The sequence below is a fragment of the Pinus tabuliformis genome, chromosome X, assembly GCF_031772625.1.
Source record: "Pinus tabuliformis cultivar Carrire ecotype Pingquan chromosome X, CPIR1, whole genome shotgun sequence".
Taxonomy (NCBI): Eukaryota; Viridiplantae; Streptophyta; class Pinopsida; order Pinales; family Pinaceae; genus Pinus; species Pinus tabuliformis.
Window position 1 is genome coordinate 1,445,366,140 of NC_142308.1, and position 144,179 is coordinate 1,445,510,318.

Consider the following 144,179-nt stretch of genomic DNA (forward strand, 5'->3'; position numbering starts at 1 on the left):
ATTTTCCACCAGGATCACTTATTTATTTGAAATAAGTCTTATTCCATGCTTTCTTTCTTGTAGGATTTCTTAGCATTTGCTTTTATAGATCATAGTTTAGACTACCTTGATGCAAAATTCTGTTTTTCTAGATGCACTTGTTTCATTGCTTGTTTGATATTATTGGTTGACTGTCAGTTCTTTTGTAGCAGATCTCTTCTAACAACAGGATATCTTATCACTCATCACATCTTCTCTCTAATCCATGCCCTACAAGTTGCCCAAAGCTCACCTCAAATCTGCCTTACTTTTCTGCATTTTTCCATAGAACTTCTTCCTCTCTCCTTGAGCAAACGCATTCATATTTCTCTCTCCTGGTGATTCTTGATAGACCCTAGGCACCTTAACACCTCATTCCAACCTTCATCCACCTCTTCCACCCACTCTCGTACCCTCAAAACCATGAAAACTGCTCTCGGCCTCCTCCTGTAGACCTCCTTTAGATCCCCTATGTCCTCCTGTAGATTTTCCTGTAGACTTTCTTTTGAAGGCCGAGTGTGAGAAAACCCTCTAGAAGGCCACCTGAGACCTTCTAGGACCCATCCACAACATCCTACATCCTCTCATGAACCAAAGTCACCCTTCAACCCCACTTATTTGCTTCCACGTTCACACACAATAAAATACATGCATGTAAAATTCACATAAAAATACATAGAAATCCAAAAAGATGTTTTTCTTCATTTCCTTCCAGAAGGATCTTGAGTAGATGTTGTTTACTTCCTTGAGTAGGTAATGGAATTCATTTCATGGTTTTCATAGTTCTTTCTGCAAAAGTAGGATTCGTTGCGTAATTAGGGTTTACTAGGTTTGCTTTGCGTTTCAGTCTTTCTCCTTTCTACAATTAGAGTAGCCTCTGTAGAGTAATCTCTTCTTTCATCACATATAGAGCTTCTTCTGGAATCCATAGAAGTTGGCTTCAGCTCCTAGTGATCTTGCGCCAGCTGACCAAGTGACAACCTACAGTAAGAACTAGTACTTGTGCATACAACACCATCGCTTCCAAGTTTGTTACGAACTACTGGGTTAATAAGAGTAAAGTAGGCAGCCCAGGAGTTGCAGCATTATTGCTGCAATACTGGTGCTCACCACTTTTTGACGTCGTTGCCAGGGAAGCATCAGAGTATTTTGTAATTAATGCTTTCTTCTATTTTCTATCGCAATATTCTGCTAATAGTTTATTTCAACAAAAGTAGACTAGTCATTTCTTTTAGTTCTGCATTTCCTTGCTTTCCTTTTCAATTCTGCAAATTTAATTTCAGCAAGAGTAGACTAGTCATTTCTTTTCCTTCAAATTCTACGCTTCTTTGCTTTCCTTTTCAATTATGCCAAATTTATTTCAGCAAGTTCATTTCAATTAGTTGCAATTTGTTTCCTTCAATCAATTTCAGTTTTGTAGGTATAATCAGTGTGGGGAAAAAGAAACACCAACCAAAAAGATTTCCTTTCATGCCTCATAGGAATAGAGATAATTTAGGAAAAAAATTTCCCAACACCCCCACTACCTCACACAACCAACTTTCTCTCTTCTTTTGTGGCAGTGATCAAGAAAAACCTTTAGGTGAGCAACTTAAGATATTTGAAGGACCTATAGGGGAAGAAGAATAAGAAAACATTCCTCCTGAGCCGATGGTTGAAAAAAAAAATGCTAGGGGAAATGGAGAGAGAATAGAGGGTACCTTTCCCATTCGAAAGACCAATGGGGACACCAAAATCAAGAATATAAGTCCTTCAGCCCTACCTCACTTCCATGGTTTGACTACAAAAGATCCTGACACCTTGTTTGAGTTTACTGTCATCTTTCGAACCTATGACTATGCAAAAGATGAACAAAAGTTGAAATTATTCCCTTCTACTCTGAAGGATGTAGCATTGCGCTGGTTCATGGGGTTACCTGGCAATAGCATCGCAACTTGGGCTTAGATACAACAGGCTTTTAATGACAGGTATCGAGACTACTGAAGGTCAAAAGATACCAAAAACGAAATCTTCCGAATGACCATGGGAAGTGATGAATTCTTGGAAGATTATGAAGAGAGGTTCCAACTCAGTTACAAAAGGACCAGGTGTACACTTGACCCTGAATCTCTAAAGTTGGTCCTGTTCAGGGGAATTCTGAAAGACCTTCTAGACACCCCCCATCTGCTGGCCAAGGGAGACATCTACCAACTATCTTATGAGGACATAAAGTCTATTTTTAGAAACCATTCTAGAGCAACCAAAAAGAAAGGTAGGGGGAATCAACCCATAGCCAATACCTCTTCTTCCAATTCGGAAACATGCTGGAAGACTTCAAGAGTGAGATGTTGTAGACTCTTGCAATGCAAATGGATACCTTACATATCAAAAGAAAACAAGAGGACGTAGAGAGGGCCTTGGCCATTTTTTGTCCTAGATGCACTAGGAGGCATCCTACAAATGAATGTCCATTAAACTCTATAGAGGTTTGTTCAGTCTGTGAAGAAGATCATTCTATAGATAAGTGCCCTTCCTTGCCCAGACTTAAAGTGGTATACGAAGGGGTCGAAGGGGCCACTGAACCACTCTATTTCATCAACGAAAGGAGATTGCATAGACCTAGACCATACCAGCAGGGGATGAAAGGGACATCTCAGGCATACTACCATCCCAACAAAGTCACTTCCATACCTTCTTGGGGCCCTGCTTCTCATCCTTCCTGGTCCACGCCTCCTCCTTGGTCCTTCCCATCTCAATATCATGCCCAACCATCCGCACATTCATTTCAATCCTATGCTCAGTTGCAACCTCAGTGGAGTGCATCTCATCAGGGGTGGAGGCCCCAGTACAACTCTCCTCCCGCTCTTTTTTCTCCACCACCTGCTCAACCACAACCATTACCTTCTACTCCACCAAGGAAACCCCAAATCCCTGCCCAATCGAACTTGAACCTGAACAACAAATAGGCTCAACAACTATATAGTGGGGAACCATCATGCCCAACTTATGTTTTGGAGATTCAGGATATTAACATATGATCTGGGAAGGTTCTCCCAGATAGACAGCTTCCACCCAGGGAGGTTGAGGAAGATAAAGAGGAAAGTGAACCTAAATCAATTCCATCCTTTCCTAAGAGACTATCCGGGACAACACAGCCTACCCCAGAAGAAACTGAACTTCTGGGATAATTGAAATAGTTATGTGTGAAGATACCACTTCTCCAAGCCATAAACGATGTGCCTATCTTCAATAGGTTGATCAAAGAGAAGTGCTTTAGGCATCCAGGAAGGCGCAAGAGAGATGCCCCAACCATCAATGTCATAGGACAACTATCTAACCTGATATTGGGGTAGGTAATTTGTCCAAAATATCTAGACCCTAGAGGCCCAGTAGTTGATCTCCACATCAATGGCACCGTGATTCCACATGCCTTGATTGATTTGGGAGCTGCCATTAATGTGATGACAAGGGACACAATGCTCAAAATCAACCTCCAGAGCTCGTTGAGGAAGACCATGATAGTACTGTAGCTAGCAGACCACTCCACCGTGACCCCTGAAGGGATTATGGAAGATGTGATGGTCCCCATTGACTATTGGGAGTACCCTGCTGATTTCTTAGTCCTCCAGCTAAAGGAAAAGCTCACTGGGTATCCTCTCATCCTAGGAAGACCTTGGTTGGCTACCGTCAATGCCTACATCAGCTGTCGAGCTGGGAACATGAACATAAAGAATGGGCATATGTCCAAGCAGTTAATCCTATACCCTCCTACCCAACCCTTGCTAGAACATGATCTACCTCTCTGGTTGGAGGAGGAGGATGAGGATGAAGTATATTCTACACCACTTTGTGCATTAGAAACCATTATGGGGGGGAAACTGCAAGATGAGAATGATATGACTGAAAACTTGATTCAGAATCCACCTCCCAGTGTATTACCCTTAGAGGACATAGTGAGAGAAACCCGAAAAAACCCCTCAACTGATCTCTGTGTGGCCGACCTAACCTCTCTCTGTGTTAAGAATATATAGCTCAGCCCAAAAAGAACCTTGAAAATCAATCCATCCCTATCCACTTCCCAGGAGAAGGAGTTGTGCAGCTTACTGAGAAAACATTTAGATGCCTTCGAATGGAGTTATAAGGAGATGAAGGGAGTGAACCCTTCAATATGTACTCATCATATGTACATTAAGGAAGATTGAAAACCAGTTAGGTAGCCTCAAAGGAGGATGAATCCAACACTTAAAGATATTGTTCAGGAAGAACTACATAAATTGCTTGTTGCAAGATTCATCTATCCCATCTCTAACAGTGAATGGGTCTCTCCTTTGGTGCTAATGCCAAAGCAAAATTGCAAGTGGAGATTCTACGTCGACTATTGGGAATTGAACAAAGCCACTAAAAAGGACCATTTTACTTTACCTTTCATAGATCAAGTGTTAGATGGTCTAGCAGGGAAAAAGTTTTTCCCTTTCCTAGAAGGGTTTAGTGGGTACAATCAGATTCAAATCAGCCCGAAATACCAAGATAAGACCACTTTCACTTGTCCTTGAAGTACCTTTGCATACGGGGTCCTTCCTTTTGGTTTTTTAAACTCTCTAGCCACTTTCCAAAGAGTGGTATTGAGTGTATTTCTGAACTGTTTCATGATGCAGTGGAAATATACATGGATGATTTTACTCATGGTTTTGACTTTTACGAAGCTTTAGCTAACCTAGGTAAAGTTCTAGACAAATGTATTGAGATGAACCTATCAATCAGTCCAGAAAAATGTGAATTTTTTATGACTGAAGGGACCATGTTAGGTCATGCAATATCTCAACAAGGACTGCAGGTGAACCCCAACAAGATTGCCATCATCCAAAGGGTCCTATCTCCTCAAAAGGTGAGAGATGTCAGAAGTTTCTTAGTCTTAGCTGGGTATTACAGAAGATTCATTAAATATTTCAGTAAGATAGCCTCTCCTTTGTTTGGCCTCTTAGACAAAGATGTTGAGTTTATATGGTTGGAAAACTATCAAGAAGCCCTAGATACCTTAAAGAGAAAGTTAGTAACTGCCCCAATTCTTAGAGGCCCAAACTAGGCCCTACCCTTTCACATTCACATAGATGCCATGAAAAAAGCAATAGGAGTAGCCTTAGGACAAATTGATGAAAATTTTCCTTATGCCATATATTTTATAAGAAAATTTTTGTCAAAGGCAGAGTTAAACTACATAGTGACCGAGAAGGAGCTCCTAGCTGTTGTGCATTCCTTAAACAAATTCAGACATTATATCATAGGCTATCAAACCTTTGCACACATTGATCATGTGACAATTATATATTTGATGAACAAACAATATGTAAATGCTCGCATTATTAGATGGTTGCTTTTACTGTAGCAGTTTGATCTGACCATTATGGATAAGCCTGGTAAAGAAAATGTGGTTACTGACTTTTTGTATAGAGTAAATTTGCTTGTAGGTGAAGAAGGAATAGTGGATGACCAAATGCCAGATGAACATCTATTTGATATTTCAATATTCTCTCCATGGTTTGCTGATATAGCAAACTACTTGGTTTCAACAAAGTTTCTACCACACCTGTCCTCAAAAGAGAAGAGCAAGATAGTAAGGAAAACTACCCCTTTCACCTGGATTGGGGGTAATCTATTCAAACTTGGCCTAGATCAGATCTTGATAAGATGTGTCAGCGAGGAGGAAGTATTTGACATTCTCCTAGCCTATCATGACGGGCCTTGTGGAGGTCATTTTGCAGCAAAGAGAACCGCCTTCAAGATATTGCAAGCAGGCTTCTACTGGTCCACTCTTCATCAAGATGTGAGGAGATAGACCAGCCAATGTGATTGGTGTCAAAGGATGGGGAAACCTACTCCAAAGGATGAGATTCCCATGCAACCTCAAGTGGCCTTTGAGCCATTTGAGAAGTGGGGCATGGACTTTGTGGGTCCTATCAGCCCTCCTTCAAAACAGAAACATTACATCACTGTGTGCACTTATTACCTGACAAAGTGGGCAGAGACAAAATAAATAAAAGTAGCAACAGAGGAAAAAGTAGCTTAGTTTCTGAGAGAAAACATATTCTACAAGTTTGGGTATCCAAGAGAATTGGTCATAGATCAAGGCAGTCAGTTCACTTCAAATTTGATTGAAGAGCTGCTCACACCTCATAAAATCAAGCACAGGACTTCCACCCCTTACCATCCACAAGAAAATGGGCAGGTGGAAGTCACTAACAGAGTTTTGGAAGGGATCCTGACCAAAGTAGTGAGAAACAGTAGAAAAGACTGGACGAGAAGATTAGTTGAGGCCACCTCGGCCTACAACACAACATGGAAGACCACTACAGGGTGCACACCCTATGAACTCGTCTATGGGAAGAAGGCTTTGCTGTCAATAGAATTTGAATTCAATACACTAAGTATGGCAGCTCAGCTAGACCAAGACATCAGCCATGCACAAAAGGAAAGATTACTCCAGCTCAATGGATTGGATGACTAAATATTGTAGGCCCTTCTCTACACAGAGGTAGTGCAGCTTCAAAGGAAGATATGGCATGACAAAAATATCAAGGAGAAGCAATATCAAAAGGGAGATTGGGCACTACTCTATGATTCAAGATATAAAGACTTCAAAGGCAACCTCAGGATAAGCTAGCTAGGACCCTACACTAGGGGAAAATGCAATGAAAATGGTTCAGTTCTAATCAGAACAATTGATGATGAAAACATCCTCATGCTTGTCAATGGAAATCATTTGAAAGTTTACAAGAAGCCCCTCTCCAAGTGAGAGTTCATTGAAGATTTGAATAAGACAGTGATGGTAGCGGAGCATTTCTTAGCCTCCACTTCACCCACTCATTGAAGGAGAAAAAAATAAGGACTCAAGTGAAAACCTCCATGAGGTGCTTGAGTCCCATCATTGGGTTGAAAACCTCTCCTGAGGTGGCCCAGTGATGTCAAAAGAAAAAAGAAAAGAAAAAGAGAATAAGATCCCTAGGTGAAAACATCCCTTGGAGGAACTCAGGGCAGGCAATTAGGGTGAAATCCTCCTCGAGGCACCCTAGTTGTTTTTCAAAAAAAAAGGGGAAGAAAAATAAAGAAAAGAAAATAGAAATTGAATTTTAATGTGCATTGCAGGTTTGTAGGAGGACTACAGAGAGCAAGAGAAGATGTCACAGAGCCCTGAAATTCACACCAGCACCTATCTTATCTCCTCCACACTCTTCTCCATCATTTTTGACATTTCTTTCACCCCACTGTGCTTCTTTTTCAGAAACTGTGTTCTACAGGAGGCTCCTGTAGGAATTACAGAGAACCAGAAATGAATATAAGAAGCAGTTTGAGGGGAAGGGAAGCTTTAGGAAGAACATATAAACCCTCCTACAATCTCAAATCCTCCTTTCCATCCATTACACACCTACATCACACCCCAATCGTCATTTTTTCTTCCTGTCCCAGAAAAACACAGAAAAAATAGTTTTTTGTAAAGAGAAAAAAAAAACAAAAATAAGAGAGGAAGCAGCACCTTAAATCTCACCTGCATCTCACCTATTACCTCTCCATCTCCATCTATATATCTAGCATCATCCTCACAATTCCCAGCATAGAAGGAAGTTGAATATTCATGGGGAAAAGCAGCTACAGGAGCTCCTGTAGGAATTCCTGTAGCAACTGATCCCGTTAAAATCCAGCCACAACAACAAAAGTAGTGCAACCATGAGGATTGAAGGAGACATATAAAGCTCAGATCTAGCCAGAGGATACCTGCACAAGACAAACAACCACACATCAGTAAGAAGACAACATGCATCAAAGGAAATACAAGGATGCAGTAGTAGAAAGAGCCAGAATACCTCACAACACATGCATTCGAATCACAGGTAAGTGACTAACCCGCTCCTCTATTTTCATTTGTGTAATTGAAAGATATGCATGTGAAACAAGATGGTTGAGGTTGAACAAGGAAAAGGTGGCTAGTTAACTTGGCCACCTTCATCTAGTTGACTGCGCTCATCCAAAGATGTCACCCACACGTGCACACAGTCAACTCAAGAGAGATGTCAAGGACAGGTAGTGGAGCGTGTGCAAACTTTGATGCAATGACGAGAGGTGATTGCGGGGAGAAACCATGATGACAAGGCAGGTGGGGACCATATGGCAACCGTACACTTTTGCCAGCTCACCCTCATCACCGGAAATATCTAAAAATAGTAATAAGTACTCCTCCTCGAGCACTCTCACCACATTTTCCTTTATTCTCTCCTCGTAAACTAAGCTGCAGCAGACTCCTTATACCCCCACAGCCTCGAAACCATCATTCTCCATTGATCTCTCCCATCCTCCCACTCTCGATGTTCTCTACAGGAGCACTTACAGGTTCTACAGGAGCACCTACAGGCAGTTCTACAGGAGGGGCAGTGAGATGGTTTGAAGAAGAAAACAGGGGCTTTTGGCACAAATTCTATCCTAAGGAGGTAGGTTCTGTGCATACCCACCTTTACTATCAGTATATGCAAGAAATGATATAAATTTAAGGAGGAATTAAGTCCATAGAAGAAGGAGAAATACATAAAAATTTCTTCCTATTTAAAAAAAAAAAACACAGTTTTCCTCTGTTTTCTTGTTTTCTTGTTTTCTTCAAAAGTATTATCTCCATCTCCACATTTGGTGTTCCAAAGGGGTATAAACACAATGATAGGAGGGTTCATGAGGAAGAAGCCCACTAATTCCACCAGGCTCCATGAACATCCCCAAGTAGTGGCCATATTCACAAGGGCAAATTGGATGAACTTTTTTGACAAATTCCGAGGGTTTGATGAGGAAATTGCCCAAGAATTTCCCCTCTCTTTAGTCCCTCACTCAAGAACACATGCCACTGTCACTTTTAGAGGTCTTTCCATGGAGATAATCGTTGAATTTATCAGTAGGGTTAATACCCTTCCTCTTGGATTACCTTGGAGCAAAGATGAAAATCCAATTGGACAGGCTGCCAAGAAAAACTTCTTCCAAAACAGTGAAACCCCTATAGAGGATAAAATTGGTATTAGAAGGGCTAGAATACCATACCCTTGGGATGAGGTGAGTTACCAAATCATCAAATACATTTCCTGTGAAGGGAGGTATAGCATAGTCTATGGTTACCATTTTAGAATCCTTCATGAACTAAGATATGGCATGGACACTCCAACACCCCAGAAACTCAGCATCCCCTATTTCCTCCTGCAGTCCCTCATAGACTCCAGCATTAAGGTTAAGGTAGGGAATTTAGATCAGCTATCTCACCATGGGTTAATAAAAATCTTAGTGGAAGAAGCCCTCCATGTATTGACACTCCCTATAGCATGGGAAGTCTTCAAGAACATGACAGCAGAAGATGACATAAAGGCCCTCACCTATGATATGAGTCCTTCTGACAGTGAGGAGAAAGAGCAGAAAGGGGGAGAAGGTGAAGCAACTGATGACTCAGCAGGACAAGAAAGGGAGGAGGAAGAAACTAAGATAGAAGAGGAGAAGGGTGAAGAAACAGAATAGGAAGAAACAGAGCAAACAGAGAAAGAAAAAGAGACAAAAGGAGGAGAAAAAAAGATAGTAGATGCAAAACAAAGAGAAGGGTCCCCTGAGACTCTGGAAAGGCAAGTAGCAGCTGCCCTCATTTCCCTAAGCACACCAATTAAGCCGAGAGAAAAGATAAAAAGGCGAGCCTCCATGTATTTCAAGGCCAGGAAAAGCACAAGGATCAAAACAGGGAAACCCCAGCCATCTTCAACAGTGCCAATTAGAATTGAAGATTCACCCTCTGTCAAAAGGGAAGAATCTCCTTCCAAAACACCTATCACATATGAAAGAGGGACTCCTAGATCTTCCACCTGGAAGGAGAAAGTGCAACTACAGGACCCAAAAATAGTCCTACAAGAGGCTCAGACAGTTCTACAGGAGACACTGTCAAAATTACAGGAGACCCAACAGCTTGAGAAAAGAATAGAAGAATAGCCAAAGGGGAAGCAGGAAGCTACAGAGCTATAAGAACTGATCCCCAAACCAGCCTTTCCTCCTATTACCATCTTCTTGAAGGAGGTAGGATAATTCCACAAACATTTGCAATTCCACTATTCTTTGAATTAGAAAAGGAAAGAATAAGAACACATTGGTGGATGCAAATAGCCAAATCCAAGGGAGTTGAGGATGTTGGCCATATGGAAAATAAACTTAGAGAAATGGGCAGAGAGTTAAGTGCTATCAGACATAGAGAAGTAATTGCAAGAAGCCAACTAGAAACTAAAATTGAATTGTTGAAGCAGCTAAAGGAGAAAGAAGCCCAGCTGGCATGCATGACCAGCTTATCCATGGAGGCATTGCAGTGTAGAACACCAACAAAATCCTATTGCTTATATTTCAAGGACTAATGGCTACAATTTAAAATCAAGACTTTGGCACAAAGAGTCACAATGCCTTTTCAATATTACAGGAAGTTTATGGACTGGTGTGACCAAAGCACAGCAAAAGATAAGGCAAAGATGGCAGAATTTTACCTGCATAATATGACCCTCATAGACATGAATGTGTGGGATCCCAATGCTAGGCTAGGGGACCTACAACTAATGGCCATTTCCTCATGGATGAACCATGAAGAGTTGAGGGCAACAGAAGTAAAAAGTTTGATGATAAGAGAGCAGAATGAGCCATTAATGATCAGAGCTGAGCCATCAAATCCCATGGCACTCATCAGCACACACTAGCTACTTGCCAATATTCCTCAGATTGCCCCTAGATATATAAGTGATCAAGCACAAGCCATAGGACATTTTGAGGACATGGAAAGCCTACGTGGGGATGACTGTTTGCATGCATGGAGGAGAAGATGGAGCACCTTACCACATAGTCTGAATATCAGGGAATATCATTCCCCCATGAGGATGAAGGAGGCACGAGGGAGAGTGCCAATGTACAAGCACTCCATGCAAAGGCTGTAGGTCAACTGGATTGGCCTCAAACCGAGTCCCCACTACTGTTAGGCATGCTAGAAGGAAGAACAAAAGAAGAAGAGCATAAGCAATGGGAAGAGATAGACAAAATGGCAGGCTTCTATGACAAGGAAGAGGAAACAACGTCAGAAGCTTGGGATGCTAGAGAGGCCACCAAGGCCATAAAATACGAGGAGATGGACTAAGTTGCTTAGAGGATGCGCAACACCTTTAGTAGGGGGTGATGATGAGCCCCATAAATGGGTAATTATATGGGCTCATTTTACCTCCTAACATAGTCAAATCAACCATTCTCTTATCTTATTATATGTCTTTTTATTATATTTATTCTTATGGAGTGAGTTGAGTTAGTTATGATGCCATGTGTTCTAATATGTGTTTAATGCAACTTATTGTTTTTACAGACAAAGTCAAAGATTCAGTGGACAAATGGAAGAAATAACTCAAAGTGAACAAAGGAGAGGAATTATAGGAGGCAATCCCCCTCATTTATTACTCCTCACTTCAAATTCCCCTTCATTCAGCTCGGAGTACAAACAGCCAAATTAGTGCACTAGGAGGTAGCCGAGCAAGTGGAGGATAACTGATGATTATCTCGAGTTTTGGGAGCCAAGCCTCCTTGATTTTAAGAAAGCTATTGGTATATTTCGTTGTATAAGTATAGAGGCTTAGGGCCTCACTAGTGTCGGGTTTTTATTGGATTTTTGTTGGATTTTTGCTGTAGTTTTGCTTTTGTAAACTCTGCTCAACTTTGAGCTTATTATCTTGATAGTTCATGTAATGTTGTTATTGTTTTGAGAATAAAGATGGAATACTTTTTGAGCTAGCACTGAGTTACCTCAAAGGGCTGAAGCTCTTGGGTTAGGGCCCAATCCAAGCAACCAAGCTCCTCTTTATTTTTATTTATATGCTTTGTTTTAGTTTGTAGATTAGTTGTTGTTTGATGTATCTCTTTCATGGTTAAGAATAGGTTGTTTTTGATGATTTAGGAGTTTGCTTCCATTTGTCCTTTCTATAGCATGTTAATTAATGATAAAAGGAAGATTAAAAAGGCTAGCAATAGTGACATGGCCTCTCTTCCTCCCTTTGGGACCATGAATTGAGGCAAAGACCCTCTTGCTACCCCAAAAACACAGATTTTCCTCATTCATAGGACTTCTAGTGTTTGCAGTTTGTTAGAAGGTTAATGCTCTGCTTTAGATATTTTCCACCAGGGTCACTTCTTTATTTTCAATAAGTCTTCTTCAATGCTTTCTTTCTTATAGCATTTCTCAGCATTTTCTTTTATAGATCATAGTTTAGACTAGCTTGATGCAAAATTCTGTTTTTCTAGATGCACTCATTTCATTGCTTGTTTGATATTATTGGTTGACTATCAGTTCTTTTGTAGCAGATCTCTTCTAACAACAGGACAGCCTCTCATCCATCACATCCTCTCTCTGATCAATGTCCTATAGGTCGCCCAAATCTCACCTCAAATTTTCCTTAGTTTTCTACATTTTTCCATAGAACTTCTTCCTCTCTCCTTGAGCAAACCCAATCATCTTTCTCTCTCCTGGTGATTCTTGATAGACGCTAGGCACCTTCATCCACATTTTCCACCCATTCTCATACCCTAAAAACCATGAAAATTGTTCTTGGCCTCCTCCTGTAGACCTCCTGTAGATCCCCTATGTCCTCTGGTAGATTTTCCTGTAGGATTTCTTTTGAAGGCCGAGTGTGGAAAAAGCCTCCAGAAGGCCACCTTAGACCTCATAGGACCCATCCACACCATCCTACATCCTCTCATGACCCAAAGTCACCCTTCAACCCCACTTATTCACTTCCACCTTCACACACAATAAAATACATGCATGTAAATTTCAGATAAAAATACATAGAAATCCAAAAAGATGTTTTTTTTCATTTCCTTCCAGAAATAGCTTGAGTAGATGTTGTTTACATCCTTGAGTAGGTAATGACATTCATTTAATGGTTTCCATAGTTCTTTCTGCGAAAGTAGGATTCATTGGGTAATTAGGGTTTACTAGGTTTGCTTTGCATTTCAGTCTTTCTCCTTTCTGCAATTAGAGTAGCGTCTGTAGAGTAATATCTTATTTCATCACATATAGAGCTTCTTTCGGAATCCATAGAAGTTGTCTTGAGCTCCTAGTGATCTTGCACCGGCTGACCAAGTGACAACTTGCAGTAAGAACTAGTACTTGTGCATACAACACTGTCGCTTCCAAGTTTGTTACAAACTACGTTGTTGATAAGAGTAAAGTAGGCAGCCCAGGAGTTGCAGCATTATTGCTGCAATACTAGTGCTCACCAATAGGCCTAGAAGAAAAAAAGGAAAAAATAAAGAAATCTCTACTTCATGTATCTCTCTGATGAATGCATCTACTCTCCAACATTTGTAAGCAACAGAAACAAGCTGGTACCAAAAGAAAAATTGGTCAAGCCTAGTGAAAAGAAGTCAAAACTTGACTTTCTCCTCCTTTGCTCAAATGCTCCAACAAGGCCAAGGCCATGCCAATCCATTACCCTCATTTATTTTCACCATCCACCCATCATTCTCAAGCTTCTACCTTTCAGTTTTCTTGTTGTCCTAAAAAACTACAATATGCTTTGTTTTACTACAGGATACAAAATACATAGAGTAAAAATTTGTTTTTTCTATAACTTGAAAACCATGCATCCATTTGCCAAGCTGTCTCAGGGGGAGATGCGTATGGATGATGGTAACATGTTCAAGAAACTTTAGCAAATTCAAGTGCACGATTTTTGAGAAATCAAACTCCATCACCTACAACCATTTTTGTATTTTCTTGATATCCATGCATCCATTTCAAAATATGTTTCATGGGGAGATGCATATGGATGACGGTAACATGTCTAAGCAATTTCAAAAAATTCTACTGCACAGTGTCCAAGAAATCGGCCTCCATCACCTTCAACCATTTTTATTTTTTTCTTGAGATCTGTGCATCCATTGACCAAAATTATTCTATGGGGAGGAGCATAATGATGATGGAAACATGATCAAAAAGTTTCAGGTCAATCCATTCTGCCGTTTGGGAGATATGGACAAAACAAGTTGATGTCCTTAAAACCTACAGGACTCCTTGAGATCCTAAAGGATACATAACAACACCTACAGGATTGGCAGTGAGCAATTTTAAAATGGAAGAATAGAGGTTGGCTTCATCAAGAAGTGTTAAGGAGGTAGGCTCTACATGTCCCCACATTTTTCCAAGTGAAAGGAACATAAAAAACCCTTCTAGTTTGTTGAGAGTGATTGCATCATAGGGGAATTGTATACATAAAAGTTTTAAATTTCGTATCAGACCTGTATAAACCTCCATCCATCAGATAAAAATGATAGGGGGAACCCATCAACACAGTGAGGATTCATCAGCACCCTCCTATACTAGATATATTCAAAAGGCACAATTGGATAGGTTTCTTTGAAAAATTGAGGGGATATGATAATGAAGTAGCCAGAGATTTGCAGTCAACTTCAGCATGGAGATCAAGAGGTCAAAGAAGCTCCTCCAGAGCTTAGCAACAACATCAAGATCATTAGCATCACCATCCAACACTTGCACATCAACATCAACTCCGCAATAGCATGCGGGTCTCTCCAACAACCATCAGGTAGGTACATGTATGCAATATTATTGACCTCTTCTCTTGAGCATATTGTAGTTAGAAATTTGTTGTCAATGCATGAGAGATGAGGTTTTATAAGCGAAGGATGGCTCAGTAGTCTCAGCCATCTTCAACTAGTTAATTGCAGCTCACCCTTCACTCATGCAGTGTTGAAAAGTCAAATTATGAAGGGTGATGATTTCAAGGAATGAAGACATCAGTTAAAAGAATAATTTTTTGCAAAGCCCAAGTCACCACAACACTCAAAGTCCTCTGTCCACTTCATATTCACTATCTATTCATCATTCATCCATCCCATTTCATTCTTGAAAATAAAACAAACAGAACATCCTCTCCATTTTCACAAACCTACACTACTCCCTTTGAGCCCTAGCATCATCATCCAATCCCTTTTCATCATTTCTCCTCACTCCCATACATTTACAAGACTCTAAAGGAAGAAGGAATGACTACTATAGGAAGGAAAAATGCTCTTGCAAGGAGGAAGGAAGAAAAATTTGTACTAAAACCGAAAATGATAGTGCCTAAGAGAGATCTAATTAAAACAAAGAACTTCAAGGCCATTAGGCAATCATCTAGGCCACAAGAGAGAAGAATAAGGCAACAAAAATGAAATGAGGCAACATAACTCAAACTGCAATGATGAAAAGAGGCTTTCTAATAAGTCTCTGATCTCTTTCTATCTTTTGTCCAAGGACTAAAAGATGTTATAGAAATGGGAAAAAGGCATGGGAGTCAAGTTGAGGGCCTGTCCTAGGCTCAGACTATCATTTAGGCTCAAAAAAGGTTTCCTGTAGTTTTAACAGGGTTTTATGTAGTTTTGACAAGAATTACTAGAGGATGTCATAGGTCTCATCTAAATGCATTTTGAAGGTGCTAGAGGTGTTCAAATTGCAGAGCAAGGTAGCAAAAGTTTGATAAGGGTGTGGAAGACCTTGCCAAACTAAAAGATATTCAAGAACCCGTCTTGAATAAGGGGAAGAAGGAAAACTAATGGTCTCAAGAAACAATTATTTTTCTTTGCAAAAATATGTTTTTGTGCTTGTCCTTGCAGAACTTATAGCCAAGATTGTTAATGCAAAAGGGAGAGGCCACTAGGGCAATGAAGGAGGCACAATGAGGTCACTAAGCTACTCAGAGGATGAACAACACTTTTAGTAGGGAGTATGATGGGCCTCTAAATTAGACATAAATTAAGGCCCATGCCTCTAAATTAATCAATAATTTAAGCCCTATGACCATCCTTCAACACATTAAACGTCTCTTTCTGCATTAGATAGTTTATTTTTAACTTTAATATATTCATTAGGAAAGTTTATGAATAATTGGATATTTGTGCCTAATATTATTTATTTTTGTGGAATATTATGAGAATATTGGGCATATTACGAAGATTTGGAGGATGAGATAATTTAGGGAATTCTTCCATACTGCAGGAGAATCAATAATAAATAATAAACCAACAAGATATCATGGAATTATGACACAGATTGTGGAACTTCAATGATTGAGAAAATTTACAATTGTGTTCCCTGCCATTTAATGCAAATTCCTAGTATTGGCAACCAGATCTAGTAATCAAGGGATTTTGGTTGGGAAATCTTCCTCCGTTCATGGGGAATGATTCCTAATCATTTTGTATAATTACCAAGTAAAATTTTACTCTACGGATTGATTTTCATTAGTGTTCTTATGGAGAGAACTCGTATTTTTGCAGCTCCATTGTATTTTCCTGCAAGGATGTAAATGTATTGATGAAATAATGAAGATTGGTGTCATGTTAAACTTCTAAATCTTGTTCTCCTCCATAGGTCTCTGATTTTCCTTAGGCTTGGCCATCCCAGGAGCCTTAGAGCCCTTTTGTATCATTTTCTTTCCTCCTTTTCACTACTTATTCACATGCATCTCTTCTTTTTATTTCTTTCTATTTCTGCATTTAGAATTACTGATTTCTTGTTGTAGGATCGAGTTAAATGGTTGATGTAAGTTATTTTGCAAGATCAAAAGAACTATTTCATCCATGGAAAATCTTTGTAAGTTCATAGTAATCATTGAGCTTCTTGGATTAGTCTTCTTATTCCCAATTCTAGATTGTTGGAGCTCCTTTTTAGCAAAGAACAATAAATATCTACTATTTTTTTAGAGAATGCTAACAAGATTGAATTTAGTTGGTTCCACTTGCATTAGATCAAAAAATAATTCTACGTAAAAAAGAAAAAAAATCACTCCATTGCATTTTCACTTGATTTGGTTATGTATTTTTTAGATTTACTAGCTCACTAGTTCTCAAATTTCTAGATATTCAACTAGTAATGTTTTTTATTTTTTTTGCATGGGTTAACAGAGGTATTTTGAGTGATTCCTCTTGGAATACAGACCTAATACATCCTAGTTAATAAACAAAGAATTCCCATCCAATTTGGATTTTATTTTCTTGGTCATTAAACCCTCACCAATTTCATCATTTCACAAGGAAACTTCTCCAAGCTTTTTGAGCAAATCCATCCATCTCCCAACTTTGATTTTGAGTTCTAAAGTGGTCCTAGGAACTCCCTTGCCTCATTCCATCCACCAAAAACCTTCCCTAATCTTTCCATCACCTTCAACATCCATCCTTTTTCTCTTCGTTGTATCTCAAGGGATCCTGAAGGTTTTTAGTACATCCTGTAGGTTTTCCTGTGGTGGCTTGTTTTGAGGCCAAATTGAGGGAAAACCTCCAAGAATCCACACAAAGTAACCTATGGGTATCCCAAGCCTTCCAACCATACACCATCATCTCCAAGCAACCTTTCACATCACCAAAAGAGATTAGAATTCACACTTGTTTTACCATAAAACGAATAGAAAGAAAAAAACAAATTTATTTTATTGATTTACATGCATAGCAGTAGAAGGTTTGATGGTTTTAATATGAATTATTAGGACAGTAGGATTGCATACATGTTAACTTAGTATTATTTTGAAGCAAAGCCTCTTAGAAGTTAGTTAGAAAATGGTGTGTTTTATTATTTGATTTCAGACTCTTTCCTTGTACTTACTTTCTTCCAATAGGTTGAGGTTCCATTTTGAACATTTCATTTTCTGCACTTAGTTTAGGATTTGACTTCAGTACGTGCACTCCATTACATCATGACATCAAAGGAAGGACACATTGTATGCTTCACATGTAGTTTCGATACCTCTTAAGTTTGTACGAACCCCGAGTTGATAATTAAAGTCAGTAGCCTTGGGTGTTGCAGCATTCTTGTTGCAATACTGAGGCTCATCAATCACATGATGTCTGACTTAACATCATTGCTTGGTTTTTGCTAGGACCAATCATCCTCCTACTATCCCAAAGCTAATGGCCATGTAGAACCTGTTAGTGGTGTCTTAAAGACCATGATCCGCAAGTTAGTAGGGAATCACAAAACCCACTAGCATCAAATGTTATATCCTCAACTGTGGGCATACCAAACTTTAGTAAAAACAACCACGGGATTTACACCTTTTCAACTAGCTTATGGCCTAGAAGCAGTTTTACCTATTGATTGTTAGATTCCTTCCTTACGAATTGTTGTTGAACTCTTTTCGAGCACCACTGCCAAAGAAGAGCGCCCACTATACCTTAATCAACTAGATGAAACCCACTGAGATGCCCAATTGCACTAGAAACCCACAAGCACCGGGTCAAAGCCCATTACAACAAAAAGGTCAAGCATCATTCTTACCAAGAGGGAGACCTTGTTTTACTCTATGATAAAAAAACATGACCTCTGGGGGGTAGCAACCCTTCAACCCTGATGACTCAGTTCATATGTGTTAAATTGGAAACTAGGGCCAAACTCCATGTGGGTCAGCTTATTTATGGAAGTTGATATTTTTATTGGATCCCTCTCATCGAGAGGTGTAGGATTGATCTAAAGATCATCTGATTCCAATAAGTATTTATGGAGATATGAATTTATTTTGATTATGTAATTATTATCAAGCCAAATAGCTCTTATGTAGGCTCTAGAAGCTCAAATGTCATGTCTATTCAACCTATACATTTTTTGACATAAATAGATGAGGATTTGATGTCATTTACACACATTCTTGAGGTGATCACCTCTCCACATATTTGGTTTTTGGGCAAGGAGAGAACCAAAAGGATACGCTGGTCTAGAAGAAGCCCTAGCTATAGATAAAGCCCTAATCACAGTCAACATGTTGCACTCAAAGTGATGCCCTAACTTCGTGTCTGTGGAAAGCAGCAAGATATCCTAATACATAGGAAGAAGACATGTTCACGCAGCAAATGAAACTACTGTCAAGGTATGAAGTCACAGTCATGTATTAAGGCATGAAGATGCAGTCATGGTAGCCACATGAAGCATAGTTGGCCACAGCATGAAGTGAAGCTGCAGGCATTAGAATCACAGTTGTTCTCGCAGTCAAAGAAGAAACTAAATCCATGTGAATCTTGGGTACAAGTATAAGTAGATCATGGAGAATATGCACAGGTAATACGCAGCCGCAATAAATATATGTACACGCTTGTAATAAGACTTGTTACACGTAGTTCTAAGTGAAGGTTATACACTATATTATACGTTATTCATAGTGGGTGAGACATGCTGTTTAAGAATCCCTAAACGTTGTCGCTATAATATATTTACTTAGCTGTAGTTCGCTATAATGATATGCATCATACGCTGTAATGAGACAGTAGTATAATGCACAACATGGAGAATACATTGTCTTCATGAAGATAGTCAGCATAACCCTGCATCTGTTTCCATCACTACATGCAATTCATGTATATATATACATGTGTTCAACGTTGTTCATAATATGATATATATATATGGTTTCATATGCACAGAGATATCTACTTCTATTATAATTGTTGTCCAGCATGATTATGAAGATCGCTAGCCTAAGGAGGCCCTAACCACAGATAAGAGAGGCCTAATACGCACTCCCAGAATAGACACTATCACAGCAAATCAAAGCCTGTTGACAACAAGAAGGAAAGTTCGAGTCGCTGTAGGGGACAACACTGTCATAGAGACAGGACTGTTTGCATATTCCTTTGTGATTGCATGAAGTTGTTCTCTTCTTGTAGGAGAACCGAGTGAGAGGAGCTAAGGGATAGATCTGTTGGGATCTCGTTTGAAAGACAGGAAACAAGGGTTATGTTGCCTGGGAGCCACAAAAAGACTGTGTGTCAGGCCACAGGCCATAACACCACAATCTAGGATTGTGTATGAGTTTTGAGGACTTGTACATATGCCCAAATCAACAACATATCCAGAGAAGTGTCCTAGTTTGTTTGAAGGATTGTTTCAATAGTGCTTGGTACCCTAACTGTCATCATGATGATAGTAGCAAAATATGTATAGCATAATGATGGAGGGTAGTAAAGTTGTGTACAACAACTCAGAAATAGAATAGTGTGATGCAACATGGGCAACATGAAGCTTGGTGAGATCATGGGCAGCATGGGCAGCATGAAGCATGATGATGCTTGAGTAGCTGAAGTATGAAGTCATGGACAACTTCATGTATGGGCAGCAGTGATCATGAGTAGCATGAAGATGCATGATGTAGCATGATGATGCTACTTGGTAAGGTGCAGTAGATGAATGAAATGGATAGGTGAAGTCATCACCTAGGAGATTTAGTTGAAGCAGAATGTCTTCAACTGATCTCATCATTATAGGAAATGATCTATGCTCAAATCCAGATAAGTCAAAGTGTTTACTTCTATTGTAAATGTATTATATATCTCTCTCTCTCTCTTTCTCTGCTGAACTTTGTAGATAAAAGAAGAATTGATCAAAGGGTTTCCCCACTCATTGTGGGGTTTGTTCCTCGCTTGCACCACATCTTGTGTCCTATTGTATTGGCTTGTCTTCTGTGATTTATATTTATGTTCTATCTGCAATTTACTTTATGCTGATGTGATTGCTAATATGGAAAAGAAATTAGATAAATTTATCCAGCATAGAACATACCTAAAACTTAACATGGTATCAGAGCTGAGGTGAAGACAATGCCCAAGCAAGAGTGAAAGAGAAATCACTAAAGACAGTTGGGACAAGACAAAAGGATCAATGGGTTCCTCATAATTCACCTAGAGTGAAGTTGAAGCAGAGAATATTATCAGAATGGTGTAGCAGAAGTTTTTGATAACATATCTAAAGATCACTTCATTGGGAAGTTTGGATCTAAGGGTGGATGGAAAGGTACATGTTTGAAAATTGAATTTTCGAAGATGTTTTTGAGTTCAGGGTTGTATCAAGTTGCAGGAAGTCCACTGGGGACCATGTCTATTAACACAACACTAGAGGTCTATGAGTCAAATGGGGACAGAGATGCCTGAATTCAAAACGAGCATGAAGGTACACGTCTGAGATGTACTGAAGGAAAATCTTACAAGGGGACCATTCCCCCTCATGTAGTTGGTCCGCAGATTTGGAACAACCTGTGCAGTCTAAGATTCATGAATAGGAATCTCATGTATACAGGTGGAAGAAAGCCCTCTATGGCTTGAAGCAAAACAACCCAGGCATAGTATGAGATGATTGATAGCTATCTGATGAAACTGAGATTCACTAGTAGTGAAATCGATCCAAACCATTACTTGAAGGTTGTGGATGATAAACCTCTCATACCGGCACCTATGTCTGATAGGTGCAGACCCTCTCATTTGTAGAAGACATAGGGAGTTGGATTCCGAATGTGGAATGATATACTGCTAGCCTATGACTACCTCGAAGATCCTAACTTTCAGAGGTTATATGATGGACTTGATTTTGGAATGCCTCTGAGTTTCATTCGCATTGATGTTCTTGGTGAACCTCCGTCTAGACATATGTTTTCTAGTTAGCATGGTGAGCTCATATTTGGTTAAGCCTCACTAGATTGGTGCCAAGAATCTTCTGAGATATCTTCAAGGCACAATCTCTCATGGATTGAGATACACTGCCGGAAAGATGAAATTGCATTATTATTTGAATGTTGAATGGGTAGGCAGTGTGGAGGATCACTAGAGCACTTTTTGGATTTTTCTTCGATGCAGGAAGCATAAGTTAGTCGCTATAAGCACCGCCAAGACCGAATACATGACTACGAGTATGATCTTGTACAAAACTGCATGGTTACGAAAGCTCTTGAGTTATTTTTCTCTATGACAACGAGAGGTGGGATTTGATTATTGAGGAATCTCGTATTTGAAAATTTCTCCAGTAGACAGATATCAGATACTGCCTTATCTGGGATATGGAAAGTCGATGAGAAAGGAAGCTCCATCACACTAAGATGATGTATAGGTCACTAAATCCCTGGGGGAAAGATCAAATTTGTGATCTTCCTGAACGACTTGGAGTTATCGAGAGACCTTTGTAAAAGGGTCCTGCATGTTGCATACATTGAGCTCTGGGAGCTTTGGGGGTCTTGCGGTTCTTACTAGAGAAAAATACGACCATAGGGTGACTCACCCTCCCCTAGTGGTGCGCACTGGAACAAGATGATTTGTTGTCTTGTGGGCAAGATGATTCGCTCTCTTGTGGAATAGGATGACACACTCTCTTGTTAGCAGGATTGATGTGTTCTCCATGGCGATTATAGCAGGATTGATGTGTTCTCCTGTGAGGCCTAGATTGATATCTTCTCCATGGCAATTGTAGTAGGATTGATGTGCTCTCCTGTGAGGATAGGATTGATTAGTTCTCCTGTCAAGTCATCCTACCCATGCAGTCTGGGACACATGGGAATTACCTCTCATCTGATCGATGAGCAGGGAAATGAAGTTAGGGACCATAGTAGTACCGATGGACGCAACGTTTTATCTACCATACTCCCTACATGAGGATGACCTCCATTGATCTGGAATCAATGATACTGGTCTGGGACCAGTGGTAGGAGTTGTACCATACTATGACACTAACTTCGGGTCGGTTGAGACTGGTCTGGGACCAGTGGTAAATACACTGAGACTAACTTCGTGTTAGTGCTGGATTGGTCTAGGACTAATGAGAGTGGTACATACTATGACGTTGACTTCGAGTCGGTTGAGACTGGTCTAGGACCAGTGATACCCTCTATAAGTTTGCGATACTGGTCTAGGACCAGTGGTAGGAGTTGTACCATACTATGACACTGACTTCAGGTCGGTTGAGACTGGTCTGGGACCCATGGTACATACTCTGAGACTGACTTCGTGTCAGTGTAGCATTGGTCTGGGACCAGTGAGAGTCGTACATACTATGATGTTGAATTCAGGTCGGTTGAGACTAATCTGGGACTAGTGATACCCTCTCTAAGCCTGTGATATTGTTCTGGGACCAGTGGTAAGAGTGGTAACCACTATGACACTGACTTTGGGTCAGTTGAGATGGGTCTCGGACCACTGGTAAGCAATTTTAGACTGACCTAGGGTCAGTGGAGAATGTTATGAGACATTCTCGATCAGTTCTTCCTCTTCATGGTTCAGCAGATTAGAGCTGAGCAGAGCATAGCAGATCCAATAGAGCTAAGCAGAGTTGGGAAGAGTAGTGCAGGGCATTAATGGCAGAGATAGTGCAGTCAGACTTATGGATCACCAGATGGATTTCTCCCTAGTTGAGAGGGAGTGTTAAATTGGCAACTAGGGCCAAACTCCAGGTGAGTCAATTTATTTATAGTAGCTGATATTTTGATTAGATCCCTCTCGTTGAGAGGAGTAGGATTGATCTAAAGATCATCTGATTCTAATAAGTATTTATGGAGATATGAATTTATTTTGATTATGTAACTATTATCAAGTCAAAAAGCTCTTATGTAGGCTCTATAAGCTCAAATTTCATGTCTATTCAACCTATACATGTTTTGGTATAAATAGATGAGGATTTGATGTCATTTACACACACATTATTGAGGTGATTTCCTCTCCACATCTTGGGTTTTTGGAGAAGGAGAGAACCAAAAGGATATGCTGGTCTAGAAGAAGCCCTAGCTGCAGATAAAGCCCTAATCACAGTCAACATGTTTCCCTCAAAGTGATGCCCTAAATGTGTGTCTATGGAAATGTCTATACACTGGCTATGATAGAACACAACAAGATATCCTAATATGCAACAAGAAGACATGTTCACACAGCAAATGAAACTGCTGTCAAGGTATGAAGTCATAGTCATGTATTAAGGCATGAAGACGCAGTCATGGTAGCCACATGATGCACAGTTGGCTGTGACATGAAGTGAAGCCACATGCATTAGAATCATAGTTGTTCTCGTAGTCAAAGAAGAAATTGAATCCACGTGAATCTTGGGTACAGGTATACGCAGATCATGGATATTACGCGTAGGCAATACACAGCTGCAATAGATATATATACACACTATAATAAGACTTGTTACATGTAGTTCTAAGTGAAGGTTATACACTGTCTTATACGTTGTTCATAGTGGGTGAGACATGCTGTTCAAGAATCCCAAAACACTGTTGTTGTGATATATATACCTAGCTGCAGTTCGCTGTAATGATATGCATCATATGTTGTAATAAGATAGTAGTATAATGCACAGCATGGAGAATATGTTCTCTTCATGAAGACAATCAGCATAACCCTAGATCTATTGCCATCACTACACGTGGTTCATATATATATACACGTTGTTCAACGTTGTTCATAATATGACATATATATATATATATATATGTTTTTCATATGCACAGAGATATCTATTTCTATTATAACTGTTGTCCAGCATGATTGTGAAAATTGCTAGCCTAAGCAGGCCCTAACCACAGATAAGAGAGGCCTAATACACACTCCCAGAATAGACACTATCATAGCAAGTTGAAGCATGTTGATAGCAAGAAGGAAAGTTCGAGTTGCTGTAGGAGACAACACTGTCATATTGACAGGATTGTTTGTGTAATCTTTTGTGACTACATGAGGTTATTCTCTTCTTGTAGGAGAACTGAGTTAGAGGAGCTAAGGGATAGATCTGTTGGGATCTCGTTGGAAAGACAAGAAACAAGGGTTATGTTGTCTGGAAGCCACTAAAAGACTGTGTGTTAGGCCGCAGGCCATAACACCACAGTCTAGGATTGTGTATGAGTTTTGAGGACTTGTACATATGCCCAAATCAACAGCATATCCAGAGCAGTGTCCTAGTTTGTTTGAAGGATTGTTTGAATAGTGCTTGGTACGCTAGCCGTCATCATGATGACAACAAAAAAGTATGTACAACATAATGATGGAGGGTAGTAAAGTTGTGTACAACAACTCATCAATAGAACAATGTGATGCAGCATGGGTAGCATGAATCTTGGTGAGATCATGGGCAGCATGGGCAGCATGGAACATGATGATGCATGAGCAGCTGAAGTATGAAGTCATGGACAACTTGATGTATGGGCAACACTAATCATGAGCAGCATGAAGATGCATGATGTAGCATGATGACACTACATGGCAAGGTGCAGCACATGAACAAAATGGATAGGTGAATTCATCACCTAGGAGATTCAGTTGAAGCAGAATGTCTTCAACTGATCTCATCATTATAGGAAATGATCTATGCTCAGATCCAGATAAGTCAAAGTGTTGACTTCTATTGTAAATGTATTATCTCTCTCTCTCTCCCTTTCTCTTCTGAAATTTAAAGATAAAATAAGATTTGATCAAAGGGTATCCCCACTCCTTGTGGGGTTTGTCCCTAGCTTGTGCCACATCTTGTGTCCTCTTGTCTTAGCTTGTGTTCTGCGATTTATATTTATGTTCTATCTGCAGTTTACTTTATGCTAATGTGATTGCTAATATGGAAAGGAAATTAAATAAATTGCTCCAGCATAGAACATAAATGAAACCCACTGAGATGTTGAATTGGCACTCGAATCCCACAAGCACCGAGTCAAAGCCCACTACAACAAATAGGTCAAGCCTCAAACTTACTAAGAGGGAGATCTTGTTTTACTTTATGATAAAAATCATAACATCTTGGGGGTAGGAACACTTCAACCCTGATGCCTCAGTTCATATGTCGTCACGAAGGCCCTCTCAAAAGGGGCATATGAAGTTCTGGACTAGGAAGGCATCCTGCTCGTTGAGCCCCAAAATGGGCTCTATCTGGAAATTATTATGCCTAGTACTACACTAGGAATGTGCTTTGTAACTTATGTATTTATAAGTTTTGCTTCTTTTTGATGTGACTGGACATTTTTTGGTATTTTTAGAATATTTGTCTCATACATATTTCTCGTTCTGCAGATGTCTTCATTACCCTTAGCATATGTAGGATACGCAGGTGGTGTCAGTCGTCACACACCGTACATTGCATCCGCTGCTTGGATCATTTACACACTTGAGTTAGAACTGCTTTGTTCTGGGGGAGTCTTTCTTGGTACTGCCACCAACAATATTGCTGAGCATATGCGTGTAATTTCACTTCTCACTGAATCATCATCACAAGACATCTCCAATACAGTGGTCAGGTTAGACTCTCAACTTGTCTTTATTCAATTGACAAATCATTATCACATTCATAATCCAATCTTGTTATGTCATAATTTAAGGGTACGACTCTTGGAACTTCAATTTGAGTTTATTACATATGAACACATTCCTCGAGAATTTAATACAATTCTTGATTGATTGGAAACCTATGTGTTAGATTGGCATCTATCTCATTTATTATAGATATGTTATAAAAGTAAATATTTACACAGTTAAACATTTACAAAAAACACTTAAAATCATTTACATAATAAAATACCAAAATATCTGTATATCTATATATATCGAATCTAGTATTTTACATCAGAAACATTTCCCAAAACTTGGGTGTTTTTAAGTAAAAAATGGCTACTAAGCCTAGCTATAAGCACCCACTGGTTATACCATGTGCATGCTAACAGAGCCTACTTCTCATTAAAATACAATACAACTCTAGCTATCCTCCGAAAATGAACTAGAAACTACTCAGGCACATCAACTGTGTGTCATTGCATGTGAGCAGGAATCTCCCTCATAGGAAGGCAAGGAACACCCATACTCAGTCCTTCGAGGTTCCTCATAACCTTGCGAAGACTCTGAGCATCACCCCCACCTTCGAGTAGTTGGCCACCTTTCCTCACTTGGCGAGGCTCACTTACAAGTCGCACCAGTGCCACATCTGTGTCAAGAAAAAAGGTTCATGTCAGTACCTAGTCACCCATAAAATCAACAAAAACATAACATAAACATTCAAAATCTTAAAAATACTTTAAGTACTCTCAATAAACCTTCTTACCTTGAGGCCCCTAGTTTGTACTAGGTGGCAAGATCAAGTCAGGATCACCTATGAAGTCCATGCCCTCATAGGCATAATCATCTATCATCACGATTTGACCACTGAGCCATTCAAAGAAATCCTCTTTGAAAAAATGTCAGATGGGTCCCCCTCCAGTGTGAGAATCGAGAGATGCCCATCGCCTCTCCCTAGAATCTCTCAGATCAAGTAAACCTAAACTCATTCATGGGCACATAACTCACACCCTCTCAAGTTTAAAGGATACAATGGGAGTACGTACCCAAAACTATGTTGGGTCTGGGTCTTACATGCAGTCAACTCCACCTTCAGCTAACAAAGCACCGCCTCACATCAATTGAAGATCTACGTTTGGACACAATCAATGGAAAGCAATAGTTGGGCCTTTATCATGACATGGGGACTTTTAGACCCTGCCAAGCGCACAATCATCCATAATATAGCCCTCATAGACCTGGATCTGATCCACTCTATAGCAACCTTGTTGCTCACAAGTCCGCTCTCAGAAATCCAATAAGCTTAGACCAGCTCTAAAGTGGATTGGGGATCGAGCCTACCACTGGTCAAGTTTTCTCGTGCTCCTCTCCATGAAAAACCTGTAAGAAAATATATGTCATCTCGGTCAATTGCAAGCTCATGGTCCTCGATCCTGAACACCCCTTGGTGTTCATCCCAACGCTAAATGATCAAGCTCAAAAGTTCCTCCTAACCTTTCATCAAGTCTAGGTGTATATTTCATCAAAGCACATCAGTGCAATACAAGTATACAAGTTGGATCATTTCACATAAGCAATTATTGTCGATCATGGGCCTGTTCTCTCCATAAACTAGTCATGATTGATCAAAATCTGCACAAATCAACCCCAAAATCAATGCAAATGGGGCAAAAATGCTTGGGAAATCACTTTCTGGGGTTTTAGAGTGTGTCTTCATTCCCTAACACCCCCATTTGTGGAAAACAGGGAGGACTAATGCCCTCCTCCAAGTCATAAAGGGCATTTAATGCTCCCTATAGACCTAGAAGGGGGCATTAGTTTCAGTTAATGAACTATGCCCTCCCAAATATCTAAAAATACACCCACAATGAAGCTAAAAATGGTTAAATAATTTAGGGTAAAGGTTTTGGCATCTACCTAGGGCAGACGGCAAGTCGAATGGTCGCCTGGATTTCCGATAATCATCCATGGAAAATCTTCTCCTCTTTAGCTCCAAAACACTCTCACAACACTAAACTGATGAAAATGGTGAAAGTAGAGACTCAAAATATCCCTTATAGTCACTTTGTAGGTATGGAATATCTTAATTGAAGTCATTAAAGTAGAAGTAGTTCATTTCCTATGATATTTATTAGGCACCATAATGACATATTGTTAGAAATTACTTATGTTTTGATGAAAGGATTTTTAGGGCTGAATTGTAGAAATGACCGTGTTCGATTCTCAATGAGTGCTTTATTTTATGGGATCTTTTCTCACTCTTAAACTAAAAAATCCCCAAGTTTTCATCATCGGGCTCATTAAACTCGTCCGATGAGGGTATGAGTGCTTTATTTTTTGGGAGTCTTTCTTGCTCTTAAATTGAAAAATCCCCGATATTTTCCCTTCTTCGCGCATGTTAAATCTATGAAGAAGGAATGAGCAGTTCTTTTACCTCCTTTTCCTCACTCATTAAACTAAAAATATACCTCGAATTTTCTTCATTTGAATCGTTAAAAGTTGATGAAGATCTATTGCATTTTTCATCGCATGACTCATTAAAAATTCACGACTAATATCAAGTTTAGTCTGTCTCCTCGTATACATAACAATATGAGGCAAACATCTATTGAGCATACGTTCATCTCTTTATCTAGAATCAATAGATTAAATTACAGAAAATGAACCTTTTCGGGTATACTATTAAACCTTTGTCACACCTGGTTAAAAGCAATGACAAAGTGACCACCTTGCAGTTGTTCTTTACGATATTTTAAAACTCCCGAAATATGAAAAGACCACCAAGTTGTCCCGTCTCGATTCATTAAATTAAATAGATGCAAGATGGAGTCGGTCTTTACAATATTTTCAGACTCTTGAAACATGAAAATACCAATTAGTTTACCTGTATGGACTCATTAAACTAATCAGATAAGGAATAGTCGTTCTTTAGGATCTTTTCAGACTCTTAAAATATGAAGAGACCAATGAGTTTACCTGTCTAGACTCACTAAATTAATTAGATGGGGAAAGTGGACAATACAATTGCTTTGTTTTAGTATTTTGAAAAGAGTTTTTTGGTAGCAACCCCTCCCTTGAAAATGGCACTCCCTCAACAAAACCTTCCTTGTGATGACCTCTCAATATGAACCTTACCATCCTATGAGTTTAGCCTATATACCCCGATGTTCTTGCATCTCTGTATCCTAACACTCTTTGGTGTTCATGAGTCTAGTGCTGCATGGTTAAAATCTTTGTGTCATGCATTCTATTGCTCAAGGGAAAACCTTTACCTTATGTTTCCTCCATCAAACCATCAAGCATATTCTTCCATAATTCCCTTTGTTGTTTGGACCCAATGCTCAAAAGATTGTTAAAAAAAAAATCATTCTTGTCTTGTTTTGTGTCGACTATTGTAGGAAACATTATTTCCTACCTTTTGACAGGTCTCTTCCTATCGACTTCAACAGTTTATCTAGGAAGCAAACCCAGAAACACTTCAGTGCCTTGGAACTTGCAGACATGGGTGGCAGGTTACCTTGTGTTTGGTTAGGGGTATTCATTATTGGCTCCTAGTTGAATGATTCTACAAGTGTTCAATGACAAAAACATTATTCGCACTCACTATATTGTACTGTGCATCTTGGATACCATCACCATTTTCAGTGGCCATCCTCATGTTTGTTAACTGTCTCCATTATTGACTGGTAATCAGACGATTTCGTACATGTTCAACCTCAATGTCTTTATTCACATGTATCGAACTGTGTTGTTACGGTGAAATGGAAGTCAAGACCTTAGGTAGAGGCTTACATCAATTAGCCTTGTTTCCTCTCCCAAGTTTCATTTATTGCTTTTTGCAGACAACTCATCATAATGATCTTATTATGATACAGGTTCCACATTGTGCTTATCGACTACCATGATCGTCATATCTCTTTGTTGAGAAATCACTCTGACATAGCTACTGAGCATGGGAATGGCTGAATTAGGACATGATTTTAGATTTTTTATATATGTGTTGTATCAAGTTTCTCGTATTCCCGAAGCTCTGATCCTCTCTCTCTTTTTTCCAAAAGAAAACGACAGTGATATATCAATTATTTCAGCCATTGTCTCTGCCTCTGATCTCACACTTTAGAGGGAATCTATTATATAGGAAAATGACCTCCTCATCAGTTCAGAGGAGAAGAGTAGGTTGATTAAAGGACTGACCAAGTTCATACGCCCATTTGTCAAGCTAATGTTGTCTGGGAACTAGAAACTTGCTTTATAAAGCTTCCTAGCAAGGCAAAGGGTGCGTTAGTTCCTAGGATAACTCTATTTGTTACCATAGGAAGGGAATTAGTTAACCTAAATGAGTTTCTATGTGTCAAAGGAAGAAGTTGACAGAGAAATATCCCGAGATTCTCTCCTATGTCAGCTCACAAAAGTAGGGAAACAATAGAACTCGACATGTTTGGAGGAATTACTATTCCCAATGGAGTCTACAAATGGGAAAGAGCACAAAAGCATGGAAACATCACTGCTATTTCCTAATGGAACTCATGAAGGATCTGGAAAGGATTATACTCTCATTCTATATATGTGAGGCTAGGGCCATTGTGGAAGGGGTCCAAAACATTTGAAATGATTTCCTATTTGACCGTCGAGACTAGTCTCTGACTAAGGCATAAGAGGAGTTTAAGAAGGGAGAGAGAGAGAAAGAGGAGATGGAGGAGGCTGATACAAATAATGTTTGTAATAACCCTTTTCTACATTAATATAGAACTGCAATTGTGTTGTCCACTCCGCGACATTGGTAGTGTAATTTGTTTACATATTTATGCAATGTCTTTATTATGAGTGTCTTAGATACATGTAATTACATAACTTTATATGTTAATTGTTAAGTCCCTATACTACTAGTGTAACCCCTTATTGTTATTAGTACAAACCCCTTATTATATTCTTGCGCCAATGTAGTCCCCATATTGTTATTATTGTGCCCTTACATTATTATTGTTATGTTGGCTCTAATTTATTATGAACCCTTAGACTCCTATATATAGAAAGGAGGTCTTGTAATTTGTATCATCTAAGAATTGTTCGTTTGTGTAATGTAAAGGAGGTTTCCCCATCGAAGAGGCTTATCTCTAAGGTGTTGATATGTTTTTTCTATCTTTTTGTGCACTCATTTCATAACATTTCGTATCAGAGCTTTGGATTCTAGGGTTTCGCTACTCCAAATAGGTCATCATGGAACCCTCACTATAACCTTTTTTCTATGATGTTTCAAAAGCTAAACCAAAAGCCCACTTGAGACGAAATATCACTGAACCTTGGGTCCAAATTTTAGATCTTCTCACGCTATATTTTCGGAGATATGATCTGAGGAAGTTAGGGTTTTTGCAAGCTCCATAACTTTATCTAAAACAGGGCATCATGGAATTTTTGCTATAACATTTTTGCTATAAAGTTTTAGAAGCTAACGAAAGAACCCATTCGAGAAGAAATCAGTCTAAACCTCGCATCCTAATTTGAGATCTTCTCTTGCTACATTTTCAAATATATGATCTCAGGAAGTTAGGGTTTTTGCAGACTCCCGAATTACATCCTAAATAGGTGACCTTGGGAAAATTGTCATAACTTTCTCTCTGAGCATCCGATTGAAATTTCGATAGAAGTTATAGAAATAGGACATATCATATTTTGTTTGGGTATAAGTTTTAGAACCTACAGTTGAAACAGTGACATGTGGAACATCATACACGTTCACTCTACTGAACTAGTCTATAATTAGGTCATCATGGGAGATTGGGAATAAATATTTTTTTGGGATCCAATTGCCATCAGAGTTGCGGAGTTAGAAAGAGGAATCAGAGGGATATTATAGGCCAAAATTTTAGAATGTAAATATCCAAAATTACAAAGTTACAATTAGTTCAAGATCAAGCTCCTAAAATAAAGAAAAAACAATATGAGGAAGTTTGATGGCAAGGATCCAATAAATTGGATACTACAGATGGAGAAATATTTTAATCCACATGGTGTACCACTGTTACGAAAGCTATGTATTGCATCTAGTTATTTAGAACTGAATCAATGTATATGGTATAAAGGGCTTTGTTCTCGTAAACCACTTGTCACATGGTCAATTTTCACGGAGGAAATGATAGCGCATTATGAGGATACAAAGAGCAACACCTTCTTTAGCCAATTGATAAATCTCGAACAAAAGGGTTCAATGGTAGAGCACATTGAGGACTTTAAAAAATTGAATATAAGGGTAAATGATATTATAGAGAAGAAAAAGATAAATATTTTAATCTATGCCATGAAATTTGATATCGATGGTATGAAAGCATATTGGAAGAAAGGCATGGAAGATTTGAAGAAAGACATGGAAGGTTTGAAGGAAGGTGGGACAAAGCTGCTACAAGAAAGGCCTCCTCATGAAGAAAAGGATGAAGAAATGTCAAAAGAAGAGGATATACACCGGGAACCAACCCTAGAGAAAGAACAAATGAATCCGACCATATCTTGTATTGCAATGGCAGGAATTACCACTCCTCAATCTCTCAAGATAGAAGGACACATGAAGAAGAAGAAGGTTCAAGTAGTGAAATATCAGGAAGAAAAGTATCAAGAAACATCAAAACGAAAGGATACTCCCTAGGAACCAACACAAGAGAAAGAAGAAATGAATCCGACCGTATCTTGTAATGCATTGGCCGGAATTACAACTCCTCAAACTATAAATATAGAAGGTCATATCAAGAATAAAAAGGTAATAGTTTTGATTGATTCGGGTAGTACCCATAATTTTATTCATTGTAAGATAGCGAAGGAATTGAATTACTTCCTATATCCAGCACCAAAGTGTCAAGTGATGGTTGTAAGTGGAGGAACCATAAATTGCTATGGGAAATGCCATAATATCAAGATATCCATGGGAGAATATGTATTGAATAGCCCAATGCCTCCCATTCCAAAGGGTATTGCTGATGTTGTACTAGGAGTCCAATGGCTACAATCCTTGGGTACAATAGCTTTTAATTTTCAAGAACTTTTCATGAAATTTTCTTTGGAAGGAAAGGAAGTTAAATTAAGGGGTATCACAAGGAAACCAGGAAAGATAATCAGCTCTCACGGAATGAAAAATCTTCTAAATAAAGAATAACGAGGCGTAATTGCACAATTATGTTCGCTAATGGTTCCGACATCAAAATCATCTATTTCTCCAGATCTCCAAAAAGTCTTGGACAATCACTCCAAGGTATTTGAGACTCCCAAAGGTCTCCCACATATTCGTGATCATGATCATGCTATTCATTTGATTCTAGGAAGTGTTCCTCCAAAAATTAGGCATTATAAATATCCAAATGCCCAAAGGAGTGAAATTGAACACATGGTTGGAGAAATGGTAGAGGTTAGTATAATTATACAACCAAATTTGATTAAAAAAAGCAAGGGATGAGTGGAAGAATGGTGAAGCATGGTACAAACTCATTCAAAAGTTTCCTAAGATCCCAGTTCCAACAATATTTCCAGAACTTGGAATCACATCTAGTGGTTGGGTGCCAATACTGCCTCAACAACCAAGAGTTGTATACTCAATGCAACCAAGTCTCCCTATGTCGAACATCCCCACTACACCAGCTATTGTGACAGTGTCACAAGTACAAGCATTTCCTATTGTATGCCAACCTCAAGTTTCTCAGGTCGTTGTACAACAGCCTCTTGTCTCCACGACACAACCGCAATCGCCAATTAGTGGCTCCTTAACTAGAGCGACTCAGGCTCAAAAGGGTACTATTACCCCTCATCTTGGTCAAATTTCTAGTATTGGGCAACAACAAATGGTTTCACAACCATGGCTAGTGCAACATCAACAACCGCAATTCCAACAAGCTTACTAAGGACCTAAGTAGCAAAACTTTGCAGGTAACGGGCAACTGTATATTCAAAACAGTTATCACCAATCATCTCAAATTGGTTATGTCCAGCCACCTTATCAAAGTTATCAGCATCAAATACATTATGTTGGTATGCGAAGACCCACTGCTTAGGTGATCCCATCTTATCCTAGGTACGCTTCGCCAAACCTGAATCAACAGTTGCCCTTCGTCGCGACTCTAGAGTTACCAGATCTAAATCGGCTAACGAACGATCCAATCACTTATGCCCCTTGGTGGTCGGTGATTCCTCATAAAATTCCGTCAGATATTCCTAAATTTAATGGAAATCCGGGTGAAGACCAGTCGAATCACGTGATGACCTTTCATCTGTGGTGTTCATCCAACACTCTCAATGATGATCCAATTCTGCTTCACCTTTTTCAGCAAACATTAACTGGTCCGGTAGCGAAATGGTACATCGAATTTCCTAGAGCTTCATTTGATAACTTCAGCGCCCTTACCACAACCTTTTTAACCCATTTTCAATTACCAATAAGGTATGAAATAGGAACAGAGCATCTTACCAATTTCAAGCAAACGATGGCCACTCACATATCTGAGCATATTCATGTATGGCGATGTTGTCGTAGAATGGTAAAAACATATGTCCTTGATCAGCTACTAGCTGAATGGTTTATTACGTCTTTTTTACCTTCTATAACAGAAGATGTGGTGAAGGGAGGGGTTGTCACTGAAGAGCAAGTGATTGCTCATGCACAATATCTAGACTTGATCTATACTCTGTCTGGCACGCTCTATGACAAAATCCATGATGCTCCAAGACCAGAATTTTCTGTTCCTCCTCCTCCTAAATCAAACAAAGACTCTCATGTCAGAAATGGCATGATAGGTATGACAAGCACAAAATCTATAAAGGCTACATCTAAGAAAGCTCATAACATTTCTGATCAAAATGAAAATGAAGAAATGCTAGCCTCGGAGGTTAATGCCGTGTCAACTGACAAAGGCAAAGAACCAAAGCAACCAGGAGGGTAGAAGAAAGGGAAGAGCAAAAAAAAGAAACAGGATGATTTGTCTCCTGAAAAATCTTCTGCAAACCCTTCTGGGAAAAAGAAACCTAGTCGACGATGCCTCATATGTGATGAGGATTATTGGATGAGAGATTGTCCATATAAAGCGAAAGTTAAGAAATTCTTTAAGAATTCAAAAATCTCAACAGTATTGACTGATCCATTTCCAAACCCAGGAACCAATCTGGTTGCTAATCACAATGCTCCCCCATCCCAAGTCGTTATGCTGTCCATTTCAAAATAGTAAAATGATGCTTTGATATCGACAAGGAATAAATATTACAGGAATCCACAGCTGTTGAGAAACAAGGCTACTGATCAACCTAGTAGTTCGAAAGCAACTTCGACCGAAGTTGTGCCACCCATCATTCCTGAGCTAACGATAAAGCCGCCAAAGGGAGTAGTACACAAATCGACATTTAATCCTCGTGCCAGAGCGGCACAAAATTATAATATAGTAGAGGACCTGGCCCAATTACCGTCTGCTATGTCGACACTTGAAGTACTGCAAAATTTCCCCTCCCAAAAGTAGGCTCTATTATCAAAAATTGGTAGGATTGACCCAGTGGATTCCAATCTTGTGGCCTTTAATCATAAAGGATATGAACCTCAGTTATCGACTCAACTTGCTTTCCTCATTCAAGTCAAAGCCCTCAACAAAATTTTTCATCGAACAATTATTGATGAGGGGGCATCTACATGTATTATGTCAATGATTTGCTGGAAAACTTTAGGATCACTACCCTTGTCACAATTGTCGATGACGTTAAAAGCATTTTATGGATAAACATACACTCCGTATGGGATTTTAAGTAACTTACAAGTCGAACTGGGGGGAAAAACAATAGAAATTGATGTGGAAGTTATCAATGGAAACCTCGATTACAACATCCTACTGGGAAGGCCCTGGATTTATGCTATGGATGCCATTGTGTCGACATACATCAGAAATATTGCATTTCCCTTCCAAGGGGGAATTATAATCATCGACCACTAGATGTTCCTCCCCAACAGTTTGCAAGTTACGGGAAGCATTCTGATGATCCACAGAAGCTCTCAGTCACTTCAAAATATCGGAGTAGGTCTACTAAGAGACCCTACATTCAAGGGTACTTTTGCCCTACTGCCTCCAAACAACTTGGCGGAAGTGGAAAAGGTGGGAACCTGCAATACGGTATCTTCCATTCAGAAGATGCACAAACATGATATTAGCATGGATCGTCACCAGGTGTTGCCTTCAAGCCCAATAGAAGTATTGTAGCAATCAATGTTCTCGGCATGGGAGGCAAACCCAATGAACTCTCATCAAGCGTTTGGGTAGATAGGTCTAAGGAGTATGGTACCTCTTCAGATCCTTGGTCACATGTACATTCTACAGACGAAGCAATTGTTCAGTCAATGAACATATAGGGGGAACCATGGGAAGATTACCACCATCATTCCCATCTTCCGGATTACAACGAAGGTTACCCCAGTGGCCTTAATCATCAATTAGTTTTTGATTTTATATCAAATATTGTAAACACGGTGGATTCCGAGCAAAATCTGCCCAATATTGAAGAAACTATCACCATAAATATCTCAACTAAACCAGATGTTGTAGAAAATATTCATGTTGGCAAATCTTGTTCTTCTTTAGAACTTGAAATATATTATGCTCTCTTTCGCGAGTTCAGATATGTCTTTGCATGGTCATATGAAGAAATTCCAGGCATTGACTCGAGCATAGTTGAACATGAAATTAAGATGTATCCAAATGCCAAACCGGTAAGACACCGACTTTGCTAGGTGCACCCGAAGAAAGTTGTTTCCATCAAGGAAAAAGTTGAAAAACGTCTCCGTGCTGGTTTTATTTACCCAGTTCCTTTAACTGATTGGGTATCAAACATTGTTCTTGTGATGAAAAAGCAAGGAACAATTAGAGTGTGCATCGATTACAGGGATGTAAATCAAGCTTGTCCAAAGGATAACTACCCTACACCCTTCATCAACCAGATAATTGATGAATGCGCCAGATGCGAAATATTTTCATTTATGGATGGATTTTCCAGGTATAATCAAATAAATATCCGCCCACAGGACCAGTCAAATACTTCATTTATATGTCCTTGGGGCACATTCACATACTGTAAGCTACCTTTTAGTTTAAAGAACACAGGGGAAACTTTTCAGAGGGCAATGAATCACGCCTTCTATGACACCAAGAACATCATTTAACGATACCTCGACGATCTTCTAGCTCACTCTCGAAAATGGACCGATCACCCGCAACATTTGAGAGCAATATTTCTACGTTGCCGACACTACAAGATAAGAGTTAATCTGCACAAGTGTGTGTTTTGCGTCGGTTCTAGTCGTTTACTTGGCTTTGTAGTTTCTAAGGATGGAATTCATCTCGACCCATGTAAGTTTTAGGCAATCATCGATTTGCCTTCACCTTCAAATTTTCTTCAGATTCAGAAACTCCAATTGAAAGCAAACTTTCTGAGGAGGTTCATTCCAAACTATGCCGAACTTGCTAAAGGTTATACGTGTCTTTTGAAAAAAGAAGTACCCTTCAATTGGGATTAGGTCACGCAAGCTTCCTTTGATGCTCTAAAGGAATCCTTGATAAAAGCATCATTAATGTATGCTCCTGATTATCAAAGAGACTTTAACCTGTATCTAGCTACAGCAGATATGACCATCGCAATGGTTTCAGTTCAATAAGACAATGGAATCGAACATCCTATTTATTATTTAAGTTGAAACTTAAATGATATAGAAAGTAAGTACTCATATGTTGAAAAACTAGCTCTCGCTGCTGTTCAAGCAATACAGAGATTTCGACACTATGTTCTCTTTCAAAAAACTACCGTTTTATCATATTGCAACACCATGACTTATATCTTGTCGCAAAAGTTGCTTGGGGAAAAATATTCAAAATGGATAGCAATTTTTCAAGAGTTTGATATGGAATTCGTAAATCCAAATCAAAGAAAGCTCTAGTTTTCGCGGAATTACTATGTGATTTCCCATCGTCGTCCAACAATTCAACATCCAAAACAACAATTATGGACGAATCTTTGTTTCTGATATCTTCAAGAAATCCGTGGTATGGAGACATAATCATTTATCTCCAGGCCCAAACATATAGGTTTGATACCTCTTGCTCAGAACAATGACATACTCGATACCAAGCAAAAGACTACATGATAGTCGGTGATATGCTTTACCGTCGTGGTGTCGATATTGTTCTGTGGAGGTGCCTCACCCTTGAGGAGGCCGAAAAGGTCCTGAATGATTGTCATTCAGGCGCATGTGGGGGGCACCAATATGGTTATGCTACGGCACAAAAGATTTTAAGAGCATGATACTTCTGGCCAACAATGTTCAAAGATTGCATAACCACAGTCAAAAGTTGCCATGCTTGTCAAATCTTCGACCACAAAACCAGAATACCACCTATGCCTCTGAATCCAGTAGTTGTTGTTGGGCCATTCGCCAAATGAGGCATAGATTTCATGCAATGTAAGCCCACCTCGGCCAGGGGACATGGGTATATCATAGTTGCAGTTGACTATTTTACGAAATGGGCTGAGGCACTCCCTACATTAAACAACAACGACGAAATGGCTGCTCCTTTCTTTCTCAATCATGTACTCGCCAAGTTCGGCGTTCCACAAGCTATAGTCACAGATCATGGATCCAGTTTCCGCAATCACATGATGGTTGAATTGGCCACCAAATTAGGACTGTCCCACGATAGCTCTACTCCGTATTATCCACAAACAAACAGGAAAGTTGAACCGATCAACAAAGTCCTGAAATGCATGCTAAAAAGGATGATTGGAATCCATAAATGGAGTTGGCACCTAATTTTGTACTTAGCCTTGTGGGCATACTGGACATCAGTAAGAAATACGACCGAGTTTACACCCTTTTAGCTGGTGTATGGCTTGGAAGAAATCTTACCAGTTCAGTGTGAGATTTCGTCTCTCAAGCTCGCAGTTGACCTCCTCCCCGGAACTTCAGAGGAAGAAGCTCGTTTCTTAGAATTAATAGAACTGGATGAAACTTGTCATGACACCGCCTTGGCTAACGAAGCGCATAAGAAATGAGTCAAAGTGTAATTTGACAAGAATGTCAAACCCCACATTTTCTCATAAGGTGACATGGTCTTGCTCTATGATCAGGAATCCGATAAATAGGGAGTAGGTAAGTTCCAGTCTTTATGGACTGGTCCCTATATTGTTAAGCGTGTATTAGCAAAAGGAGCCTACGAGCTAGTAGATTATGATGGTATTCCACTGTCACAACCTCGAAACAGGTTGTACCTTAAGCGTTACTATGCTTGACTCGGCATGGTAACCTCTTCATATGCTTTTGTTACATTTTTGTTTTCGTTAAGAGTGATCGTTTTCGTTAGGTAATCCACTTTTGCATTTGTTGCAGATGTCGAACCCATTGGAATCATTTGTTGGATATGCCAACGGGGCGAGTCATAGTACGTGGAACCTATCTTCTGCAGCTTGGGCCATCTTTGATCCAAGTGGCGAGTTAGTGAGTTTCAGAGGGGTGTGTATTGGTCAATCAATGAACAACATCGTTGAACATATCGCGTTGATAGAACTCCTCTTTGATGCCATTGCGCATGGAATACGTTGGCTTGTCGTCAGGCTAGACTCACAGCTCATCATTCTACAGCTTACAAGCATCTATTCCGTTCAGAATCCAGCTATCTATTGTATGTTCCTAAGGGTCAAGATTTTAGAAAGGCAGTTCAATTCTATTCAATATCAACATATTTCCAGAAACATAAACACATTAACTGATTCATTAGCAAATTATGTGTTAGATAGACATTTGCAAACTGATTCATTAGCAAATTATGTGTTAGATAGACATTTGCAAAATTTGTAAAAGAAAAGCATTTTATCAATAAACTGCATTAGGATAATATAACTTAACCAAAATAAAGCTCCAAAAATAAAAAATATATATAACTGTTTATAGTTTATACATAGTGTTCTGTGTCCACGACAAAATCGGTCATATGACCCAAAAACTCAAAATGCAAGGGGGTACCCTAATCTAATGGTGCTCGTGATAACTAGTCACCGCCTGTGCAATCATGTGTAAGAGCCTGGTCCATCGGCTCGGCACACCAGTGGTATGGCACTGTAATCTCAGAGGAAGCTCATCGGTCCTCACATCTGGAAAACCAAGGGTTAGACCCTTGATCTGATCCTACAACACTGTAAGGGTCTCGGATACATCCAGGTCACGAAGAATGGCCCTATCTATAGCCTCTCCTGTTGGAACGGTAGCTGCTCCTCTCAGACGCGTTGCTGGTCACACTGGCCCAATATCTGCATAATCACATGAGTTTTGATTAGTCTTGATAAACATTTAAAAGACACAAGAACATTATGAAAACAATAAACAAAGATGTGGTCTGAGATTTTTACCTATGACACCCCACTACTCGCAAGCCGGCAAAACCAAATCTGGGTCACCCCGGAAATCCATCCCAGCATATGGATACTCAGCATAAACCATCTGCTGACAATTGAACCACTCAAACAAGGCATCAGAGAATGAAACCTGTGATTGACCAGCATGTCTGGCCATAAGTTCGACCCATCTCTACATCCGTGGCTCAATCGGTGGTGGTAGGCCAAGTGAAATGTATTGTCGCTACATCAGTGGGATCTCCTCCAAGGCGAAAGTAGTCAGAATAGAACCATAGCCAAAGTTCTTGGATCTTCCATTTTTCACCTTAGTGAGCTATTCTTTGATAACTGGAAGTACTACATCACACCAATTGAATACCTTGGGTTCAAGACATTCCAAGGCATACTTCATATAAGACTGTTGGCCAAGTGAAGGGTCGCGCTACCAGCCAATCTAGTGAAGGTGAATAAAATAGTCCTCAAAGGTTGGTCGGTGACATCTCAGATACTGATCTTACCATCCCTGCTCGGTTGAGATCCATCCCTGCAGTATCGGCGAATATAATCCCTCATGGATTCACCCCCACGGGCAGAACCTAAAAGTGAGAGAGGGGCACCATGCCTCGATAAACTAGTCAAAAATTAGATGTCCTAAATAGTCATGGGGATGGATTTGCCTCTTATCTGGAACACTTCGTTGGTAGGATACCATGCATCGAGGAAATATTGCAACAAGTGGATTTGTTGCCTCATGCTAGAAATGCAGAAAAACTTGAGCAAGCTGCAGTTCCGCAATGCAATTACTGTATCCAGATCATGTAGGGAAACCATGTCCTCTTCTTCATGCTCATGTTCATGCCATGTAATGACCATTTTTCTCTGATGAATCTCTAAAAACAAACAAGAGAAGAATCAGGGTCTTGATTTGGCAAAAAACAAGCAAAATTTCCATGAAAAATCAGTGCAAAAGTTTTTCTCCTTGCGCCCATCGCACCCTAGTTATGAAATGAGTGTGATGCATACATCCTAGCAAGTGGCGAGCTTAAGATGCATCACACCTTTCGATATATACTAAGTGCGATGGGGGCAGAACGAAATGTTCAAACCCCTAGGGCCTAGAAAAGCAGGAGAACATGCTCAGAATTCAAAAAGGGAAGAATGAAATTGAAGAGCTCAGGTTTAGCCCCTACCTGGTCCAGATGGCACCAAAAAGTGTCCACAGAATCTCCTGAAATCAGCTGGTGAAAATCAAAGGGGAAAGCACCTCCAAAGCTCCAATAGTCACAACTCCAAATGAAATGGTAAAATGAGGGGTAAAAAACTATCTTTAAGTTACCTTTCACATAATTTAAGTAGGGAATTGGTTTTTTAACTCATTTTTCAAGCATATGTCCTCATTTCTAATCAGTTTGATGGAGCAATTGAACAGGTAGTACGAAGATCAAAAGAACCTAGTGTCAACGGTGAATCAAATATCAATGACCATTATCATGAGCAGTTTTACGTGAAGTTCAAGCTCGTTAAAAATTAAACCTAACAATGAGCATATGTTCCACCAGAGTTTAATCTCATTAAAAAATGAACCCACCTCCAGTAAATAACCATTGTGAATGATTATCATCAGCTTTTGAGCTTTGGTCGTGTTCTTACCATCACCTCCACTTTGTTTTAGCCGATCATTTGCCTCCATTTGATTGTTTACCACTTTTGAGGAACAGCTGTGACGAGTGATCCTATTGGCCACCTTCTTTACACTGCCATGATTGGAAAGTTCCAAACCTTACCTGGAACCAGTTGCTATCTGAAAACATTACTCGTTCCTCAAAAAACGAGTCTCCTTTAAGCTCTTTTCATCTGACTCGTAAAATATGAAAAGATTGCAGAGAAATTTTCCTCTCCAACTCGTTAAAGTGATTGGAAGTGCCATCCCTCCTCTAGATTTTAATCTTTTTGGACCTGAGGGATTATTACACAAAAATATCAAGCGTTTGTCTTGTTTGGCTCGTTAAAACTATCGAAAAGTCATCCCTTTCACATTGTTTTATACTTTTTCAGGCTGAAGGGATTATATTATGAAAAAGGAATATTGGAGTCTTCTTTCCATCTCTTTTCAGAATCTCTAAAATTGAAAAGGACCGAGTTATCCTTGTTGTTAAACTCGTTAAAACAATAGCTACAAACTTGTCCATTCAGATAGGAGCGAGTTTCACTATTGCTAGGCTCGTTAAAACATAGCGATGGGTTTGCCTGAAGGGAAAATTATAGAACACGCATATTTTATCCTCCTCAAGCTTGAAAAAATAAAGAGGTACTGGTCAGAAATGACTGGGGAAAATTGGCAAGAAAACTTGAAGAAACTTTACTGGTAGCAGGTCGCTCTTGAACATGACACTTTCACTCCATCACCATGATTAAGTCGGGTTGGGTTATTTCGTTCACCGGTCATATCACCATTGGTCCACCGTACCCTCTACTTTTGGGGTTAATGCTACCAATCCATTTCATTGTCGCCGATATGTTCAAGAGAAGTCGCTCAGAGAATTCACCTACCTAGCTTGTGTCTCATCCACTACAATACCTTCACATTTCATTCTTTCATGACCACCACCTCGAACCTTGTATCATCAGATCATTTTCACCTCCACAAAATCATTTGCTCTGTTCCATGTCGTAGATGTGGGATCCATTAATTCCCACCTACGATGGGTCACTTCTTGTCGACATCAGATCATTATCCAAGAAGCCGACCTAGGGACAACCCTTCTAGTACTTCAAAGCTTGCATGCCTCAATGGCAAGTTTCTCACTTCCAATGACAGGTTTACACTAATGTCCTTCGACCGAAAGATTTTTCATAGTGTTTGACATCAACTCATGTATTCGTGCCACGTGAATTGTACTGTAGTACCTTGAGGGTCATCATCATTATCGGTGATTCCTCTCACGCCTGTTAACAACTCACATCATTGGTTGGTAATCAGGCGATGTCATTCCATGTTCGACATCAAAACATCCTTTCACATGGATCGACTTGTAGTTTCGGGTGATGATTGGACGAGTTTTGAAGACCCTGGATCTAGTTTCATCCATCTGGGCTACCATAGATTTAGAAAAATAAAAACATCGAATGTAAATCATTGCTGCACAGATAATCATCCAAACTAAGGGATGATAGCTCTACCAGAATCATCAGTCTGCACACAGACAATTGTATGTCCTATTTACATGAAAATGAATTTATCAAGTTGAGCATGGGAATGCCCACCTTAGCTAGATCATGAAAATATTATGAAGATAATGTATTGCATTTTGTCTTATTACAGGTCACCTTCTAGTGCGAAAAACCTCGGATCCTCATTATAAAGCATTTCACCCGACATCAAAAGATTTAAGACCTCATGCTTTAGGGGGCAACTGTTATAGACATATTTCGGCACTGCAACCCCAATAACATATGTCCATAGACCAAGGGCTTCTATGTCCCTAAAAGTGTTGTTTAAAACCCTAAAAGAGCAAGGTTAGTTGATTACATCATCTCCCAGAAGTTTTCCATGAAAAACCACTCAGAACTGGTCAAAGCAAGACGATACAGACTGCCCAGTGCAAAGGGTGCGATGCATCTCACCTACCACATGAAAAAAGTGTGATGCATAGTGGAAAGCCCTTTTATAGGGTGCAATGAGCGAGAGAAAACAAATGGCACAAGCAGTTTCCTAGGTGGAAACCCAGAGAATCTTCTAGAAATTGCTCATTTGACACTTGCCTCTTTGAGTTCACCCAGGTATGAGTAAGAGATCTGAAATCTCCAAGTGGAACCAAGAACTATCAGAGAGATGAAACTAATCAAAATCCCAGAATTTGACTCATCCCGCTGCAAATATCTATAAATGGATCCTTCATCCGAGAGATGAAAAGGTTGGAATTTGGTAATTTGCAAAGAGGTGTTGCTGGTTTCTCTTTGAAAACATTGTTGGGTGATCTTTCTTTGTATGAGGTGAAGAGGGCTTTCATGTTGGGAGGATGGCACTGGGTCAGACCAAGTGGTTGTAATTCTCTCTTCTACTACTTTTACTAATAAAGCTATTTTTATTTTCCTCCATATTCTTATGTATATCTAAATATTGTGTTTATATATGCATTTGTATGGTCAATATATATCTGATCCTATATTGTTTACAGTGAAAGATCTCTATGCTTTGATGTTATTATGCTGCTGTGAATCTACATGTGTTCTTTGAAGTGGGGCAAGTAAGGAAGCAGTGGCGAGATTCTGTTAAAGGGGAATGGAAACAAGTAAGGAGCCAAGTGGAAGAGTGAGGTTGGTACTCTCTGCTTCTTTCCCATCTCTCTCTCGTAAAGGAAAAACAAGTGACTTTAATCTGTTTGTTTCTAAGATAGCTACCCGTCTTAGTGGGACTAGAAGCTCTGAATAGACATTAGACTTCTCGATAACATCAGCCCATGATGGATGATTACTGTAATTGGGTACTTTTCCTTTCTGACCCGACGTGCAACGTCATGTAATACAAAATTTAAATAAAATGGAAAGTTAACTCTAGTTTTATGTTTCAAAATAGCTAACAATTTAGGTTGGTGAGGTTCTAGCACATCCTGTCATCCATCGTACATGACAATGGCTGCTAATTCCTGTCATGGCTATCTTAAAGCTATAGGGTGAATCCCTTTTCCTTTTCACATCAATTTCTCGTCTGGGTCCTGAAATATTGTGACCGCCTCCTGCAGAAGAACATGTTTTTCTGTCCATCTCGTTCCTTCTACTAGAAGTCGAAAGACTTCAGATATGACTGCTTTGGAGACTGTTATGTTCCTACCTTTCACCATGGTGTGGCCATTCTATCAATTCTACAGAAATTCAAATGTCATTTCCTCATGAAATCCCTATAATTTGGTCAAGTATTGTAGCCAGTCAACATACTCAACAATTACACGAGCCAGGTCTGATACCCTAAGCACTATGGGTTCATTTCAAATGGATTTTCCTCCCATGGCTACTATTTTTTTCTCGTTGGTTCACTTGCATGCTCTTCTCTCACACTTTCACAGTTTGGAACAACACTAGAGAACATTAAATCTATTGACAAAAAAATGACGTTGTTTTGAAAATTAATATCAAATGCAATTATGTTATTTGTCTTGTCAGTAATATTTGGCACACAATCATAATCAATTCACATGCTATCCATAATTGTTGCCTTATTCCCCTCAATCAGAAATTGTTTGATAATTATTACACATGCGAAATCATCATGTAGTCCTTTAATTAGAAATTAGTTTAATAATCATCACAAAAACTATCCATAAATTTTCACACATGTTGTTCATACACATACCATCCACCCTCCAATCAACAAAGGGCGTCCATGCCCACCAAACATGGGAAAAAGGGAGAAAGTGTCAGTAAATCATAAATGCATGCAACCAATCAATAAAAGCAGTGTAAAATACGACAATGGAAATCATAGTACACGTCAAAAGATTTGAAATGCCTGTAAAATAAAATAGAGATTTAGATCATTATGTAAATAGATGTTTACCTTAGGTGGAAAAGTGAAAAATGCATGATCGGTGATAAATATTAATGACTGTCAGTAAAGTGATTGGACAATAATGATATAATGCATATAAGATATAGGTTACCATGCATGTTGGCTAATTAAATTAGAAGTGTTGTTCAAATGGGAAATTTTCCTTTAGAAACGAATCCATAGGTGGTAATAGGATAGAGAGCACTTGGCAATGTAACATAGTACTTCAATACCATAAGTAGAGCCACTACTGCCAGCAGGCATTCATAGCCTCGACAGGGTTGCTTTTTAACCCCACAAATGAGCCAGAGTCCTCCTTTTAGTATTTAGATGATTCTCATTTTCTTGCTATAAAGAGACCACTATGCTGGCATGGTAACCAGATAATCATAGTGCCATTCACCAATATATAGCAAAGTGATTAGGTTGGCTCGTGATGAGACCCCCTGTCCTTCTGACAGTTTTAATTATCAAGAAGGTCATTACCTTGGTGTGGTGGCCATAATGGAATGTCACCCATTACATCCTTATGATCATGGTAGGTTGGCTCGTACTGAGACCCCCTATCCTCTTTAAGACAATGTTTGTTGCATTTTCATATTTTCATATTTTGATGCTTTTATTGTAAAGAGAGGGAGGCTCATTTACTCCCTAAGAGTCAGGGATGGCATAAGAAGTAAAAAAAAAAATCCAATGAGTTACATTTTTTCCCTATATCAACATATCAAATGGATTTATCCATTTGAAAGTGTGAAAGATAAACCAACATGGTATTAAGATAATAAATCATTTTATGATGTGTCCAAAAGGAAGATATTCAGCCTGCCATTATAGAGATGCACCATGTCATCTTTTGCATAAATATGACCATCAAAAGGTTTCATGAATCATAATGGTATTAATATTGTCGTTTTTATTTATCTTAGGCACAAATGGTTTTTATTCAAAACATAGAAGAGAAAGAAAATGGCAAAAAGAACAACTGACAATCAAACAACAAAAATAAATCACAACAATTTATTCTACCAAATAGTGATTGTTCAATCGATTGAGCAACAACTATTCAATCAATTGAACAACAACACACAAAAGAAAAATCGGGGTTGTTCAATTGATTGAACAACAACCGCTCAATCGATTGAACAACAAGAAAACAAAAAAGAAATTAGTGTTGTTCAATTTATTGAACAGAAATCATTCAATCGATTGAACAAAAAACACACAAAAATAAATTAGTGTTGTTCAATTAATTGAACACCAATCGTTCAATCAATTGAATAGCAAACACAAAAAAAAAAAAAAAAAAATTGGTGTTGTTCAATTGATTTGAACAATAATCATTTAATCGATTGAACAACAAACACACAAAAAGAAATTAGTGATGTTCAATTGACTGAACATCAATCGTTCAATCAATTGAAACGAAAAACACACAAAAACCTGTTGTTCAATTTATTTAATCGAAATCATTAAATTGGTTGAATAGAAAAGCACACACAAATAAATAAGTGTTGTTCAATTGATTGAATAACAATCGTGTTGGATACCTATAGTAATAGGTTTCATATTTCATGATTGGCAAGAGAAAAGCCAAATATGCTCTGCTCTGGTATCCCAAAGATCCCATATTTCCTAGAAAGCAAGAGCTGGGTAAAGTGTTTCAAGTATTGAGGACCTTATTTCAATTTTTGTGGATGATTCAACAGTTTAATCTGGATCATGCCATGTTTCAATTTTGAGTTGTAGAATAGAGAAAGAAGTCTGTCCAAACAGCTTAATCTTGGCAGACAAGTAGTTCAGGTAGAGAAGCAAAGGTTCCCAAAAGTTTAATCTGGGACCTTGGAAGACATAAGGGTAGAAGTAGATAGAGAAAAAAGGAAAAAAGCCAAAGAAAAGAAAAGGCAATTGAGGGTTGCAAGTTCAAGTGCCCCTCCAAGAAGAAACAAAAAATGCTAGGCAAAATAGTTGGGTAGGCAGTTGTGGTTGCAGAAAGAATATGATCACCATTACACAAGTATCAATAGGTCTCTTGCCAAGGCAATTAATCTATCAGCAAACAAAGTGGTGAATTCCATGAAATTACAGCAAAGAGCATCACTAACTTCTTCTCTTTCCCTCTCTACTCCATCACTAACACCCCCTTTCTAAATTCCCCTCCTTTATTCATATTAACTCCTAATTCTACTATGTAACCTCCCTTATCTTACCCCACCCCTAATATTATTAACACTAAGGTGTATAAAACCCCAAATCTTATGTATATTCCCTCCCCTAGGCATAATAGCCGTGTATTTTTCAAAAGGGACCAAATGGCATCTGGCCACTTTGGTGAACCTATTCCACCCTATTTCCCCTTTGCTGCAAGTTAATTTTCCTTCAAATCACCTCTGCATTGCTAAAACCCACTTTCCAAACCCATTTTGCCTTTAAAACCTTTGCAAAGGTCAATGCCCGCCTCTGGCACGTTTCCCAATCCTACCACATGGTTGATTAATCAAAACATTTGAAAAAACCCACATAAAACCCATAAAGTTTGATTTTTCCACCCGCAGTATTAAAGGCGCATGTTTCCCCTCCGCCAGCCGTCGGATCAAGCCCATCAGATCCGACGGCCCACAGCAATATCGGAGCGCTTCCCGTGGCTGCACGTTAACTTCCGGGGAAGTGACGTTGCGCCTTGTCACGCCTCCTCCACGCGTCGAGCGTTAAACCATCTCGGAGCCCGCTCTGACATCCTCCGCGCCGTACCTAAACCGCCCCGAGAAACCGCGGCGGTTAAGGCCTTAACCGTGACCGCTGCACGTTAACCGCCACCTACCCGCCGCTGACTCGCCGCCACGTCCTTGCTCGTACCTGCCTCTCCTATTGGCCCACCTCACTGCTGACTGGGCTGCCACCTCGCCGCACCTTCGACCAGTCGCCCACTGCCACGTCGCCCGATGACGTCAGCTGACGTCACTTCACCATGACCCACCAATGACATCATGCTGACGTCAGCAGAAAAAAGCGCCAAATTGGTAAAATGACCCATATTTACCAATTTTTCCCGTGTTTTTACCATTTTCACTGTGATTTTTACTGAAAGCTCTGCTTGACCGTTTGAACTCGAATTTTCGCCAACCAGTCGATTAGCCCGGGCGACCTCCTCAAAAAGCACCTGTGCACCTGTGTTTCAACCTCTGCTCGTCGAATTACAGGTATTTAGACCATTTCGCCCTCCATACGACCTTCATTAAGCTTAAATTTGCTCAGAGGGATATCAGAACCATAAAAACTATATTTACACCGTTCATTCCCCTTCATTCATCCAGCATTGTCATTGTGAGGGCCAAGAAGTACCTGCAGAGCTCTAGAAACCTGCAATTCCCATTAAACCTCTGTAATTCTGCGTTTTCCCGGCAGAATTGCTAATAGACATAATTCATCCAGTTAGAGAGTTCAGTTACACCACAGAGAGGTTTTGTCACTAGACTCCAGTAGTATTTCAATTGGTACTGAGAGAATTCCCCTTGAATACTCAAAACCTCAACTGTTTCCACAGAAGACTGCCTCCAGACTGTGTTTTCACCATTCCACCTGTCTATTCGCAATTCTGGCAACTTGGAGAGCTATGGAGACCCCTATTGCACTAAACATTAAGCCCATCAATGCACCTCACCAAGAACTAGCATGGAAAGCCCTGGGGGACATGGACTACCAAATGCTGGATTGGTTCCCCATGGGAACCAAGTATAATGTGCTAATGTTGAATGAACTAAGAGCCCAGCACCTCAGTGGGGCAGATATCTTGGGGATTTGGGAGTCAAATTTGCCCATATACAACCTTCCCCAAGTCAATCCAATGCCAGAGCTCATTTACAGCTGCCAGGAATGCTATGACCCCAGCCAAAGGGCAGTCATAAGCCCCACAGGCCTAGTCCTGTTCCAGATCACCCCAGAGAGCATAAACCAGATGCTGCACTTCAATACAGCCAAGAAATTGACCCCTCTGTCCATGCAGAATCTGATTAACACAGGGATCAAGCTGTCCAGTGACCAGATTATCAAAATTAACCAACTGTTTGTCACACCAAGCTCTGAAACAGTCAGAACCCCTCCTATTGGGTATCATTATCTGAATGAGTTGGGCAGAATGCTGGTGGACCTAATTGGCTATGTCCTAGGATTCAGGGGGCTGGAAGATGTAGATGAAAGTATAATGGCAATGCTGTCCATGTTTGCCCCTGGTAAGCCTCCAGCTGTGCAGTATGATTATGCAACCTACATAGCAGAGAAAATCCATGATCAGTTCATGAATCTGAAAAGGGAGAGACTGTTCAGGTACTCCTCATATATATATCATTTATTCCTTTTCTATCAGCCAGCTACCTTCTTTGTTCCTTTGAGGCCACTCAATGCCCAAGGAAGCCCAAGATCAGTTGTTTTCTAGACCTCTGTGTTTCATTTCACCTCAGTATCACCCTATACATACTGTGAGTTCATTGATTTATTTGTTCATCCGGCCCTAACAGTTCTGCAAGGTACTCCTCCTCCTAGATTAACCGATGAAATGAGGAGGATTCTACATCTGAACAAATCCTACAATATTGGCAACTGGTACTTCTACCAGAACCACACAGTCATTAGGATATATGGCTGTGAAATGAACCCATTTAGGTTGCCAAGGTATGTCCCCATGAGGCTTTTTGCCTTGGAGTATTTCAGGCAGTTTGGGAACTCAGATTACCTTCATTTTCAGAGTAGAAACAAGAAGTCACAACTGAAGGTAAGAAGCCAGCTAGGTTCCTTCCTGTATAACAAGAAAGAGGAAGGATGGAAAGAGGCACACAGCATCCTGGAAGGCCTCAGATTGCAGACCAGTTTTGAGTGGATTCCTTATGACCCCAATCATACTATCTCCCTCAGGAGAATTAGATACAGACTGGGCAACTATGCACATAAAAGACAACCCGAAATAGAAAAGTATGCCAATGCACTAGATTGGGAAGAGGGTACACTAATAGAACAACTCACTGAGGTAGAACTGCTTGAGAAAGAAGCTAGGAATGTGCAAAAGGAAACTGACTTGGAAACTTGTGGACAGGTGCCCCACTCCTACAGAAAGCAAAGTGGAACAGCTGCTGGATCTTCAGCAGCACAGCAGCAAACCACTGAGAAGACATCCCAGGCAGCAAGCAAAGACAAAGGTAAACAGGTGGAACAGCCACCTGTATTGACAGAGGAACAAGTTGACACCTTGCTACAGCAGCAAGAGGAAATGGAACAGCAAGAACTGGGGCAGCAACAAGAAAAAGCACAGTCCAGTGAACAGCCCTTGCAGCAGGAAAAGGGGACAGATCAACCTGGTAACACTGAGCAGCAGCCCCAAACAAAGGTGCCTCCCAGGACAGATACCAATATAGACACCTCAGTCCTCCAAACACCACAGAAGGAGGATGTGACCAGGAAAAGGGAGAGAGAGACCCCCCACACCTCATCATTCATCAGGGGAGAGAAGAGACAAAGACTGAATGACTCCCAAGAGGAGGACATAGCAGTAAGGCAAGCCATGGGCATGGGCCCACCCAGTGGAGAACTTTCGGCCAGCTCATCCCAGCGAGGACATGACATGACTATGGGAGGAGAGGTCAGCTCCTCCGGTCAAACTAGAAAGGGGCAGTCAAGTATAAAACAGCAATTCATTGACATAAAAAGGAGGAGTGATCCCATAAAAGTGCAGCTATATGATCACTTGTTGAACCTAGCTCCTAGCAACCAGCAGAGACTCATGTCTGCTTTCGATGTGAGCGAAGGCAAAATGATAATGAGCCACTTCATGCCTACAACTTTGCAGCCTCAGTCCACCTCGGACTATCTAAGAACCAACATGGAGGTTCTTGCCAAAGACATACACCCCATGGACAAGATTGAACTACATAAGCAGACTGGTGAAATGGTGTATGCCTCCCTGGCAGATGAGACATTGGAGAATTATAAACTAAAGAGCAGCCTGGACAACACAGCTTCTCAGCTGGAGTTAGAAAGAGCATCATCACAAGCCAAGGACAATAGGATCAAGTCCTTGGAAGAGGTAATTATAGAGATAGGGCATGATCCTAAAGATGTCAAAGGCATCCAAGAACTTTTGAAGATAAGGGATGCAGACATGGCAGCCCTAAGAAAGAAAATCAAACTCCCGACCACCATCCATCCACAAACAGATGAAGTTGCCCAGCAAAGGCAAGAAAAGGATGCTACAGATCTGCTGGTGTCCTTATACAAAGAGCTGGTTAGGACTCAGGACCAGCTAGGACAAACTGAAGCTGCAAAAGCAGCACTGCAAGAAACCCTGAAGCAAAGAGAAGAGGGCCAACCCTCCCAGCCTCCTCCTGTCATAATAAATCTTGAGGAAACCCCTCCAAAGATTATTCCTCCTCCTCAGCAAACAGAAGCTACAGCACCATCCACAGCAGCAACAACTACAACATCAGAACAGGCTGCTAGCTTAGACATGCAAAAGCTGCAAGCTGAGATCCAAGCCATGGAATCTCAAATGAAAGAGCTGGATGAGCTTAAGAAAACCTTGACTAAGGTAAATGAAAGGTTTGACAAGAGCAAACAGAATGAGGCAGCCAAGGACAGAGAGGTAAAAGCTCTTAAGAGGAGAATTGCTGAACTAGAGAAGGAGCTTGCACTAGAAAACGTGACAGCTGAAATGAAAGCAGTGCTATGGAGCAACATTGGGCGGTCCATTGCCAAACAGTGGCAATATATTGAGACCATGGATGAGCAAATGGTGCTCATCACTAAAGCAAACAGAGAAATACAGAGAGCCAGGGCAAGCCTTGGACACATGCCAGAAGCTGCTACTAGGATAATCAACACCCTGAACTATAAGACTAGCTCTCAATTAGCTGTCATGGGAATCACTAACAGGACAGAAGCAATTGCTGTAGCAAAGAGAGTCATTACATTGAGGAACTTGGTTGGAACATTGGAGAGGAGGACCCAGGATATGTAGACTGAAATCAATAGATTCCTGGAAAAATTCGTGACACTGCAGAACAGAGGCCTCCCCAGCATCTTAAGCAGTGTAGGAAGACTGCTCACCCTGGACAATTACAATAAGAGGATTGATGCCCATGCAGTGGCAGAAATTGCACAACCACCCAGCACTTCAGCAGAGCCAGGGCCAGCCACAGGGCAGAGTATGTATGACAGGGTAGAGAACCTGTTTTTCCTAATGAATGAAGTTGATCATCTGTTTGATACACCACCTAACTTCTTCAAATTTACAGAAGCAGATGAAACTCTGGGTGCAATCCTAGCACACCAACTGCCCACACAGGATGCCTGGAGAAATTTAACACAAACAGTTCTGTCAGGCCAGAATCAGTAGCGCTATTTCTACAGGTAAATAAGCATACATGCGCAGGCACAGTTTTGAAGAAAGATATCTACAGGGAAGAGGCAGAGGCTGAGCCAACTCAGCAGGACCGTTGACTCACCACAAGCAACAGTCACAATCACCGGTGACAAGTCCAAGACACAGTGTACAAAGCATTAAAGACAGATTTTCCAGCATTTACTCAGAATATTTCGACCGACTTAGCTGTCTCCAAAGGCTAAAATATCTTCTGACAGAGCATTAAAATGCCTGTACTCTGTAATCAATGCTGCATTAAATTTTGGCCATAATATCTTAAGTAGTTGGTAAGAAAGTAAAATCTGAGATAACTCAGGACTCAGATATTTTGTAAATGACCGCAAGTATATATTCACCCTTCACAGCAGTTGAAGGGGTTGTTGTTATTTTCTTTTGAAGAGCTCTAGCTCGTTGTAACATTTTCAGAGAAGTAATACAAAGGAAGAATGGAATTTCCAAGGCTTGGTGTTCTTTGATGTATTGTGGTGAAAGATAAATGTTACAGGATTGCAGGGTGTTGCATAAAACAGCAAGTATTCTCAAATCTCTTTGTTATGTGTTTTTGAGTCTTTTGTTCTCTTTTGTTGTTCAAATGTTTTACACTTGATAGCAAGGTGAAAGGATAGTCCCAGGATTTAACCATGTTTACCCTGGACTCAAACTGAGCTATTATACATGTTTTCCTCAGATACAGTGACAGAATTGTAATTCTTAATTGCTGCATTTCAAAACTGTGTCTTTTACTGTGACAGTCATTCTCAGGGATTCAATTTTTGCCCCTAAGACCTCTGTTTTCTCTTCTTAAAGCTGTCTGTTGGGAACATATAGATAACAAGTGAAAATTCTTAAATGCTTTCACTGTTTGTGTTACCTGTTTCCAGTCATTTAATCAAAAAACCTGTTCTATTAAGCACTCAAATGGCCCTGTAAGTTCCATCTTTCATCTCAAAGTTTCAAACACATATAGCCACAGACTCCATTGCCCAATGGTAATCAACCTCTCAGAAAACTACTTCACTAGAACCTAAAAGGAGTTTCATCAACCAAAACATAAGCAAAAAACCAGTTCATAACAGCTAGCCTAAAACGCTATCACAAACAGTTACAAATCATAAAGAGAGAGCCCTCTCTGATCACAGTTTGGCTAGAAACAGTGATCCAAAGATTGGTTAGTGGTTACCCCGGCCGTATTCCCTTGGGAGTCATAGGGAACAACCTGGGTGTTAACATAAATGGCGACTCCACTGGGGAATTAAGATTTCTTCAATTACTATCTATTTTCAAGAGCTACCATCAAGCCTGAAACTAGCTAAGAGGCCTTAGGACTGTTTCTGTAAACATAGGGACAGCTTTAGGGAAGAGCTAACTAGGGAAACTTCATCTTAGCTTTGACAAATATATAGTCATTCTAGAATTCTTACCTAGTCATTGTACATACAAAACTTTCTGTATAAAGTTCTAAAAGAATACTTAGAAGCTGGCTCCCAAAAGAAACCCAAGGCACACTAGGGCAAACCCTGACCCTGATCAACCCATCATTGTTGATAATCCAAATATCATACCAAAGAACATAAGGAGACGGCAAAAGCAGGAGAAGCCTGCTAATTCAGATATAAGTTTAGACCAACCTATCCTCATTCCAACTCCTTGTAAAGTCCTTTTCCGTTCCACACCTAATTCCCCTAGTTCATCATCAACACCTCCAAGCCCTCCTCTCCCATCTTCACCATCTGCACATACTCTTTCAATCAGTTTCCCGCTTGTTACCCCTGTTATACCTGTGATCCCAGCTGTCCCATTTGTTCCTATTAACCCTATAAATCCCATAAACATGGCTAACAGATATGCACCTTTGCAGATACCAGCCAATGCTCCAGCTCTACCCCAAGACTACCAAACTAGACTCTCATTTTTTGACTCCCAGGGCCCTTTGACAGCTACCCAGCATGCTAAGAAGATGCAAGATCACTTTGAGACCTTTGAAATAGATGATGACAGTGTTAGGATGAGAATTTTTGTCCAAAGCTTAACTGGGGATGTCAGAACTTGGTTTAGATCCTTAAATGCAAATTCCATTGCAACCCCTGAAGTTCTATACCAGGAATTTACCAACAGATGGGAGAAAAAGAGAGATCCACACCATATACTTGGTGAATATAACACTATTAGAAGAGGTCCCCAAGAAACGGTTTTGGAGTATTGTGCTAGGTTTAACAACATATACAATGCTATCCCCTAGAACTTAAGGCCCCCTCCTGATTTGGCCCTTTATAACTTCCCTGATGGTTTTGATTCTGATATGGCCTATCAGTTAAGAGAAAGAGACCCTCCAACCCTTGCAGAAGCCCAAAGAGTTGCAGTCACGGTAGAGGCCAACCTAATTGCCAAAAGAAACAGGGCAAAGCTGGAAAAGAAGGTTGGTTTCAAAGAAGAGCCCTCAGGCTTTGATCAAAAGTTGGATGCAATACTAAACAGCATGAAAAGACTAGGTGAGAGAGTGGAATCAGTAGAAAGGAAGTCATCATGGGAGGCACCACAAAACAATTCTCCTAGAAACCCAAATTTTAGGAGAACACAGAACCCCAATATAGGAAAAACAGGTGCTGACCAAGATATCAGACCCCCTTTTCAAGAAAATTATGCAGAAACTTCCTCAGCTAATCAGCTCAATGAAGATCCTGAGATCAACTTGATAGGTCTGGATGGTAAAAGCCATGTTTTCCTAACACAAGAAGACCATGATGAGGATGAAAACAAAACATTCCAAACGCAATCAGGAGAATCCTTTGACTTTAAACAAGGGTATGACACTGTTGTCTATGAAGTCCATAAACAATACAAACTAAGAAGTCGGACTGTAAATGCAAATCAGCCTGAGAAGGTAAAGGAGAAACAGCAATCTAAAGAAACCTTAGTCACTGAACCTAATGACAAAACAAACTTGCCTGCAAAGGAAGTAGTGGTTGAGGAGGTCACTGAATCATTGTCCACACCACAACAGCCCACGACAACTTCATCCTCTCACCCAAATCCGAACATTACCCCTCAAGACATGGGCATGAGGGGTAGGTTCCAAAATCAAGATGAAATCCAACAAGAAGATTCAATGAACAAGGAAAGGACTGCTATCCGTGACCCTAAAATTCAGGTGGATAAACCCTTTGACCTAGGAACAGAGATTGGCAAGTTAAAGATAGCAATTCCCCTTTCAGAGCTAGCCAAGCATGACATATATAAGCAACAGATCAAAAAATCCCTTCAGCTCACCAACAACAAAGATGATGTAAATGTGCTAGATGACACTCCAGAATTACTGTTTGGCCCAGAGGTAGATGGAAAAACAGTAGTCACAGGGGTTTTACCTTTTTATGTCAGCTTGCATGTTCATGATAAAATACTGCATAATGCAATGTTTGACTCAGGTGCATCTCACAACCTTATGCCAAAAGCAGTCATGGAAAGATTAAACTTGGATATAACAAGACCATACAAAGACCTGTTTTCCTTTGATTCTAGTCAAGTCAAATGCTTGGGCCTAATTAAGGATTTATGTGTGTCCCTGGTTCAATTTCCCAACAAAACCATTTTAATGGATGTTGTTGTTGCTGATATCCCACCCAAATATGGAATGCTCTTATCAAGATCATGGGGAGCCAAGCTCCAAGGCTCCCTGCAATTAGACATGTCATATGCAACCATCTCTGTCTTTGGACAACCCAAGAGACTTTATAGGGAAACACTCATGAAATATATGGTCAGCAGTGAAGAAAAGCCTCAAAATTTTCCAATATATGCTGTCCATTCGGACATAGACTCCTTCATCCTCTTCAATGACAGCACAAGCTCCTTAAGCAATGACATTAAGACCGAAACACCCATACAAGAACAAAACATTGGTCAAACAAGTGGCACCTGCCAAATTTTAATCAGCCCAACAGTACCCATTCACCCTCCTTTAGTTGTCAAAAATTGTCAAACAAATGATGAAATTATCCTAGGAGACAAATGGGAAAAGAAACCTCAACTCATGCTCACATGGCCATCCCATGAAAAGAATTTAAGATCCCCTGACCAGCAAGATAGTCTATGGGTCCTAGAGTTTGATGGCTTAGTTAACAAGTTAGGGGCAGGAGCTGGAGTATGGATACATAACAAAGAGAAAGCATGTGCACAAGGCCGGGCTTATAGATTGAACTTTAAATGCACTAACAACATGGCAGAATATGAAGCTCTGCTACTAGGCCTGAAGATTGCAAAATCATTACAAGCACATAGCCTCTCAATCATGGGGGACTCTGATCTAGTAATTCAACAAGTAAAAGGGGATTTTGTCACCAATGACAAAAGATTAAGGTCCTATAGGTCTGCTGTAATTGAAATACTAGAAACTTTCTCCGAGTTTGTTATCACAAAGATTCCAAGGGGCCACAATCTCCATGCTCACAGCTTGGCAACATTTGCCAGCACCTTCAAATTCCCACTACAACCCAACAATTGTTTCACAGCAGAGGTCAAATATAGGCCTTCTATTCCAAACAATGTCAAAGAGTGGCAAGTATTTGAGAATGATAGGCAAATAAACAACTTTTTAACCTTGCAACAAGAGTTTACAGGATTAAATATTGACCTTGAGACAGCAAATCAATCTCAAATAGTTGATGGAGCAAGTCAATCACAATTACAGTTTCAACAGTCTGCCCACCTAATATCACCTAGAACAGCCAAACAACTACTCAGTCCAACCATTTTCAACAAAGAAAACATTCAGCAAATTCACCAAATTGACTGTGAAGAGCTGAGCAACGCTGAAGATGAAATCATACAACTCAAAGACAATCTTCTTCCAGCAGGCCTTACCCCACTAGAGGATATTTTTGACTCAAATGATGTCCCCAGAAAACCTAAGATGCAGCCATTAGATGCAACAATTGAAGAATGTAACATTGGTACCACTGACAAGCCTAAAATAATAAAGCTATCTGCTGCTTTGCCCCCTGACCAAAAACCCAAATATGTTGATCTCTTTAAAGAGTTCGAAGATGTCTTTGCCTGGGGTTATGAAGACTTGAAGTCTTATGATACCTCTGTTATCCAACACACCATTCCCCTCAAGCCTAATCAAAAACCATTCAAACAGAAATTGAGAAGAATCAATCCTGTACTTCTTCCTTCCATTGAAAAGGAATTACAAAAAATGTTCAAAGCTGGTATCATAGCACCAATCAGGTTTTCTGAGTGGATTTCAAATTTGGTCCCTACAAGAAAGAAAACTGGTGAGATTAGACTTTGTGTAGACTTAAGGAATTTGAACCTAGTGTCACTCAAAGACAACTACCCCTTACCCAAAATGGACCACATCCTTCAAAGAGTAGTAGGAGCCTCAAGAATATCATTGTTGGATGGCTTCTCAGGTTTCAATCAAATCCTGGTACACCCTGATGATCAAGACAAGACTGCATTTACTACCCCATGGGGTACTTTCAAGTATGTGAAGATGCCCTTTGGATTGAAAAATGCAGGGGCAATATTTCAGAGAGCAATGGACATTGCTTTTGCAAAGGAAATTCATGATTTCTTGGTCATTTACTTAGATGATCTTACACCCTTTTCAAAATCTGACCAAGAACACTTGAAACATCTGAGACAAATCTTCATAACATGCAGGAAATATGGTATTTCCTTAAACCCCAAGAAGTCATTATTTGGCTTGGAAGAAGGGAAACTTTTAGGACACATCATTTCAAAAGATGGCATAAGAATTGATCCAGATAGGATACAAGCTATCCTACAAATGCCTCACCCAAGGAATGTCAAGGAGCTGCAAGGATTCTTGGGAAAAATCAATTTTTTGAGAAGGTTTATCCCAAATTTAGCAGAGTTAATCAGATTACTAAACAATATGCTAAAGAAAGATTCAAAGGTCAAATGGACTGTTGAAGCAAAACAAGCTTTTGAAAGTATAAAATTGGCCTTGACTCAAACCCCAGTGTTAACTAACCCTCAGTTTGACAGAGACTTCATCATTTTCTCCTTTGCCTCCCAACACACTATTGCTGCTGTTTTATTACAGAAAGATGACCAAGGGAATGAAAAGCCCATTGCTTTTTTCAGCAGAGCTCTTAGAGATGCCCCCCTAAAGTACCAAATAATGGAGAAACAAGCCTATGCCTTGATCAAAGCCATCAAAGACTTTAGGATTTACATCCTTTACTCCCATGTTGTAGCTTATGTACCAAGTCCTATTGTCAAAGACATTCTCACACAAGAAAACTTAGAGGGAAGGAGAGGAAAATGGATTGCAAACATACTTGAATTTGACATTGAAATAAAGCCTACAAAGCTGATAAAAGGGCAAGGTTTGGCCAAGTTAATGACAGAAGCAAATTTCCAAGCCTTAGATATCAACCAACTGGACAGTGAAACAGAGCTGGCGACTCCAAAGATCAATGTAGCCTTTGAACAATCTCCATGGTACTCTGATATCTGTTATGTGTTACAAAACCTGTGTGCTCCCCCAGGACTGTCCAGAACTAAGTCTAGGTTCCTAAAAATGAAAACATCTAAATTTTGTGTGATAGATGAGAATCTACTCTGGAAAAACCATGAAGGTATTTTGCTGCACTGTCTTCTTGAGAGTGAAACTGACAATATCATGCAAGAATTCCATGCTGGAGACTGTGGTGGACATTTGTACTGGAAGTCCATTGTGGACAAGATATTAAGGGCTGGTTATTACTGGCCCACTATGTTCTCTGATATGAAGAAATTCACAACATCATGCCACAAGTGCCAACTGTTTGAAGGCAAAAGACAGTTGCTGCCACTTCCTTTGAGGCCCATTGCAACAGAGAGACCTTTTCAACAATGGGGCTTGGATTTCATTGGAGAAATTCACCCCTCATCTTCAGGACAACACAGATGGATTCTAACAGCAACAGACTACTTCACCAAGTGGATTGAAGCTACCCCATGCAGACAAGCAAATGATTCAGTAATCATTCAATTTTTGGAGAACAATATACTGGCTAGATTTGGCTGCCCAGACAAGATAATAACAGACAATGCTGCTGCCTTCAGATCCAAGAAGATGGTAAACTTTTGCCATAAATTTCACATTACTTTGGGCCATTCTACAGCTTACTATCCTCAAGAAAATGGTCTTGCTGAATCATCAAACAAAAGCCTGATAAACATCATAAAGAAAGTGCTGGAAGAGAACAAAAAGAACTGGCATAAGAAACTAGTAAATGCTTTATGGGCAGACAGATTAACCACCAAAAGATCAATTGGGACCAGCCCATATGAGTTAGTCTATGGATTAGAGGCCAGATTTCCTTCATCACTAGGAGTGCCAGTTATGAAACTTCTACAAGAAAGCCAAGCAGAGCCAAATGACATGCAAAGAAGGATTAACCAGATAATTTGTCTACAGCAGACCAGAGAACAAGTTTTCAGCAGAGTGCAGATACTACAAGAGAAACTGAAAAAGGCCTTTGACAGAAGAACTAAAGCTGAAGATTTCAATGTAGGGGACAAAGTTTTAAAGTGGGATGCAAGAAGAGAAGAGAAAGGAAAACATGGGAAGTTTGATTCTTTATGGAAAGGACCATTTGCTGTCCAAGCAGTACAAGGTAATAACACCTACTTCCTAAAAAGCTTGACTGTAACTGAGCTGGATGAAGGTCCTGTCAATGGCAGGATGCTGAAGCACTATTTTGACTGTTCACTATGATAGAAATTCAGAGGTTCATTGTATATATGCAATTGTACATATTCTTTTTTGATTTAAATTGTATAAAGAGGTTTTCCCAAATGCTGCACCTAGCAGCAACAGGCAGATAGAATTAGAGGTTCTCCAAGAAAGAAGCACACTATTTTGACAGATTATATGAAGCAGATTTTAAAGACAAAGATGGGCAGACAAGCAACAAGGCAATCTGACCTGCTGTTCTTGGTCTTTCAAAAGAAAAACCATCCCCATGTGGAGCCACTGTTGGATACCTATAGTAATAGGTTTCATATTTCATGATTGGCAAGAGAAAAGCCAAATATGCTCTGCTCTGGTATCCCAAAGATCCCATATTTCCTAGAAAGCAAGAGCTGGGTAAAGTGTTTCAAGTATTGAGGACCTTATTTCAATTTTTGTGGATGATTCAACAGTTTAATCTGGATCATGCCATGTTTCAATTTTGAGTTGTAGAATAGAGAAAGAAGTCTGTCCAAACAGCTTAATCTTGGCAGACAAGTAGTTCAGGTAGAGAAGCAAAGGTTCCCAAAAGTTTAATCTGGGACCTTGGAAGACATAAGGGTAGAAGTAGATAGAGAGAAAAGGAAAAAAGCCAAAGAAAAGAAAAGGCAATTGAGGGTTGCAAGTTCAAGTGCCCCTCCAAGAAGAAACAAAAAATGCTAGGCAAAATAGTTGGGTAGGCAGTTGTGGTTGCAGAAAGAATATGATCACCATTACACAAGTATCAATAGGTCTCTTGCCAAGGCAATTAATCTATCAGCAAACAAAGTGGTGAATTCCATGAAATTACAGCAAAGAGCATCACTAACTTCTTCTCTTTCCCTCTCTACTCCATCACTAACACCCCCTTTCTAAATTCCCCTCCTTCATTCATATTAACTCCTAATTCTACTATGTAACCTCCCTTATCTTACCCCACCCCTAATATTATTAACACTAAGGTGTATAAAACCCCAAATCTTATGTATATTCCCTCCCCTAGGCATAATAGCCGTGTATTTTTCAAAAGGGACCAAATGGCATCTGGCCACTTTGGTGAACCTATTCCACCCTATTTCCCCTTTGCTGCAAGTTAATTTGCCTTCAAATCACCTCTGCATTGCTAAAACCCACTTTCCAAACCCATTTTGCCTATAAAACCTTTGCAAAGGTCAATGCCCGCCTCTGGCACGTTTCCCAATCCTACCACATGGTTGATTAATCAAAACATTTGAAAAAACCCACATAAAACCCATAAAGTTTGATTTTTCCGCCCGCAGTATTAAAGGCGCATGTTTCCCCTCCGCCAGCCGTCGGATCAAGCCCATCAGATCCGACGGCCCACAGCAATATCGGAGCGCTTCCCGTGGCTGCACGTTAACTTCCGGGGAAGTGACGTTGCGCCTTGTCACGCCTCCTCCACGCGTCGAGCGTTAAACCATCTCGGAGCCCGCTCTGACATCCTCCGCGCCGTACCTAAACCGCCCGAGAAACCGCGGCGGTTAAGGCCTTAACCGTGACCGCTGCACGTTAACCGCCACCTACCCGCCGCTGACTCGCCGCCACGTCCTTGCTCGTACCTGCCTCTCCTATTGGCCCACCTCACTACTGACTGGGCTGCCACCTCGCCGCACCTTCGACCAGTCGCCCACTGCCACGTCGCCCGATGACGTCAGCTGACGTCACTTCACCATGACCCACCAATGACATCATGCTGACGTCAGCAGAAAAAAGCGCCAAATTGGTAAAATGACCCATATTTACCAATTTTTCCCGTGTTTTTACCATTTTCACTGTGATTTTTACTGAAAGCTCTGCTTGACCGTTTGAACTCGAATTTTCGCCAACCAGTCGATTAGCCGGGCGACCTCCTCAAAAAGCACCTGTGCACCTGTGTTTCAACCTCTGCTCGTCGAATTACAGGTATTTAGACCATTTCGCCCTCCATACGACCTTCATTAAGCTTAAATTTGCTCAGAGGGATATCAGAACCATAAAAACTATATTTACACCGTTCATTCCCCTTCATTCATCCAGCATTGTCATTGTGAGGGCCAAGAAGTACCTGCAGAGCTCTAGAAACCTACAATTCCCATTAAACCTCTGTAATTCTGCGTTTTCCCGGCAGAATTGCTAATAGACATAATTCATCCAGTTAGAGAGTTCAGTTACACCACAGAGAGGTTCTGTCACTAGACTCCAGTAGTATTTCAATTGCTACTGAGAGAATTCCCCTTGAATACTCAAAACCTCAACTGTTTCCACAGAAGACTGCCTCCAGACTGTGTTTTCACCATTCCACCTGTCTATTCGCAATTCTGGCAACTTGGAGAGCTATGGAGACCCCTATTGCACTAAACATTAAGCCCATCAATGCACCTCACCAAGAACTAGCATGGAAAGCCCTGGGGGACATGGACTACCAAATGCTGGATTGGTTCCCCATGGGAACCAAGTATAATGTGCTAATGTTGAATGAACTAAGAGCCCAGCACCTCAGTGGGGCAGATATCTTGGGGATTTGGGAGTCAAATTTGCCCATATACAACCTTCCCCAAGTCAATCCAATGCCAGAGCTCATTTACAGCTGCCAGGAATGCTATGACCCCAGCCAAAGGGCAGTCATAAGCCCCACAGGCCTAGTCCTGTTCCAGATCACCCCAGAGAGCATAAACCAGATGCTGCACTTCAATACAGCCAAGAAATTGACCCCTCTGTCCATGCAGAATCTGATTAACACAGGGATCAAGCTGTCCAGTGACCAGATTATCAAAATTAACCAACTGTTTGTCACACCAAGCTCTGAAACAGTCAGAACCCCTCCTATTGGGTATCATTATCTGAATGAGTTGGGCAGAATGCTGGTGGACCTAATTGGCTATGTCCTAGGATTCAGGGGGCTGGAAGATGTAGATGAAAGTATAATGGCAATGCTGTCCATGTTTGCCCCTGGTAAGCCTCCAGCTGTGCAGTATGATTATGCAACCTACATAGCAGAGAAAATCCATGATCAGTTCATGAATCTGAAAAGGGAGAGACTGTTCAGGTACTCCTCATATATATATCATTTATTCCTTTTCTATCAGCCAGCTACCTTCTCTGTTCCTTTGAGGCCACTCAATGCCCAAGGAAGCCCAAGATCAGTTGTTTTCTGGACCTCTGTGTTTCATTTTACCTCAGTATCACCCTATACATACTGTGAGTTCATTGATTTATTTGTTCATCCGGCCCTAACAGTTCTGCAAGGTACTCCTCCTCCTAGATTAACCGATGAAATGAGGAGGATTCTACATCTGAACAAATCCTACAATATTGGCAACTGGTACTTCTACCAGAACCACACAGTCATTAGGATATATGGCTGTGAAATGAACCCATTTAGGTTGCCAAGGTATGTCCCCATGAGGCTTTTTGCCTTGGAGTATTTCAGGCAGTTTGGGAACTCAGATTACCTTCATTTTCAGAGTAGAAACAAGAAGTCACAACTGAAGGTAAGAAGCCAGCTAGGTTCCTTCCTGTATAACAAGAAAGAGGAAGGATGGAAAGAGGCACACAGCATCCTGGAAGGCCTCAGATTGCAGACCAGTTTTGAGTGGATTCCTTATGACCCCAATCATACTATCTCCCTCAGGAGAATTAGATACAGACTGGGCAACTATGCACATAAAAGACAACCCGAAATAGAAAAGTATGCCAATGCACTAGATTGGGAAGAGGGTACACTAATAGAACAACTCACTGAGGTAGAACTGCTTGAGAAAGAAGCTAGGAATGTGCAAAAGGAAACTGACTTGGAAACTTGTGGACAGGTGCCCCACTCCTACAGAAAGCAAAGTGGAACAGCTGCTGGATCTTCAGCAGCACAGCAGCAAACCACTGAGAAGACATCCCAGGCAGCAAGCAAAGACAAAGGTAAACAGGTGGAACAGCCACCTATATTGACAGAGGAACAAGTTGACACCTTGCTACAGCAGCAAGAGGAAATGGAACAGCAAGAACTGGGGCAGCAACAAGAAAAAGCACAGTCCAGTGAACAGCCCTTGCAGCAGGAAAAGGGGACAGATCAACCTGGTAACACTGAGCAGCAGCCCCAAACAAAGGTGCCTCCCAGGACAGATACCAATATAGACACCTCAGTCCTCCAAACACCACAGAAGGAGGATGTGACCAGGAAAAGGGAGAGAGAGACCCCCCACACCTCATCATTCATCAGGGGAGAGAAGAGACAAAGACTGAATGACTCCCAAGAGGAGGACATAGCAGTAAGGCAAGCCATGGGCATGGGCCCACCCAGTGGAGAACTTTCGGCCAGCTCATCCCAGCGAGGACATGACATGACTATGGGAGGAGAGGTCAGCTCCTCCGGTCAAACTAGAAAGGGGCAGTCAAGTATAAAACAGCAATTCATTGACATAAAAAGGAGGAGTGATCCCATAAAAGTGTAGCTATATGATCACTTGTTGAACCTAGCTCCTAGCAACCAGCAGAGACTCATGTCTGCTTTCGATGTGAGCGAAGGCAAAATGATAATGAGCCACTTCATGCCTACAACTTTGCAGCCTCAGTCCACCTCGGACTATCTAAGAACCAACATGGAGGTTCTTGCCAAAGACATACACCCCATGGACAAGATTGAACTACATAAGCAGACTGGTGAAATGGTGTATGCCTCCCTGGCAGATGAGACATTGGAGAATTATAAACTAAAGAGCAGCCTGGACAACACAGCTTCTCAGCTGGAGTTAGAAAGAGCATCATCACAAGCCAAGGACAATAGGATCAAGTCCTTGGAAGAGGTAATTATAGAGATAGGGCATGATCCTAAAGATGTCAAAGGCATCCAAGAACTTCTGAAGATAAGGGATGCAGACATGGCAGCCCTAAGAAAGAAAATCAAACTCCCGGCCACCATCCATCCACAAACAGATGAAGTTGCCCAGCAAAGGCAAGAAAAGGATGCTACAGATCTGCTGGTGTCCTTATACAAAGAGCTGGTTAGGACTCAGGACCAGCTAGGACAAACTGAAGCTGCAAAAGCAGCACTGCAAGAAACCCTGAAGCAAAGAGAAGAGGGCCAACCCTCCCAGCCTCCTCCTGTCATAATAAATCTTGAGGAAACCCCTCCAAAGATTATTCCTCCTCCTCAGCAAACAGAAGCTACAGCACCATCCACAGCAGCAACAACTACAACATCAGAACAGGCTGCTAGCTTAGACATGCAAAAGCTGCAAGCTGAGATCCAAGCCATGGAATCTCAAATGAAAGAGCTGGATGAGCTTAAGAAAACCTTGACTAAGGTAAATGAAAGGTTTGACAAGAGCAAACAGAATGAGGCAGCCAAGGACAGAGAGGTAAAAGCTCTTAAGAGGAGAATTGCTGAACTAGAGAAGGAGCTTGCACTAGAAAACGTGACAGCTGAAATGAAAGCAGTGCTATGGAGTAACATTGGGCGGTCCATTGCCAAACAGTGGCAATATATTGAGACCATGGATGAGCAAATGGTGCTCATCACTAAAGCAAACAGAGAAATACAGAGAGCCAGGGCAAGCCTTGGACACATGCCAGAAGCTGCTACTAGGATAATCAACACCCTGAACTATAAGACTAGCTCTCAATTAGCTGTCATGGGAATCACTAACAGGACAGAAGCAATTGCTGTAGCAAAGAGAGTCATTACATTGAGGAACTTGGTTGGAACATTGGAGAGGAGGACCCAGGATATGCAGACTGAAATCAATAGATTCCTGGAAAAATTCGTGACACTGCAGAACAGAGGCCTCCCCAGCATCTTAAGCAGTGTAGGAAGACTGCTCACCCTGGACAATTACAATAAGAGGATTGATGCCCATGCAGTGGCAGAAATTGCACAACCACCCAGCACTTCAGCAGAGCCAGGGCCAGCCACAGGGCAGAGTATGTATGACAGGGTAGAGAACCTGTTTTTCCTAATGAATGAAGTTGATCATCTGTTTGATACACCACCTAACTTCTTCAAATTTACAGAAGCAGATGAAACTCTGGGTGCAATCCTAGCACACCAACTGCCCACACAGGATGCCTGGAGAAATTTAACACAAACAGTTCTGTCAGGCCAGAATCAGTAGCGCTATTTCTACAGGTAAATAAGCATACATGCGCAGGCACAGTTTTGAAGAAAGATATCTACAGGGAAGAGGCAGAGGCTGAGCCAACTCAGCAGGACCGTTGACTCACCACAAGCAACAGTCACAATCACAGGTGACAAGTCCAAGACACAGCGTACAAAGCATTAAAGACAGATTTTCCAGCATTTACTCAGAATATTTCGACCGACTTAGCTGTCTCCAAAGGCTAAAATATCTTCTGACAGAGCATTAAAATGCCTGTACTCTGTAATCAATGCTGCATTAAATTTTGGCCATAATATCTTAAGTAGTTGGTAAGAAAGTAAAATCTGAGATAACTCAGGACTCAGATATTTTGTAAATGACCGCAAGTATATATTCACCCTTCACAGCAGTTGAAGGGGTTGTTGTTATTTTCTTTTGAAGAGCTCTAGCTCGTTGTAACATTTTCAGAGAAGTAATACAAAGGAAGAATGGAATTTCCAAGGCTTGGTGTTCTTTGATGTATTGTGGTGAAAGATAAATGTTACAGGATTCCAGGGTGTTGCATAAAACAACAAGTATTCTCAAATCTCTTTGTTATGTGTTTTTGAGTCTTTTGTTCTCTTTTGTTGTTCAAATGTTTTACACTTGATAGCAAGGTGAAAGGATAGTCCCAGGATTTAACCATGTTTACCCTGGACTCAAACTGAGCTATTATACATGTTTTCCTCAGATACAGTGACAGAATTGTAATTCTTAATTGCTGCATTTCAAAACTGTGTCTTTTACTGTGACAGTCATTCTCAGGGATTCAATTTTTGCCCCTAAGACCTCTGTTTTCTCTTCTTAAAGCTGTCTGTTGGGAACATATAGATAACAAGTGAAAATTCTTAAATGCTTTCACTGTTTGTGTTACCTGTTTCCAGTCATTTAATCAAAAAACCTGTTCTATTAAGCACTCAAATGGCCCTGTAAGTTCCATCTTTCATCTCAAAGTTTCAAACACATATAGCCACAGACTCCATTGCCCAATGGTAATCAACCTCTCAGAAAACTACTTCACTAGAACCTAAAAGGAGTTTCATCAACCAAAACATAAGCAAAAAACCAGTACATAACAGCTAGCCTAAAACCCTATCACAAACAGTTACAAATCATAAAGAGAGAGCCCTCTCTGATCACAGTTTGGCTAGAAACAGTGATCCAAAGATTGGTTAGTGGTTACCCCGGCCGTATTCCCTTGGGAGTCATAGGGAACAACCTGGGTGTTAACAAATCGTTCAATCGATTGAACATCAAAACATATGCAAACAATTAACTGTTGTTCAATTGATTGAACAGTAATCGTTCAATCGATTGAACAACAAAACACACAAAAACATGTTGTTCAATTGATTGAACAGTAACCGTTCAATCTATTGAACAACAAAACACACAAAAAATTGTTGTTCAATTGATTGAAAAACAATCATTCAAACTATTGGATAGAAAAATACACACAAACAAATAAGTGATGTTTAATTTATTGAACAACAATCATTCAATCGATTGAATCGATTGAATAGAAAAATACAGGCAAACAAATAAGTGTTGTTCAATCGGTTGAAAAACAAAACACACACAAACAAATGCGTGTTATTCAATTAATTGAACAACAATCGTTCAACTGATTGAACAACAAAAAACACACAAACAAATAAGTGTTGTTCAATCGATTGAATAACAAAACACACACAAAAAATAATAAGTGTTCTTCAATTGATTTAACAACAATTGTTCAATCGATTGAATAGAAAAACACATGCAAACAAATAAGTGTTGATCAATTGATTGAACATCAATCATTCAATCGATTGAACAGAAAAACACAAAAACATGATATTCAATTGATTGAACAACAATCATTCAATCGATTCAACAACAAAACATACAGGAAAGTGTTGTTCAATTGATTGAGCAACATTCGTTCAAATGATTGAGCAGCATTCGTTCAAATGATTGAACAACAATCGTTTAATCAATTGAATAGCAATCATTCAATAGATTGAACAGCAAAACACACACACAAAGTAAGTGTTATTCAATTGATTGATGAAGTAATCGTTCAATTGATTGAACAACAATTACTAAACACACCCAAAAATAAGAGAAATCCTCATATCTACATGGTGATGTCTAACTAGATTGCAACCAACCGTAAAAGAACAGATACATTATTTATAGTTGAAGAAAGATACATTTTTACGAGAGAAAAGTTGTCGGGTCATCACTCCCTGCAGCTAAAATTTTCATAGTGGGGTCATCAAGTACCTGTTGACAAAAAGACTCTTTGGTGAGTTGCTTGTGATAAAGACACACTCGATTTCCATTCACCTTGAAAGAATGGCTAGACCCATCAACGGTAGTCAGAGTGAGAGCACCATTGTTATGTAATTCTTGAATTTCATAAGGGCCAAGCCACCTTGTTTGTAACTTGCCCAGAATGTCTTGGAATCTGAGTCATAAAGGAGTGCCCAATCTCCTTTATGAAACTTCTTCTTTTTAATAAGACTGTTGTGCCACTTTTACCTTCATCCAATTCATTTCTTTATTGAAGTCATTTTGTTTGGGCTTTTGTCAGATCCAATCCCACTTCCTAAGATGTTCTGAGAGTATTTGTTTCAAATTCAATAAGAAGGATAGGTTATTTTCCAAATACAAGTTGGTACAAAGAATATCCAGTAGTATTTCGCCAAGTTATGTGATAGGCCCACAAGGCCTCTAGTAGTATAGCAGCCTAGTGCAGCTGATGTGTTGAGACTATCTTGGTCAAAATTTCTTTGATTACCTTATTGGTGCTTTCAACCTGCCCATTTGCGTGCGGTTGATACAGGGAAGTGACTCTATGTTTAATTTGGTGGTTCCTTAGAGTGGCTATAATCTTGTGTCCTACAAATTTCCATCCTCCATCCATTATCACCTCCCATGGTAAACCATACTACAGAAATAGCCCAAAAAGGAAATTAATTACAACTTCTTCCATAGTTCTTGGCAAATCTACTTTCTACCCACTTTGTTACATAATCTGTGGCAACCAGTATATAGGCCTTTTGGTTTGATGGCATGTGAAATGGGCCAATGAAATCCAATGCCTATTAGCACTACTACATAGCTTCGATTTTTGAAGGTTAGAAATGAGCTTGGTCCACTTGGTCATGCTTAAAGGGAAGCTCATAACGGTCACTTTCTCCTTTTCCTTTGCCCCGCTCATTCTACCTTCATCAGTCCTAAAAAACAAATAATTCCTTTTTCGGATCCCAGTTTAATCGCTATCACATATCACATCCGTGTGTGTACAAAGACCGCGCCCCCCAACTTCTGTCGATGCGATATTGTGATGCGATCTGATCATAATCTCATCCGTGTGTGTACAAAGCCCGCACCCCCCAACTTTCGTCGTTGCGATATTGCGATGCGATCTGATCGCAATCGCATCCATGTGTGTATAAAAGTCGGGGTCCTCTGCTTCCATCGATGCGATTTTGGGATGCGATCTGATCACAATCGCACATCGCCATATGTAAAGGCCAAAAGAATTACCTAAAAATCCTAATCCGATGACTCCTGTCTCACCTGATCACTCCTCCATCATCTGATTAGTTCCGCCCAGATCCAACGGCCCATGCTTATTCTGCTCCCGCTTCTTCCGATATCCTTTTCAAGGCTGTCTCCACCATCTATCCTCCTGATCTAATGGTCGACCTCTCTCCCTCATCCAGCTTGTCCATCCACTATGCAGTCCATGTCTCTTGACCATTCCGTGCTCTTGAAAGGACAAAGGTGACCAGTTTTTAATACCAAGTGCATTTCCTCCTCAACAACCACATTCAAGAAATAGTATGGCCGAGAAGGAAAGGGACAGAGCACAAATAGGAAAACACATTTAACAGTTATGTGACATCATCCCATATGACACTCCAGCCACCTAAGAGGACAACAGAGTACCCAAGAAGATCAATTTCATCAACTGTAGCAAGAAAATCACAGTCAGACTCCATCAGGTAGTTAAAGCGGTTGGTGCTAAATTATGACCCCTCCATACTTAGAATGGCCGAGTGCCTTTGTAATGAAACTCTATATATACCCAGGAATTAGATGTAATCTGGGTTGATGGTTGCTATTTTGATGTAAGGTTCAACTTCTAGAGACTGTAACTGCTTTGATACTTGCAGCGTCTCGTCGGCATTTTCAGCTAATACAAGCTTCTTTTGTTGTTAATTGCTCACTTTCCACCTCTTTTCTGTTCTAGGTTGTGCTTGATATGCATTCTTCCTGAACTCTTGATGTTTAGTACTAGAGGGGTTGTCATCCCACCTATGTGTTATAATCTTGTATGTATCAGTGAATCTGTCAATCAAGTTTCTTTTCACTTAGTGACAGAGAGCTATCATCTTGTTTGTGCACTAGGGAATTAGATTTACCGACCTCTTTACTAGTTGCAGCCAGCCATCATAGGGTCCTGTGCATCTTCTGGTGTGATCAGTATTCTCCATATTCACCCAATCCTTGAATTGTGAGTAATTGGTGGTCTAAAGCCTTGTAGTCTGGGGGTGTTCACGCATGTCCGGAATCAAACAAATTAGAAGTGGTTATCTGGCTTGAATATGCATCATTCCTTCCATTCATCCATTTCCAACTTTAAGTTGAGTTTGTGATGTTCCCGAGCATCTCCGAGCTACAACCTACGAGAGTTTCTTGGGGTGATAACATCGATTGGAGCCATTACGGGTGAGAGGAGAATGAAGCTCAGCTTCCCTAGGAAATGACACAGTTCCATGATTTGATGATAGACAAAGTCTAGACACATTTTTGGTTGTAATCATCTATCTGGCGACTCTACTAGATAACCTATCTAGTGGCGACTCCACATTTCAGTTCTGGCTCAGTTTGTGAGGCATACCCGGAGAAATCCTCAGAAATCACCAGTTGACCCAGTGCCTGACCCTGAGAAGATTGCTAAGAAGAAGAAAAAATCATAGAATGGAGCATTAGGATCAGGTAAGCCCAAGAATTCTTATGAATCTTTGCAAGAAAGGCTTGTAGCTGAACATGTACAGTTTAAAGATCTAGAGCCTAGCACTGTTAGTGAAGAAATACCCACAAAGATTCATAAAGCTCCTTGTTCATTTAGTTTCCCTTTGGATATCAATCCAAAGAAAGCCTCCCATATAGTCCATCATACTCCTTTGTCTCTGTCGACTATTTCGTTACTTCCTACCATTCAATCTGCCAGTATCCTTCCATCTGTCCCAGTCATTGCAGGCCAGAAAGCACCCACAAATATGGAAAGAATTATAGTTGCTAGGTATGGACCCCTGTTCTTGCCTATTACTTTGAATTCCATGCCTGCAGGAGAGTATCAAAAATATATGCCCAAGTTCACTGGTACAAAGGGAGTAACAGCTGAAGAGCATCAAAGGATGAGAGCGTATAGAGAGGGGGTGAAATACAAACCATCTCTACCCGATGAGGTCAAATGCTCTAAACGTTTTGAGGTAGATGATCAAATCAACCTGATTTTGCATGTCTTTGATGAATTGGCTGACATGCAGACTGAAAAAGAGAAGGGGAAACAATTTTGGTGGCCCAGTAAATGTGCAGTTTTTGAAAATCTAGTTTGTTTAAGGTTTTCAAGCCTTAATGTTGTAAAAGTGTTCTTTTACAGGTTTTAGTGTAGACTTAATTAGACTCCATGCCCAATGGAATACTAGGAAATGTTTTTAATCTTGTTCTGATGTAGAAGGCAGTGGTCTATGGTTCTTGAGACCTCACAGGGAGGATCTCATCCCTAAAAGGAGCCAGTGTTAGTGCTGCTACATAGCTTTGGGTTTTAAAGTTTAGAAATGAGCTTGGTCTGCTTGGTCATGCTCAAAGGGAAGCTCATAATGGTCACTTTCCCCTTTTCCTTTGCCCTGCTCAGTCTCCTTTCATCAGTCCTCAAAAACGATTAATTCCTTTTTTGGATCCCAGTTTAATCGCTATCACAGATTGCATTTGTGTGTGTACAAAGGCCACACCTCCCAACTTCCACCGATGCGATATTCTGATGCGATCTAATAAGAATCGCATCTGTGTGTGTATAAAGGCTGCTCCCCCCAACTTCCACCGATGCGATATTGCGATGCGATTTGATCACAATCGCATCCATGTGTGTATAAAAGTTGTGTCCCTCTACTTTCACTGATGCGATATTGCAATGCAATGTGATTGCAATCACACATCGCCATATGTAAAGGCCAAAAGAATTACCCTAAAATCCCAACCTGATGACTCCTGTCTCGCTCTATCACTCCTCCGCCATCCGATCAGATCCAAAGGCCCATGCTTATTCCGCGAAATCAGATGTAATCTGGGTTGTTGGTTGTTTTTTTCTGTAAGGTTCAACTTTTGGAAACTGTAACTTCTTTGATACTTGCAGCATCTCATCGGCATTTTCAGCTAATACAAGCTTCTTTTGTTGTTAATTGCTCACTTTCCACCTCTTTTTTGTTCTAGGTTGTGCTTGATATGCATTCTTCATGAACTCTTGATGTTTAGCATTAGAGGGGATATCATCCCTCCTCTGTGTTATAATATTGTATGTATCAGTGAATCTGTCAATCAGGTTTCTTTTCACTTAGTGAGAGAGAGCTGTCATCCTATATGTGCACTAGGGAATTAGATTTGTAGACCTCTTTACTGGTTGCAGCCAGCCATCACAGGGTCCTGTGCATTTGCTGGTGTGGTCAGTGTTCTCCATATTCACCCAATCCTTAATCTATGAGTAATTGGTGGTCTAAAGCCTTGTAATCTAGGGGTGTTCACACATGTCTGGAGTCAACCAAAGTAGAAGTGGTTATCTGGCTTGAATATGCATCATTCCTTCCATTCATCCATTTCCAACTTTAATTTGAGTTTGTGATGTCCCAAGCATCTCCGAGCTACAACCTAGGAGAGTTTCTTGGGGTGATAACAATGCCCATTGTTCAAAAGGTTATATTACCAATTGGATCTACAATGAATTTCATCAAATTAACCAAGTTCGACCATCCTTTCACAGCTATCACAAGCCTGGGCATATTTCTTAACATCTTTAAAAATAGTGGGCCAACAATAGCACATCTGTAGTACCTTATGTCCTGTTCTATGATCTACGAAGTGTCCTCTGCAGGGCTCATCCTCGCAGGCCTTCAGGATGTCATAAATTTCATCCTCACGAATGAATTTGTATATACACATATGAGACCCTCTATGAAAAAGGTATCTACCAATCCAAGAAAACCAGGCACTGCACTAGACAATTTGTTTCCTTTCCCTTGCTATCAAGTTTCTAGGCAGCATGCCTACTGCTAGAGAGTTTGCTACATCTGCATACCATGGCGTTTTGACTGCTACGAAAAACAAATGTTCATCTGTAAATTGGTTGTCCTCTACCAATGGATAATTTATCTTTGCAACTCAAGGCAAAAAATCAGTGACTTGGTTTTCCTTGCCCAGACATTATTTGATGTTGATATCAACCTCCTACAACAGAAACAACCAACAAGTCACTCAACCATTTGTAATAGGTTTGTTAGCTAAGTGCATAACGGAGGAATGATAAGTGTACAAAAAAACTTGATATCTAGTTATATAATGTTGAGATTTGTTTATGGAATAAATGATAGCTAAGAATTCCTTGTTTGTTAATGTATAATTAAGTTTAGCAGTAGTAAGATTTTTGCTGATATAATATATAGCATAAGGTTCTATGTCCTCCTCTTGGCTAAGGACAGTGCTTATTGCTGCATCTGATGTGTCTGTGGAAATGTGAAAGGGCAACTCCTAGTTAAGTCCACGTAATACTGGTGCCATCGAAACTAATTTCTTTAAATCTATAAAAGCTTTTTCACATTTGTTAGACCATTTAAAGTCAACATTTCATGTTAAAGCATATAAAGGCACAAAAATTTGTGAATTTTTTTTGATAAACCTATGATAATAGCTTGCATATCCAAGGAATCTATGTACCTCATTTTGAGTACAGGGTGTAGGTAGTAAGAGAATTACCTGTATATTTTCTGGATCTACCTATATCCCTACTGTAGAAATGTAATGTCCCAATATTACTCCTTCTGTCATCATCATGTGACACTTGACATTGCTTAAACACATCCTAGTAGTGATGCATCATTACAAAACCTTCTCCAATGTTTGTAGCGCTTGATCAAAGGCATCCCCATATGAGGTAAAGTCATCCATGTAAAATTCAAGTCCTTCATTTATCAGATCAGCAAAAATGCTGAGTATAGCACTTTGAAACGTAACTAGGGCATTGCATAAGCCAAATGGTTACACTTTGTAAGTGAATGTACCCCACGGATAGGTGAAGATTTATTTTTCTTGGTCTTCAGGGCCATCTGAGTCTAATTGTAGCCATTGAAGCCTCCTAAGAAGGAAAAGAATTGCTTCCCTACAATAGTATCAAGGACTTGATCAATAAATGGAAGAGGGAAGTGATATGTCTGTGTTTTCTTGTTCAGTTCCTGATAATCCCCACAAATACATCACTTCCCATTTTTCTTGTGAACAACTACCAATGGAGAGACCCATTTTCTATCTGAAATGGGATAAATGATATTCATGTCTAGTAGCTTCTGTAGCTCTTCTTTTACAATGTCTTTGACATGCGAATTCAACCTCTGTTGAGGCTATCAGATAGGATGTGCATCCTTTTCGGTGTAGATATGATGCATACATAACGGTGGGCTTATGCTCATGTCAGGATAGTCCTAGGCAAAAGCCCCTTTATATTTTTGTAGGACCTGAATGAGCTTCTGTTGTTGGTCACTATCTAGGCTATCATTAATATTTAAAACCTTGCCTACTTCAATTTCAACAGGCTTGTTGTTATGACTAACAGTTGTCTGGATATGTTGATCAGTAGTATCTTTCAGAGGGTCTTCCTGTTAGGATTCCAAGAAAATCTCCTAGGTTGTAGCTCGGAGATTCTTGATAACACATAAATTCAACTTATTGTTGCAATGGATGAATGGAATGAATGATGCTTGTCCAAGCCCGATAACCACTTCTGCTTTGTTTCACTCAAGACATGCGTGAACACCCACATACTACAAGGCTTTAGACCACCAACTACTCACAATTTAGATATTGGGTGAATATGGAGAATACTGACCACACCAGCAGATGCACAAGACCATGTGATGGCCAGCTGCAACTAGTAAAGAAGCTTGTAAATCTAATCTACTAATACACAGACAAGTTGACAACTCTCTGGCACTAGATAGAAAGAAACCCCAATAACATATTCAATTATACATTCAATAATCGAACACATAGATAGGATGACAACTCTCTAGTGCTAAACTTCAAAGACCAAGAATACAACATACCAGGCACAACTTAGAATTGTGGAAAATGAAAAGTGAGCAGTTAACAACAAAAGAAGCTTGTATTAGTTGAAAATGAAGACGAGATGCTACAAGTGGAAAATTATCCATAGTCTCCAGAAGTTGAACCTTACATCAAAACATCAACCATCAACCTTGATTACATCTTGTTTCTAGATATATATAGAGTCATATTACAAAGGCACTTGACCGTTTAGGTATGGAGGGGTCATAATTGACCACCAACTACATTTAACTACCTGATGGAGTCTCTGAACATGCTTACCTGCTTGAGTGAGTGAATCTGATCCTTTCATGTGTTGTGTTGTCCTCTTAGGCAGTTGGAGTGCTTGCACCAATGAAATCCCATTACTGATAAATGAAGTTGTAGGGTCGTGCTCTGTCCTCTTTAACCTTAGCCATGTTGTTTGTTAAATATGGTTGTTGAGGATCAACTGCGACTCGTACTGGTAAGTTGGTCGCCTTTCTCCTTTAGGTAGACGGAGCGGTCAAGGGATGTTGAGTGCATGGGCAAGCGGGCGAGTTGTATGAGGGGGAAAACTGGTCGTCGGATTGGGAGAATAGAAGGAAGGGATGGCTCAATGAAGTCTTTCAGACGAAGTGGGAATGGGTTGATTTTGGGCTGTTTTATCTGTAGCAGGTAGATCAAATGATGATGGGGCAGCGGAGCTAAGCAGTAGTTATTGGGCAGGGGAGATAGGTTAGGCAGTAAACAACATTTATTGCATCGCCTTTAGGCATTCGACAGTAGAAGGATGGGGGTGTGCGATCCCACTCAGTGATCAACACGTAGCGGTGGATGAGAGAGAAAAACTACTCTCATTGCATGCTAACACTCTATTGGGTTATAGGCTCGGAGAGAGAAAATGCTGTCGGATCTCTTTGAAGATGATCGAATGGTTGGGAAAAGAGTGCACAGGTTGCTTTATCGGGCGCGAGAGGAGTCGTTGGATCGGCAGGAGGGAATCAACAGTGGGGAGATGGGGAAAGGCCTTTAGCAAGTGCGTGAGGGCATATGGGATGGTTTTATGAGTGTTTGGGCTTTGCGCTTGGGGCTTAAGCTAAAAGGGGTTTTATGTCGGGTTTAGAGGAAAAATAAAGGGGATGGAGATAAAGGAGACTAAGCGGAGTAGAGTAAAAATAGGAAAATGACTGTTGTGGGCTCTCCTTTGAGCATGATCAATCCAACCAAGCTTATCTCTGACCTTCGAAAACCATAGTTATGTAGTAGAGCTAACACTAGCTCCTTCTGTGGATGAGATCCTCCTTGTGAGGTCTCAAGAACTGTAGACCAATGCTTTTCCTACAATAACCAGAACAATAAAATTTCCTTTTGTTCCATTTGGCATGGAGTCTAATTAAGTCTACACCGAAACCTAATAAAAAAACATATTTACAACATTATGGCCTGAAGACCTTAAAAAGGACATATTTTCAAACATTTCCCATTAATTGGGCCATCAAAAACTATTTCTCCTTCCACACTTTACAGCATGAAAGTATTGTTCCCCTGGATCTGAGTGATGATAAAAGGTCCAGTCCACAGAGCATCAAAATTCCCATGGTTGCCTTTCTTTGCCTTCACTACATCCCACTTAGGAACCAGGTCTCCAACGTGAAAATTTTCTATCTTTGCCTTTCTGTAGAAGGCTTCCTTGATTCTCTTCTGATGTGTTGCAGACTTTTCAACCAGTTGCTCTCTGATTTGATGCACTTCTGCCAAATCACTGATCCTCCTAACCATGTCATTTTCTTCATTTTATTCTTCCTGCAAGAATTTTTCCACAGGGAGGGCCAACTGAATTGGGAATATAGCTTCAATGCCATACACTAGCTTGAATGGAGAGTTCCCTGTGGATTTCTTGGTGGTTACCGTGTCATCCCACAATGCATATTTTAGCTTGGAATCCCAGTTCTTCTTTTTGTCCTCTAGTAGTTTTTTTATTATCCTTATCAAGCTCTTGTTTGATGATTCTACTAGACCATTGCCTTGAGGGTAATATGAGGTGGAATGAACTAGCTTAATTCCCATTGAGTCACACATGTTCACCAACACTTTTACTCTGAAGGCTACTACATTGTTTGTAACCAATTTATGTGGACATCCAAACCTGTTGAAGATGTTTTCTATCAAAAAATTCATGACCACATGGTGATTAGCTTTCCTATTAGGGATGGCCTCAATCCACTTAGTGAAGTAGTCAGTGGCTATTAATATCCATCTGTGCTAGCCACTGGAATGTGGATTAATTTCTCATATGAAATCCAAACCCCATTGTTGAAAAGGGCCGCTGGCATGAATTGGCTTCAAGGGCAAAGACTTCAACTTCTATTTTCCTTCAAACCTCTGGCACCTATCATGGGATTTAACAAATTAAAAGACATCAGAAAACAAGCTGGGACAAGAATATCCAGCCCTGAGGACTTTGTGGGTTGTAGTTTTCTAGTAGTGATGCCCTCCACAAATGTTGGAATGGAATTGGTGCATGACTTTCATGGATTCCACTTTCTCCAGACACCTCAAAAGAATTCTAGAGGGGTCCCTCCAATACATCAAGTTTTCATGAATGCAATACTTAGCTGTCTAGAGCTTAATATTTCTGGCTTAGGTTGAACTTAGGCCTGGAAGAACTTCTAGCTTCAGCAGAAATTGAGATATTATAGAATACCATTCATAGGAAGCTAGATTTTTTTCCAATGACTGGTTTGCCCTAGTTTAACTATTTCTTCCCCTATCTACATATCATCTGAGCTTGTGCCTATCCAATTCATGTCTAGCATTATGCAATTCTCTTCAACCATCAGCTTGGCAAGGCCCTGACCTCTGACAAGCTTGGTGGGCTTTAATTCTATATTGAATTCAATAAGCTTTTCTATCCATTTAGCCCTCCTTCCATCATCATTTGGCTACATTAGGACATCTTTCACTGAAGTAGAAGGCACATATGCAATTACCCTGGAGTGTAGAATGTATATTCTAAAAGCCTTTAAAGATTTGATAAGAGCATAGGCCTGTTTTTCAATGATATCATATCTTAATTCAGCATCCCTTAATGTTTTTCTGAGGAATGCCACTGGATGCTTTGAACCCTCATCATCTCTTTGTAATAGGACTGCTTGTTATCGGGAAAACTAGTGTCCATTTAGAGCTACTAGTCCCACTAAGACAGGTAGTTATCTTAGAAACAAACTAACTAAAGTCACTCACATTTTCCTTTATGAGAGATAGATGAGAAAGAAGCAGGGAGTACCAACCTCAGTCTTTTGCTTGGCTCCTTGCTTGTTTCCTTTCCCCTTTGATAGAACTTCACCACTCTTTCCTTACTTGCCTCGCTTCAAAGAGAACCTGTAGAGTCAAAGCAGCATAATACCATCAAAGATAGAGATTTATAACCATAAACAATATATGATCAAAAGTATATTAACCATACAAATGCATATATCAATACAAGATTTAGAGATACACAAGAATATGGAGGAAAACTCAAATAAATTTATTGATAGAAGTAGTAGAAGAGACGATTACAACCCATTGGTCATCCTCCTAGCATGAAAGCCCTCTTCACCTCATGAAAATCTTAGATCACCCAACAATACAATGTTGCACAGAGAAACCAACAACACTTCCTTACAAAATACAAAATTGTAGCCTTTTGGATCTCTAGGATGAGGGATCCATATATAGATGTTTGCACATGAGTGAGTCATCTTTTGGGATTTTGATTAGTGTCATCTCTCTGATAGTTCTTGGTTCCACTTTGAGATTTCATGATCTCTTACTCATCCCTGGGTGAATTCAAAGAGGCAAGTGTCGAATGAGCAGCTTCTAGAAGATTCTTTGGGTTTCCAACTAGAAAACTACTTCTGCCATTTGTCTTCTCTCACTCATCACACCCTACAGAAGGGCTTTTCAGTATGAATAACACTTTTTTCATGTGGCAAGTGAGATGCATCTCACCCTTAGCACTGAGCAGTCTGTATGGTCCAGTTTTGACCAGTTCTGAGTAGTTTTTTAGGGAGAACTTCTGGGAGATGATGTAATCAGCTGAACTTGCTACTTTAGGGTATGAAAGAGCACTTTTAGGGACTTATAATCCCTTGTTTTATGGACATATGTGATTTGGGTTGCAGCTTCCAAAGATGTCTATAACAGTTGCCCCCTAAAGCATGAGGTTGTAAATGTTTTTGATGTTGGGTGAAATGCTTTATCATGAGGATTCGAGGTTTTTCGAACCGAAAGGTGACCTGTAATAATATACAATGCAATAGATTATCTTCATAATATTTTCATGATCTAGATGAGGCGGGCATTCCCATGCTCAGCTTTATAAATTCATTTTCATGTTCATAGGACAAACAACCGTCTGTGTGGCAGACTGATGATTCTGGTAGAGCCATCATCCTTTGGCTTGGATGATTATCTATGTAGCAATGATGTACATTTGATGTTTTTATTTTCCTGAATATATCACAACCCAGATGGATGAAACTAGATCTGGGGTCTTCAAAACTCACTCAATCTTTGCCCGAAGTACAAGCCGATCCATGTGAAAAGATGTTCTGGCATCGAACATGGAAAGACATCGGCTGATTACCAGCCAATGATGTAAGCTATTAACAGGCATGGAGGAATCACCGATAATGATAATCACCCTCAAGGTACTGCAGTATAATTCACGTGGTCTGAATACATGAGTCAATGTCGAACACCACGCAAAATCTTTCGATCGAAGGCCATTAATGTAAACCTGTCAACGGAAGTGAGAAACTTGCCATTGAGGCATGCAAGCTTCAAAGTACTGATAGGGTTGCTCCTAAGTCGACTTCTTGGATAATGAGGTGATGTCGACAAGAAGTGACCCGTCGTAGGAGGGCATTAATGAGTCCCACATCTACGACATGGAACGAATCTAATGATTTTTTGGAGGTGAAACGATCTGATGATACAAGGTTCAAGGTGGCGGTCATGAAAGAATTAAGCATGAAGGTATTGCAGCGGATGAGACACAAGCTAGGTTGGTGAATTCTCTGAGCAACTTCTCATGAACATATCAGCGACACTGAAATGGATTGGTAGCATTAACCCCAAAAAATGGATGGTACAGTGGACCAATGGTAATATGACCGGTGAATGGAATAACCCAACTCAACTCAATCATGGTGATGGAGTGAAAGTGTCATGTTCAAGAGCGACCTGCTACCAATAAAGTTTCTTCAAGTTTTCTTCCCAATTTTTCCCCAGTCATTTCTGACCAGTACCTCTTTATTTTTGTCAAGCTTGAGGAGGATAACATATGCTTGTTCTATAATTTTCCCTTCAGGAAAACCTGTCGCTATGTTTTAACAAGTCTAGCGACAGTGAAACTCACCCTTGCCTGCATGGACAAGTTTGTCGCTATTGTTTTAACGAGTTTAATGACAAAGATAACTCGGTCCTTTTCATTTTTAGAGAGTCTGAAAAAGGATGGAAAGGAAACTCCAGTACTCCTTTTTCGTAATGTAATCAATTAAGTTCGAAAAAGTGTAAGATGAATTTTCAATGGTTTTAATGAGCCGAACAAGACAAGCACTTGATATTTTTGTGTAATGATCCCTTAAGTCCAAAAAGATTAAAATCTAGAGGAGGGATAGCGCTTCCAATTGCTTTAACAAGTTGGAGAGGCCAATTTCTCGGAAATATTTTCATATTTTACGAGTCAGATGAAAAGAGCTTAAAGGAGAATCATTTTTTGAGGAATAAGTGATGTTTTTGGACAACAGCTGGTTCCAAGTAAGGTTTGTAACTTTTCCAATCATGGCAGTGTAAAGACGGTGGCTAATAGGATCACTCATCGCAGCTATTCCTCAAAAGGGTTAAACAATCAAATGGAGGTGTATGATCAGCTAAAAAATAGTAGAGGTGATGGTAAGAACACGACCAAGGCTCAAAAGCTAATAATAATGCGATCGCAATGGTTATTTACCAGAGGTGGGTTCATTTTTTAATGAGCTTATACTCTGGTGGAACATATGCTCAATGTTAGGCTTATTTTTTAACGAGCTTGAACTTCACGTAAAACTGCTCGTGCCAGTCGTATAATAAGGATGTCTCATCGATAGGTTCATTTTTTAGGGAGCTTGCCCCATTCGAAACTTTTCTCTGGAGCCTTTTGTTATGCAAGCTAGGAATGACCAATCCTATGACTTTAATGGGTCAAGAACATAAAAACTAAGAAAATAAATGGTCGCTTTTCACTTGCATGCAAAAAGGTTTGCATGCCCCCAGGTATAACGAAGTAGAGTTTCTAGGTTACCATTCAATTTGTATACAAAACACTTACATGCTTCTATCGGGAAAGGCATACCTTCTCACTGAGGAATCGTATTCCAGTCTAATCCCATTTTCCTAAATGGACGGGTGTGTCAGACTAGTCATATTTTTACGCGAAAACCTACCTTATAACTAGGCTTTTCCTCATGGGTTTCAATCACAATCACTGAATCACTCTCTCTCATTGGGTGGATGGACTAGAGATTGATGAGACATTCCTTGCACAAAAAGACAAGTTAGTGATGGTATTTGACTATTAGCTATGTGTGACCTAGGGAATGAAAGTTGGTCTACGCGCTGGACCACTCTACATTCATGCAGAAAACACATCACTCCAAAGAGTGAGGAAACAATAGCTCCCATGCTATAAATGTAGTCATGCCTAAGGAGTAGATTTTAATCTAAAGGTCCTTGGATTACCATTACGTTTAGGTAGACAATTTTCCTTCTCAAAGTTATAGGAAAACTTGGAAGGATCCCTAATGGTTGACTGGTTCCTTTGTCGAAGCCTATTAGATTTTGCATCTCAGGCAGAAGTGATGGTGAACCAAGGGCTTTCCAAGCAGTTGAGGAAAGGATACTCACAGAATCCCCTTAATTTATGATAGTACAAACCATGATCATTTTGTAAGCTTGTACTATGATTTGGAATGGTACATTAGATGGTAGACGGGGTTTTCCTAGTAGATTCCAATCAAAGGAAATGACTAGATTGCTTGGAGGTGGGACCAAATAAATGACCAGATAAATCTCTAACGGACTTCGTTCCTGTGGTAAAGGAACAAGTAGATTTCCCCCATGTTCGTTAGAGTGTGTGTTTACGAAAAGAATTTGAATGGTGTCGTTCTCATTCTCTTGGGTAATAGTATCATCTGACAACAGATCCTCTGAAGACAAGACTGGGTCAACTGCCGTCTCGACCTATTAACTTTGGTCTAGGGTGGAATCAGAGGGTTTACCTTCAATGATTGGTGCTTTGACTGACAAAAAAGGTGTGTCAGTCAGATTTTCAACTAGTGATGGACTCGGAAAGAGTTTCTTGTATCTAGGAGGAAGCTGTAGCGGTGAAGCAAGATGGTTATCCAAGACTCTTTTAGCTTCGTCTAGGAAGGGAAAATAGTGGATGGCACGATTTCCTTCGCACAGTCTAAAAGGAATTTTAGATCTTCCTTTTTTTCCAGTGACTTCGTTTTCACTAGTTGACAATGTACTTTCAACATGATTGTAAGAGGTCAAGGACACCAGATTGTGCAAGCGGGGAGACCAGTCCCTTAAGATCCATGGGATGCAAGGACAATCTCGATGAAAGTGGTCCCCTTTGCAAATGACACATGGAGATTTATTTTTGGATGGTGCAGTGTGTGGACTTTTCTAGACGATGCTTGGTTTCCCCCTTTTGTCGTTGACTTCTTCTTCTTCTTCTCCTTCTTTTTCTTCTTCTTCTCAGTTACTTGGTTTTTAGTTTTACCAGCTTCACCAAGAGAAGAGGAAGAAGGAGAGGGATAAACAAATGAAGTAGAAGGTTGGGGGGTAACTCTAGTATCATATCTGATTGCTCAGGAATCATGGTGCTTTGAACGAAAGAGGTCGGGAAGAGCAATACTGGCAGGCCAATTTTCAGTCCTAGAAGGGATAATGTGGCCATATGAGGTGCACCAACATCTCCCCAAGAGGAGAAAGGACTAGGATCTCCCCCAAGGGGAAATACTTGGTGGGTGGACTCCATTTTCTCAACCTAAGATCAACGAGGGAACACAAATGTTATTCTGATTAAAATAAATTTTATGATGCTTTGACACAACTTTCTTTTTTCAATTTTTAAGAGTCGAGAAAAAGCCAAAGATGACTCTAGTCGCCTTCAATTTTTAATGAGCCTGAACTAACAAGTGCTCAGATGGACCTTTTCGTTTAAGGAGTCTGAAAAGGAACGAAATAGACTACTCTAGAAATCTAGACAGAGGGATTACCAAACAAATTGCAAAACTGTAGAATACGTTTTACGGTACGGAAGTCAATCTTCCCGAATGTTGTGTTTAGTGCATTGCAATCGATATGGTGGTAGACATGGCTTCCTAAGGATAAAGGATATAGCCTATTGTGGTCTCCCAATATAAACTCGATGGTATGTGGGAGCACAAGGCCGTATTGGCACTTTTCGTCTCAAAGAGGAGGAATCACCCAACCTACGATGAAAGTGATAGTTACTAAGATTTAAGACTTCTAAATGTTGTGCATTAGGTTCCAAAGCGTTTTTCTGTTCATTGAATTTATTTTATAGTTGATCTTTCTTAGGAAGTTTGTCTTTAAGGTTCATTGTGTGATGTAGACATACAATTCCTAAATATGAAATCTGAGTTGATAAACAGTCATTTACTCTTCTTTTTTCAATGAAAATCCTAGCTACTAAGGAAAGTGAAGAAAAATTCTTTCAACATAGACTAGAGAGCACACACTAGATGCACTGTCCTAAATGAAAATCAACAAGCAGTCTAAATGCAAATGCACATGCATGTATTTGTTTTCCACTTTCTTAATGTGTGAGTGACATGAATAATGCTAAATAAAAATCCGAACTATCTTTTCTCTCAAAGCGACAGTACTAACAATTTTCTCTTCAAAATATGAAAGGAAGATGAAGACGACACTTTGCGATTTCAAATTCAAAAAATGAAAGTAAGACCAAGACGATACTTTGTGATTTTGAATTCAAAAATCGAAAGTAAGACTAATTTGCGATTTTGAATTCAAAAAATGAAAGGAAGGCTAAGATGACACTTTGCAATTTCGAATTTAAAAAACGAAAGGAAGGCTAAGACAACACTTTCATCTTCAATTTGAAAACTGCTTTAAACACTTGAAATACTATTAATTCAAATCAAATACAAGAGTAATAGTGTAATCAACCATAAAAAAGAGTAGGATTCTTTTCATTGACTAAAAACGACACTTGCGACAATTCCAAATCAAAAGACGATAGTTCAATTAAGCTACTTTTTGTAAAGGAGAACTGTAAATGGCGAAAAATACATAAAAACATTCACAATTCTTTGTACAATGGAGGATAAATAATGCAAAGTAAGGGAGTTTCAACAGTGGTATACTGATCACAGACAGCAAACTCATGAATAAAGCTAAAGAAAATGAAGAAAAAACCAAAATATGGAGGCAGAAACAGTCTTATCTGATCATCACACCTGTAACACAGGGAAACAGGGATGCATCTCACCTACTGCACATGGGAGGTGTGATGCATCTAGACTGTCAAAAGGAGACAGTGCGATGGTCCAAGGATGAGACTTTAACTTGGTTTTTGGACACAGTTTGTAGCTTAGTTTATGGATTTAGGCTGAGCTAATGAGGTTACTTGAGCTACCACCAAGGCACTTAGGATGTTTGCAAGTCAGTTGTTCAATTTATAAACAAAACCCAAAGATATACTAAAGCAACGTTTATCTACTTTGCACTTGCATAGAAAATGCAGTTCGAAGGCTAGCTGGCTTAACTTCAGGCTCCGTCTATAGTTTATAAAGTAAATAAATATAAACAAGCAAACAAGATATTTGTTCCCTGGTGGAGTCGCCATTTTGTTATCGGGAAAACTAGTGTCCATTCAAAGCTGCTAGTCCCACTAACACAGGTAGCTATCTTAGAAACAAACAAACTAAAGTCACTCAGGTTTTCCTTTATGAGAGATAGATGAGAAAGAAGCAGAGATTACCAACCTCAATCTTTCGCTTGGCTCCTTTCTTGTTTCCTTTCCCCTTTGACATAACTTCACCACTATTTCCTTACTTGCTCCACTTCAAAGAGCACCTGTAGAGTCAAAGCATCATAATACCATCAAAGTATGGAAATCTATAACCATAAACAATATAGGACCAGAAGTATATTAACCATACAAATGAATATATCAATACAAGATTTAGAGATACATAAGAATATGGAGAAAACTCAAATAGCTTTATTGATAGAAGTAGTATAAGAGAGGATTACAACCCATTGGTCTAACCCAGCGCCATCCTCCTAGCATGAAAGCCCTCTTCACCTTATGTAAAGCTTAGATCACCCAAAAATACAATGTTGCACGGAGAAACCAACAACACTTCCTTACAAAATACAAAATTCAAGCCTTTTGGATCTCTAGGATGAGGGATCCATATATAGATGCTTGCAGGTGGGTGAGTCAGCTTCTGGGATTTTGATTAGTGTCATCTCTTTGATAGTTCTTGGTTCCACTTGGAGATTTCATGATCTCTTACTCATCCCTAGACGAATTTAGAGAGGCAAGTGTCGAATGAGCAGCTTCTAGAAGATTCTCTGGGTTTCCACCTAGCAAACTGCTTCTGCCATTTGTCTGCTCTCACTCATTTCACCCTACAGAAGGGCTTTCCGTTATGCATCGCACTTTTTTCATGTGTCAGGTGAGATGCATCACACCCTTAGCATTGAGCAGTCTGTATGGTCTAATTTTGACTAGTTATGAGTAGTTTTTCAGGGAGAACTTCTGGGACATGATGTAATCAGATGACCTTGATCCTTTAGGATATGAAAGAACAGTTTTAGGGACTTAGAAGCCCTTGGTTTATGGACATATGTGATTGCAGTTGCAATGCCCAAATATGTCTATAACACTGTTGCAAGGGTGTCACCTAAGGCAAAGGAGAAAATATGGAACTCCTTGCTATAGTCTGGGTTGATCAAAGTGGGAGCTTCCATAATGGCTCTTTTGATGGATTCAAAAGATATTCTTGCTACATTAGTCCATTTGATCTCTATTCCATTTTTTAGCATGGAGGTGATATGCTTTACCAGTTTTTCAAAGTTAGAAATAAACCTCCTTACAAGATTTATTTTTCCCAAAAAGGACTGAATGTCCTTTTTTTATCTTGGGACAGACAAGGTCTGTATTGCTTTCACTCTTTCTAGGTCAATTTTGACACCTGTAGCAGAAACAATGTGTCCTAATAGCTTGCCGTCTTCCAAAGAAAGTTGTGACTTCTTAGGGTTCACTGATATCCCAAACCTTCTGCACTTCAGGAACACTTTCTTCAGATGCTACAAATGGTCCTGGTGGTTGTTGGAATATATTTCTATATCAACCAGGTAGATCAGGACAAACTTATCCTTCTCTCCTACAAATGCTAAATCCATAGCTCTTTGAAAAGTGGCTCCATCATTCATCAACCCAAAAGGCATCTTAGACTACATAAAAGTGCCCTAAGGAGTGGTGAACTCAGTCTTTTATTGATAATCTGGATGCACAACAACTTGGCTATACCATAAAAATCCATCCAGGAAAGACATCACTTTGGCTCCTAAGACTTTCTGCAACAAATGCTCCATCTTGGGCAGAGGGTAATTATCTTTCTTAGAGAATTTGTTCAGGTTCCTGAAATCAACGCATAGCCTCATTTCATCACTTTTCTTCCTCACCACTACCAAGTTGGCCACCCATTTTGAATATCTCAGAGGACTATGACTTTGGAAGCCAACAACTTCTTGATTTCTTTTTCAATCATGGGAAGGGTAAGATGATTTATGGGTCTCAGTTTCTACTTGAAAGGAATGGTGTCTTTCTCCAATGGGATCTTATGCTGGATGATATTTTTGTCATAAGTTTTGAGGTCACTGTATTCCCAGGCAAAGACGTTAGCAAACTGTTTCATTAAGGTGCAATATTCAGAACTCTGGGCAGCAGAAAAATGGGTGGAAAGATTTATATACTTTGGATGATCTCGACTCCCTATATTATGCCTATGGACTACAGACTAATCTTCTTTTTGTGTAGCCTTATAAGGCACATAATTATGGTCAAACAGCTTCTCCAAAGGCACTAGCCCTTTAGGTATATGATTTCTAGGCAATAGTACAATGCTATCATGGCCAATTCTATTTTTTAGCTGGGGCTGGGGTGTACATGCTCCAAAAATACAAACACTATTTACTTGGAGGACATTTCAAGATGTATACCGACCATTCCTCATTGAAATACCTAGTGAACAAGCCTTTTTTGGGAGGGTGAATATGCAGATGGCTTTTACTGTTTCAAGAATATGATTTTGAGGTCATAGTCAAGCCGGGACGCTTAAACTTAGGACCAGACCACTTGTCACGAATTGAGACGGGTGAGGAACCAACAAATTTAGAAGAGGGACTACCTGATGGATAGCTCTTTGTAGTACGCGTCGTGGATGGACACTTCTAAGATATAATCAATTTTCTAATGATAAGGATGGCGCCAAAGGAGTACTCAATCCAATAAAAGAAGGAATTGGTGGTGCGTGTGGTAGACTTCTCTGTCATCACGGTGCACCTCTACAAGATGGGCAATGATGAGATATTGCGAAGATACATACCTAAATTTGAACGAGGTCAAATCCTTGCAGAAGCACATGGGGGCGCTATAGGAGGGAACTATGCAGGACGCACGACCACACAAAAGATTCTTTGCACAGGGTTATGGTGGCCAATGGAGAACCCTTTGGAGGAAAAGTCAATGGCAGCCACTTGAAACCCTACACAAGTGGGCAAACTCTCTGACTAACTGCCCGAAGAACAGTCTTTGCAGCCGGAGCCGGACAAGGGTGTGGGACTATAAACACAAGCACCAGAAGCTGGTACCAAAGGAATGACATGAGTCAGATGCGGATGATTTAGAGGAGAGCATACAGCAGGTCCAGTAAATAGCAGAACAATGCGTCGTGGACCTCTGGGCTATACGGGAACAGTTGGAGGGGCTCCGTGCCAAGATCTTTCACTAGCAGAGTGACTTGGGACGAGTTACGATGATTGTATTGGGGGCTTTTTGGGCATGTAATCCCCCCAGAGCAGGTTTTGGGGCTCAAAGCCAAAATTTTGGTCAAAGGTTTTGTAAGAATTCGGAAATTACGGGTGCGGAGCGCAAAGTAGAGGTTAAGTCATAGGGTTATCCACCCTAAAGTAATGTAAATTCATGTCGGCCTACCCATGGTCTGTGGACCATGCGATTGTATAAATAGACTGATGCTCTAAGTGTAAAGATAGTAGTAGATGATAGAGAAAGTAGAGAAGGAATGGTTCAAGCTTAGAGTAGGATTCTAAGTGTATTAGCTCACAGTAGTAGGAAGAGGCTCTGCAGCTGAGTGCGCAGAGGCCTAGTAGATTTCGTAGCTAAGTACGCAGGGCGGTGTCAAGCTTGTAAGAAAGATTGAAGATTAATAAAAGAGAAGTTGATTCCTATTTCTATGTATTTGTTGTGCATTATCTTCTTTAAGTTGTATTGGTTTATGTATCGCGCACTTTGATATGATTGTTGAATATGCTGTAATAATCATAAATCTTACACACACATGTTAAGTAAGCAGTTAAGTAGCAAGAGGCTTGGGCATTATACTGGCCACGCCCCAAGTAGGGCTGTGCATAAGCCACACCACAGTCTACGAAGGGATCACAAGTGCGCGTAGTGACAGGCTACACCGCGGACCTCCCTAAGTCCATCAGACTTCCCCAAGGTGTGGAAACCTAGTTCTAGTACCCTCCCATACTACTTTGGGTGAGACCTCAATCCATGCTACATGGACTGTTGCCGGAAGGGCCAGTAGTACTAAGATTTTCTCGGCTAAATCACCTATGAACCTGAGTTAGGCCCATATAAGCCAATACTTAGTAAATTATTCAACATTAACGATGATATATCCATGCCCCCCAGCCGAGTGAGGGTTAAATGTCATAAAGTTGATACCCCATTTCGCAAAGGGACCAATAGCTACAACAGGATGCAACGGATAAGGTGGAGTGCAAACCTTACAATCATGGATCTAGAATGCATGACAGTTCAGGATGACGAGAATGTAGTCATGAAATATAGTAGGGAAAAAGTAACTGATGCGTAAGCTCTTCTACGCGATAGCGTAGCTAGATAGATTTCCACCAAGTGCCCTCGAGTGGCATTCATTCATGAATTTCTCAGCCTCCTTAAGGGTTAGGCACCTCCGTAAAATCGTATCGATACCACAACAGTAAAGGGTGTCCTCGATAATAACGTAATTTTGGGATTGGTAATGAATACTTCACTGCTTGGAGCGAGAGGTATTGGGCTGACAAGTCTGCGTCTGGAGATAAATAAAAAAAATCCATACCAATGGTTAGATGATGAAATTAGAAACAATGACTCATCAAATATGGAATCTTCATATGTAGATTTTGAATTAGGGGAAGGGAGATTGCACATTAGCTCTCTGAAAACTAGGGATTTATTCAACTTGGACTTCATGAACTCCAGGTCAAACTCTTGGAGAATAATGATGCAATTAGAGTAATTGCCCCCAAAAATTGACATGACAATATGTATTTCATAAGGTTGCAATCCAAAACGACCATAGTTTTTCAAAGTAGGATTTAATGGCAAAATATTTAGATGGCTTGAACGATGGCCAGGTCTAACTTTTCTATGTGAGTGTATCTGATTTTAGTGTTGTTAAGCTTCAAATTCAGATAATAAATGGGATTTTTTATCCCTATATTGTCTTCTTGGACCAATACCATTGCTATAATAGGAATGGCAACAAGAAAATACAAGAAATAATTGCGTTGATAGTCAGGGGGGTATAAAAGAGATGCGCGAACCAGCACATATTTCAAGGCATCAAACACTTTCTGTGGAGCATCTTCCCAATGGAAGGGGACCCCTTTTTTCAGTAAGCAAGTTAATCCTTTAGTCAACTCAGTGTAATTAAGAATGAATCTCTGTATGAAGTTAGCTTTCCCTTGGAGTCTTTGTCACTGAACAACAGAGGAAGTTGCAAGGAAGTCAACAATGGCCTGAAATTTCAAAGGACTAATATGAATTCCTTGTTTTGAAATGAAAAAACCCAGGAGTTGACCAAAACAGACATAGAACACACATTTGTGTGGGTTAAGTCGAATATTAGAATGTCTACAATGGTAGAAATTAGCCCTCAAATGCATCAAGTAATCAACCCAATGTTTTGAATGAGCCAGGAGATCATCCAAATAGGGTTGCACGATATGTTTAATATCATGGAAGGTGTAATCAATGGTATGTTGGAATGTAGCCCCAACGTTCTTCAAACTAAATGGGAGCTTTCAATCAGGAAAAGTATCTAAGGGACAAATAAATGCAGTCTTAGGTTGGTCCGCCAGGAGAATTCTTATTTGACTATAGCCCAAGAATCCATCCATGAATGAATAAATCTCGCAACCATCACAATCATCAAAAATCTAGTCAATAAATGGGATTAGATAGTTTTCCTTTTGACAAGCATGATTCACATCCAAATATTTGACACATACTCTGATTGTGCCCTATTTCCTCATGATAGGGACAACGATCGATACCCAATCATCTAAAGGAATGGGATATATGAAACCAAACCAATGAAGCTTTTCAACTTCAGCCTTAATCCTGAAAGCCTTCTTGGGATGGACCGAATAGAGGTGCTGTTGGATAGGTTTGGCATCAGGATATGTCTTAATCTCATGCACTATGATATTTGGGTCGATGCCTGTAATTTCCTCATAAGACTAAGCAAAGATATCATGAAACTCATGAAAAAGGGCTTTATAAATCTTGATCTTAGAGGAAGAACAAGATGCTCCAATGTATAAATTTTCGATTATTTTTGGTTTGATAAAAATATCAAAAGGTATGGTATCTTCAATATTTGAAATGTTCTTTTAAGATTCGACGTATGAATGGAGAAAAAATTCAGAAAGGGTTCTACTAGCACTATGTGATTTCCCTAGGCTAAAAAAGGAATTCCAAAGGTAACCGAAAACTGCTTCTAGGTCAGAATCTAGCCCTCCTAGCCTTAAAGATGGATCTATCACTTAGGTTACTTTAAAAAATATGATATTAAGCTAGGTAATAATCTAAATAAGGTTTGATTTTTTTTAAAGGTATGTTGATGAGAAAAGAGACAATTCCATTGGGCTTGGAGTCATGTCAAATCAGTTTTTTGTCTAGTGATATTAGGGAAAAGAGAGGGTTTCTCTAGAGGGGCAAGATAGGTAGCTTTGGTGGTGGTATTTAGGTCAAATTTTTGTAGGTGATGAATGTATAAAAAGTGAAAGACAACACATTATAGCATCAAACCATGGATGAATTCTAAAATGTTGCTTTAAGTTGAAAACATTGATAACTTGGAAACATTAAAACAAAGCACCATTAAGATGAATTTTGAAATCAAACATATGGTTTTTCCGAGAAAGAAGATACACATTTAAGGGATGTAAACACAAAAGATAACTTACAATATCAAAACATCACAGACCACCAAAATTCTAACACGGGAATCCCTACAAATCACCTTCTATTTCATTCATTCACTGGCAAAGCTTTTAGAAAAATGCAGTGCACAAAAGTATTTCTTCTCTAATCTAACCAACAAAACCACTTAAAATGATTTTGATTCTCTTTATAAATCATGGATGATTCGATATCCTACCCTAGGTGTTCGAAATCATTGACCAAAAAAAGCTTCTAATTAGATACATCAAAATTCTGATGCATATACTGAAAAATAGGAGTAGTTTTCCTTACAACCAATCCAAGCTGAAAACATCACTAACCTGGAATATTGACAAATGAACATTAAATAAAGTCATAAAATAATTTTTCACCTATCTACATGATATGAACCACTTCTAGAAGTTCAAATATTTGAAATTTGAAATGCAAAGTGTTGACTATCCAGACTTGTAGTGCGTTAGCCAGTTTCGCAGAAAAATGAAATAGCCTCCATGTTTTGTATGGTTGCAGCCCCCTTCTGTCAAAATCAAGTAAATGGGTATGCTCCAAATACCTATGTGATGGTGTTGAACCTCTTCAATAAGATTCAAAATGCTTGCAGACCTTCGCTTGACCTATTCCCCACTTTCGCAGCAAGACTATTTGTTTTCATAATGTAGGTTTTAACCCCATATAGTAATTACCTACATACGAATTATAAAAATAGAAAATAAACAATGGCCAGAGCATAACACATAAAACAAATATACAAAGATATTTTCCCCTAGATCCAAAAACCGAGACTACCAGATTTATTTTTCATTATGTTCCTTTCAAAGTTACAATACATATATATACATGTCGAAGCATCCAGAAACCCCAATCCATTAACCATGGATTAGAACATAACTATAGTTCCCTTGACCAGATCTACAAAATACCATGGACCGACAACCATCACGCCCAAAACCATGTGTGAAATCCATACACAAAACCATAGGTAAGTCCGTCCACCTAATATAGGGTCCAAAAAAAAAAGAATCTCGGGGCGCTGCCCTGGACCCTGTAGAGGGGGGCTACCACCCCTCTCAAACCCCTCGACTTCACTACTGGGTCTACTTGTGGAAAGAGTATAAGACAACCTAACATTCTCCCACTTATTGTTTTCTTTCCATAGGGGGCCAGGGAGAGCTTACTGATTGATCTAGCCCTGCAACACCCATTACTTCTCTACACCAAGACAACTTCTCAGTGCTCACAGACTTTGTTAATGCATCTGCAGTATTCTTCAAAGTGTCCACCTTTACCATAAACACCTTTTTGTCTTCTGCCATATTCCTCACAAAGTGATACTGACAATCAATATGCTTTGTCTTTGAATTATAAGCAAGGTTCTTTGCCAAGAAAATTGCACTTTGGCTGTCACAGTCTATCCTTATAGCTCGTTGTACTAACCCCATACTTGAACACAATATTTGCAACCAAACTACTTCCTTGCTTGCATGAGTGGTTGTCATGTATTCTTCCTCTATAGTTGACAGTGCAACTATAGATTGTCTCTTACTCATCCAACTGACTGCACCTCCAAATAGGTTAAACACATACCCACTTGTAGATATTCTTTGATCCAGATCTCCAACCCAATCTGCATCAACAAAGCCACAGATGTCCAAAACTCTATCCAATCCTGGTATTCCTTGGTAGCAAAAACCATAATCACTAGTTCCACGCAAATACCTGAAAACCTGCTTCACTGTTGTCCAATGATCCTTCCCTCGTTTTGACATAAACATTCTCAATACTCCCACTGCATGTGTAATTTTTGGTCTAGTACAGACCATTGCATACATCAGACTACTGACTGCACTTGCATATGGAACACGGGATTTGTCCTCTTCCTCTTCTTGTGTCTTGGGACATTGTTCAGTAGATAACTTTACAGCTACAGGAATAGGAACCTTCACCGGTTTACTATCCTACTGTTATCACTCAGTGTTATAGACATTTTTGTGCCTTACAGCATTGAGCATGAAATGTCCATAATCTAAGGGATCCAAAGTCCCTAAACATGTTGTTCCTACCCCTAGAGGAACAAGGCTAACAAACCACAACAATTCACAGAAGTTCTCCACCAGAAACTGCTCAAAAACAAGTCAATTCAAGATCATTTCAGTGGCTACACTAGCTGTTTGTGCTGAATGTCAAAGCCAACACTCGCTACCTGCGTTGAATGTCAACTGTTACACTGGCTACCTGTGCTGAACGAGAGTGGACATGTGGCAGGATCATTTCTCAAGGTGTCAAAACCCAGGAAGCTTCCAAAATGACACTTGCCTCAGGGAATTCGATTGGTGATGAGTAAGAGGTTCCAAATCTCCAAGTGGAAGCAAGAACCTCCAAGTGGACTCAAGAACTGACAAAGGGAGAGGACACTAGTCAGATCTCAAGCTGACTCATCCTCTCTCCAAACATCTATATATGGATCTCTCCTCCATGAGATCTAGAGGCGGGAATTTTGTTATTGCAAAGAATTGTTGTTGGTTTGAGATTGGAATCATTGGGTGCTTAATGCTTTGAAGGGGGTGAAGATAGGAATTCCATTTGCTGGGAAGGGGATGCTGGATTGGAGCCCTCTGGGTTGTATCTCTTCCTGAAATTTGTTATTCATCAGTAAAGCTATCTTGGTTTCTCCTATATGCTGATGTATTTTTGATGTATGAATGCATTAGTATGTTTAGTTTACTTCTAATCCTGAACTAGTTATGAATATGAATCCATGTCTTGTGTAGTGTTCTCTTCTTATGATCTTGCAGAAACCTCTTGAAGCTGGGCGAGCGAGAAGGCAAGTAGCTGGGAACTCTCCAAGAGAAGAGAAACCGGATCGAGGGACAAACGGAAGACACCGGTTAGTCCATCTATCTATCTCTTCATTCTTAATTCATAAAGGAAGAATACTAGAATAGCTGTCTCTGTTTGTTGCTAAGGCACTGTCACACCTTAGGTGGATAGGATCGTCCTACATAGGCATTTTTCCCCACAACAAATTGGTGACTCTGCTGGGGAGATTTGTTTAGTCATTTTATTTGTGTTTCTACGATTGTTTACTTCATAGGCTTGACAACAACAATCGAACTGCATCTGCTTTTCCCATATGCAAAGTAGACAGTTGTTGCTTTGATCCAATCACTGGACTTGTCTGTGATCTGAACAATGGATTCACAAATGATTTGATGATCCTTGTGATAGATCTTAGTAGCCCTTCAAAGCATCACTTTGATTGTACCTTGCTTGTTGCTTTTATTTGGCCTGAAACAGTGAATTAAATAGCAATCTGTGACCCAGAACCTGAGGGAAACGAGAGTTTCTCCTTCAGTGCAGACCCAGTGAAGGGATTCTGCATTTCAACATAGTTCCCGTGAAGGATACCTGCGCTGAATGTCAAAACCCCTGTGTTGAGGTTGCGCTGAACCAGTTTGTCCTAGTGCAGCTGGGGTTCTCTGCTCTCTTTTGCCTTGTTTTGATCTCTGATTTTTGCAGCCTGGAACCAGCATAGGTACCAGTCTGATAACTCCTTTTCTCTGCTTAGATTCCACCTCCTTTTGTACAAAAAGACTATGAGTGTTTTTAAGTGTTTGTGGCGTCATTTACAGTTTTCCTTTGCATGAGTGAAATAATCATTCTGTAGCCCTTGATTCAGATCTATTGATTGTGATCTTAGAAGAGAGTTCATTGGTTGTTTGCAAATTGATTATACATTTACTTTTGCTTATTGGTTTGAATTTGTCTCTTTTAAGTGTCAAAACAAGTCTTCATTTCGAAAATCGTTAAGTGTTGTAATCTCTTCTACCCTCTCTGATTTCGAAAAAGTAAACTTGTTTGTATCTGTCATTTAAAAGAGAATTCAAAGTTGTACAAAAAGCTTTCTTTGTAGGCATCAATACTAAGAAAGCGGAAAACAAACACCTGCATTCTGCATTTTGCATTTTGATAGTTTGCATGTTGGATTTAGGAAAAGTGCATTAGAGTGTGTTGATTGCTCTTTGAGAAAAGATGGTGTCTTTCTTTTCCCTTAGTAGCTAGGATTTTTAAAGTTGAAAAGATATAAAGCTTGCTTATCATCTTTAGACTGCATTTAGGAAATGTATCATACATCTCATGGTGAACCTTGAAAGGCAAACTTCTAAAAAGATCAACCTAAAATAAATTGAATGAACTTAACAACGCTTTGTAACATAACACACAACATAGAGGTCTAGGTTAGAGACGTGTTCCAGCGTCGTTAAGCCTGGTGACTATCGATCTCGTGGATGGTGGGTGATTCCTCCTGAGGGACGATAGCGCCAGTATGGATTGTGCTCCCATGTACCGTCGCGTATATATTGGGAGACCCCTATAGGCATAAAAACTTTATCCTTAGGAAGCCGTGTCGGCCGCCCTACTGATCGCAATGCACTGAACACAGCATTCAGGAAGATCGACCGCCCGTACCCTAAAAAGTATTCTGCGGTTTTGCGAAAAGTTTGGCACACCCTCTGCCTAGAACTCCAGAGCAGTTCCTTTTGGCCTTTTTCAAACTCTATAATAGAAAAAGTCCATCCGAGCATTTGTCACTTCGAGCTCGTTAAAACATCGAAGGAGACTAGAGTCATCTTTAGCTTTTTCTCGACACTTTAAAACTGAAAAAGCAAGTTGTGTCTAAGCATCGTTAAAATTTATTTTAAACGGAACAATCACCCTTTAATTCCTGCGTTGATCTTTAGGTTGAAAAAATGGAGCACACCAACCAAGGAATTCCCCTTGGTGGGAATCCTAGTCCCTTCTCCTCTTGGGGAGATGTTGGCGCGCCCCACATGGCCACATTGTCGCTTCCAGGACTGACAATTGGCCTGCTGGTATGGCTCTTTTCAACCAATGTCGTTCAAACCACCACTATTCCTGAACAGTCGAGTCAACAGTTAGACCAGACCAGGGTTGCCAACCAGCCTTCTACTTCATCTAACTCTTCCTCTCCTCCTTCCTCTTCGCTTGACAGAACTGGCAAAACAAAAAACCAAGTTCCTAACGAGAAGAAGGAAAAGAAGAAGAGAGAGAAGAAGAAGAAGGAGCCAAAGGCGACTGGGGGCAAACAAGTGTCGTCTAACAAAAATCTACACATAGCACTGACTAGGCCTAAATCGCCATGTGTCATATGCAAGGGAGACCACTTCCACAGAGATTGTCCCTGCATCCCTCGGATACTAAGGGACTGGTCTCCCCGTCTGCACAATTCGGTGGCGTCAACCTCTGATAGCCATGTTGACAGCTTACCGTCAACTAGTGAAAGTGAAGTCCCAGGACAGAGAGGGAAAGCTAGATTTCCCTGCAAACTGTGTGAAGGCGACCATGCCATCCACCGTTGTCCCTTCTTAGACGAGGCTAAAAGAGTTTTGGAAGATCGCCCGATCTTACGAGCGCAACTTCCTCCTGGATATCAAAAACTCCTGCCAAGTCCTTCACTAGTTGAGAAGCCGGCTGGCCCGCCCAGGTGGTCAGCCGAAGCACCTATCATTGAAGATGAACCGTCTGGATCCATACCTGACGAAAGTCAAAAGGTTGAGACGGCAGTTGACCCGGTTTTGCCTTCAGAGGCTCTATCTTCGAATGATACCATCACAGAGGAAAATAAAGACGACACCGTCCAAATTCTCTTCATCAACACTGACTCTGATGAACAAGGGGGCAATGCCCCCATTCCTTTATCGCAGGAAGGAAGTTCGTCAGAGCGATATCTGGCCGTCTATTCGGTCCCACCACCAAGCAACCTGGTTGTGTCCTTTGACTGGAACCAACTAGGCAGACCCCGGTTGCCAGCAAGCATACCATTCAGAATTATCGTTCAAATATACAGAATGGTAATGGCTAGCACTATCATTGATGAGGGGGCATCTGTGAGTATCCTTTCCTCTATTGCTTGGAAATCGCTTGGTTCGCCAGCGCTTTTGCCTGAAATGAGAAATCTATCAGGCTTTGATAAAGGAACCAGTCGACCTTTAGGGATCCTCCCCAATGTGCCCATAACATTGAAAGGGAAGACCGTTCAAATGAACGTGATGGTCATTCAAGGACCCTTGGATTATAACCTACTCCTTGGACGAGACTATATATATTGCATGGGAGCTATAGTCTCCTCACTCTTTAGAGTAATGTGTTTTCCGCATGAAGGAAGAATGGTCAAGCTCGTAGACCAACTTTCGTTTCCCAGATCACGCATCGCAAATAGTCATATACCATCCCTAAATGGTCTATTCACGCAAGAAGTGTCTCAACCCACGGTCCGTCCTCCTGATGAGCGTGAGTAATCCAGGAGGATATGACTAGAACCCAGGGGGCATGCGTCCTGGTCTGCTTCGGCAGGGAAACTTTGGGTATAGAGTAGGTTTCCGCGGGAGAATATGACTAGTCTGTACCCCGTCCATCTAGGAAGAGGGTTATTCTAGAATAAGATTCTCTTGTCAAAGTTATGTGAGAGGGCGGGAACCGCCGCTCACCTTTGTCTATTTCGGTAGACATTGCTGAGGAAGTGTTTTGTTTGAAAGATTAACGAGACAATCTTTGGGTAACCTGAAAGAGGTAAGCCTCTCTCTTTAAAACAATTGTTTTGAAGGAAAAGAAGTAGAGGTAACCTTGAAATCGTACTTTATACCTGGGGGCATGCAAACCTTTTGGAGTGCAAGCAAAGAGCAGTTATTTATCTGTTTTTTGGGTTAGCCGTTTCCTAACTTGCATAAAGAAAGGATGCGGAGCAAAGCTTAGTGAGATGAAGCTCCATAAAAAATAGAATCTTGATGAGACACTCTTATCTTATGACTGGGTATTCGAGCAGTTTTAGCACAAAGTTCATGCTCGTTAAAAAATAAATGCAAGATACGAGTAGTTTTAGCGCATAGTTCATGCTCGTTAAAAAATAAACATAAGATCGAGCAAATGTTTCCCCCCGCGTTTAAGCTCGTTAAAAAATGAACTATCCCGGTAAATAACCACTGTGAATGTAATATCAGCAGCCATTAAAGCCTTGGTCGTGTTTGCACCGTCACCTCCACTTTTCCATTGGCCGATCATTCACCTCCATATGATTGTTTACCCATTTTGAGGAACAACTACGAAGAGTGATTTCACCTAGCCATCCTTGTGACACTGTCGTGATTGGAAAATTCCAACCTGTACCTGGAATCAGCTGCTAACCCTGTTTATCACTCGTTCCTCAAAAGACGAGTCTTCTTTAAGCTCTTTTCAACTGACTCGTAAAATATGAAAAGATTGCCGAGTCCTTGGCCTTCCAGCTAGTTAAAGGGAGAGGAAGAGCTATCCCTCCTCTAGATTTTAATCTTTTTGGACCTGAGGGATTATTGCACAAAAAGATCGAGCGCTTGTTTTGTTCGGCTCGTTAAAACTATCGAAAACTCATCCCTTCTGTATTGTTTTATACTTTTTCGGACTTAAGGGATTAGATGACGAAAAAGGTCTTTTGGAGTTAACTTTATGTACCTTTTCAGACTCTCTAAAAATGAAAAGGACCGAGTTATCCTTGTCGTTAGACTCGTTAAAATCATTAAATAGCGACAAACTTGTCTTTAGACGAGAACGAGTTTCACTATCGCTAGGCTCGTTAAAACATAGCGATGGGCTTGCCCGAAGGGCAGGTTATAGAACAAGCATATGTTATCCTCCTCAAGCTTGACAAAAATAAAGAGGTACTGGTCAGCAATGACTGGGGAAAAATTGGGAGAAACTAAAGAAAACTTTGATGGTAGCAAGTCACTCTTGAACATGACACTTTTCCTCCGTACCACAATCGGGTTGGGTTGTTTCATTCACCGGTCACATCCATGGTCTCGCCATACCATCCATATTTGGGTTAATGCTACCAATCCATCGCATCAGTGTCGCCATATGTTCAAGAGAAGTCGTTCAGAAAAGTCAACCGTGTCCCATCCACTGCCATACATTATCCTTCATCCTTTCATGACCGCCACCCTGAATCATATGTCACAGATCGTTTTCACCTCCATTAAAATCATTAGCTCCGTTCCATGTCACTGATGTGGGATTCATCAAGGCCCTCCTTTGACGGATCGCTTCTTGTCGACATCAGCTCATTATCCAAGAAGTTGATCTAGGAACAACCCTTTAAGTACTTTGAAGCTTGCATGCCTCAATGGCAAGATTCTCACTTCTGGCGACAGGTATACATCAATGACCTTCGACCGAAAGATTTTGCATGGTGTTCGACGCCAAGTCCTTTATTCACACCACGTGAATTGTACTGCAGTACCTTGAGGGTCATTATCATTATCGGTGATTCCTCTCGCGCTTGTTAACGGTTTACATCATTGATCAGTAATCAAGCGATGTCTTTCCATGTTCGACTTCAGAACATTTCTCACATGGATCGACTTGTACTTAGAGTGAAGATCGAATGAGTTTGAAGACCCCGGATCTAGTTTCATCCATCCGGGCTGCGATATATATTCAGGAAAGATGAAGACATTGACATGTACATCATTGCAGCAGATAATCATCCTACTCAAAGGATGATAATTTCATCAAAATTATCAGTCTACCATCAGACGATTGTCTGTTCTATGTACAGAAAAATGAATTTATAAAGCTGAGCATGGGAATGCCTGCCTCAGCTAGATCATGAAAGCAGTATGAAAAATAATGTATTGTATTGTATCTTATTACAGGTCTCCTCCCAGCATTGGATGAACTTCGGATCCCCGTGATAAAGCATTTCGCCCAGTAAACGGCCTCATATTTTAGGGGGCAACTGTTACAGACATTTTTGTGCCTTACAGCATTGAGCATGAAATGTCCATAATCTAAGGGATCCAAAGTCCCTAAACATGTTGTTCCTACCCCTAGAGGAACAAGGCTAACAAACCACAACAATTCACAGAAGTTCTCGACCAGAAACTTCTCAAAAACAAGTCAATTCAGGATCATTTCAGTGGCTACACTAGCTGTTTGCGCTGAATGTCAAAGCCAACACTAGCTACCTGCGTTGAATGTCAACTGGAACACTGGCTACCTGCGCTGAACAAGAGTGGACATGTGGCAGGATCATTTCTCAAGGTGTCAAAACCCAGGAAGCTTCCAAAATGACACTTGCCTCAGGGAATTCGACTGGTGATGAGTAAGAGGTTCCAAATCTCCAAGTGGAAGCAAGAACCTCCAAGTGGACTCAAGAACTGACAGAGGGAGAGGACACTAGTCAGATCTCAAGCTGACTCATCCTCTCTCCAAACATCTATATATGGATCTCTCCTCCATGAGATCTAGAGGTGGGAATTTTGTTATTGCAAAGAATTGATGTTGGTTTGAGATTAGAATCATTGGGTGCTTAATGCTTTGAAGGGGGTGAAGATAGGAATTCCATTTGCTGGGAAGGGGATGCTGGATTGGAGCCCTCTGGGTTGTATCTCTTCCTGAACTTTGTTAATCATCAATAAAGCTATCTTGGTTTCTCCTATATGCTGATGTATTTTTTATGTATGAATGCATTAGTATGTTTAGTTTACTTCTAATCTTGAACTAGTTATGAATATGAATCCATGTCTTGTGTAGTGTTCTCTTCTTATGATCTTGCAGAAACCTCTTGAAGCTGGGCAAGCGAGAAGGCAAGTAGCTGGGAACTCTCCAAGAGAAGAGAAGCCGGATCGAGGGACAAACGGAAGACACCGGTTAGTCCATCTATCTATCTCTTCATTCTTAATTCATAAAGGAAGAATACTAGAATAGCTGTCTCTGTTTGTTGCTAAGGCATTGTCACACCTTAGGTGGATAGGATCGTCCTGCATAGGCATTTTTCCCCACAACACTCAGGTTGTCCCTGAAGGTTAAGAAAGGGATACGGCCGAGGTAACCACAAACCAACTTTGGACTGCAGGTTCTAGCCAACCTGCAATCAGAGAGGGCTCTCTCTTTTATATTTAGCTTTGTTTGAAAGGATTTTAGGCTAGGTCTTGGGTCCAGAGGGTTTTTGTTTTGATTTTCGGTGGGAAAATTGACTTTTTTTTTTCATGTAGAGAAGCAGAACATAGTCTTAATGTTTCAAACCATTGGGTGTGGAGTCGAGGAGGGGAACTGCTGGTGTGTTTCCTTAATAACAGTGAGGGAACAGGGAGCAAGATAACTGAGCTTGAAGAAATTTTCAGGTTCAAAGGATGGAATGAATGCTAAAGAAAGAGAGGCAATTAAGAATCTCTCCAACAGATTAGCAGAGAAAATAACAGGGCGCTACCTAGGGGCAGTTAAGAATCCCTAGATAATTGGCCAACACAGGTGAATTGGGGTAAACATGAGCCGGGAGGAGTTCAATGTTCATAACCAATTCTTTTAGAGGAAAACATTAAGAAACAACAGAGATTGAGCATAGAGAGTATTTAAACTAATTCTAGGCTATTCTTTTTTTCTGCTATTTAGATAATGGCAAACACATAAACAGAGATAAGAGGCACTTATTGCTTCAGGTCGCAGCGTAGGAATTCCATCTTCAACTCTTCAAGACATTCATCAACAACAGACAGTTCGCTCTCCAAGCTTTAAGCAATCTTTGATTACAGAAACATTCAGGTATACACAGCGAGTCTCTAGTGAAAATTCTCAATTAACCAACCCTTAAAACTATACAGAGGGTGGTATAAATAGGGAAAAACTTTCTATCTACTACTTTTATTACATCTTGACCTAATCAGTTGATAAAACATAATTTATTGACCTAACTCTATCTGGAATTAAATGCAAAAAATCTCTTGAGCGGCGCTGAGGGTCGTCGTATCAGAAATAAGTAAATGATGTGGTCCTTGGTGGCTTGCTGTAGTGTTTTCTGAAGTAAATATGCATGGGTTCCTGCTCCTCGATGTCTGCCTACATTTAAAGTTTAAGCTGTGATTTGAGTGCAGGAATGGGCTTTAGCTGCTTGATTTGACTTTCTAGGGGGCTCATTAATTCTTAGTTGCTTCGAGCCACTAAAATATCTTCGGCTGATACTCTTTGGCATTTTTTCCTTCTCTGTTACTCTTTGACAAGATCTGGACTGCTGATCTGATGTGCTACGGGTCTAATCACTAATAAATGGTCGTTGTTCGGCCTCTGTATCTTCTAAAATTGTCTTCAGCTCCTTTTGGTATGCTTTGTGAGGAAAAAAGATCATTTTTGCGCCTTTTCGGGCTTCCTGGGGCCGCATGGTGAGAATATTCCTTAAATATTCCCTGAAGATTCTCCATTTCGGCCTAAAAAATCCTTAGGCGCAAATCGCTCATCAAAAACTGCCTCAGAATTGGATTCCGGGGCTCCGAAGTGCGACTTTTGCGCCTCTGTGCCCAAAAAAGTGCTGATGACGTCAACATTGTACGGCGGGTGACGTCAGCAGGGAGACGTGGCGGGATGACGTCAGCATGATGTCATCACATACAAATGATGACGTGGTAGGTACAGTGGTGGGGAAACGCGGCAGTGACGTGGCAGGAGGCCACGCAGGCGGGTGACGTAGGGTGTGACGTGGGGTATGACGTCACAAGGTGGTAAGCGGTTTCTGGCACACCGCTTATGGGCAGAGGTCATTTCGAGGGAGGGGGCTCCGCCACACCCCAGAGCCTGACGCGTGGCGGGAGTACGGCGGGAAAATCGCCGAACTCCCGGACGCTAAAGGCCGGGCATGTTGCATATAGGAAAGCCCGCCAGCCGTTGATCTGTGGGGCGGGCGATCCAACGGTTGGCGGCGATCGCGAGGTAATGGTGGGTTAGCGGGTGGGAATATTCGCAGGAATATTCCAAATTTAATATATGCGTGTGGTGGGTTAAAAACTATATGAAAAGGGTTTATGTGGGTTTTACAGGCGCGGGCTTAATACTTATGCACATAAACTTTGGGTTAGGGGCGGAATATGGTTTAGGGAAGAGGTTATTATTCTGACCAGATGTCAGAGTAATCCCTAGACACGGATGGGTTAAAAACAGTCCCAGATGGACTGTGATTTCCCTGACTTAGTGAATAATATGGCTATATTGCCAGGGAGGGGTATTTACATAGGGGAGTTTTATATACATGATTTAAATAGGGGAAAGGGGAAAATTGTTAGGGAGTTATATAATAAAGTTAATAGTTAATATGGAGATGAAAAGAGGGCGCTAAGGTATGAGACCTTAGGCCATTTTGGGGAAAAGAAGACTCACAAACACTGAGTGAGCAATCCTTGAGTGAAGCAGATGTTCACCAAGGCGCATGTCATGGAAATGATGAAACTGAGGGGCTCAAGCAGATCTTGACCTCTTGGGGGATGTTAGTAAGTGACTTTGGGGTGATGAGAAGAAGGGAGAGGTTAGTGAATTTTAGCTTGAGTACCTTCATGAAACTGCAAAACTGCCTGATAACTGTGATCTGAAAAGATAAGACATTGTGAGGTACAAAATTGATCACTAGTCATCACTCTGCCACCGAAGAGCTACCTACCCAGCCTACTGTCCTAACATTTTTCTTCTTTTTGTTTTGGGTGCACTTAGACTTGCAGACCCAGATTCACAATTTTTCTTTTGAATTTTCCTATCTAGATCTGCACTTATTTCTGCCAGGGCCTAGATTAAACAGTTGGGTCCCTTTGATTCTCTACCTATCTACAAATCTGCCAAGATTAAACTGTTTGTACAGATATCATTCTCTATATTCTACAACAAGAAATTGAAACCTAGGGAGACCAAGATTAGACTGTTTGGACCTCCCTAAAATGAAGAACTCTTCAAAACTAGGACAACTCCTCAAAATGGAATCACAACAGTGACATTTGGACTGGCACACTCTCATGGTATCTTCTGGAAATATGGAACACTGCAGCTTGCCAAGTATGACATATTTGGCATGTAAAAAAGTCAATCATGAAAGATGATACCCTATTGCAACAGGAGGCTAACAGTGGCTCCACTTGGGGATGGCTTTTCCTTGTGAAAAGTCAAGAACAGCAGGTCAGACTGCCTTGATCTCTGTTGTCACCGTAAACTGAAAAACTTCTTTGCTCTGGCTGTTAGAAATATGAAACTCTGTGACAAAACAACCTTCTCCTCAAGTGAGTCTTTGTGAACTGCTCAGCAACACCTGCTTTTTTCTGCGTGCTAGATTATTATGTACAAAGTTGCCTGAGAATATATCTTTGAAAACATGGATTGCAAATTGATGTACTTCCTTCAGCTTTGGTCTAAAACAATTTGCTGAAATTTTTCCTCTTCTGTTAACCTTTTCTTGCCTGCAAATTGCAAGTGCAAAACAGCTTCTCTTTGACCCGAAATGCTGTTATGACATTGTTACTCTTGCTGTTTTGCTGAGATTGATACAAAGATAGGTCTTGAAAAACTGGACAATCAGCACCGGCTGTGCCTCCATGAATTTACTGTTGTTCCTTTAATAATCGGCCTGCTTATCAAAGGAATTAAAAACAGTGCTCACATATACACAATATAACTGTACAAAGATATTTACAGAACTTGCATTGTTTCAACAACAAGGATCGTGATAGTGTGTCAACATCCTGCTATTCACAGGGCCTTCTTCAACAGTGTTGTCCTCCATAGATCTGAGAAAATAGGTGTTGTTTTCTTGAACAACAGAAATAATAAATTGGCCTTTCGATAGGAAATCAAACTTTGCATGCTTGCCCTTGTCTTCTCTTCTTGAGTCCCACTTCAAAACTTTGTCACCAATATTGAAATCTTCAGCTTTAGCTCTCTTATCAAACATCTTTTTGAGCTTTTCTTGCAAAATCTGTGCTCTGTCATAGACTTGTTCTCTGGTTTGCTGAAGATGAATTGTCTGATTAATTCTTCTTTGAATGTCATTTGGTTCAGCCTGAATTTCCTGTAACAGTTTGATGGTGGGAATGCCCAGGGATGAAGGAAATCTAGCCTCCATGCCATATACCAGCTCATAAGGGCTCATTCCAATTGATCTTTTACTTGATAGTCTGTCTGCCCATAGGGCGTTTACCAGCTTTTTGTGCCAGTTCCTCTTGTTTTCTTCTAGCACCTTCTTTATGATGTTGATGAGGCTCTTGTTAGATGATTCGGCCAATCCATTACCTTGAGGGTAATATGTTGTAGAGTGGCCCAGGGTGATATGAAACTTATGGCAGAAACTGATCATCTTTTTGGACTTAAAGGCAGCGGCATTGTCAGTGATGATTTTCTCAGGGCAGCCAAATCTGGAAAGGATGTTGCACTCGAGGAATTGGATAATAATGGTATCATTGGCTTGTCTACAGGGAATGGCTTCAACCCACTTGGTGAAATAATCGGTGGCTGTTAGGATCCATTTATGTTGGCCTGAGGAAGATGGATGAATTTCTCCAATGAAGTCAAGACCCCATTGTTGAAAAGGTTTTTCGGTGGAGATTGGTTTAAGGGGCAGGGGCAACAACTTTCTCTTGCCTTCAAAGATTTGGCACTTGTGGCACGACATGGAAAACTTTTTAACATCTGCAAAAAGAGTGGGCCAGTAGAAACCAGCCCTCAAGATTTTATCTGTTGTGGACTTCCAGTAGAGATGTCCTCCACAATCACCTGCATGGAATTCTTTCATGACCTTGTTAGTTTCATTCATGGTTAAACAATTTAACAATATAGCTTCATGATTTCTCCAAAATAGTGCACCATCAGTAACACAAAATTTCAAAGCCTTCATTTTCAAAAATCTTTTCTTTGTTCTGGACAATCTTGGGGGAGCACACAGGTTTAACAATACATAGAAAATATCAGTGTACCAGGGGCATGTTATAGCTCCAAATCTCACTCTTATGGTTTGTGATGTTGCACTCATGGCCTAGGGCAACCCCTCCTTCCAGACCTGGTCCAAAAATTTTAAAAACAGTGTTTTATTCCCTATACGCGACATTGCCCTGAGTTAAACGTGTGTACACACGGGTCTGTGTATACCCAACCCGCGTGTATGTATTAAAACACTTAAAAAAATATATAATTCCTTATTTTCGGGCGGAGATCGCGGGTTTTACCTGCTGATCACCTGTTAGTGCCCGTGGCCCAACTGTTCCCAACCAACTCCTAACTAAAAAACTACTTTGGAGATGGTATAAAAAGACATCAAAGGGAAGGCCTAAGGGAGAGAGAAAAGAAGAGCAAGATTATTATGCTGACATTTTCCCCATAGACCAGGTCTGAAGTCCTTGGTGCTTTTTGCACTTCCCCCATTTTGCATAGGAAACCCTTGTTTCCATGTGTATTGGTGATCATTCATCCTTGATATCATCATTGAGTAAGACTTGGAAGGAGCTCTTCTTGGAGGCTTGAGGCTGGAACGAATCCGGGAGGAAGCTTTGCTTGGAGCCTGCTGAAGGTGTTCAGGTGATATCTTTCCGTTATATGTACTTTATTTGCCTTTATATATAAAGAAACACGTCTTTGTTCCCGAAACAATCTTTCTTTATGCTTATGAGATTCTTGTTTTGAATTCTTATGCAAGTGGTTACTTAAAGATTTTTATAACTAACTTTATAGCATAAAGATGGTTTATACATAAGTATTCACACATGTACTGTTGTGTTCTTTGATTTGTTTGTCTTACAGGTCGAAGGAAGAAGAAGGGAACTCCAAGAAGGGTTTGGACCCTAAAGGCCTTCTCGAATGTAGGACCTTAGGTACGTACCCTTAACATTAGAATTTGCTTAAAAGTAAAGATGATGGTTGTGTGTGTGTTTCTTTGAATAAGCAATTTTCAGTCTGGTAGAGTCTTAGCCCAAAGGACCCTAGGGGTACTTTCCCTTCAACCAGAATTGGCGACTCCGCTGGGGACAACACTCTTGTTGTTCCTAGTTTGGGTAGCCTTCAAGCCAATCAAGGCTCAGCCCCTCTGTTTGTTGGCTCTGACTGTCTGATCTGTTCTTGAACTCCAAGCTTTTCCAGTTTTTCGGTCTGTGTTTTATATTTTTCTTGAAAGACTTCAGATACGCTCTTTTTCTGGATTACAGAAGCATATATACGCAAGTTGCACAAAGTGAACCCGCGTATACGCAGGTTTCCTTAGTTAAATTCACGTGTACACGCATTCTGCACATAATTGCAGGCGCGTATATTACATAATTTTCAAGATTTATAAATTTTCTTTTTGCTGAACGTTTGTCTGGTGGTTTGGGTCAGTTTCAAGCAGTCATTTTCCAGTAACAGTCCTCTGTTTAACAGGGGGCATTGTTATAGACATTTTTGTGCCTTACAACATGAAGCATGAAATGTCAATAATCTAAGGGATCCAAAGTCCCTAAGCATGTTGTTCCTACCCCTAGAGGAACAAGGTCAGCAAACCACAGCACTAAATATCAGTTCTCCACCTGAAAACACTCAAAAACAAGCTAATTCTGGATCATGTCAACAGCTCCACTGAGCATCTGCGTTGAATGTCAACTGCTCCACTTTGTACCTGCGCTGAATGTCAACTGCAAAGAAGCCTACCTGCGCTGGGCGAGTTTGGCCAAGTGGCACAGTCATTCCTCAAGGTGTCAATGCCCAGGAAGCTTCCAAAATGACACTTGGATCAGGGAATTCGACTGGTGATGAGTAAGAGGGTCTAGATCTCCAAGTGGAAGCAAGAACCTCCAAGTGGACTCAAGAACTGAAGAATAACTGAAGTGGGAGAGGACACTAGTCAGCTTCATGCCAAGCTCAAGCTGACTCATCCTTTCTCCAAAATTCCTATATATAGAGCTCTCTCATGAGGTCTAGGGAGGCTGGAATCTTGTGAATGTAAGGAAGTGTTGTTGGTTTGAGTATAGAACTATTGGGTGATTTGCTTTGAAGGAGGTGAAGAGGAGATTTCTTTCTGCTGGGAGGTGATGCTGGATTGGGCCTTTTATGGTTGTATCACTTCCTGAACTTTACTTCTTCCATTAATAAAGCATTTGAGGTTCTTCTATATGCATGTGTCTCAATGATGTGTTGTTATACTTGTGTATTTGATTTATTCTAATCCTTGAATCAATTATGAATGTATGCTTCTTGTAGTTTCCCTCTCTTGTTATTTTGCAGGATCTTGGTGTAGCTGGGCCAGTGAAAGAGCAAGGAGCTGGGAGCAAGCAGCAAGGAGAGAAGATTGGATCGACCATTAGCGGAAGACATCGGTTAGTGGATCTCTTTCTCCCCTATTTTACTTTCATAAAGAAGAAATCTTAGATAGCTTTGCTTCGATTGTTGTTGAGGTACTATCACCCTTAGAGTGGGGTAGGGTCATTCCGTATTGGATACTTTTCCCAACAACAAATTGGCGACTCCACTGGGGATCGTATCTTGTTGGCTGTTTGTGTTTTTACTATTCATTTCCTAAACAAAGGGAGTACCGAATCGAACTGCATTTGGATCTTTCAAATGCAAAGTAGAGGGCAGCTACTCTAGCTCAGTTTCTGGGCATGTTTATGATTTGAAGAGTTGATCCACAAGGACTCTAGATAGCTCTTAGTGATAGCTTTTCATCCTCCTTTTCATCCCTTAGTGTGTACTTGATTGATAGCTTCTGATTTGGCCAAAAACTGTGAATTTTTTAGCAATCTGTGACTCGATAATGGAGAAAAATGAAAGTTTATCTCTTCAGTGCAGGCACTGTGAAGGCAGTCTGCATTTCAGCGCAGTTCCCGAAGGGGCTACCTGCGCTGAAGGTCAAACTGCCAGTGTACTACCTGCGCTGAGCCAGTTTTGCCTAGTGCTACTGGGGTTCCCTCCTGTTTATTGCCCTGTTTTCACCCTTGTTTTTGCAGCCTGTTATCAGTCAATGTACCTATCTGAAACCAACTTTCTTTGCCACTATTCCGCCTCGGTTGTATAAAGAAACTGTATTTGTTCTTTGTGTATTTCTTATATCATTTGCAGTTTCCCGTAACGAAAGTGAACTAGTCTTGCTGTGGCCTCTTAGATCTAGACCTGTGATAAGTGTCGTTTTGATCTTAAGAGTTAGTTTGTTTGTTGTTCATAGCTGATTGAGCTTTTACTTTCATCATATGGTTTGAATTTATATATTTCTAGTGTCGAAACAAGTAAATCTTAAGGTGTCTTTTGATTTTGGACAAGCTTGTTTGCTTTCACTTTAAATTGAATTCGAAATTATACAACAGCTTTCTTTTTGTATTGCACCAACATTAAGAAAGAGAAAAGAAATACCTGCATTTTACATTTTTCATTTTGATAAGTTTGTAAGTTGATTTAGGGAAAAAAGTGCATTAGTGTGTGCTCTTTGATCTGTGTGAAAAGATGATGTCTTTCTTTTCCCTCAGTAGTTAAGATTTTCATAAGTCGAAAAGATTGAAAAAGCTTGCTTCTCATCTTAGACTGCATTTAGGAATTTGTATCAAACATCTCGTGGTGAACCTTGAAAGGCAAACTTTAAAAAGATCAACTTAAAATATATTGAATGAACCTAACAACGCTTTGAAACATAACGCAAACACATAGAGGTCTAAGCTAGAGACGTGTTCCGGCGTCGTTAAACGTGATATCTTAGCATTGAGTGGTTGGGTGAATCCTCCACGGTGAAGCGATAAGTATCAATACGGACTTGTGCTCCCACGTACCGTCGCGTATATATTGGGAGACCCCTATAAGCATATATCTTTTATCCATAGGAAACCGTGTCGGCCACCCTACTGATCGCAATGCAGTGAACACAGCATTCACGAAGATCGACCACCCGTACCGTAAAACGTATTCTGTGGTTTTGCGAAAGGTTTGGCACACCCTCTGCCTAGATCTCCAGAGCAGTTTCTTTTGGCCTTTTTCAAACTCTATAACTGAAAAAGTCCATCCGAGCATTTGTCACTTCGGGCTCGTTAAAACATCGAAGGAGACTAGAGTCATCTTTAGCTTTTTCTCGACTCTTAAAAAGTGAAAAAGCAAGTTGTGTCTAAAAGCGTCTAATAAAATTCATTCAATTCGGTAACACAAATTTCCCCTTTTAATATTTTGGTTGATCAAGTAATCCGCAATCGTGGAAGAAAGTCAATTGAAACCCCGTCGTTCGCGGAGGCTTACGAGTCAACCGTCTTTGTCTCCGGAATCGAAAACAGTACGGACAAAGCAAACTCGTTTAACCGGTTCAAAATCTCCTATAAAAGTTAGAACAAGTGTTCCGACTACATCTCAGGTTCCGGTTACTCCTAACATTTCTGGAAACCCTGTCTCTATAGAAGAAGTTCAACAGCCACAGAAGGACAGTAATACTGACCCTAGTCTGGGGGCAAATACTTGTGTAACTGAACCAGTTCCATCTGTAACCGGTTCAGAGAGTTTTGCTCCTCAAACAACTGTCACTGTCGAAACAACCACTTCTTCGGCACCAGAAATATTTTACGGACCTGACGGTCTTCCCCTTCCACTGGGTTTGATTGCGATAGAGGAAATTGCAGAGGATCCGCAAGCAAGTACTCCAACCCATTTTGGAGTCGGGGTCACTCTATTTCCTTCATCAGAATTTAATCCACCACAAGTGGAAGTTCCTGTAGAATCGCTAGGCAATCTATTGGATAGACTTAAGATGTCTGAACAACCGTCATCATCCAGGACTATGTCAAATGACACAGCGACAACAGAAGCCCCTGTCGTCACTCCGACGATGTTTGCCGGCATACCAGCTGTCCCGACTAGCTCACAACCGCTAGAAGGAGTCCACCAAGGGACTATTTCGACAGTATGGTCTGTTCCAGTTTGTTCATCCGGAGTAATATCCAGAAACTCTTACGTTGAAACTCGACAGATTGATCCTCATGGAGGTCAATTTGGGCCATCCAGTCCTCAAGGACTAACAATCCCTTTGAGTTCCGGATTGCTACCGTATGGGGGGCAGTATGCCCTTTCGTTACCCCCTCTGGGAGGGTACCCATACAGGAGTTCACAACAGTATTCAGGTTATACTGGAATTGCGTCAAGTAGTTGGGTACCTATGCTACCTCAACAACCAAGGGTTGTATATTCTATGCAACAGTGTGTACCTATGACGAACATCCCAACCACACCGGCCATTGTAACAGTGTCACATGTTCAAGCGATGCCTGTTGCATGTCAACCTCAGATTTCTCAGGTTGTAATGCAACAGCCGCTTGACCATGGGTCACAGCCACAATCGCCAACTGGTGGGGCGACACAGGTCCAAATGGGTACAATTACCCCACACCTCGGTCCAACGGTTAGCATAGCACAACAGAACATGGCTTCACAACCATGGCTAGTGCAATACCAACAACCGCAATTCCAGCAGGTGTACCAAGGTTCTGAGCAGCAGATCTTTGCGAACAGTGGACAACCGTATATCCAAAACGGTCAAAACCAACCACTTTACAGTGGTCAAGTCCACCAACTGTATCAGTCGTACCAACATCAATTACATTATGCTGGTATGCAAAGGCCCACTGCTCAAGCGATTCCATCGTACCCTGGTTATGCTTCGCCTAACCTGAATCAACAGTTACCATTCATGGCAACTTTAGAGTTACCCGATCTACACCGGTTAACCAACGATCCGATTGCTTATGCCCCTTGGTGGCCAGTGATTCCTCATAAACTTCCATCTGACATTCCTAAATTCAATGGAAATCCAGGTGAAGACCCTTCGAATCACGTGATGACTTTTCATCTGTGGTGTTCGTCGAACACCCTAAACGACGATTCGATAAGACTTCGCCTTTTTCAGAGGACATTGACTGGTCCAGCGGCTAAATGGTATATTGAATTACCTAGAGCCTCTTTCGACAATTTTAGTTCCCTAGCCACGACTTTCTTAACCCATTTTCAATTACCGATAAGGTATGAAACGGGAACAGAAATATTAACCAACTTCAAGCAGACAACTGCCACCCATATATCTGATCATATACATGAGTGGCGTCGTCGTCGTAGGATGGTGAAAACATACGTTCCCGATCAGCTGTTAGCTGAATGGTTTATAAAGTCGTTACTTCCTGCTATAACGGAAGATGTGGCCAAGGGCGGAGTCGTAACAGAGGAGCAGGTTATCGCTCGTGCACAGTATTTGGACTTAGTTTATACTCAGTCTGGCACGCTCTACGACAAAATACCTGATGCCCCTAGACCGGAATTTTCAATTCCTCCCCCTCCTAAATCAAATAGTGACTCTCACGCCGGTGATGGTGTGATTGGCACGGCAAACGCGAAATCGATAAAGGCTTCGTCAAAGAAAGCCCGTAAGAATTCGGATCAAAATGCAAAAGAAGAAATTCTTGCTTCGGAAGTAAATGCCGTATCAGAAGATAAAGGCAAAGAAACCAATCAACCAGGAAGCAAGAAGAAGCAAAACAAAGGGAAAAAGAAGAAACAGGGTGAGTCATCCCCTGGAAAAAATTCTTCAAACCCTCCTGGGAAAGGGAAACAAAATTATCCATGTCTAATATGTGATGACAAGGATCATAACACAAAGAATTGCCCATTCAAAGCTGAGTTAAAGAGGTTCTTTAAAAGTTCCCAAACCTCAGCTGTGTTGACTGATCCGTTTCCCAACCCAGGTCAAAATCTGGTTGATAGTGGAAATGCTTCCCCGTCGCAAGTACTTATGTTGTCGGTTTCGAAACAGCAGAATGATGCTTTGATTTCGACAAGGAACAAAGATTATGGGAATCCTCAGCTGTCGAACGAAAAAGGTAAAGATCAACCAAGTAGTTCGACAACAACTTCGACAGAAGTTGTACCACCCATCATCCCTGAATTAACAATAAAACCGCCAAAGGGTGTAGTACACAAGTCGACATTTAATCCTCGCGCCAGAGCGGCGCAGCATTATAACATAGTGGAAGATTTGGCACAATCGCCATCCGCTATGTCGACTCTTGAAGTACTACAAAATTGTCCAACCCAAAGGCAGGCATTGTTATCAGCAATTGGTGGGGTTGATCCTAAGGATTCCAATCTTGTATCCTTTGATCACAAGGGATACGATCCTCAGTTACCAGCTCAACTAGCTTTCCTTATTCAAGTGAAAGCCCTCAACAAAACTGTTCACAGAACAATAATTGATGAGGGAGCATCCACATGTATTATGTCGATGAGTTGCTGGAAAACTTTAGGATCTCCAACCTTGTCGCGATCTTCGACGACATTAAAAGCTTTCGACGGAAGGACTTATACACCGTATGGTATCCTTAATAACTTGAAAGTTGAACTAGGAGGAAAGACAGTAGAAATTGATGTTGAGGTCATTGATGGAAATCTTGACTATAACATCCTACTGGGTAGACCATGGATTTATGCCATGGCAGCTGTTGTGTCGACTTATTTTAGGAAGATCGCATTCCTGTTTGAAGGAGGGATTACGATCGTCGACCAACAGAATTTCCTCCCTAATGGTTCACAAGTTACAGGAAGCATTCCCATGATCCATGAGAGCAACCATTCGCTTCAAGATATCGGAGTAGGATTATTGAAAGACCCCACATTGATGGGAACTTTCGCGCTACCACCTCCTATTTACATAGGAAATGTACCGTTTGTAGCAACCTGCAACATGATATCTTCTACGAAGGTCGACATGGATCGTGCAATTGTTCTGCCCCCAAGCCCTTTAGAAATATTGTAGCAATCAATGTTTCAAGCATGGGAGGCGAACCCAACTCAACGCTCGTCAAGCGTTTGGGTAGATAGGTCTAGAGAATATGGTACCTCACTAGATCCTTGGTCGAAAGTACATGGGACTGACGAAGGAATCTTACAATCAATGTTGATTGAGGGGGCACCATGGAATGATCACCACCATCGTTCCCTTCTTCCGGAATATGAAGAAGATACTCAAAGTGACCTTTATCACCCTTCAATTTTTGAATTCCTAACAAATACTGTAAACACGGTGGATTCCGAGCGAAACTTATCCAATATTGAAGAGACTATAGCCATAAATATCTCGACTAAAACAGATGTTGTAGAGAATATTTATGAAGGCAAAGGTTGTTCCCCTTCAGAACTGGAAATATATAACGCTCTTTTTCGCGAATTCAGAGATGTCTTTGCTTGGTCATATGATGAAATGCCAGGCATTGACTCGAGTATCGTTGAACATGAAATTAAAATGTATCCTGATGTCAAACCAGTAAGACAACGGCTTCGGCAGGTGCAACCCAAGAAAGCCGCTGCCATTAAGGCAGAAGTTGAAAAACTTCTCCATGCTGGATTCATCTACCCGGTTCCTCTAACCGATTGGGTATCGAATATTGTCCCTGTTATGAAAAAACAAGGGACGATTAGAGTGTGTGTCGATTATAGGGATGTAAACCAAGCTTGTCCGAAGGACAACTACCCTACACCCTTCATCGACCAGATAATTGATGAATGCGCCGGATGTGAAATCTTTTCATTTATGGATGGATTTTCCGGGTATAATCAAATAAATATCCGCCCACAGGACCAGTCAAAGACTGCATTTATTTGTCCGTGGGGCACATTCGCTTATCGAAAATTACCCTTTGGTTTAAAAAACGCAGGGGCGACGTTTCAGAGGGCAATGAATTATGCCTTCCATGACATCAAGAACATTGTTCAACCTTATCTCGACGATCTTTCGGCTCATTCGCGAAAGTGGACTGATCATCCGCAGCATTTAAGAGCGATATTTCTACGTTGCCGACACTACAAGATAAGACTCAATCCACACAAATGTGTGTTTTGCGTCGGTTCTGGTCGTTTACTTGGCTTTGTAGTCTCTAAGGATGGGATTCGTCTCGACCCCTGCAAGGTTCAGGCAATCATTAATTTGCCTCCACCTTCAAATTTGCTTCAGATTCAGAAACTCCAAGGGAAAGCAAACTTTCTGAGGAGGTTCATTCCAAATTACACAGAACTTGCTAAGGGTTATACTCGTCTTTTGAAAAAGGATATACCTTTTGTCTGGGACCAGGTGGCGCAAGCTTCCTTTGATGCTCTGAAAGATTGTCTAGTAAAAGCATCATTAATGTACGCCCCGGACTATCAAAGAGATTTTAACCTGTATCTGGCTGCAGCGGATACGACCATTGCGATGGTTTTAGTTCAAGAGGTCGATGGAATTGAACATCCTATTTATTATTTAAGTAAAAACTTAAATGATACAAAAAGTAAATATTCTTATGTTGAAAAACTAGCGCTTGCAGCTGTTCAAGTGATTCAAAGGTTTCGACATTATGTCCTCTTTTGGAAAACTACCATCTTATCAGATTGCAACCCCATGACTTATATACTGTCGCGACAGTTGCTAGGGGGCAAATATTCAAAATGGATAGCGATCCTTCAAGAGTTTGATCTGGAATTTGTAAAATCCAAATCAAAGAAAGCTCTAGTTTTCGCAGAATTATTGTGTGATCTCCCATCGTCGTCCAACGATGAAACATCAGAAGAGTCAATCGTGGACAAAAGTTTGTTTCTGATATCTGCAAGCGACGAGTGGTATGGAGATATCATAGTTTATCTCCAAACCCAAAAGTTCAGGCCAAACACCTCTCACTCCGAACAAAAACGTATACGATACCAAGCAAAAGACTGCATGATCGTCGGTGATACACTTTACCATCGTGGTATCGATACAGTTCTAAGGAGGTGCCTGACCCATGAGGAGGCCGAAAAAGACCTGAATGAATGTCATTCAGGCGCGTGTGGGGGGCATCAATCTGGATTTGCAACAACACAAAAAATCTTACGAGCAGGATACTTCTGGCCAACCATGTTCAAAGATTGCATAACCGCAGTCAGAAGTTGCCATGCTTGTCAAATTTTTGATAGCAAAACCAGACGACCACCCGCACCTTTACAGCCGATAGTTGCTGTTGGGCCCTTCGCCAAGTGGGGCATCGATTTCATGCAATGTAACCCCACCTCGACCGGGGGGCATGGGTATATTATAGTCGTTGTTGACTATTTTACCAAATGGGCCGAGGCGATGCCCACATTGGATAACACTGGTGAAACAGCTGCCCTTTTCTTTTTCAATCATGTAGTCGCCAGGTTCGGCGTACCACAGGCTATAGTTACAGATCATGGGTCGCATTTTCGCAATCACATGATGGTCGAATTAGCTGCCAAGCTAGGGCTATCTCACGACAGCTCTACCCCATATTATCCGCAAGCCAACGGACAAGTTGAAGCAATCAACAAGGTCCTGAAGCGTATGTTGCAAAGGATGATCGGGGTTCATAAAAGAAGGTGGCACCTAATCCTGTACTCAGCCTTGTGGGCTTACCGAACGTCGGTAAAGAACGCAACCGGGTTCACACCTTTTCAACTGGTGTATGGCTTGGAAGCAGTCTTGCCGATCCAGTACGAAATTTCGTCGCTTAAACTCGCAATCGATCTTCTCCCCGGAACTTCAGAAGAAGAGGCTCGTTTCTTGGAATTGATCCAGTTGGATGAAACTCGTCGTGATGCCGCTTTGGCTAACGAAGCCCATAAGAAACCAGTCAAGGCTCAGTTCGACAAAAATGTCAAACCCCGTGTCTTCTCAGAAGGTGATTTGGTCTTGCTTTATGACCAAGAATCCGATAAATTGGGAGCAGGTAAATTCAAATCCTTATGGATGGGCCCCTACATTGTTAAAAGGGTGTTAGCAAAAGGAGCCTACGAGTTAATGGATTATGACGGAATTCCACTGGCGCAGCCCCGTAACGGGCTGTACCTTAAGTGTTACTATGCTTAAATAGTAACAAATGTACCTCGTTTGCATTATTATGCTGGGGGCATGCAAAATTATTCGAGCAGTTTTAGCATAAAGTTCATGCTCGTTAAAAAATAAACGCAAGAATCGAGTAGTTTTAGCATAAAGTTCATGCTCGTTAAAAAATAAACACAAGATCCGAGCAGTTTTAACGCGGTCTTCATGCTCGTTAAAAAATAAATAAAAGCAGTGAGCAATGTTTCCCCCAGAGTTTAAGCTCATTTTTAAATAAAAAATGAACCTATTCCGGTAAATAACCTTTGTGATCGTAAATTTATCAGCCATAAAAAGCCTTGGTCGTGTTTGCACCTGCCACCTCCACCGTCATTTGGCCGCTCGTTCACCTCCATATGATTGTTTACCCATTTTGAGGAACAGCTGCGAAGAGTGATTTCACCTAGCCATCCTTGTGACACTGCCGTGATTGGAAAATTCCAACCTGTACCTGGAATCTGCTGCTATCCCTGTTTATCACTCGTTCCTCAAAAGACGAGTCTTCTTTGAGCTCTTTTCTCTTGACTCGTAAAATATGAAAAGTTTGCCGAGTTTTGGCCTTCCAGCTCGTTAAAGTGACCGGAAGAGCTATCCCTCCTCTAGATTTTAATCTTTTTGGACCTGAGGGATTATTGCACAAAAAGGTCGAGCGCTTGTTTTATTCGGCTCGTTAAAATTATCGAAAACTCATCCCTTCTGTATTGTTTTATACTTTTTCGGACTTAAGGGATTAGATGACGAAAAAGGAATTTTGGAGTTAACTTTCTGTACCTTTTCAATCTCTCTAAAAATGAAAAGGACCGAGTTTTCCATGTCGTTAGACTCGTTAAAATGATTTAATAGCGACAAACTTGTCTTTAGACGAGAACGAGTTTCCCTATCGCTAAGCTCGTTAAAACATAGCGATGGGCTTGCCCGAAGGGCAGGTTATAGAACAAGCATATGTTATCCTCCTCAAGCTTGACAAAAATAAAGAGGTACTGGTCAGAAATGACTGGGGAAAAATTGGGAGAACCTCAAAGCTTTAATGGTAGCAAGTCACTCTTGAACATGACACTTTTCCTCCGTATCACATCGGGTTGGGTTGTTTCATTCACCGGTCTCATCACCATGGTCTTCGCCAAACCATCCACATTTGGGGTAATGCTACCGATCCATCACATCAGTGTCGTTATATGTTCAAGAGATGTTGTTCAGAAAGAGTCAACTGTGTCCCATCCACTGCCATACATTATCCTTCATCCATCCATGATCGCCACCCTGAATCATATGTCACAGATTGTTTTCACCTCCACTAAAATCATTAGCTCCGTTCCGTGTCACTGATGTGGGATTCATTAAGGCCCTCCTTTGACGGATCGCTTCTTGTCGACTTCAGCTCATTATCCAAGAAGTTGATCTAGGAACAACCCCCTCAGTACTTTGAAGCTTGCATGCCTCAATGGCAAGTTTCTCACTTCCAGCGACAGGTATACATCAATGACCTTCGACCAGAAAATTTTGCGTGGTGTTCGACGCCAAGTCCTTTATTCACACCACGTGATTTGTACTGCAGTACCTTGAGGGTCATTATCATTATCGGTGATTCCTCTCGCGCTTGTTAACGGTTTACATCATTGACCGGTAATCAAGCGATGTCTTTCCATGTTCGACTTCAGCGCAATTCTCACATGGATCGACTTGTACTTAGAGTGAAGATCGAACGAGTTTGAAGACCCCGGATCTAGTTTCATCCATCCGGGCTGCGATATATATTCAGGATATAAAGACATTTGACATGTACATCATTGCAGCAGATGATCATCCTACTCAAAGGATGATAATTTCAGCAGAGAATTATCAGTCTACCATCAGACGATCGTCTGTTCTATGTACCAAAATGAATTTATAAAGCTGAGCATGGGAATGCCCGCCTCAGCTAGATCATGAAAGCGGAATGAAAAATAATGTATTGTATTGTATTTTATTACAGGTCACCTCTCAGCGATTGAATGAACTTCGGATCCTCCTGATAAAGCATTTCACCCGATAAACGACCTCATACTTTAGGGGGCAACTGTTATAGACATTTTTGTGCCTTACAACATGAAGCATGAAATGTCAATAATCTAAGGGATCCAAAGTCCCTAAGGATGTTGTTCCTACCCCTAGAGGAACAAGGTCAGCAAACCACAGCACTAAATATCAGTTCTCCACCTGAAAACACTCAAAAACAAGCTAATTCTGGATCATGTCAACAGCTCCACTGAGCATCTGCGCTGAATGTCAACTGCTCCACTGTGTACCTGCGTTGAATGTCAACTGCAAAGAAGGCTACCTGCGCTGGGCTAGTTTGGCCAAGTGGCACAGTCATTCCTCAAGGTGTCAATGCCCAGGAAGCTTCCAAAATGACACTTGGATCAGGGAATTCGACTGGTGATGAGTAAGAGGGTCTAGATCTCCAAGTGGAAGCAAGAACCTCCAAGTGGACTCAAGAACTGAAGAATAACTGAAGTGGGAGAGGACACTAGTCAGCTTCATGCCAAGCTCAAGCTGACTCATCCTTTCTCCAAAACTCCTATATATAGAGCTCTCTCATGAGGTCTAGGGAGGCTGGAATCTTGTGAATGTAAGGAAGTGCTGTTGGTTTGAGTATAGAACTATTGGGTGATTTGCTTTGAAGGAGGTGAAGAGGAGATTTCTTTCTGCTGGGAGGTGATGCTGGATTGGGCCTTTTATGGTTGTATCACTTCCTGAACTTTACTTCTTCCATTAATAAAGCATTTGAGGTTCTTCTATATGCATGTGTCTCAATGATGTGTTGTTATACTTGTGTATTTGATTTATTCTAATCCTTGAATCAATTATGAATGTATGCTTCTTGTAGTTTCCCTCTCTTGTTATTTTGCAGGATCTTGGTGTAGCTGGGCCAGTGAAAGAGCAAGGAGCTGGGAGCAAGCAGCAAGGAGAGAAGATTGGATCAACCATTAGCGGAAGACATCGGTTAGTGGATCTCTTTCTCCCCTATTTTACTTTCATAAAGAAGAAATCTTAGATAGCTTTGCTTCGGTTGTTGCTGAGGTACTATCACCCTTAGAGTGGGGTAGGGTCATTCTGTATTAGATACTTTTCCCAACAACAGGCGTCTTGTTCTAAACTCTCTCTAGTCATAAGGAGTATTAGTCTTGTTTTCGTTGATTGCAAGCGTCATTGATTTTTGACACACAAGAGTTCTGTTTAGAAATCTTGATTGCTTTGTTTCGGCAGAGTAGGAAGATTGGGTTCAATCTTTGTGTCCATTTTGCTTTCATGACACTTTTGTTTGCTTAACGAAATCATTTTTGTGACCATTTGCTCCTTCGTTTCGGGAAAGTTGTTTGTTATCATTTTCTTGAAACTTGTCTTTTGATCTTTTGGACTTTCATTGCTGCTTCTGATTGTCAAAAGCGATTTCAAACACATTTATTTTTGTTGAGTTTTCATCATTTGAAAGGTGTCAATTCACAAAAGCGTTTAGTTGCCTATTTATCAATCATTGGTGTCAGTATTTTTGAGAGCTTTCCTTTGAAAAAGACTTTTTAGTTTGATTGAAAGAAAGTCTTTTGAAAGTTTTGAGTTTCGCTTTCTTAAACTTGCTTTTCATTCGATTTCCTTTTTGCGAAGTGAAAGTGCTTTGTTTTTATCTTAAAACTTGTTTTTATTGTTTGGACGAAATGATTGGTAACACATCATCTTCTATCTAACCATTTTAGTGGCAAGACAAAATTTGGTAAAGCAACAACTTTCCTTCTTTGTTTTTAGAAGTAGTCTTTAAATCTTGCATCCACATATAGTTCTTTCATTAGGATAGATTTGCATCTCTTTTTAGGCATATTTAGTTTTATTAGTTTTTGTGAGTGTGGAGTCTGAAAAGAAAAAGAAAATTTGTTTATATTAGAAGTACCTCTGAACCTCATAGAAATTGCTCTTCATCGAAAACAAAAAGTGCATGTGCATGTAGCTAAGTTTTATTAATTTCTTTTGCATCCATAAAAACACCACAAGTTTCATCTCCATTACCTTGTGACTTAAAGAACAGCCTAATAAAATCAAGCGCTAAATTAAAATCCACTAGAACTTTTTTGTTTTAGTCAGTTACACCAACAAGTTTAGGATTTTAGGGCCTTGGATTAGGCGAGTGGAGAGTTAACTCTCCAAGGCCACATAAAACGTCAAACATAAGAGTCTGATTAACGAGAGTAAATCCAATAGCATTAGGAAGACCAGGAAAGCTCCGGATCTGGGAGTTAAGCACGAGGGTCTGTGAAGACAGGGAGGAGAGATACCCCCTCTCCTACTTGTCCGAACTTACCTCACGACTGTTTCGCCTGGCTTCTGCGACGAGTTGGTATCCATAGTTGCCTATCCTAGGGATCTGCATAGGTGGCTACGGAGGGGAATCCCGTGGCACCTGAGGTCGACGTTGTATCACTCTCGACAGTACTACTGGAGGGCACCCTTGCGAAGCTTGGGGGCTTGCACCGGCGCAGGCTGTTGTTAGGAGGTCAGCGTAACTTCCTCTGATACCTTCGCTGATAGGACTGGGCCCTCATCATCCCAGACTATCTTCGGAAGGCCCTTTGATTCACTTTCTCGTATTTTGGTGTCCGGTCCTAATCACCCGGAGCGGAAATACTTGGAAGTTGTTTGACTGGCTGTATCTTTAGGAACTTTATAGTGTGTGCTATCTGCTCCTAGTCGGCTTAGCTTTTAATTTTTTGAGTCTTTAGTTAGATCATAACAAGAAATTCAAAGTGGCTGACCGGTCTCCAAGACGGTCTCGAAGACTTCGTGGTCTCTCACCACCTAGTTTAGAGCCTTCTCCTAGAAGACGCAGAGGGGATACTACCGGTAGGGTCCGTCCCACGCCGGTTGACGCATTGGGGATTGATCCTCCTCTCGGGGACATTAGCGGCCAACCAAGGCCTGGTACTTCTGAGCAAGAGAGGGACACTCCAGTCCTTTCTCGAGTTCGCTTTCAAGCGGAGAATAACGTAGAGGTAGAAGAACTTTCAGAATCATTAGTGGTTCCAAATTCTCCTCTACCATTTAGTCATCCAGACGTATTGCAATACGTTGGGACTCCGTCACATAGACCGGCAAGTCCAGGTTACGCTACGCGCTTACCATTCATGACCACTACTGGAAGCATGGCTTCTACGAGTGTTGCGACTATGCAAACCCCTACATCGGTGCAAGGGGGAGGAACCATTTCCATCCCCTCCACTTCCGTGTTTGGATCTTTTGCGAGCACATCTCTACTTGGGTCTAACTCCATTCCGTCCACGAGTGGAAATGCCCAAACCAATGCTTTTAGTACTGGACTCTTCTCTTTTGGCACCCAATCACAGGGTATTCCATCGGTTCCGTTTAGTGCGGCTACGTCCATGATGGGCGGATCGGCCTCATTCCAGGGTTTTCCTTTCGGAAGTGGTCATATACCACATTCCAACCCGACGGTAGGATCCATGCATTTTTCTTCAATAGGACAAAGCAGCAATCCTTTCCAAGGTTGGAATAACCCTGGGGTTAGTAGTGCAGGAACTGGGAATCCATTTATCGGCCAACAAGGGAATAGGCCATACACCACGGTTAGTTCGTTTCAAAGTATTCCTCCCCTTGCTTCGGCTTGGAACCCATATCAGGGGTTATCAACTCCTTACCATTCTTTAGGAGGAAACTTTGCGGGCTATGGAGGTTATACGGCAGGAGTTGGTCAAACTCCGAATTTTGCTGGACCACAAGGCTTGCCTTTTGGTTCAGCCGGTTCTATTGGTCACTTCGGGCAGCCTGGTGCCTCCCAAATCCCAGGACAATCTTTTCAGAACTTAGGGAGTTCTGCCCAGTCTGGGTGGAATCCCCTAGGTCCTCCTAGGCTTCCGTTTCTGGCAACGTTAAACTTGCCAGATCTCACTAAGCTAACGAATGACCCTATCAGATACAATCCGGCCTGGCCTCCGGTCCCAACCAAACTCCCTTCAGATATACCAAAATTCGAAGGGAAAAGTGGTGAAGATCCGGGCGATCATGTAACCACATTCCATTTGTGGTGCTCATCCAACTCCCTCATCGAGGATTCTATTAGGTTGAGACTCTTTCAGTGCACCTTGACTGGTAATGCGGCTAAATGGTACATAGAGTTGCCAGGGGGCAGCTTTACATCGTTTGCTGACTTAGCCAATATCTTCTTAAATCACTTCCAGTTGCCTGTCCGCTATGATGCCGGAACTGAACTTCTGGCCACCTTTCGTCAGGATAAGGCAACCCACATTTCTGATCACATTCAGGAATGGAGACGGAGAAAGAGGCTCATCAAAGCCGAAATCCCTCCGGAGTACCGTATAGAGTGGTTTTTGAAGTCTTTGCAACCTGAGATCTCCAAGGATGTCTCCATGTCTGGGGTCTATTCTGAGGAGCAAGCCATTTTCAGGGCCCAGCAGTTAGAACTGATTTATTCTCAGTCTGGGATCCTCCAAAAGTACTTGCCAGATGCTCCTGGATCTAAGGTTGATTTAGCTAAGCCGAAGCCAAGTCCGCACGCGGACGGTATCGTTGGGTCTGTAGACACATCTACAGTGAACTTGTTGAATCAACTGCAGCAGTTGTCTTTGCAAACTGCTTCTAACAACCAAGTCACATTGTCTAATCCTCCCGCTTCCCAAACTTCTTCAATTAACGCCGTCCAATCCAATAACCCCAAAGGAAATCAAAATTCCAATGGGAAAAAGAAAGGACGTGGTAAGAAGAAGAACTTAGATGGGAAGCCCGATGCAAATAAATCCGGCAACAACGCTGGTGGTGGTAAAGGTGAGTCGAGAAAGAAAGTTAAGTTTCCTTGCAAGCTATGCAGTGGGGACCATCTAACTCATCTCTTCCCTAGAATTGAAGACGCTCAGCGCTTGTTAGGACAGCAAGGAACTTCTAGTTTGCAAGCTGTGTTAACTAACCCGTTTCCCCAAGGGCAGCAACTTCTTGCTGGCGCGAGTTCGAATCCTGGAACCTCCTCTGGGGGCAACCAGGAAGGGGAAAAAGCATCAAATGTTTTTATGATGGGTTCAAACATCCATGTGACTACTCGGTCACGTGATTATGGTGAAGCTGAAACATCTAAGGATAAAACTGTTCCGGGAGGTAATGACCTTCATATTGAGCGGCCCCCTGTTGAGACTATACCTAGGATACCGAAAGGTTCCGCCAAACGCGCGACGATTAACCCTAATGCTAGGGCCGCCCAAAATTACTCCATTGTGGAGGATTTGGCTCAAAGCCCCTGTGCTATGTCCGCTTTGGAGGTTCTCCAGTCGTGTCCGTCCCAGAGAAGTGCTTTACTCTCCGCAATTGGAGCAGTCGATCCAGCTAATTCTTTAGTGCTCTCTTTTGACATGTCAAATGTCAAAAAGAGACTCCCTCATCATATGGCTTTTCAGATAAAGTCTACATACCGGAAAATCAATATTTTTCGCACCGTTATAGATGAAGGAGCTTCCACATGTGTCATGTCCATGTCATGTTGGAAGGATATTGGTTCACCTTCGGCTGTTCCTTCACCAACCGTCTTAACTGCATTTGATGGTCATTCTCAAAAGGCACATGGGATTATCCTGGCCTTTCCTATATGTGTTGGAGGGAAGGTCGTTAATATCGAAGTTGAAGTCGTAGATGCTAACCTGGACTATAATCTCCTATTAGGAAGGAACTGGGTGTACGAGATGGAAGTCGTCGTGTCGACTCTGTTTCGTGTCATTTGCTTTACTTATGAGGGGAAAATCGTTAAGGTTGATCAATTGGACTATTCCCCAATCGATCCTCAAGCAAGCTCCGACTCTACTGTTCCTTTGGTGGATAACCCTCGCCCGCCGACTAAGAATTTAGGAGTAGGGATGTATTCCTCATTGATGGGTATGTTTGATCTTCCCTCTCCTTTTGCAAGAATCAATGCTATTTCATCATCCAAGGAGTCTCCTCGAGAAGAGTTCTTCCGAACTCATTATTTTTCCGACCCTTGGACCTTGCCTTCACCTACGACCACATTAGTTGAAGGACAAGTTAATGGAATGGCATTTCCTATATCTGCAGCTGAGCTTAGATATCAGTCTATCGTAGACTCTGCAGATAACCATTCTACTCCTTTTTCCGAAGAGGAGTTAAATGGTCATGTGGCCCCCGCTTGGAGCTTTGATTCTAACTCTGCCTTGGACTGCTTAGATTCGGTTCTACCTTCTGAAGAAGCAATCCTCGAAGTAATGATGGGTATAGATCGACCTTGGGAAGACTTACACCATCGTTCATATTTTCTTCCTCCATTGCAGGAAGTAGAATCTAGATTCTCCGAGCTCGTTGGTAGTGATGTTTTTACAGTGTCGAACCCTTTGGCTCCAACACACGTACGTGCCGAAGGTAATATGTCGGTAATCTCAAAAAAGATACCTATAAACATCTCTAAGGATCCTAACATCATCGAGAATATCTTCATCGGAATTGAGTGTTCCCCTGAAGAAATTCAAATTTACACCGACCTATTCAAGGAATATTGTGATGTGTTTTCTTGGTCTTATGAGGAAATGCCCGGCATTGATCCTTCTATAGTCCAACATGAGATCAAGACGTACGAAAATGCAAAACCGATTCGTCAAAGGCTTCGGCCGGTTAACCCTAGGAAAGCAGCGGATATCAAAGCTGAGGTTGAGAAGCTGCTAAGGGCGGGTTTTATATACCCTGTTCCTCTTACGGATTGGGTTTCTAACCCAGTCCCTGTGGACAAAAAGCAAGGAACAATCCGAGTATGCATTGATTTTAAGGACTTAAACAAGGCTTGTCCGAAAGACAATTACCCCACGCCATTCATTGATCAGATTATCGACGAGTGTGCGGGTAATGAAATTTTTTCCTTCATGGATGGTTTTTTGGGTTATAATCAAATCTCTATCTGTCCTGAAGACCAACATAAGACAGCCTTCATATGTCCCTGGGGTAGCTTTGCATATCGAAAGATGCCTTTTGGTCTTAAAAATGCTGGAGCCACTTTTCAGCGGGCCATGTCATACGCTTTCCACGACATCAAACATGTCATCGAGGCATACTTAGATGATCTCGCTGCTCGCTCTCGAAAGAGAACTGATCATCCGAGTCACCTTCGATTAGTCTTTGAGCGATGTCGTTTCTATAAAATACGGTTGAATCCCAATAAATGCGTTTTCGCGGTTACATCCGGTCGGCTGTTAGGGTTTATTGTGTCCAATGAAGGGATTCGGGTTGATCCCTTCAAGGTTGAGGCAATAGTTCAGTTGCCTCCCCCGTCCTCAATTCGTCAACTTCAAAGTCTTCAAGGGAAGGCTAATTTCTTAAGACGGTTTATAGCAAACTATGCTGAGATCACTAAAGGGTTCATGCGTTTGCTACGGAAAGGAGTTCCATTTGTGTGGGACGACTTTGCGCAGCGGTCGTTTGATGCTTTGAAAAAAGCATTAGTCTCTGCCCCGCTTTTGAGTCCACCGGATTATGGTAGAGACTTCCTTTTATATCTCGCTGCAGCAGAATCTACCATTGGTATGGTTCTAGTTCAGGAAGACGATGCTCTTGTCAAGCACGTGATTTATTATCTGAGCCGAGGCTTAATAGGTCCTGAACTCCGCTATTCTCCAGTTGAGAAATTGGCCTTGGCAGCTGTCCATGCTGTCCAGAGGCTCCGTCATTATATTTTGCTACGCAAAACTTTTCTCTTAGCGGCGGTCAATCCATTTCAATTTGTCCTCAGTAGGCGAGTGATTGGGGGCAAATATAATAGATGGATAGTCATTTTACAAGAATTCGATCTCGAATTCTTGTCCGCCAAGTCTAAGAAATCTATGGTCTTCGCGGAGCTAATTTCTGAGCTTCCTTGTGGAGAGGATATTGTTTATGAGGAAAGTTTACCTGACAAACATATATTCCTCATCTCTTCACAAGACCCTTGGTATGGAGATATCATTGTTTATCTCCAGACTTCGAAGTTTCCCTCTACTTTCTCCAAGGATTAACGACGCAAGTTACGTCACCTGGCTAAAAACTATGTTATCATTGGTGACACATTATACCGTCGAGGGGTTGATTCAATTCTTCGACGTTGTTTAACCTTAGAGGAAGCTGAGTCTGTTCTTAATGATTGCCACAGTGGAGCTTGTGGTGGTCATCTATCAGGGCTTGCTACAGCCCAGCGCATCTTACATGCCGGCTACTTTTGGCCTTCACTCTTTAAGGACTGTGTGGAAGCGGTCAAACGCTGCCACCCGTGTCAAATTTTTACTCACAAGATGCGCGCGCATCTAGCTCCCCTTTTTCCCGTTGTCACCGTCGGTCCCTTCACTAAGTGGGGTATTGATTTTACGACTTGTAATCTGCCTTCAGCGGCGAATCACAAGTATATTATAGTGGCTGTAGACTACTTCACGAAGTGGGCTGAAGCCATGCCTACTTATAAGAACGACAGTTACACGGCAGCTTTGTTTCTTTTCAATCAGGTTATCTCAAGATTCGGTATCCCAAGGGAGATTGTCACTGACCATGGCAGTCATTTCCAAAATCAGCTAATGTCTGAATTGGCCCTTAAATTAGGATTCAGTCAGGAGCATTCGTCCCCTTATTATCCTCAGGCCAATGGACAGGTCGAGGCAGTCAATAAAACTCTTAAGACGATACTCCAATGGACAATCGATAAAAATCGGTCCAATTGGCACATTATGTTGTATTCGGCGCTTTGGGCATACCGAACCTCCGTCAAAACGGCTACTGGTTTTACTCCTTTTCAGTTGGTTTACGGGATGGAATCTATCTTTCCGGTTGAATGTGAAATCCCATCTCTAAAGTTGGCTGTTGAGCTTCTTCCTGAGATTTCAAGTCTCGAGGAGCGCCTTGTTCACTTGGAACATCTCGATGAGCAGCGTCGAGATGCCACCACGATGAATGAGGCCCATAAGAAAAGGGTCAAAACACAGTATGATAAGTCTGTCCATCCTCGTGTCTTTTCTGAAGGTGACCTTGTCTTGGTCTATGACCAAGATAAGGACGCCTTGGGGGCAGGCAAATTTAAGCCTATGTGGTATGGTCCTTTTATTATCAAACGAGTTTTAGAAAAAGGATCGTATGAGTTAATTGATTTCGAAGGAAACAAGCTGGCGGAGCCCCGAAATGGGCTCTACCTAAAGAAGTACTTTGCTTAGTTCAGGCTGGGCGATGACTTCTTTGTATTTTATGTATATATTTATACATATATTGTCAAGCGTTTTCTGATATCAGTGCTTTTTGGTCTGCTGTGGCAGGTACTGATGGATGATTTGGTCTATTTTGGATTCGCCGATGGTGCTAGTCGGCACACTCGGAATCTTGCTTCCATAGCTTGGGTACTTTATTACCCAACTGGTCAGTTGATGATATCGAGAGGCGTGTGTATCGGTCCTGCTTCAAACAATATGGTCGAGTATACAGTTGTTATCAATTTATTATCCGAGGCAATCTCTTATGGGATCGACTCGTTGGTAGTATATCTTGATTCTCAATTGATAGTGTCTCAGTTAAATAACATTTATCAGGTTAGAGATCCATTATTATATCGCCAATATTTAAGGGTGAGGTTGTTGCAAAGATCATTTATTTACATTAATTATTTGCACATTCCAAGATCTCAAAATTGGTTAGCTGATTCTATCGCTAATCAAGCATTAGACTGGCATATCAATCATTCATCATCATAAAATCATGCATCAAAAAGTCAAACTGTATATATATATATATATATATATATATATATATATATATATATCACAAAGCGTCTCGAGTGTACATATGTGTGTCCAAAAATATACAAAATTGGGACTCAAATGCCCATAATCATGTCAGGCATATCTAGCGCCTCGGCTCAGGATGAGCATCTAAGTATGTCACTATAGCGTGGGCCACGCGCCGAAAGATGCGAACCCAGTCACGTGGCATGCCAACCACATGACACTGCATATCTGGAGGAAGGTCCTCTATCTCGGCCATCAGTACTTGGCAGCTCAGTCTCGCCAAGTGTCGCTGGACGTTGTTTAAGGTCCGTTCCGCATCCGCAGCCACCTCTTCGGCTCCTCGGCCACGCCGTCCATGCCGCGGGAATCCATCTGGTCGTATGGGCCCAATGTCTGGAACATGATCATCATATTAGTCATTTGAATCTCATCAAAAAATATTTTTCAAAGTTCATCATTATATTTGAAAAATCCAAAAAAAATCATAAAATCATAAAAATCAAAAATCTTACCAATCTCGCCCCATGCTGCATCCGATGGTAACACTAGATCAGGATCTCCTCGGAAATCCAGTCCGGCATAGGGGTAATCATCCACGGCGATGATTTGCTGCTCCCACTAGGTAAAGAAATCATCGTCGAATGCATTCCTAGAGACTTCCCCACCCCCCAGACGTTTCATCAAGTCAGCCCACCGGCCCATGCGTGGATCACGTGGACTACTGATGGAAACTGCTACCCTGGGGCGGAGTGCGGGAACCTTCTTGAAGAAGAAAGTGCACAAGATGGTTCCGAACCAGTTACTTTTATTGCAGCAGTTTGATTTAACCATTGTCGATAAACCAGGTAGAGAAAATGTTGTTGCTGACTTTTTATCTAGATTGGAATTGTCTGCAGATGAAGATGGGACGGTGGATGACCAGATGCCTGATGAGCATCTGTTTGCTATCTCAGTACTCTCTCCATGGTTTGCTGATATAGCAAATTACCTTGTTTCAGCTCAATTCCCTCCGCACCTCTCTTCAAAAGAGAAGAGCAGAATCATCAGAAAAAGTGCCTCATTCACTTGGATCGGGGGCAACCTGTTCAAGCTTGGCCCCGATCAGATCTTAAGGCATTGTGTAAGGGGAGAGGAAGTCTTTGACATCCTCCTCACCTGTCATGATGGGCCTTGTGGAGGACATTTTGCAGCAAAGAGAACTGCCTTCAAGATCCTGCAGGCAGGCTACTATTGGCCCACACTTCATCAAGATGTCAGAAGATATGTCAGCCAGTGTGACCAATGCCAAAGAATGGGGAAACCGACCCAAAGGGATGAGATGCCTCTCCAACCTCAAGTGACTCTTGAGCCATTTGAGAAGTGGGGCATGGACTTTGTGGGTCCAATCAATCCCTCTTCGAGGCAGAGATCCTACATCATTGTGTGTACTGACTACTTGACAAAGTGGGCAGAGACTAAAGCAATCAAAGCAGCAACAGAAGAGAAGGTGGTCGAGTTCTTAAGAGAGAACATCTTCTACAAGTTTGGCTACCCAAGAGCGCTGGTGACCGATCAAGGGAGCCAGTTCACGTCCAACTTGGTTGAAGATCTACTAGCTCATCACAAGATCAAGCATAGGACTTCCACCCCCTATCATCCTCAAGCAAATGGGCAGGTGGAAGTCACCAATAGAGCATTAGAGGGGATCTTGACCAAAGTGGTGAGCAGCAGCAGAAAAGATTGGGCAGATCGCCTGGTTGAAGCCACATGGGCTTACAACACCACTTGGAAGACCACCACCGGCTTCACACCTTATGAGCTGGTCTATGGGAAGAAAGCTTTGCTGTCCATTGAGTTTGAGTATAACACTTTGAGGATGGCAGCTCAGCTGGACCTAGATCTCAGCCATGCACAGCAAGAAAGGTTATTGCAGCTGAATGGACTGGATGAGCACCGCATGCAGGCCCTCCTTCACTCAGAAGTGGTTCAACTTCAGAGGAAGGTGTGGCATGACCAACATCTCCATGACAAGCAATTTCAACCGGGAGATTGGGCTCTGTTGTATGATTCCAGATACAAGATTTCAAGGGGAAGTTGAGAACCAGATGGCTAGGACCATATACAGTGGAGAAATGCCATGACAATGGATCTGTCCTCATTCGAACCATTGATGAGGAAGCCATTCCCATGCTTGTCAATGGGCATCGATTGAAGATCTACAGGAAGCCTCCCTCAAGACAAGAGTTCATCAAAACAATGGAGAAGGCAGTATTGGTCATAGAGAAGGGTCCTGCCCCTGCTTTGGGCACACCCTGAAGAATCTAAAAAAAAATTAAAAAATAAATAAATAAATAATAAAGATCCTTGGGTGAAAACCTCTCTGAGGCGCCCAAGGCAGGTGGTAGGGGTGAAAACCTCATTGAGGCGCCCCTGCTATCTTTCAAAAAAAAAAAAAAAAAAGAGATAAAGATCCTTGAGTGAAAACCTCTCTGAGGCGCTTAAGGCAGGTGGTAGGGGTGAAAACCTCATTGAGGCGCCCCTGCTATCTTTCAAAAAAAAAGAAAAAAAAACAAAAAAAGAAAAAATACAAGATCAATAAGTCATTATGTGAAATTTGCATGCAGATTGCAGGTGTTCTATGGAGGAGAGGAAGCCTCTCAACTCAAGGCCAAAAGTCCTTATCATGCAGCCAGGACACCTCACCAGCACCTCCTCCAAGAATGCTTATGTTCTTCAAGGTATGTGCACTTTCATTATAGATTGAGTCTCCTACAGGAAGACACAGATTTTCTACAGGAAGGTGCGATTTTCTACAGGAAGGTGCCAGTTTCTACAGGAAGGTGCAAATTTCTACAAGAAGAGCTGCCTGTCTACAGGAAGCTCTGTATTTCTACAGGAAACTTCCTGTAGAAGCTCAGAACGGCCCAGAATGTGTTTCATGACCAGATCTGATGACTACGGGTTGGTGTGGATGCATGAAAGCCTCTTTTGGGCCCATGCACGACGTTGTTACCTTGCTCCACCACCCGTGTCGACATGCGGCCAAGTCCCTGCACCCACAAAGAAAATCGATGAGTTCTCGCGGGCAAGCCATTTCCAAAGGTAACAAATGACGAGATCTCATACCATACGCATCAAGAGCGCTGGGATCGTGATCGAGAAGCCAGAACCGCCAGCGTGCAGCATGCACCCAAGGAGAAAGGACTGTGACGAGACCCCTCGCGGGGATCCTGTAACAGTTCAACCTGCTCGAGTGAATACCGTCCACAGCACCACCATCCGAGATGAAACGCGGGCGCATGAAAGCAAAACCATCCACTCCAGCGTCAGCAACCTGTAACCATGAGCCTTTGGGTCTGTGTAAGCCGCGTGCAGCAGGTAGATCCGTCGTCCAAAAACTGAAAATCGTGTGCAGACGCGCGCAGGTAAGTGTCTCAACCTTCTCTCCATCAAATCGCATGAATATTACTTTGATTTGTTTGCATGGCGTAAGAGTGAATGGTTGAGCAGCCGTATGGCCAGTTGACTGGCCACGTCGGCTAGTTATGGTATAGTCGGATGATCGGGTGGCAGCCACGACAAAGAAAACACGCAGCACGCACGTGAAGATAGTCCCGTCAACCGAGAAATGAGTTTAACCGAAAAGGGCGGCGGCAGATCTGTGGGAATGAATGCGGCAGCGAGTGAATATGCAGGCGAATGATGGGTGACGTCGCCCAACGGTCCGGCGGGGACAGCTCACCCCCCGCGCCACGAGCTGCGCCGATTCAAAATCTAATCGGCTAGATTATGCGCATGTATTCATCAACCTCCACTTCAAAACTTGAGTGGCTCTTCTGATTTCCTCGGCACGTTGATACGCCAAGCTTTCGGCTACCAGAACACCGGTGAAGTGCACCTCAACCGCAGTCCAATTGCAGTCCTCCCCGAAGTTTGCATACTGCTCCTACAGGAACAGTTTCTACAGGAACGCAGTCCTACAGGAAGCAGTCTCTACAGGAACGCAGTCTTCTACAGGAACGCGGGTGTTCACGTAAAAAAGGTGGCCGAGTAACGAGGTAACCCTGGACTCCTCATGCAATTGCTCATTTAAGGTGGTAGGATTGTCAGTTACTGTCTGGGTAAATGAGAAAGTAGACAAATTGCTGTCTGTGTGCCCATACTGCAATTCTACAGGATTGTTGCGTGGTTAGACTGTGTTGTAAAATTTTTGTGGGTTATACGCATTGTTCTGCACTCTGTCACCGAAACTAAACTCTCTTCCACCATCACCACCTCCGGTTAAGAAAATTGTGCCATCATGCCGGGTGGATTTATCAGGCGAGAGCCCACTGATTCAAATACACTAAGAAGAAATCAGGCAGTGGTAGAGCTCTTCACCAGAGCACAATGGATGCCTTTTTGTGATAAGTTGCAGGGGTACGATGAGGAAGTGGTCGAGGAATTCTTGCAGGCCCTGAGGCCAAAATCCAAGGTGTTGGCCACAGTCAATTTCAGAGGCCTAAGCCTCAAGATCACCCCGCAGTCTATCAGTAGAATCACTGAGCTTCCTATGGGTCTCCCATGGGATAAAGAAGAACGAAAGCTAAGCCAACAAGCCAAGAAGGAGTTCTTCCCACCTGAAGAATCATTCACAGAGGACAAAAATGGGGTGAGGGGGACAAGCATGTTGCCACCATGGAACGAAGTCAGTTTGCAAATTATGAAATATATCACCTGTGAGGGTCGTTACAACATCGTATATGCGTATCACTTCAGGCTGCTCAATGAACTAAGACACCGGATTGACCTTCCTGCAGCACAGAGGCTGAGCATTCCTTACTTTTTACTACAGTCCTTGATGGAGTGCTCTACAAATCTCAAGGATGGCATTCCGGATCAGGGAGCCCACCATGGGTTAGTCAAGCTTCTTGTGGAGGATGCTCTCCACTCATATAAAGTCCCCCTCACATGGGAATCATTTAGGAATTTAACAAGAGAAGGGGACATAAAAATGTTGCTTGAAGAAACGGAATCCTCTAGCGGTGAAGAAGAAGAGCCAGTAGCCGAGAGTAAGAAAGGGAAAAGCCAAAAGATCCCGACTCCAACCCAGAAGAAAGAACGAAAGGAGAAGGAGGAGGGAAAGGATGACAGAGCAAAAGAGGACACCCCCATCCTGTCAGCAAGGGAAAAGAGGTTGAAAAGTAGGGCAGTCAAAACCGAGGTGGTCCCTGCCAGCCCAAGCACCTCGTCAGCTCCTGCAGTCAAAGCCAAAAGCAAAATCCATGCAGCCAAGCAAGAAAAGGTGGTGAGAGTTGCATCTGCAGGAACGCAAAAACAGGCTTCTACAGGAAGCCCGGAAGCAGCCTCTACAGGAAAACAAACGCAGGCTTCTACAGGAAGCCCAAGAACAACGCCTACAGGAAAGCAGACGAAGGCTTCTACAGGAGGCCCAAAAACAGAGAAGGGGTCTTCCACAAGAAACCCACAGAGCGTAAAGAAAGAGTCTTCTACAGGAGGGCCGAAAGTGGACAAAGTAGGGTCTTCTACAGGAAGCCCGAAAATAGAAAGGGAAGGGCCTGCCACAAGGAGCACCGGGAAAGTAAAAGGCACGGGAGAGAAAGTTGATCCTCTCGAAAAGGAGGCGGCAGCTACGCTGGCTGCCCTCAGCACACCTGCAAAACCAAAAGAAAAGAGGGAGAGGGAGATCCTTCTACCTTCCGAGACCAGGAGAAGTCAGAGAAGGAAGACAGACAAGCCGCAGCCTCCTCCCAGCAGCACAACCACTTTAGGGAGTGTTCCTACTTCACCCAGTAAGCAAACTCCCTCTAAGACACTGGCCACCCCCGAGAAAGGAAGCCCGAAGATCACCTCCTGGACACGAAAGATAGGCCAATCACCTTCCGAAGCCCGGCTCAAAGAAACAGGAAAGAGGGAAGAAGTTCCACCCTCGTCACCACCAGGGGCAGAGAAGGCAGGGCCATCAAAAGCAGAAAAGAAAGAGCCTGTTCTGGTCCTGAGTCCTCGGCCAAGGACAAGGAGCAGGAGCAAGGTTGCTCAAGGATGAGCAAATGGTTCAGCTGGGGGGTGATGATGAGCCCCAATTTTGGTACAATTTGGGCTCATTTTGGCCTATTCTACTTGCTCAAACCATTCATATTTTATTGCTTATGCATGCATTTCTTAGTTTGTTCATGTTGTTTGTAGGAAGAAGGGTAGGCACTCTATCTACGTGACTAATGCATTATGATTCCAGGTTTTGGCATTAAAAGGGAGCAAAAGACAACGAAAAAGGAGACAAGGAGACAACGAGGTGGCACTGCTGGTTTTTAGGAGAGGATGTCCACGGTCTTGGGGACATTCCTCGTGATTCCCACCAAGAACTCCAAGCTCCAATCCATCTCCCCTCCGAGCTTAGAAGCAGCCAGCTGTTCTACAGGAACAACAGTTACAACTGTTCTACAGGAACAGCACTTATGACTGTCCTACAGGATCAGCAGTTAAACTCTAGTTGGACAGCCGAGCTCCTAAAATCTAGGACACTTGTTGGATCACTGTTTTGCATAAGTATAGAGGCCGTAGCCTTTGATAGGTTGTTGAAACTTTCGCATTACTATTGTAATTTTGGAGCACAGCTCGGTTTTTGTTCCTTTTTGTAAGCCAATTTGGCATGACATCAGATTATGAATAAAGAAGGCAGATTTTGATCTAGCTCTGAGTTTTCTTAAGGAGACTATAGCTCTCAGGTTAGGGCCCAACCTGAGAGCCATAGATCCCCTCTGCTGTAGTGTTGTTTGCATTTCGTTTCAGCACTCTGAGTTTTCATTTTCACATGCAATTTGAATTACAGGTTGTTGAATTAGTCTTTTTCATGAGCATAGATAGGACTACTTTATGGTTGAATTGCTTTCGGTTGTTTAGTTAGATTAGCAGGTTGATAATACATTGGAGCTCCAGCAAAAAAGGTTGAGGAAGTCTCCACTGCCATCTCCGTTTGGAGATTGGAGTGCAGCCTATACCAGCCACAAAAACACGCAGTTCTTAACTTCATACATGCTGCAACATAGTCTCGTTATGATAGATCTTTCCACATGATTCACACCTGCACACACGCCTTCATCACAGCTTCATGCACATTCTCCTTCGCGTTTTGGATTGCTGTTCATTGAATTTATACGCACAGGTAGTTTAGGTTGATGCATTTTCGGTTTGGTGACAGTCATAAGCATTTGTTTCACTTACACTGCTCTCTCTCGTTCCATTACCTCATTCTCCATCTTGATCACGCATGCAAATACATCGTTGACCCCTGCTCCGCTCTGTTATCTCCCAAAGTCTTTCACTCCTCACATAGCTTCATTCTCTAGCCCTTTCGTTGACCTAGTCCTCTATCTCCCAACCTACTCCCTACACTCACTCCCTATCCTATTCTTCCACTTCTGAGCCATCACCAGCCTTATTCCTACCTTACACATCTCCCCCTACCATTCCATCACTCCTCCATCACTTCAAACACTCACGGTAGGTCATCCTGTAGCAATTTGTAGACATCCTGTAGAAATCTCTGCGTATCCTGTAGGATCCCCTGCAGACATCCTGTAGGAGGCCACTCACTCGGTTGCTGAGCATCTGAATGCGAGGAACCTCTGTGGATGGATGCTAAGGATCCCTAGGGACCTCTCCTAGCCTCCCCAACCTGTCCCACGCTTTCCTTCCTTCTCCATCCCATCTGCACAACCAAACCCTAATTAGCACACAATCACAATCATTCCATACACTTAAAGGAAAAATACAAAAACATGTCTTTTATGATGCAAGCAGCTTAGATCCATGCATTTTCACTTATTAGAGGTAACAGCAGCATTGGTAGAAGTTTCATTCACATTCTTTGCATTATAGAGGTTAGACTAGTTAAATTAGGGTTTCCTAGGTTTACATGCTTTGATTTGCTTTCAGTCCATTTTGTCAAGTAGAGTAGTTTTCCTTTGAGAATAGCTTTCGTCCATCAATTAGCAAGCTTCTTCTGAGAGCCTATAGAAGTTGGCTTGAGCCCTAGCGGACTTGTGCCAGCTGACCAAGTGACAGCTGCGACAAGAGCTAGTACTTGTGCATACAGCACCGTCGCTTCCAAGTTTGTACGAACTACCGGGTTGATAAAATGAGAGACAGGATGCCCCAGGAGTTGTAGCATTATTGCTACAATACTGGAGCTCACCATCTTTTTGGCGCCGTTGCCGGGGAAGCGTCAGAGTATTAGTAATTGTTGCTCTTCTTCTACTTTCGTACTCTTACTTCTGCTCAGTAGTTTATTTCATTTCCATTCTGCAAAAGTAGCTTAGTATTTCTTGCTTTCCTAGCTTAGTATTTCCTGCTTTCATAGATTAGCATTTCCTACTTTCCTAGATTAATATTTCCTGCTTTCCTAGAATTAGCTTTCCAATTCCGCAAATTTCATTTGAGCAATATAGTTAGTGTAGATCACTCTGTTTCAGTTTTGCAGGTACCAAAGAAAAAGCAAAAGCACAAAAAAAAAATCAAAGTCCTTTCCATTTCATGCCTCGTAGGAACCGAGATAGATCAGGCAAATTCCTACCAAACACCCCCACCACATCACTGAGTCACCCTTCTCTCTTCTTTGGTGACAGTGACCCAGAGGAACCTATAGGTGAACATCCTGAGATATACCAAGACCCTATAGAAGAAGAAGAGTTAGAGACCACTCCATCTGAAGCCATGGCTGATAATAGAAGAGAAGATGAGAGAATAGAAGGAGCTTTCCCCATCCGAGAGACCAATGGAGAGATGAAAATGAAGAACATTAGCCCCTCCGCCTTGCCTCACTTCCATGGACTGACCACTAAGGATCCTGATACCTTCTTGTTTGAGTTTGTTGTCCTTTGTAGAACCTATGACTATACTGAAGATGAGCAAAAGCTGAAGCTTTTCCCTTCAACCCTTAAGGATGCAGCACTACGCTGGTTCATGGGACTACCTGGGAATAGCATCGCTACTTGGGCTCAAATGCAGCAAGCCTTCAATACCAAGTATAGGGATTACTGTAGGTCTAAGGAAACCAAGGGAGATATCTTTCGGATGACCATGGGGAATGATGAGTCCTTAGAGGATTATGAGGAGAGGTTCCAACTTAGCTATAAGCGGGCCAGGTGCACACTTGACCCTGAATCCCTCAAGTTGGTTCTACTCCGAGGAGTCCCTGAAGATCTCTTAGACACCCTTCACATGTTAGCTGGGGGGGAATTTACCAACTGCCTTATGAGGACATCAAGACTGTGTTTAGAAATCATTCCAGGGCAGCTAGGAAACGAGGTAGAGGAAATCTCCTCTCCACTGGTGTCCCTTTCTCCAAACATGAGTTTACAAACCAATTAGAAGATCTTAAGAGTGAGGTGAGACAGACCATTGCCATGCAGCTGGACACATTCAGGATCCAGCAGAAGAAAGAAGAAGCTGAGAGAGCCTTGGCTGTCTTCTGTCCTAGGTGCACCAGAAGACACCCTAAGAACGAATGCCCATTGCATTCGGTTGAAGTGTGTTTCGTTTGTGAGGAGGACCACCCAACAAATCAGTGTCCAACCTTACCTGGGTTTAAAGCCATGTACCAAGGGACCGAAGCTCCCACAGAGCCTCTCTATTACCTCAACCAAAGGAGGCCACAAGGATCTAGACCTTATCAGCAGGGGATGCAAGGGGCATCTCAAGCTTATTACAACCCCAACCAGTCAACTCCTATGCCTTCCTGGGGTCCCCCTGCTCATCCTTCATGGTCCATGCCTCCTCCATGGTCTTATCCACCTCAGTACCCCACTCAACCTACTTCTCATCCATATCACTCACATACCCAGCCACAGCCTCAATGGAATGCACCTCAGTCGGGGTGGAGGCCTCAGTACAACACTCCAACCGCCATTTTGCCTCCACCTCTAGTTCAACCACAACCATTACCTCCTGCTCCTCCAAGGCAACCTCAAATGCCTGCTCAACCGAACCCGAACCCCAACAATAGACAGGCCCAGCAGGTATACACTGGGGAAACCTCATGCCCTACTTATGCTGTGGAGATCCAGGAGATCAATCTTAGATCTGGAAAGACTCTTCCAGATCGCCAGCCTCCTCCCCCAGAGGATGAGGAAGACCATCAGGAGAGTGAACCAAAGCCTATTCCACCCTTTCCTGAGAGACTAACAGCCACCACACAACCCAACCCAGAGGAGGATGAGCTTCTGGGAGAGCTCAAGCAGTTGTGTGTGAAGATCCCACTTCTCCAAGCTATCAAGGATGTGCCAATATATAACAAGCTGGTTAAGGAGAAGTGTTTCAAACACCCAGGCAGACGGAAGAAAGATGCCTCAACTATCAATGTCATAGGACAACTGTCTGACCTTATGCTAGGACAAGTCATCTTCCCAAAGTACCTAGATCCTGGAAGTCCTGTAGTAGATGTTCACATCAATGGCACCATTATCCCCCACACCTTGATTGATCTGGGGGCGGCCATCAATGTGATGACCAGGGATACCATGCTTAAACTCAATCTTCAGGGTTCCTTGAGGAAGACCTCGACAGTACTGCAATTAGCAGACCGCTCCACCGTGACTCCCGAAGGGATTGTGGAGGATGTCATGGTCTCCATCGATTCTTGGGAATACCCTGCAGACTTCCTGGTTCTGCAACCAAAGGCCAAGCTTACTGGATATCCTCTCATCTTGGGAAGGCCTTGGTTAGCTACTGCAGATGCTTACATAAGTTGTCGGGCAGGAAACATGACCATCAAAAATGGTCCCATGTCCAAGCAGCTAGTCCTATACCCTCCTGCCCAACCTTCTTTAGAGCATGATTTACCACTCTGGTTGGAGGAAGGAGAAGAAGACGAGGTGTATTCAGCACCTCTGTGTACCCTAGATACCACTAAAAGAAACCCCCCAACCGAGGATGACTTGATTGAGACTCTGATCCAAAACCCACCTACCAGTGCACTACCTTTAGAAAAATTGGTGGAGGATGCCCAAGCTAGCACCTTAGTGGATCTTTGTACAACCAACCCTGTCACTCCCAGAGTTAAGAATGTGGAGTTCGGCCCTGAGAGAGCATTGAAAATCAGCTCCTCCCTATCTCCTTCCCAGGAAAAGGAGCTGTGTAGTCTGTTGGCCAACCACCTAGATGCTTTTGCTTGGAGTTATAAAGAGATGAAAGGAGTCCATCCCTCGGTCTGTACCCATCATATATACATCAAAGAGGATTGTAAACCGGTTAGGCAACCTCAGAGGAGAATGAATCCAGCACTTAAAGACATTGTCAAGGAAGAATTGCAGAAACTGTTGGATGCCGGATTCATCTACCCCATCTCAGATAGTGAATGGGTGTCCCCTCTAGTGTTGGTTCCCAAAAAGAATGGGAAGTGGAGAATCTGTGTGGATTACCGTGAGCTGAACAAAGCTACCAAGAAAGACCATTTCCCTCTACCTTTCATAGATCAAGTGTTGGATGGACTGGCAGGAAAGAAGTTCTTCTCTTTCCTGGATGGGTTTAGCGGGTACAATCAAATCCAAATCAGCCCGGAAGACCAAGATAAGACCACCTTCACTTGTCCTTGGGGTACCTTTGCCTACCGAGTCCTTCCCTTTGGACTATGCAATGCTCCTGCTACCTTTCAGAGAGCTGTCTTGAGCATCTTCTCAGAGTTGGTCCACGATGCAGTAGAAATCTATATGGATGACTTTACTCCTTACGGGGCTAACTTCCAGGAAGCATTGTCCAACTTGGGAAAAGTCCTCACCAAGTGCATCGAGATGAACTTGTCCCTTAGCCCTGAAAAATGTGAATTCCTGATGACTGAAGGGACCGTGCTAGGCCATACCATCTCTTGCCAAGGGTTACAGGTGGATCCCAACAAAATTGCTCTAATCAAGAAGGTTCCACCTCCCCAAAAGGTCAGGGATGTTAGGAGTTTCTTGGGATTAGCGGGATACTACAGGAGATTCATTAAGGACTTCAGCAAGTTAGCCTCACCATTGTTTGGCCTATTGGCAAAAGATGTGGAGTTTAGGTGGACTGACGATTGTCAGAAGAGTTTGAATGAGTTAAAGGACAAGTTGGTGTCAGCACCAATCCTGAGAGGTCCAAACTGGGCCCTACCTTTCCACATCCACACTGATGCCTCGAACAAAGCCATAGGTGCAGCCTTAGGACAAGTTGAGCAAAAGCTTCCATATGCCATTTACTTCGTTAGCAAAAACTTGTCCAAAGCAGAGCTGAACTACACTGTAACCGAGAAAGAGTTCTTAGCTGTAGTCCATGCACTAAACAAGTTCCGTCATTATATCACTGGATATCAAACATTTGTACATACTGACCATGCTGCTATTAGATATTTGATGAATAAACCAGATGTGAATGCTCGTATTATTAGATGGTTACTTTTATTGCAGCAGTTTGATTTAACCATTGTCGATAAACCAGGTAGAGAAAATGTTGTTGCTGACTTTTTATCTAGATTGGATTTGTCTGCAGATGAAGATGGGACGGTGGATGACCAGATGCCTGATGAGCATCTGTTTGCTATCTCAGTACTCTCTCCATGGTTTGCTGATATAGCAAATTACCTTGTTTCAGCTCAGTTCCCTCCGCACCTCTCTTCAAAAGAGAAGAGCAGAATCATCAGAAAAAGTGCCTCATTCACTTGGATCGGGGGCAACCTGTTCAAGCTTGGCCCCGATCAGATCTTAAGGCGTTGTGTAAGGGGAGAGGAAGTCTTTGACATCCTCCTCACCTGTCATGATGGGCCTTGTGGAGGACATTTTGCAGCAAAGAGAACTGCCTTCAAGATCCTGCAGGCAGGCTACTATTGGCCCACACTTCATTAAGATGTCAGAAGATATGTCAGCCAGTGTGACCAATGCCAAAGAATGGGGAAACCGACCCAAAGGGATGAGATGCCTCTCCAACCTCAAGTGACTCTTGAGCCATTTGAGAAGTGGGGCATGGACTTTGTGGGTCCAATCAATCCCTCTTCGAGGCAGAGATCCTACATCATTGTGTGTACTGACTACTTGACAAAGTGGGCAGAGACTAAAGCAATCAAAGCAGCAACAGAAGAGAAGGTGGTCGAGTTCTTAAGAGAGAACATTTTCTACAAGTTTGGCTACCCAAGAGAGCTAGTGACCGATCAAGGGAGCCAGTTCACATCCAACTTGGTTGAAGATCTACTAGCTCATCACAAGATCAAGCATAGGACTTCCACCCCCTATCATCCTCAAGCAAATGGGCAGGTGGAAGTCACCAATAGAGCATTAGAGGGGATCTTGACCAAAGTGGTGAGCAGCAGCAGAAAAGATTGGGCAGATCGCCTGGTTGAAGCCACATGGGCTTACAACACCACTTGGAAGACCACCACCGGCTTCACACCTTATGAGCTGGTCTATGGGAAGAAAGCTTTGCTGTCCATTGAGTTTGAGTATAACACTTTGAGGATGGCAGCTCAGCTGGACCTAGATCTCAGCCATGCACAGCAA